Genomic DNA, 142,219 nt, shown 5'->3' on the forward strand with positions numbered 1-142,219 from the left:
TAAAGGAGCGCCGTAATGGCCTCATCTTCAGCAGGCTCCTCTTTTTTTTCCGATTTTTTCCGTTTTTTTTCTTACGTTTTGCTGACCCTCGTTCTTTAAGTGATGCTATCCCGAGGAGGACACCTAAAGGCGAGCCGTAATTGCCTCATCTTCAGCAGGCTCCTCCATTTATTTTCTGGTTTTTTTTTTTATACGTTATGCTGACCCTCGTTCTTTAAATGACGCGATCCCGACGAGGATACCTTAAGGCGAGCCGTAATGGCCTCATCTTCAGCAGGCTCCACTGTTTTTTTCCCGGTTTTTTCTGTTTTTTTTTACGTTATGCTGACCCTCGTTCTTTAAATGACGCTATCCCGAGGAGGACACCTAAAGGCAAGCCGTAATGGCCTCATTTTCGGCATGCTCTTCCGGTTTTTTTTCCAGTTTTTTTTGTACGTTGTGCTGACCCTCGTTCTTTAAATGACGCTGTCCCGAGGAGGACACCTAAAGACGAGTCGTAATGGCCTCATCTTTGGCAGGTTCATTCGATTTTTTTTTCGGTTTTCTTTTTTCCTTTTTTTTTATGTTGTTCTGACCCTCGTTATTTACATGACGCTATCCCGAGGAGGACACCTAAAGGCGAGCTGTAATGGCCTCATCTTCGGCTGGCTCTTCCGATTTTTTTCCAGTATTTTTTTTTACGTTGTGCTGACCCTCGTTCTTTAAATGACGCTACCCCGAGGAGGACACCTAAAGGCGAGCCTCAATGGCATCATCTTCGGCAAGCGATTCTGGTTTTTTTCCGGTTTTTTTTAAGTTGGTCTGATCCTCGTTCTTTGAATGACGCTAACTCGAGGAGCACACCTAAAGGCAAGCCGTAATGGCCTCATCTTTGGCAGCCTCCTCCATTTTTTTTACGTTGTTCTGACCCTCGTTCTTTAAAAGACGCTATCACGAGGAGGACAACTAAACGCTAGCCGTAATGGCCTCATCTTCGGCAGTCTCCTCCATTTTTTTTCTAGGTTTTTTTTTTCACGTTGTGCTGACCCTCGTTCTTTAAATGACGCTATCCCGAGGAGGATACCTTAAGGCGAGCTGTAATGGCCTCATCTTCAGCAGGCTCCTCTATTTTTTTTTACGTTGTGGTGACCCTCGTTCTTTAAATGATGCTATCCCGAGGAGGACACCTAAAGTCGAGCCGTAATGGCCTCAACTTCGGCAGGCTCCTCCCAATTTTTTTCGGTTTTTTTCCGGTTTTTTTTTTACGTTGTTCTGAACGTCGTTGTTTAAATGACGCTATCCCGAGGAGGACAGCTAAAGGCGAGCCGTAATGGCCTCATCTTCGGCAGGCTCCTACGTTTTTTTTTTCGTTGTGCTTACGCTCGTTCTTTACATGACGCTATCCCGAGGGGGATACCTAAAGGAGCGCCGTAATGGCCTCATCTTCAGCAGGCTCCTCTTTTTTTTCTGATTTTTTCCGTTTTTTTTTTTTACGTTTTGCTGACCCTCGTTCTTTAAGTGATGCTATCCCGAGGAGGACACCTAAAGGCGAGCCTTAATGGCCTCATCTTCGGCAAGCTCCTCCAGTTTTTTTCCGGTTTTTTTTACGTTGTTTTGACCCTCGTTCTTTGAATGATGCTAACTCGAGGAGGACATCTAAAGGCGAGCCGTAATGGCCTCATCTTCGGCACCCTCCTCCGTTTTTTTTTTTACGTTGTTCTGACCCTCGTTCTTTAAAAGACGCAATCCCGAGGAGGACAACTAAAGGTGAGCCGTAATGGCCTCATCTTTGGCAACCTCCTCCGTTTTTTCCGGGTTTTTTTTAACGATGTGCTGACCCTCGTTCTTTAAATGACGCTATCCTGAAGAGGACACCTAAAGGCGAGCCGTAATTGCCTCATCTTCAGCAGGTTCCTCCATTTATTTTCTGGTTTTTTCTTTTTTTTTATACGTTATGCTGACCCTCGTTCTTTAAATGACGCTATCCCGACGAGGATACCTTAAGGCGAGCCGTAATGGCCTCATCTTCAGCAGGCTCCACTATTTTTTTCCCGAATTTTTCTGTTTTTTTTTTTACTTTATGCTGACCCTCGTTCTTTAAATGACGCTATCCCGAGGAGGACACCTAAAGGCGAGCCGTAATGGCCTCATTTTCGGCATGCTCTTCCGGTTTTTTTTCCAGTTTTTTTTGTACGCTGTGCTGACCCTCGTTCTTTAAATGACGCTGTCCCGAGGAGGACACCTAAAGACGAGCCGTAATGGCCTCATCTTTGGCAGGTTCATTCGATTTTTTTTTCGGTTTTCTTTTTTCCTTTTTTTTTTACGTTGTTCTGACCCTCGTTCTTTACATGACGCTATCCCGAGGAGGACACCTAAAGGCGAGCTGTAATGGCCTCATCTTCGGCTGGCTCTTCCGATTTTTTTTCTAGTATTTTTTTTTACGTTGTGCTGACCCTCGTTCTTTAAATAACGCTACCCCGAGGAGGACACCTAAAGGCGAGCCTCAATGGCATCATCTTCGGCAAGCGATTCTGGTTTTTTTCCGGTTTTTTTTAAGTTGTTCTGATCCTCGTTCTTTGAATGACGCTAACTCGAGGAGCACACCTAAAGGCAAGCCGTAATGGCCTCATCTTTGGCAGCCTCCTCCATTTTTTTTTACGTTGTTCTGACCCTCGTTCTTTAAAAGACGCTATCCCGAAGAGGACGACTAAAGGCGAGCCGTAATGGCCTCATCTTCGGCAGTCTCCTCCATTTTTTTTCCGGGTTTTTTTTTTAACGTTGTGCTGACCCTCGTTCTTTAAATGACGCTATCCCGAGGAGGATACCTTAAGGCGAGCTGTAATGGCCTCATCTTCAGCAGGCTCCTCTATTTTTTTTTACGTTGTGGTGACCCTCGTTCTTTAAATGATGCTATCCCGAGGAGGACACCTAAAGGCGAGCCGTAATGGCCTCAACTTCGGCAGGCTCCTCCCGATTTTTTTCGGTTTTTTTCCGGTTTTTTTTTACGTTGTTCTGAACGTCGTTCTTTAAATGACGCTATCCCGAGGAGGACAGCTAAAGGCGAGCCGTAATGGCCTCATCTTCGGCAGGCTCCTCCGATTATCTTTTTTCGATTTTTTTCGGTTTTTTTTTTACGTTGTGCTAACCCTCGTTCCTTAAATTGACGCTATTCCGAGGAGGACACCTAAAGGCGAGCCGTAATGGCCTCATCTTTGGCAGGTTCCTCCAGTTTTATTTTTTCAGTTTTTTTTTCATTTTTTTTACGTTGTTCTGACCCTCGTTCTTTAAATGACTCTATCCCGAGGAGGACACCTAAAGGCGAGCTGTAATGGCCTCATCTTCGGCTGGCTCCTCCATTTTTTTTCAGGGTTTTTTTTTAACGTTGTGCTGACCCTCGTTCTTTAAAGGACGCTATCCTAAGGAGGACACCTAAAGGCGAGCCTTAATGGCCTCATCTTCGGCAGCCTCGTCCATTTTTTTTTACGTTGTTCTGACCCACGTTCTTTAAAAGACGCTATCCCGAGGAGGACAACAAAAGGCAAGCCGTAATGTCCTCATCTTCGGCAGGCTCCTCCGTTTTTTTCTGGGTTTTTTTTTTTAACGTTGTGCTGACCCTCGTTCTTTAAATGACGCTATCCTGAGGAGGACACCTAAAGGCTAGCCGTAATCGCCTCATCTTCAACAGGCTCCTCCATTTTTTTCTGGTTTTTTCCGTTTTTTTATACGTTATGCTGACCCTCGTTCTTTAAATGACGCTATCCCGAGGAGGATACCTTAAGGCGAGCCGTAATGGCCTCATCTTCAGCAGGCTCCTCTATTTTTTTTCCGATTTTTTCTGTTTTTTTTATGTTATGCTTGCCCTCGTTCTTTAAATGACGCTATCCCGAGGAGGACACCTAAAGGCGAGCCGTAATGGCCTCATCTTCGGCAGGTTCCTCCGGTTTTATTTTTTCAGTTTTTTTCTGTTTTTTTTATGTTGTGCTGACCCTCGTTCTTTAAATGTCGCTATCCAGAGGAGGACACCTTAAGGCGAGCAATAATGGCCTCATCTTCGGCAGGCTCTTCCGGTTTTTTTTTCCAGTATTTTTTTTATGTTGTGCTGACCCTCGTTCTTTAAATGACGCTATCCCGAGGAGGACACCTAAAGGCGAGCCTTAATGGCCTCATCTTTGGCAAGCTCCTTCGGTTTTTTCCGATTTTTTTTTACGTTGTTCTGACCCTCGTTCTTTAAAAGACGCTATCCCGAGGAGGACACCAAAAGGCGAGCCGTAATGGCCTCATATTCGGCAGCCTCCTCCATTTTTTTTTTATGTTTTTTTGACCCTCGTTCTTTAAAAGACGCTATCCCGAGGAGGACAACTAAAGGCGAGCCGTAATGGCCTCATCTTCGGCAGCCTCCTCCATTTTTTTTTTTGGGTTTTTTTTTAAACGTTGTGCTGACCCTCGTTCTTTAAATGACGCTATCCTGAGGAGGACACCTAAAGGCGAGCTGTAATTGCCTCATCTTCAGCAGGCTCCTCCATTTTTTTCTTTCGGTTTTTTCCTTTTTTTATATGTTATGCTGACCCTCTGTCTTTAAATGACGCTATCCCAAGGAGGATAACTTAAAGCGAGCCGTAATGGCCTCTTCTTCAGCAGGCTCCTCTATTTTTTTTCCCGTATTTTCTATTTTTTTTACGTTGTGCTGACTCTCGTTCTTTAAATGATGCTATCCCGAGGAGGACACCTAAAGGCGAGCAGTAATGGCCTCATCTTCGGCAGGCTCCTCCGGTTTTTTTTCTTACGTTGTGCTTGCCCTCGTTCTTTAAATGACGTAATCCCGAGGAGGACACCTAAAGGCGAGCCGTAATGGCCTCATCTTTGGCAGGTTCCTCCGGTTTTATTTTTTCGGTTTTTTTCTGTGTTTTTTATGTTGTGCTGACCCTCGTTCTTTAAATGCCGTTATCCAGAGGAGGACACCTAAAGGCAAGCAGTAATGGGCTCATCTTCGGCAGGCTCCTCCGATTTTTTTCCAGTATTTTTTTTTACGTTGTGCTGACCCTCGTTCTTTAAATGACGCTATCCCGAGGAGGACACCTAAAGGCGAGCCGTAATGGCCTAATCTTCGGCAGGCTCCTTCTGATTTTTTTCGGTTTTTTTCCGGTTTTTTTTACGTTGTTCTGAAACTCGTTCTTTAAATGACGCTATCTCGAGCAGGACAGCTAAAGGCAAGCCGTAATGGCCTCATCTTCGGCAGGCTCCTCCGTTTTTTTTTCCGGGTTTTTTTTTTAACGTTGTGCGGACCCTCGATCTTTAAAAGACGATATCCCGAGGAGGACAACTAAAAGCAAGCCGTAATGGCCTCATCTTCGGCAGGCTCCTCCGTTTTTTTTTCAGGGTTTTTTTTTTAACGTTGTGCTGACCCTCGTTCTTTAAAGGACGCTATCCTGAGGAGGACACCTAAAGGCGAGCCTTAATGGCCTCATCTTCGGCAGCCTCCTCTATTTTTTTTTACGTTGTTCTGACCCTCGTTCTTTAAAAGACGCTATCCCGAGGAGGACAACTAAAGGCGAGCCGTAATGGCCTCATCTTCGGCAGTCTCCTCCATTTTTTTTCCGGGTTTTTTTTTTAACGTTGTGCTGACCCTCGTTCTTTAAATGACGCTCTCCTGAGGAGGACACCTAAAGGTGAGCCGTAATCGCCTCATCTTCAGCAGGCTCCTCCATTTTTTTTCCGGTTTTTTTCCTTTTTTTATACGTTATGCTGACCCTCGTTCTTTAAATGACGCTATCCCGAGGAAGACACCTAAAGGCGAGCTGTAATGGCCTCATCTTCGGCAGCCTCCTCTATTTTTTTTGACGTTGTGGTGACCCTCGTTCTTTAAATGATGCTATCCCGAGGAGGACACCTAAAGGCGAGCCGTAATGGCCTCATCTTCGGCAGGCTCCTCCGGTTTTTTTTCTTACGTTGTGCTTGCCCTCGTTCTTTAAATGACGCAATCCCAAGGAGGACTCCTAAAGGCGAGCCGTAATGGCCTCATCTTTGGCAGGTTCCTCCGGTTTTATTTTTTCAGTTTTTTTTCATTTTTTTTACGTTGTTCTGACCCTCGTTCTTTAAATGACGCCATCCCGAGGAGGACACCTAAAGGCGAGCTGTAATGGACTCATCTTCGGCTGGACCCTCGGTTTTTTTTCTGGGTTTTTTTTTTAACGTTGTGCTGACCCTCGTTCTTTAAATGACGCTATCCTGAGGAGGACACCTAAAGGCTAGCCGTAATCGCCTCATCTTCAGCAGGCTCCTCCGTTTTTTTTTCTGATTTTTTCCGTTTTTTTATACGTTATGCTGACCCTCGTTCTTTAAATGACGCTATCCCGAGGAGGATACCTTAAGGCGAGCCGTAATGGCCTCATCTTCAGCAGGTTCCTCTATTTTTTTTCCCGATTTTTTCTGTTTTTTTTACGTTATGCTTGCCCTCGTTCTTTAAATGACGCTATCCCGAGGAGGACACCTAAAGGCGAGCCGTAATGGACTCATCTTCGGCAGGCTCTTTCGTTTTTTTACAAGTTTTTTCTGTTTTTTTTACTACGTTGTGCTGACCCTCGTTCATTGAATGATGCTATCCCGAGGTGGACACCTAAAGGCGAGCCGTAATGGCCTCATCTTCGGCAGGCTCCTACGTTTTTTTTTTTACGTTTTGCTTACGCTCGTTCTTTACATGACGCTATCCCGAGGGGGATACCTAAAGGAGCGCCGTAATGGCCTCATCTTCAGCAGGCTCCTCTTTTTTTTCCGATTTTTTCCGTTTTTTTTCTTACGTTTTGCTGACCTTCGTTCTTTAAGTGATGCTATCCCGAGGAGGACACCTAAAGGCGAGCCTTAATGGCCTCATCTTCGGCAGCCTCCTCCGGTTTTTTTCCGATTTTTTTTACGTTGTTTTGACCCTCGTTCTTTGAATGACGCTAACTCGAGGAGGACATCTAAAGGCGAGCCGTAATGGCCTCATCTTTGGCAACCTCCTCCGTTTTTTCCGGGTTTTTTTTAACGATGTGCTGACCCTCGTTCTTTAAATGACGCTATCCTGAGGAGGACACCTAAAGGCGAGCCGTAATTGCCTCATCTTCAGCAGGCTCCTCCATTTATTTTCTGGTTTTTTTTTTTATACGTTATGCTGACCCTCGTTCTTTAAATGACGCGATCCCGACGAGGATACCTTAAGGCGAGCCGTAATGGCCTCATCTTCAGCAGGCTCCACTGTTTTTTTCCCGGTTTTTTCTGTTTTTTTTACGTTATGCTGACCCTCGTTCTTTAAATGACGCTATCCCGAGGAGGACACCTAAAGGCAAGCCGTAATGGCCTCATTTTCAGCATGCTCTTCCGGTTTTTTTTCCAGTTTTTTTTGTACGTTGTGCTGACCCTCGTTCTTTAAATGACGCTGTCCCGAGGAGGACACCTAAAGACGAGTCGTAATGGCCTCATCTTTGGCAGGTTCATTCGATTTTTTTTTCGGTTTTCTTTTTTCCTTTTTTTTTATGTTGTTCTGACCCTCGTTATTTACATGACGCTATCCCGAGGAGGACACCTAAAGGCGAGCTGTAATGGCCTCATCTTCGGCTGGCTCTTCCGATTTTTTTCCAGTATTTTTTTTTACGATGTGCTGACCCTCGTTCTTTAAATGACGCTACCCCGAGGAGGACACCTAAAGGCGAGCCTCAATGGCATCATCTTCGGCAAGCGATTCTGGTTTTTTTCCGGTTTTTTTTAAGTTGGTCTGATCCTCGTTCTTTGAATGACGCTAACTCGAGGAGCACACCTAAAGGCAAGCCGTAATGGCCTCATCTTTGGCAGCCTCCTCCATTTTTTTTACGTTGTTCTGACCCTCGTTCTTTAAAAGACGCTATCACGAGGAGGACAACTAAACGCGAGCCGTAATGGCCTCATCTTCGGCAGTCTCCTCCATTTTTTTTCTAGGTTTTTTTTTTAACGTTGTGCTGACCCTCGTTCTTTAAATGACGCTATCCCGAGGAGGATACCTTAAGGCGAGCTGTAATGGCCTCATCTTCAGCAGGCTCCTCTATTTTTTTTTACGTTGTGGTGACCCTCGTTCTTTAAATGATGCTATCCCGAGGAGGACACCTAAAGGCGTGCCGTAATGGCCTCAACTTCGGCAGGCTCCTCCCAATTTTTTTCGGTTTTTTTCCGGTTTTTTTTTACGTTGTTCTGAACGTCATTCTTTAAATGACGCTATCCCGAGGAGGACAGCTAAAGGCGAGCCGTAATGGCCTCATCTTCGGCAGGCTCCTACGTTTTTTTTTTCGTTGTGCTTACGCTCGTTCTTTACATGACGCTATCCCGAGGGGGATACCTAAAGGAGCGCCGTAATGGCCTCATCTTCAGCAGGCTCCTCTTTTTTTTCTGATTTTTTCCGTTTTTTTTTTTACGTTTTGCTGACCCTCGTTCTTTAAGTGATGCTATCCCGAGGATGACACCTAAAGGCGAGCCTTAATGGCCTCATCTTCGGCAAGCTCCTCCGGTTTTTTTCCGGTTTTTTTTACGTTGTTTTGACCCTCGTTCTTTGAATGATGCTAACTCGAGGAGGACATCTAAAGGCGAGCCGTAATGGCCTCATCTTCGGCACCCTCCTCCGTTTTTTTTTTTACGTTGTTCTGACCCTCGTTCTTTAAAAGACGCAATCCCGAGGAGGACAACTAAAGGTGAGCCGTAATGGCCTCATCTTTGGCAACCTCCTCCGTTTTTTCCGGGTTTTTTTTAACGATGTGCTGACCCTCGTTCTTTAAATGACGCTATCCTTAAGAGGACACCTAAAGGCGAGCCGTAATTGCCTCATCTTCAGCAGGCTCCTCCATTTATTTTCTGGTTTTTTTTGTTTATACGTTATGCTGACCCTCGTTCTTTAAATGACGCTATCCCGACGAGGATACCTTAAGGCGAGCCGTAATGGCCTCATCTTCAGCAGGCTCCACTATTTTTTTCCCGGTTTTTTCTGTTTTTTTTTACGTTATGCTGACCCTCGTTCTTTAAATGACGCTATCCCGAGGAGGACACCTAAAGGCGAGCCGTAATGGCCTCATTTTCGGCATGCTCTTCCGGTTTTTTTTCCAGTTATTTTTGTACGTTGTGCTGACCCTCGTTCTTTAAATGACGCTGTCCCGAGGAGGACACCTAAAGACGAGTCGTAATGGCCTCATCTTTGGCAGGTTCATTCGATTTTTTTTTCGGTTTTCTTTTTTCCTTTTTTTTTACGTTGTTCTGACCCTCGTGATTTACATGACGCTATCCCGAGGAGGACACCTAAAGGCGAGCTGTAATGGCCTCATCTTCGGCTGGCTCTTCCGATTTTTTTCCAGTATTTTTTTTTACGTTGTGCTGACCCTCGTTCTTTAAATGACGCTACCCCGAGGAGGACACCTAAAGGCGAGCCTCAATGGCATCATCTTCGGCAAGCGATTCTGGTTTTTTTCCGGTTTTTTTTAAGTTGGTCTGATCCTCGTTCTTTGAATGACGCTAACTCGAGGAGCACACCTAAAGGCAAGCCGTAATGGCCTCATCTTTGGCAGCCTCCTCCATTTTTTTTACGTTGTTCTGACCCTCGTTCTTTAAAAGACGCTATCACGAGGAGGACAACTAAAGGCGAGCCGTAATGGCCTCATCTTCGGCAGTCTCCTCCATTTTTTTCAAGTTTTTTTTTTAACGTTGTGCTGACCCTCGTTCTTTAAATGACGCTATCCCGAGGAGGATACCTTAAGGCGAGCTGTAATGGCCTCATCTTCAGCAGGCTCCTCTATTTTTTTTTACGTTGTGGTGATCCTCGTTCTTTAAATGATGCTATCCCGAGGAGGACACCTAAAGGCGAGCCGTAATGGCCTCAACTTCGGCAGGCTCCTCCCGATTTTTTTCGGTTTTTTTCCGGTTTTTTTTTACGTTGTTCTGAACGTCGTTCTTTAAATGACGCTATCCCGAGGAGGACAGCTAAAGGCGAGCCGTAATGGCCTCATCTTCGGCAGGCTCCTACGTTTTTTTTTTCATTGTGCTTACGCTCGTTCTTTACATGACGCTATCCCGAGAGGGATACCTAAAGGAGTGCCGTAATGGCCTCATCTTCAGCAGGCTCCTCTTTTTTTTTCTGATTTTTTCCGTATTTTTTTCTTACGTTTTGCTTACCCTCGTTCTTTAAGTGATGCTATCCCGAGGAGGACACCTAAAGGCGAGCCTTAATGGCCTCATCTTCGGCAAGCTCCTCCGGTTTTTTTCCGGTTTTTTTACGTTGTTTTGACCCTCGTTCTTTGAATGATGCTAACTCGAGGAGGACATCTAAAGGCGAGCCGTAATGGCCTCATCTTCGGCAGCCTCCTACGTTTTTTTTTTTACGTTGTTCTGACCCTTGTTCTTTAAAAGACGCTATCCCGAGGAGGACAACTAAAGGTGAGCCGTAATGGCCTCATCTTTGGCAACCTCCTCCGTTTTTTCCGGGTTTTTTTTAACGATGTGCTGACCCTCGTTCTTTAAATGACGCTATCCTGAGGAGGACACCTAAAGGCGAGCCGTAATTGCCTCATCTTCAGCAGGCTCCTCCATTTATTTTCTGGTTTTTTCTTTTTTTTTATACGTTATGCTGACCCTCGTTCTTTAAATGACGCTATCCCGACGAGGATACCTTAAGGCGAGCCGTAATGGCCTCATCTTCAGCAGGCTCCACTATTTTTTTCCAGAATTTTTCTGTTTTTTTTTTTACTTTATGCTGACCCTCGTTCTTTAAATGACGCTATCCCGAGGAGGACACCTAAAGGCGAGCCGTAATGGCCTCATTTTCGGCATGCTCTTCCGGTTTTTTTTCCAGTTTTTTTTGTACGCTGTGCTGACTCTCGTTCTTTAAATGACGCTGTCCCGAGGAGGACACCTAAAGACGAGCCGTAATGGCCTCATCTTTGGCAGGTTCATTCGATTTTTTTTTCGGTTTTCTTTTTTCCTTTTTTTTTTACGTTGTTCTGACCCTCGTTCTTTACATGACGCTATCCCGAGGAGGACACCTAAAGGCGAGCTGTAATGGCCTCATCTTCGGCTGGCTCTTCCGATTTTTTTTCTAGTATTTTTTTTTACGTTGTGCTGACCCTCGTTCTTTAAATAACGCTACCCCGAGGAGGACACCTAAAGGCGAGCCTCAATGGCATCATCTTCGGCAAGCGATTCTGGTTTTTTTCCGGTTTTTTTTAAGTTGTTCTGATCCTCGTTCTTTGAATGACGCTAACTCGAGGAGCACACCTAAAGGCAAGCCGTAATGGCCTCATCTTTGGCAGCCTCCTCCATTTTTTTTTACGTTGTTCTGACCCTCGTTCTTTAAAAGACGCTATCCCGAAGAGGACGACTAAAGGCGAGCCGTAATGGCCTCATCTTCGGCAGTCTCCTCCATTTTTTTTCCGGGTTTTTTTTTTAACGTTGTGCTGACCCTCGTTCTTTAAATGACGCTATCCCGAGGAGGATACCTTAAGGCGAGCTGTAATGGCCTCATCTTCAGCAGGCTCCTCTATTTTTTTTTACGTTGTGGTGACCCTCGTTCTTTAAATGATGCTATCCCGAGGAGGATACCTAAAGGCGAGCCGTAATGGCCTCAACTTCGGCAGGCTCCTCCCGATTTTTTTCGGTTTTTTTCCGGTTTTTTTTTACGTTGTTCTGAACGTCGTTCTTTAAATGACGCTATCCCGAGGAGGACAGCTAAAGGCGAGCCGTAATGGCCTCATCTTCGGCAGGCTCCTCCGATTATCTTTTTTCGATTTTTTTCGGTTTTTTTTTTACGTTGTGCTAACCCTCGTTCCTTAAATTGACGCTATTCCGAGGAGGACACCTAAAGGCGAGCCGTAATGGCCTCATCTTTGGCAGGTTCCTCCGGTTTTATTTTTTCAGTTATTTTTTCATTTTTTTTACGTTGTTCTGACCCTCGTTCTTTAAATGACTCTATCCCGAGGAGGACACCTAAAGGCGAGCTGTAATGGCCTCATCTTCGGCTGGCTCCTCCATTTTTTTTTCAGGGTTTTTTTTTAACGTTGTGCTGACCCTCGTTCTTTAAAGGACGCTATCCTAAGGAGGACACCTAAAGGCGAGCCTTAATGGGCTCATCTTCGGCAGCCTCGTCCATTTTTTTTTACATTGTTCTGACCCACGTTCTTTAAAAGACGCTATCCCGAGGAGGACAACAAAAGGCAAGCCGTAATGTCCTCATCTTCGGCAGGCTCCTCCGTTTTTTTCTGGGTTTTTTTTTTTAACGTTGTGCTGACCCTCGTTCTTTAAATGACGCTATCCTGAGGAGGACACCTAAAGGCTAGCCGTAATCGCCTCATCTTCAACAGGCTCCTCCATTTTTTTCTGGTTTTTTCCATTTTTTTATACGTTATGCTGACCCTCGTTCTTTAAATGACGCTATCCCGAGGAGCATACCTTAAGGCGAGCCGTAATGGCCTCATCTTCAGCAGGCTCCTCTATTTTTTTTCCGATTTTTTCTATTTTTTTTATGTTATGCTTGCCCTCGTTCTTTAAATGACGCTATCCCGAGGAGGACACCTAAAGGCGAGCGGTAATGGCCTCATCTTCGGCAGGTTCCTCCGGTTTTATTTTTTCAGTTTTTTTCTGTTTTTTTTACGTTGTGCTGACCCTCGTTCTTTAAATGTCGCTATCCAGAGGAGGACACCTTAAGGCGAGCAATAATGGCCTCATCTTCGGCAGGCTCTTCCGGTTTTTTTTTCCAGTATTTTTTTTATGTTGTGCTGACCCTCGTTCTTTAAATGACGCTATCCCGAGGAGGACACCTAAAGGCGAGCCTTAATGGCCTCATCTTTGGCAAGCTCCTTCGGTTTTTTCCGATTTTTTTTTACGTTGTTCTGACCCTCGTTCTTTAAAAGACGCTATCCCGAGGAGGACACCAAAAGGCGAGCCGTAATGGCCTCATATTCGGCAGCCTCCTCCATTTTTTTTATGTTTTTCTGACCCTCGTTCTTTAAAAGACGCTATCCCGAGGAGGACAACTAAAGGCGAGCCGTAATGGCCTCATCTTCGGCAGCCTCCTCCATTTTTTTTTTTTGGGTTTTTTTTTTAAACGTTGTGCTGACCCTCGTTCTTTAAATGACGCTATCCTGAGGAGGACACCTAAAGGCGAGCTGTAATCGCCTCATCTTCAGCAGGCTCCTCCGTTTTTTTTTTTTCGGTTTTTTCTATTTTTTTATACGTTTTGCTGACCTTTGTTCTTTAGCCGTCATGGCCTCATCTTCGGCAGGAACCTCCCAGTTTTTTTTTTACGATGTGCTGACCCCGTTCTTTAAATGACGCTATCACGAGGAGGACACCTAAAGGCCAGCCGTAATGGCCTCATATTTGGGAGGCTCCTCCGGTTTTTTTTCTTACGTTGTGCTTGCCCTCGTTCTTTAAATGACGCTATCCCGAGGAGGACACCTAAAGGTGAGTCGTAATGGCCTCATCTTCGGCAGGTTCCTCCGGTTTTATTTTTTTGGTTTTTTTTCTGTTTTTGTTTACGTTGTGCTGACCCTCGTTCTTTAAATGTCGCTATCCCGAGGAGGACACCTAAAGGCGAGCAGTAACGGCCTCATCTTCGGCAGCCTCATCCAGTTTTTTTTTCCAGTATTTTTGTTATGTTGTGCTGACCCTCGTTCTTTAAATGACTCTTTCCCAAGGAGGACACCTAAAGGCGAGCCTTAATGGCCTCATCTTTAGCCAGCTCCTCCGATTTTTTTTCGGTTTTTTCTTACGTTGTTCTGACCCTCGTTCTTTAAAAGACGCTATCCCGAGCAGGACAACTAAAGGCGAGCCGTAATGGCCTCATCTTCGGCAGGCTCCTCCATTTTTTTCGGGTTTTTTTTTAACATTGTGCTGAACCTCGTTCTTTAAATGACGCTATCCTGAGGAGGACACCTAAAAGCGAGCCGTAATCGCCTCATCTTCAGCAGGCTCCTCCGTTTTTTTTTCAGTTTTTTCCTTTTTTTTATACGTTATGCTGACCCTCGTTCTTTAAATGACGCTATCCCGGGGAGGACACCTAAAAGCGAGCCGTAATGGCCTCATCTTCAGCAGGTTCCTCCGGTTTTATTTTTCGGTTTTTTCTATTTTTTTTTACGTTGTACTGACCCTCGTTCTTTAAATGCCGTTATCCCTAGGAGGACACCTAAAGGCAAGCAGTAATGGCCTCATCTTCGGCAGGCTCTTCCGATTTTTTTTCCAGTATTTTTTTTTTACGTTGTGCTGACCCTCGTTCTTTAAATGACGCTTTCCCGAGGAGGACAGCTAAAGGCGAGCCGTAATGGCCTCATCTTTGGCAGGCTCCTCTGGTTTTTTTTTCGGGTTTTTTTTTTTTACGTTGTGCTCACCCTCGTTCTTTAAATGACGCTATCCAGAGGAGGACACCTTAAGACGAGCCGTAATGGCCTCATCTTCGGCAGGCTCCTCCGGTTTTATTTTTTCGGTTTTTTTCTATTTTTTTTTACGTTGTGCTGACCCTCGTTCTTTAAATGACGCTATCCCGAGGAAGACACCTAAAGGCGAGCCGTAATGGCCTCATCTTCGGTAGGCTCTTCCGGTTTTTTTCCAAGTTTTTTTTACGTTGTGCTGACCCTCGTTCTTTAAATGACGCTGTCCCGAGGAGGACACCTAAAGGCGAGCCGTAATGGCCTCATCTTCGGCAGGCTCATTCGATTTTTTTTCGGTTTTTTTTCCCTTTGTTTTTTACGTTATTCTGACCCTCGTTCTTTAAATGCCGCTATCCCGAGGAGGACACCTAAAGGCGAGCAGTAATGGCCTCATCTTCGGCAGGCTCTTCCTATTTTTTCCAGTATTTTTTTTTACGTTGTGCTGACCCCCGTTCTTTAAATGACGCTATCCCGAGGAGGACACCTAAAGGCGAGCCTTAATGGCCTCATCTTCGGTAGCCTCCTCCATTTTTTTTTACGTTGTTCTGACCCTCGTTCTTTAAAAGACGCTATCCCGAGCAGGACAACTAAAGGCGAGCCGTAATGGCCTCATCTTCGGCAGCCTCCTCCATTTTTTTCGGGTTTTTTTTTTAACATTGTGCTGAACCTCGTTCTTTAAATGACGCTATCCTGAGGAGGACACCTAAAGGCGAGCCGTAATCGCCTCATCTTCAGCAGGCTCCTCTGTTTTTTTTTTCGGTTTTTTCCTTTTTTTTATACGTTATGCTGACCCTCGTTCTTTAAATGACGCTATCCTGGGGAGGACACCTAAAAGCGAGCCGTAATGGCCTCATCTTCGGCAGGTTGCTCCGGTTTTATTTTTCGGTTTTTTTCTGTTTTTTTTTTACGTTGTGCTGACCCTCGTTCTTTAAATGCCGTTATCCCGAGGAGGACACCTAAAGGCGAGTAGTAATGGTCTCATCTTCGGCAGGCTCTTCCGGTTTTTTTCCAATATTTTTTTTTACGTTGTGCCGACCCTCGTTCTTTAAATGACGCTATCCCGAGGAGGACACCTAAAGGCGAGCCGTAATGGCCTCATCTTCGGCAGGCTCCTCCCGGTTTTTTCGGTTTTTTTCCTTTTTTTTTACATTGTTCTGAACCTCGTTCTTTAAATGACGCTATCCCGAGGAGGACAGCTAAAGGCGAGCCGTAATGGCCTCATCTTCGGCAGGCTCCTCTAGTTTTTTTTTCGGGTTTTTTTTTACGTTGTGCTCACCCTCGTTCTTTAAATGACGCTATCTAGAGGAGGACACCTTAAGACGAGCTGTAATGGCCTCATCTTCGGCAGGCTTCTCCGGTTTTATTTTTTCTGTTTTTTTCTATTTTTTTTTACGTTGTGTTGACCCTCGTTCTTTAAATGAAGCTATCCCGAGGAGGACACCTAAAGGCGAGCCGTAATGGCCTCATCTTCGGCAGGCTCTTTCGGTTTTTTTCCAAGTTTTTTTTACGTTGTGCTGACCCTCGTTCTTTAAATGACGCTGTCCCGAGGAGGACACCTAAAGGCGAGCCGTAATGGCCTCATCTTCGGCAGGCTCATTCGATTTTTTTTCGGTTTTTTTTCCCTTTGTTTTTTACGTTGTTCTGACCCTCGTTCTTTAAATGCCGCTATCCCGAGGAGGACACCTAAAGGCGAGCAGTAATGGCCTCATCTTCGGCAGGCTCTTCCGGTTTTTTTTCCAGTATTTTTTTTTTACGTTGTGCTGACCCTCGTTCTTTAAATGATGCTATTCTAAGGAGGACACCTAAAGGCGAGCCGTAATGGCCTCATCTTCGGCAGGCTCCTCCCGGTTTTTTTTCGGTTTTTTCCGATTTTTTTTACGTTGTTCTGAACCTCGTTCTTTAAATGACGCTATCCCGAGGAGGACAGCTAAAGTCGAGCCGTAATGGCCTCATCTTCGGCAAGCTCCTCCGATTTTACATTTTCGGTTTTTTTTTTACGTTGTGCTGACCCTCGTTCTTTAAATTAACGATATCCCGAGGAGGACAGCTAAAGGCTAGCCATAATGGCCTCATCATCGGCAGGCTCCTCTATTTTTTTCTCTGGGTTTTTTTATTTATTTATTTTTTACCTTGTGCTGATTCCCGTTCTTTAAATGATGTTATCCCGAGGAGGATACCTAAAGGCGAGCCGTAATGGCCTCATCTTCGGCAGGCTCTTCCGGTTTTTTTTCCAGTATTTTTTTTTTACGTTGTGCTGACCCTCGTTCTTTAAATGATGCTATTCTAAGGAGGACACCTAAAGGCGAGCCGTAATGGCCTCATCTTCGGCAGGCTCCTCCCGGTTTTTTTTTCGGTTTTTTCCGGTTTTTTTTTTTTTACGTTGTTCTGAACCTCGTTCTTTAAATGACGCTATCCCGAGGAAGACAGCTAAAGTCGAGCCGTAATTGCCTCATCTTCGGCAGGCTCCTCCGATTTTATTTTTTCGATTTTTTTTTCGGTTTTTTTTTTTACGTTGTGCTGACCCTCGTTCTTTAAATTAACGATATCCCGAGGAGGACAGCTAAAGGCTAGCCATAATGGCCTCATCATCGGTAGGCTCCTCTGTTTTTTTCTCCGGGTTTTTTTATTTATTTATTTTTTACGTTGTGCTGACTCCCGTTCTTTAAATGATGCTATCCGGAGGAGGACACCTAAAGGCGAGCCGTAATGGCCTCATCTTCGGCAAGCTCCTCCCGGTTTTTTCGGTTTTTTTCCTTTTTTTTTACATTGTTCTGAACCTCGTTCTTTAAATGACGCTATCCCGAGGAGGACAGCTAAAGGCGAGCCGTAATGGCCTCATCTTCGGCAGGCTCCTCCCGGTTTTTTCGGTTTTTTTCCTTTTTTTTTTACATTGTTCTGAACCTCGTTCTTTAAATGACGTTATCCCGAGGAGGACAGCTAAAGGCGAGCCGTAATGGCCTCATCTTCGGCAGGCTCCTCTAGTTTTTTTTTTCGGGTTTTTTTTTACGTTGTGCTCACCCTCGTTCTTTAAATGACGCTATCTAGAGGAGGACACCTTAAGACGAGCTGTAATGGCCTCATCTTCGGCAGGCTTCTCCGGTTTTATTTTTTCTGTTTTTTTCTATTTATTTTTACGTTGTGTTGACCCTCGTTCTTTAAATGAAGCTATCCCGAGGAGGACACCTAAAGGCGAGCCGTAATGGCCTCATCTTCGGCAGGCTCTTTCGGTTTTTTTCCAAGTTTTTTTTACGTTGTGCTGACCCTCGTTCTTTAAATGACGCTGTCCCGAGGAGGACACCTAAAGGCGAGCCGTAATGGCCTCATCTTCGGCAGGCTCATTCGATTTTTTTTCGGTTTTTTTTCCCTTTGTTTTTTACGTTGTTCTGACCCTCGTTCTTTAAATGCCGCTATCCCGAGGAGGACACCTAAAGGCGAGCAGTAATGGCCTCATCTTCGGCAGGCTCTTCCGGTTTTTTTTCCAGTATTTTTTTTTACGTTGTGCTGACCCTCGTTCTTTAAATGATGCTATTCTAAGGAGGACACCTAAAGGCGAGCCGTAATGGCCTCATCTTCGGCAGGCTCCTCCCGGTTTTTTTTCGGTTTTTTTCGATTTTTTTTACGTTGTTCTGAACCTCGTTCTTTAAATGACGCTATCCCGAGGAGGACAGCTAAAGTCGAGCCGTAATGGCCTCATCTTCGGCAGGCTCCTCCGATTTTATATTTTCGGTTTTTTTTTTTACGTTGTGCTGACCCTCGTTCTTTAAATTAACGATATCCCGAGGAGGATAGCTAAAGGCTAGCCATAATGGCCTCATCATTGGCAGGCTCCTCTATTTTTTTCTCCGGGTTTTTTTATTTATTTATTTTTTACGTTGTGCTGATTCCCGTTCTTTAAATGATGTTATCCCGAGGAGGATACCTAAAGGCGAGCCGTAATGGCCTCATCTTCGGCAGGCTCTTCCGGTTTTTTTTCCAGTATTTTTTTTTTACGTTGTGCTGACCCTCGTTCTTTAAATGATGCCATTCTAAGGAGGACACCTAAAGGCGAGCCGTAATGGCCTCATCTTCGGCAGGCTCCTCCCGGTTTTTTTCGGTTTTTTCCGGTTTTTTTTTTTACGTTGTTCTGAACCTCGTTCTTTAAATGACGCTATCCCGAGGAAGACAGCTAAAGTCGAGCCGTAATTGCCTCATCTTCGGCAGGCTCCTCCGATTTTATTTTTTCGATTTTTTTTTCGGTTTTTTTTTTTTACGTTGTGCTGACCCTCGTTCTTTAAATTAACGATATCCCGAGGAGGACAGCTAAAGGCTAGCCATAATGGCCTCATCATCGGTAGGCTCCTCTGTTTTTTTCTCCGGGTTTTTTTATTTATTTATTTTTTACGTTGTGCTGACTCCCGTTCTTTAAATGATGCTATCCGGAGGAGGACACCTAAAGGCGAGCCGTAATGGCCTCATCTTCGGCAGGCTCCTCCGGTTTTTTTTTGGGTTTTTTTTTCCGTTGTGCTCACCCTCGTTCTTTAAATGACGCTATCCAGAGGAGGACACCTTAAGACGAGCCGTAATGGCCTCATCTTCGGTAGGCTCCTCCGGTTTTATTTTCTCAGTTTTTTCTGTTTTTTTTTTTACGTTGTGCTGACCCTCATTCTTTAAATGACGCTATCTCGAGGAGGACACCTAAAGGGGAGCCGTAATGGCCTCATATTCGGCAGTCTCTTCCGGTTTTTTTCCCAGTTTTTTTTTACGTTGTGCTGACCCTCGTTCTTTAAATGACGCTGTCCCGAGGAGGACATCTAAAGACGAGCCGTAATGGCCTCATCTTCGGCAGGCTCATTCAGTTTTTTTTCGGTTTTTTTTCCCTTTGTTCTTTACGTTGTTCTGACCCTCGTTCTTTAAATGACGCTATCCGGAGGAGGACACCTAAAGGCGAGCCGTAATGGCCTCATCTTCGGCAGGTTCCTTCGGTTTTATTTTTTCGGTTTTTTTTGTTTTTTTTACGTTGTGCTGACCCTCGTTCTTTAAATGCCGCTATCCCGAGGAAGACACCTAAAGGCGAGCAGTAATGGCCTCATCTTTGGCAGGCTATTCCGGTTTTTTTTCCAGTATTTTTTTTTTACGTTTTGCTGACCCTCGTTCTTTAAATGACGCTATCCCGAGGAGGACACCTAAAGGCGAGTCGTAATGGCCTCATCTTCGGTAGACTCCTCCCGGTTTTTTCGGTTTTTTTCCTTTTTTTTTTTACGTTGTTCTGAACCTCGTTCTTTAAATGACGCTATCCCGAGTAGGACAGCTAAAGGCAAGCCGTAATGTCCTCATCTTTGGCAGGCTCCTCCCATTTTAATTTTTGGGTTTTTTTCAATTTTTTTTACGTTGTGCTGACCCTCGTTCTTTAAATTGATGCTATCCCGAGGAGGACAGCTAAAGGCTAGCCGTAATGGCCTCATCTTCGGCAGGCTCCTTCGGTTTTATTTTTTCGTTTTTTTTCTGTTTTTTTTTACGTTGTGCTCACCCTCGTTCTTTAAATGCCGCTATCCCGAGGAGGAAACCTAAAGGCGAGCAGTAATGGCCTCATCTTCGACAGGCTCTTCCGGTTTTTTTCCAATATTTTTTTTTACGTTGTGCTGACCCTCGTTCTTTAAATGACGCTATCCCGAGGAGGACAGCTAAAGGCGAGTCGTAATGGCCTCATCTTCGGCAGGCTCCTCCCGGTTTTTTCGGTTTTTTTTCTTTTTTTTTTACGTTGTTCTGAACCTCGTTCATTAAATGAAGCTATCCCGATGAGGACAGCTAAAGGCGAGCCGTAATAGCCTCATCTTTGGCAGGCTCCTCCCATTTTATTTTTTGGTTTTTTTTTTCGGTTTTTTTTTACATTGTGCTGACCCTCGTTCTTTAAATTGACGCTATCCTGAGGAGGACAGCTAAAGGCTAGCCGTAATGGCCTCATCTTCGGCAGGCTCCTCTGGTTTTTTTTCGGGTTTTTTTTTACGTTTTGCTCACCCTCGTTCTTTAAATGACGCTATCTCGAGGAGGACACCTAAATGCGAGCCGTAATGGCCTCATCTTCGGCAGGCTCTTCCGGTTTTTTTCCAAGTTTTTTTTACATTGTGCTGAGCCTCGTTCTTTAAATGACGTTGTCCCGAGGAGGACACCTAAAGGCAAGCCGTAATGGCCTCATCTGCGGCAGGCTCATTCGATTTTTTTTCGATTTTTTTTCCCTTTGTTTTTTACGTTGTTCTGACCCTCGTTCTTTAAATGCCGCTATCCTGAGGAGGACACCTAAAGGCGAGCAGTAATGGCCTCATCTTCAGCAGGCTCTTCCTATTTTTTTTCCAGTATTTTTTTTTACGTTGTGTTGACCCTCGTTCTTTAAATGACGCTATCCTGAGGAGGACACCCAAAGGCGAGCCGTAATGGCCTCATCTTCGGCAGGCTCCTCTCGGTTTTTTCGGTTTTTTTCGGTTTTTTTTTACGTTGTTCTGAACCTCGTTCTTTAAATGACGCTATTGATGACAAGTCATCTTAGCCTAGTTTCACTAGCCTTTTTCTTTTGTTTTCAATTGAATTATGCACTTTCTTGAGCCATAAGCAAGCCAATTGAGTAGATTTTTATGCTTCCTTTGATTTAATCAACCATGTATGAATTAATGCAATTTCATGAGGTTTTATGCTATAATTGTCACATATTATGAAAGAATGAATATCTCATGATTTTGAGCATAGCTTTGATGTGTTTGGTTGATTAATGATAGGTGAAGAAAGCTTGGAGAAAGGTTGAAGCAAGGAGGAATGGCTAGGAGGAAGAGAGGACAAAAAGTTTGAGCAAAAGTTTGCCTCAAACTTTAGCTCAAACTTTTGGATTAATTGAAAATGAACCAGGGAGCAAAAAGCAGGACCAAAAGTTTGCCTCAAACTTTTGTGCAAACTTTTGGGCAAAAAGCTGGAGCAAAAGTTTGCCCCAAACTTTTGTGCAAACTTTTGGACAAAAAGCTGGAGCAAAAGTTAGCCTCAAACTTTTTGGCAAACTTTTGGCATTACAAATCAACACCCTGGAGAGCAAAAGTTTGCGCCAACGTTAGCCCCTAACTTTTTGCCAAAAGTTTGCCAAAAAGTTTGAGGCTAACTTTTGCTCCAGCTTTTTGCCCAAAAGTTTGCACAAAAGTTTGAGGCAAACTTTTGCTCCAGCTTTGTGCCCAAAAGTTTGCACAAAAGTTTGAGGCAAACTTTTGGTCCAGCTTTTTGCTCCCTGGTTCATTTTCAATTAATCCAAAAGTTTGAGCTAAAGTTTGAGGCAAACTTTTGCTCAAACCTTTTGTCCTCTTTTCCTCCTAGCCATTCCTCCTTGCTTCAACCTTTCTCCAAGCTTTCTTCACCTATCATTAATCAACCAAACACATCAAAGCTATGCTCAAAATCATGAGATATTCATTCTTTCATAATATGTGACAATTATAGCATAAAACCTCATGAAATTGCATTAATTCATACATGGTTGATTAAATCAAAGGAAGCATGAAAATCTACTCAATTGGCTTGCTTATGGCTCAAGAAAGTGCATAATTCAATTGAAAACAAAAGAAAAAGGCTAGTGAAACTAGGCTAAGATGACTTGTCATCACAACACCAAACTTAAAGCTTGCTTGTCCCCAAGCAAGAAATGAATTATGCTCCAGGGTTCTTTCAATTAAGACGGATTGAAGAATAGCTTGTAAAGTCCTGTGAGTGAAGTGATTAAGTAACAGTGGGGTGAACTCTAAATCATATGCTCATGCAAGGGATTCAGTGCTCACTAGTCCTCACATATTGGGAGTCTTAGGTCTTAGGATTTTCATCCAAATGGTATCATGGAGATCTCTTTATATGTAGTCACCTTGAAGCAGCTTATAGTTTCTGTGCTTTGGCCTCGACTCTAAGTGTCATGTCTCAAAGCGGCTCTTTAGATAAGCTTTCAATCAATACTCCTAAACCAGTTGGTTTTAAGGTATTAGGTGTTAAAGCACCCCTAAGGATTTACTTGCTCAAGCCTCTTTCCTTGACACAACTCAACCACAAGCATTTACTAGGCTAACAACTCTTTGAGTCATTGTTTCTTCTTTCTTTTTCTGCCTAGTAATTGATGCTCAGAGCCTTGGGCCATGTTCTTTTTGTTTTTGTATTTTCTTTTCTTTCTTTTGTTTTGTTTGCTGCTTCTTGGATCAATAGATTTTTGAGAATCTCCACAATACTTCTTTGAACTTCATGTCCTGCCTATGAGCTCCCATGCAATTTTTCACAAGCATGCAACCTCAATACATAATCATACAACTAGAACCACCACTTCTCCTAATCTTTGGCTTTCCTCAAAATTGTTTAATTCTTCAATCCTTCTTTTCAAAGAATTTCATGTGATGCAATTTTTGAACATTGAGTGCAAACAAGTTTTGAAGAGAAAAATGTTGTGAATGATCAAGCATCTTGCTTATTGAATTGCAGAAAAACTATACTAGACAGAAGGACAGATAAGGATATGATATTACTTTCAATCATAGCAGTGTTTGATGTAAAACAATTACTTAACAATACAACCTTTTGGAGTTCACTTGCTTTCCTTCTTCTCATCATCATCATTGCTGGCCTTCACATTCATCTTTCATCTCTTTGGTTGACGATGCCTAATCTCTCCAAAAGCTTGTATGACATTCTGCAATGATATTGAAAGTTGCTTGTTCCCAAAGCACTTGAAAAATGGTTAGCATGCATGATTTATTTGTGGGCCTTTGTACTTACTTTGGTGTGGGAACACCAAACTTAGTACCTTGCCAATGGTTCTTGTGCATCGAATTAACCATGTGTGAAACTCTTTTTTCTTTTTTTTTTCAAAAGCAATAAAACTGAGAACTAGGAAACAGCGAACAGTTAACTAGTTTATCTAAATGCTTGAAGCTGGCATTATGCAGAAAGTGAGAATGTGTGTTTATGATTGGATTTTGGTGGAACACCAAACTTAGAATTCTTCATTTTCCCTTATATTGTTTTGGTGTGCAACACCAAACTTAGCTTCTTGCAATATAGATGAAATTAATTAACCCCTTTTTTATTAAAATAGCTATGAAAAGAAAACTACCTCAGGTTGGGTTGCCTCCCAACAAGCGCTCTTTTATTGTCACTAGCTTGACATTCCTTCATTCTGTGCTTATGGAAGTTGAGGCTTCTGTTGCCTTAGGTTTCCTCCTCTTGCTATGGGCTTCCTTCCCTCTGTTTCTCTTTCCATAGCCTTCTTACTTTCCTCCATGACTCCCTTCTCTTTCAATCCAGCATCCTTTTCATAGCTCTTTGGGTTCAGAGTCCCCTTCTTCTCACCCAATTCAGCAAGGTTTTGAACCAGTTGTTCCATCTGCCTTTCAAGTCTTCTGAGTGAGGCCTCTTGGTTCTTGCTTATCATCTCTTGATGTTTCTTTATTTCTTCCTGCTCTATTGCCATCACTTCTTGAATTTTCATGAACCTTTCCATCAGCATTTCTAGTATATAGATTCTTTGAAAGGTTGGAAGTGGTTGTGCCTGTGTCAATTGTGGTGGTCGATGAAGGTCATTTTGGGCGAATGGTGAGGTAGGACGGGGTTGGAAGTGTGTGTGATTGTTGTTGTGGGGGTGTGTTTTATGTTGATTTTTGAAGCTGGGATTGTTGCAGTTGAAGTCCCTTGGTCTTTGGTTTTGGTTCTCAACCCCCCTCCCATTAGAATGAGTTCTCCAAGGTGGATTGTACACATCATTCTGAGGCCTGAGGCCTGTGTTGGAGTACGCTAGAGTGATTGCTTGGAGATTGTAGTTGCTCATGACTTTGTTGCTCATGGTTAATGACCCCAAAACTGTGTTCAGCTTGATTACACCCATATGAGCTTTGAGTCAGGTTGTATGTATGTACTACAGCATGTCTCAACTCAGTGATTTTTCTGGCCATCATGTCTAGTTGTTGTAGAGTCTGCTGATGCATCTGCTTGTTTTGGCTTATGACTGCACGAGCACCTTCAATTTCTTTCTCTTGTGTGAATGGATGCACTTCTGCCTCTGGCTTAACAACTCTCTGTGATGGGTTCAACTTGACTAGGAGTTCACTCATCAGTTCTTCCCATCCGATAATGCTTCCTTGTGGAAAAGCTTCAAACCATTGGGCAACATCATTCATGGCTATGGATAGTTGCTTCAAACTATGGGTTACATTATCATCCAAGGTGGGGATATTACTCTCATGATTGCTAGAATTTGTTGAGTTCCCTCCATGATCTGCACAGTCATAAACAATTCAAGTGATGATTGAATATTTTCAAGCTCAGAATGTGATTCAGAAGGTTAGCTGGCACAAAGTATCAAACAGTTGATGGACTTGGGAGATTAGTGGCAGAAATTGCTTCTCTTGTGTAAGCAAGAGCATTGCATAGAGCCAGAAATTTTCAGGAAAACTTCACTTTGTTGCTAAAGCGAAGTTTCAGTCATCTCAGGCAAATTTTCAAACAGTTAGTGGGTTAATTGAAAATTAAAGAACAGAAAAGTAAAAGTGCTTGATCTAGATCTCCACTTCACTTAATCATTGTCAATCTAATCAATCCCCGGCAACGGCGCCAAAAACTTGCCGGTTAGTTTTGGGTGTTTTGGAGAAATTCGTTTTTCCGCAAAAACATCCATCAGCTATCCCGAGGAGGACAACTAAAGTCGAGCCGTAATGGCCTCATCTTCAGCAGGATCCTCCGATTTTATTTTGTTATTCTTTTACGTTGTCCTGACCCTCGTTCTTTAAATTGACGATATCCCGAGTATGACAGCTAAAGGCTAGCCATAATGGCCTCATCATCGGCAGGCTCCTCTGTTTTTTTCTCCGGGTTTTTTTATTTATTTATTTTATACGTTGTGCTGACTCCCGTTCTTTAAATGATGCTATCCCGAGGAGGACACCTAAAGGCGAGCCGTAATGGCCTCATCTTCGGCAGGCTCCTCCGGTTTTTTTTCGGGTTTTTTTTTTTCCGTTGTGATCACCCTCGTTCTTTAAATGACGCTATCCAGAGGAGGACACCTTAAGACGAGCCGTAATGGCCTCATCTTCGGCAGGTTCCTCCGGTTTTATTTTTTCGGTTTTTTTCTGTTTTTTTTTTACGTTGTGCTGACCCTCGTTCTTTAAATGACGCTATCCCGAGGAGGACACCTAAAGGCGAGCCGTAATGGCCTCATCTTCGGCAGGCTCTTCCGGTTTTTTTCCCAATTTTTTTTTACGTTGTGCTGACCCTCGTTCTTTAAATGACGTTGTCCCGAGGAGGACACCTAAAGGCGAGCCGTAATGGCCTCATCTTCGGCAGGCTCATTCGGTTTTTTTTCGGTTTTTTTTCCTTTGTTTTTTACGTTGTTCTGACCCTCGTTCTTAAAATGACGCTATCCCGAGGAGGACACCTAAAGGCGAGCAGTAAAGGCCTCATCTTCGGCAGGCTCTTCCGGTTTTTTTTCGGGTTTTTTTTTTCCGTTGTGATCACCCTCGTTCTTTAAATGACGCTATCCCGAGGAGGACACCTAAAGGCGAGCCGTAATGGCCTCATCTTCGGCAGGTTCCTTCGGTTTTATTTTTTCGGTTTTTTTCTATTTTTTTTTACGTTGTGCTGACCCTCGTTCTTTAAATGCCGCTATCCCGAGGAGGACACCTAAAGGCGAGCAGTAAAGGCCTCATCTTCGGCAGGCTCTTCCGGTTTTTTTCCAATTTTTTTTTACGTTGTGCTGACCCTCGTTCTTTAAATGACGCTGTCCCGAGGAGGACACCTAAAGGCGAGCCGTAATGGCCTCATCTTCGGCAGGCTCATTCGATTTTTTTTCGGTTTTTTTTCCTTTGTTTTTTACGTTATTCTGACCCTCGTTCTTTAAATGCCGCTATCCCGAGGAGGACACCTAAAGGCGAGCAGTAATGGCCTCATCTTCGGCAGGCTCTTCCGGTTTTTTTTCCAGTATTTTTTTTTACGTTGTGCTAACCCTCGTTCTTTAAATGACGCTCTCCCGAGGAGGACACCTAAAGGCGAGCCGTAATGGCCTCATCTTCGGCAGGCTCCTCCCGGTTTTTTTTCGGTTTTTTTTTTACGTTGTTCTGAACCTCGTTCTTTAAATGACGCTATCCCAAGGAGGACAGCAAAAGTCGAGCCATAATGGCCTCATCTTCGGTAGGCTCCTCCGATTTTATTTTTTTGATTTTTTTTCGGTTTTTTTTTACGTTGTGCTGACCCTCGTTCTTTAAATTGACGCTATGCCGAGGAGGACAACTAAAGGATAGCCGTAATGGCCTCATCTTCGGCAGGCTCCTCTGTTTTTTTTTTCTGGGTTTTTTTATTTATTTATTTTTTACGTTGTGCTTACTCTCGATCCTTAAATGACGCTATCACGAGGAGGACACCTAAAGGCGAGCCGTAATGGCCTCATCTTCGGCAGGCTCCTCCGGTTTTTTTTTTTTACGTTGTGCTGACCCTCGTTCTTTAAATGACGCTATCCCGAGGAGGACACCTAAAGGCGAGCCGTAATAGCCTCATCTTCGGCAGGCTCCTCCGGTTTTTTTCAGGTTTTTTTTTTTACGTTGTGCTCACCCTCGTTCTTTAAATGACACTATCCAGAGGAGGACACCTAAAGACGAGCCGTAATGGCCTCATCTTCGGCAGGCTCATCCTGTTTTTTTCTTAAATTGTGCTTGCCGTCGTTCTTTAAAGGACGCTATCCCGAGGAGGACACCTAAAGGCGAGCCGTAATGGCCTCATCTTCGGCAGGTTCCTCCGGTTTTATTTTTTCGGTTTTTTTTCTGTTTTTTTTTTACGTTGTGCTGACCCTCATTCTTTAAATGACACTATCCCGAGGAGGACACCTAAAGGCGAGCCGTAATGGCCTCATCTTCGGCAGGTTGTTCCGGTTTTTTTTCCAGTTTTTTTTTACGTTGTGCTGACCCTCGTTCTTTAAATGCAGCTATTCCGAGGAGGACACCTAAAGGCGAGCAGTAATGGCCTCATCTTCGGCAGGCTCTTCCTATTTTTTTCCAGTATTTTTTTTTACGCCTCGTTCTTTAAATGACGCTATCCTGAGGAGGACACCTAAAGGCGAGCCGTAATGGCCTCATCTTCGGCAGGCTCCTCCCGGTTTTTTTTTCGGTTTTTTTTCTGTTTTTTTTACGTTGTTCTGAACCTCGTTCTTTAAATGACGCTATCCCGAGGAGGACAGCTAAAGTCGAGCTGTAATGGCCTCATCTTCGGCAGGCTCCTCCGATTTTATTTTTTTGATTTTTTTTCGGTTTTTTTTTACGTTGTGCTGACCCTCGTTCTTTAAATTGACGCTATGCCGAGGAGGACAGCTAAAGGCTAGCCGTAATGGCCTCATCTTTGGCAGGCTCCTCTATTTTTTTTCCGGGTTTTTTTATTTATTTATTTATTACGTTGAGCTGACTCTCGTTCCTAAAATGACGCTATCCCGAGGAGGACACCTAAAGGCGAGCCGTAATGGCCTCATCTTCGGCAGGCTCCTCCAGTTTTTTTTTTTTACCTTGTGCTGACCCTCGTTCTTTAAATGACGCTATCCCGAGGAGGACACCTAAAGGCCAGCCGTAATAGCCTCATCTTCGGCAGGCTCCTCCGGTTTTTTTCGAGTTTTTTTTTTACGTTGTGCTCACCCTCGTTCTTTAAATGACACTATCCAGAGGAGGACACCTAAAGACGAGCCGTAATGGCGTCATCTTCGGCAGGCTCCTCCTGTTTTTTTCTTACATTGTGCTTGCCGTCGTTCTTTAAATGACGCTATCCCAAGGAGGACACCTAAAGACGATCCGTAATGGCCTCATCTTCGGCAGGCTGTTCCGGTTTTTTTTCCAGTTATTTTTTTTTTTACGTTGTGCTGACCCTCGTTCTTTAAATGACGCTATCCCGAGGAGGACACCTAAAGGCGAGCCGTAATGGCCTCATCTTCGGCAGGCTCATTCGATTTTTTTTCTATTTTTTTTTACGTTGTTCTGACCCTCGTTCTTTAAATGCCGCTATCCCGAGGAGGACACCTAAAGGCGAGCAGTAATGGCCTCATCTTCGGCAGGCTCTTCCTATTTTTTTTCCAGTATTTTTTTTACGTTGTGCTGACCCTCGTTCTTTAAATGACGCTATCCTGAGGAGGACACCTAAAGGCGAGCCGTAATGGCCTCATCTTCGGCAGGCTCCTCACGGTTTTTTTCGGTTTTTTTCCGATTTTTTTTACGTTGTTCTGAACCTCGTTCTTTAAATGACGCTATCCCGAGGAGGACTGCTAAAGTCGAGCTGTAATGGACTCATCTTCGGCAGGCTCCTCCGATTTTATATTTTTGATTTTTTTTCGGTTTTTTTTTTTACGTTGTGCTGACCCTCGTTCTTTAAATTGACGCTATGCTGAGGAGGACAGCTAAAGGCTAGCCGTAATGGCCTCATCTTCGGCAGGCTCCTCTTTTTTTTTTTTCCGGGTTTTTTTATTTATTTATTTATTACGTTGTGCTGACTCTCGTTCCTTAAATGACGCTATCCCGAGGAGGACACCTAAAGGCGAGCCGTAATGGCCTCATCTTCGGCAGGCTCCTCCGGTTTTTTTTTTTTTTTTTACGTTGTGCTGACCCTCGTTCTTTAAATGACGCTATCCCGAGGAGGACACCTAAAGGCCAGCCGTAATAGCCTCATCTTCGGCAAGCTCCTCCGGTTTTTTTCGAGTTTTTTTTTTTACGTTGTGCTCACCCTCGTTCTTTAAATGACACTATCCAGAGGAGGACACCTAAAGACGAGCCGTAATGGCCTCATCTTCGGCAGGCTCCTCCAGTTTTTTTTTACATTGTGCTTGCCGTCGTTATTTAAATGACGCTATCCCGAGGAGGACACCTAAAGGCGAGCCGTCATGGCCTCATCTTCGGCAGGCTCATTCGATTTTTTTTCTATTTTTTTTTACGTTGTTGTGACCCTCGTTCTTTAAATGCCGCTATCCCGAGGAGGACACCTAAAGGCGAGCAGTAATGGCCTCATCTTCGGCAGGCTCTTCCTATTTTTTTTCCAGTATTTTTTTTACGTTGTGCTGACCCTCGTTCTTTAAATGACGCTATCCTGAGGAGGACACCTAAAGGCGAGCCGTAATGGCCTCATCTTCGGCAGGCTCCTCCCGGTTTTTTTCGGTTTTTTTCCGGTTTTTTTTTACGTTGTTCTGAACCTCGTTCTTTAAATGACGCTATCCCGAGGAGGACTGCTAAAGTCGAGCTGTAATGGACTCATCTTCAGCAGGCTCCTCCGATTTTATATTTTTGATTTTTTTTTCGGTTTTTTTTTTACGTTGTGCTGACCCTCGTTCTTTAAATTGACGCTATGCTGAGGAGGACAGCTAAAGGCTAGCCGTAATGGCCTCATCTTCGGTAGGCTCCTCTGTTTTTTTTCCGGGTTTTTTTATTTATTTATTTATTACGTTGTGCTGACTCTCGTTCCTTAAATGACGCTATCCCGAGGAGGACCCCTAAAGGTGAGCCGTAATGGCCTCATCTTCGGCAGGCTCCTCCGGTTTTTTTTTTTTTTACGTTGTGCTGACCCTCGTTCTTTAAATGACGCTATCCCGAGGAGGACACCTAAAGGCCAGCCGTAATAGCCTCATCTTCGGTAAGCTCCTCCGGTTTTTTTCGAGTTTTTTTTTTTTTACGTTGTGCTCACCCTCGTTCTTTAAATGACACTATCCAGAGGAGGACACCTAAAGACGAGCCGTAATGGCCTCATCTTCGGCAGGCTCCTCCTGTTTTTTTTTACATTGTGCTTGCCGTCGTTCTTTAAATGACGCTATCCCGAGGAGGACACCTAAAGGCGAGCCGTAATGGCCTCATCTTCGGCAGGTTCCACCGGTTTTATTTTTTCGGTTTTTTTCTGTTTTTTTTTTTTACGTTGTGCTGACCCTTGTTCTTTAAATGACGCTATCCCGAGGAGGACACCTAAAGGCGAGCCGTAATGGCCTCATCTTCGGCAGGCTGTTCCGGTTTTTTTTCCAGTTTTTTTTTTTACGTTGTGCTGACCCTCGTTCTTTAAATGACGCTATCCCGAGGAGGACACCTAAAGGCGAGCCGTAATGGCCTCATCTTCGGCAGGCTCATTCGATTTTTTTCTGTTTTTTTTTTTTACGTTGTTGTGACCCTCGTTCTTTAAATGCCGCTATCCCGAGGAGGACACCTAAAGGCGAGCAGCAATGGCCTCATCTTCGGCAGGCTCTTCCTATTTTTTTTCCAGTATTTTTTTTTACGTTGTGCTGACCCTCGTTCTTTAAATGACGCTATCCTGAGGAGGACACCTAAAGGCGAGCCGTAATGGCCTCATCTTCGGCAGGCTCCTCCCGGTTTTTTTCGGTTTTTTTTTTGGTTTTTTTTTTACGTTGTTCTGAACCTCGTTCTCTAAATGACGCTATCCCAAGGAGGACAGCTAAAGGCTAGCCATAATAGCCTCATCATCGGCAGGCTCCTCTGTTTTTTTCTCCGGGTTTTTTTATTTATTTATTTTTTACGTTGTGCTGACTCCCGTTCTTTAAATGATGCTATCCCGAGGAGGACACCTAAAGGCGAGCCATAATGGCCTCATCTTCGGCAGGCTCCTCCAGTTTTATTTTTTCGGTTTTTTCTGTTTTTTTTACGTTGTGCTGACCCTCGTTGTTTTAATGACGTTGTCCCGAGGAAGACACCTAAAGGCGAGCCGTAATGGCCTCATCTTCGGCAGGCTCATTCGGTTTTTTTTCGGTTTTTTTCCCTTTATTTTTTACGTTGTTCTGACCCTCGTTCTTTAAATGACGCTATCCCGAGGAGGACACCTAAAGGCGAGCCGTAATGGCCTCATCTTCGGCAGGTTCCTTCGGTTTTATTTTTTCAGTTTTTTTCTATTTTTTTTAACGTTGTGCTGACCCTCGTTCTTTAAATGCCGCTATCCCGAGGAGGACACTTAAAGGCGAGCAGTAATGGCCTCATCTTCGGCAGGCTCTTCCGGTTTTTTTTCCAGTATTTTTTTTTACGTTGTGCTGACCCTCGTTCTTTAAATGACGCTATCCCGAGGAGGACAGCTAAAGTCGAGCCGTAATGGCCTCATCTTCGGCAGGCTCCTCCGATTTTATTTTTTTGATTTTTTTTCGGTTTTTTTTTACGTTGTGCTTACCCTCGTTCTTTAAATTGACGCTATGCCGAGGAGGACAGCTAAAGGCTAGCCGTAATGGCCTCATCTTCGGCAGGCTCCTCTATTTTTATCCGGGTTTTTTTAGTTATTTATTTATTACGTTGTGCTGACTCTCGTTCCTTAAATGACGCTATCCCGAGGAGGACACCTAAAGGTGAGCCGTAATGGCCTCATCTTCGGCAGGCTCCTCCGGTTTTTTTTTTTCGTTGTGCTGACCCTCGTTCTTTAAATGACGCTATCCCGAGGAGGACACCTAAAGGCGAGCCGTAACGGCCTCATCTTCGGCAGGTTCCTTCGGTTTTATTTTTTCGGTTTTTTTCTATTTTTTTTACGTTGTGCTGACCCTCGTTCTTTAAATGTAGCTATCCTGAGGAGGACACCTAAAGGCGAGCCGTAATGGCCTCATCTTCGGCAGGCTCCTCCCTTTTTTTCCGGTTTTTTTTACGTTGTTCTGAACCTCGTTCTTTAAATGACGTTATCCCGAGGAGGACAGCTAAAGGCTAGCCTTAATGGCCTCATCTTCGGCAGGCTCCTCTGTTTTTTTTCTGGCTTTATTTATTTATTTATTTATTACCTTGTGCTGACTCTCGTTCCTTAAATGACGCTATCCCGAGGAGGACACCTAAAGGCGAGCCGTAATGGCCTCATCTTCGGCAGGCTCCTCCGGATTTTTTTTTACGTTGTGCCGACCCTCGTTATTTAAATGACGCTATCCCGAGGAGGACACCTAAAGGCGAGCCGTAATAGCCTCATCTTCGGCAGGCTCCTTCGGTTTTTTTCGGATTTTTTTTTTTTATGTTGTGCTCACCCTCGTTCTTTAAATGACACTATCCAGAGGAGGACACCTAAAAGCGAGCCATAATGGCCTCATCTTCGGCAGGCTCCTCCTGTTTTTTTCTTACATTATGCTTGCCGTCGTTCTTTAAATGACGCTATCCCGAGGAGGACACCTAAAGGCGAGCCGTAATTGCCTCATCTTCGGCAGGTTCCTCCGGTTTTATTTTTTCGGTTTTTTTCTGTTTTTTTTTTACGTTGTGCTGACCCTCGTTCTTTAAATGACGCTATCTCGAGGAGGACACCTAAAGGCGAGCCGTAATGGCCACATCTTCGGCAGGCTGTTCCGGTTTTTGTCCAGTTTTTTTTTTACGTTGTGCTGACCCTCGTTCTTTAAATGACGCTATCCCGAGGAGGACACCTAAAGGCGAGCCGTAATGGCCTCATCTTCGGCAGGCTCCTCCGGATTTTTTTTTACGTTGTGCTGACCCTAGTTCTTTAAATGACGCTATCCCGAGGAGGACACCTAAAGGCGAGCCGTAATAGCCTCATCTTCGGCAGGCTCCTTCGGTTTTTTTCGGATTTTTTTTTTATGTTGTGCTCACCCTCGTTCTTTAAATGACACTATCCAGAGGAGGACACCTAAAAGCGAGGCATAATGGCCTCATCTTCGGCAGGCTCCTCCTGTTTTTTTCTTACATTATGCTTGCCGTCATCCTTTAAATGACGCTATCCCGAGGAGGACACCTAAAGGCGAGCCGTAATGGCCTCATCTTCGGCAGGTTCCTTCGGTTTTATTTTTTCGGTTTTTTTCTATTTTTTTTACGTTGTGCTGACCCTCGTTCTTTAAATGTCGCTATCCTGAGGAGGACACCTAAAGGCGAGCCGTAATGGCCTCATCTTCGGCAGGCTCCTCCCCATTTTTTCCGGTTTTTTTTACGTTGTTCTGAACCTCGTTCTTTAAATGACGTTATCCCGAGGAGGACAGCTAAAGTCAAGCCGTAATGGCCTCATCTTCGGCAGGCTCCTCTGATTTTATTTTTTTGATTTTTTTTCGGTTTTTTTTTACGTTGTGCTGACCCTCGTTCTTTAAATTGACGCTATGCCGAGGAGGACAGCTAAAGGCTAGCCTTAATGGCCTCATCTTCGGCAGGCTCCTCTGTTTTTTTTCCGGCTTTATTTATTTATTTATTTATTACCTTGTGCTGACTCTCGTTCCTTAAATGACGCTATCCCGAGGAGGACACCTAAAGGCGAGCCGTAATGGCCTCATCTTCGGCAGGCTCCTCCGGATTTTTTTTTACGTTGTGCCGACCCTCGTTATTTAAATGACGCTATCCCAAGGAGGACACCTAAAGGCGAGCCGTAATAGCCTCATCTTCGGCAGGCTCCTTCGGTTTTTTTCGGATTTTTTTTTTATGTTGTGCTCACCCTCGTTCTTTAAATGACACTATCCAGAGGAGGACACCTAAAAGCGAGCCATAATGGCCTCATCTTCGGCAGGCTCCTCCTGTTTTTTTCTTACATTATGCTTGCCGTCGTTCTTTAAATGACGCTATCCCGAGGAGGACACCTAAAGGCGAGCCGTAATGGCCTCATCTTCGGCAGGTTCCTCCGGTTTTATTTTTTCGGTTTTTTTCTGTTTTTTTTTTACGTTGTGCTGACCCTCGTTCTTTAAATGACGCTATCTCGAGGAGGACACCTAAAGGCGAGCCGTAATGGCCACATCTTCGGCAGGCTGTTCCGGTTTTTGTCCAGTTTTTTTTTTACGTTGTGCTGACCCTCGTTCTTTAAATGACGCTATCCCGAGGAGGACACCTAAAGGCGAGCCGTAATGGCCTCATCTTCGGCAGGCTCCTCCGGATTTTTTTTTACGTTGTGCTGACCCTCGTTCTTTAAATGACGCTATCCCGAGGAGGACACCTAAAGGCGAGCCGTAATAGCCTCATCTTCGGCAGGCTCCTTCGGTTTTTTTCGGATTTTTTTTTTATGTTGTGCTCACCCTCGTTCTTTAAATGACACTATCCAGAGGAGGACACCTAAAAGCGAGGCATAATGGCCTCATCTTCGGCAGGCTCCTCCTGTTTTTTTCTTACATTATGCTTGCCGTCGTTCTTTAAATGACGCTATCCCGAGGAGGACACCTAAAGGCGAGCCGTAATGGCCTCATCTTCGGCAGGTTCCTCCGGTTTTATTTTTTCGGTTTTTTTCTGTTTTTTTTTATGTTGTGCTGACCCTCGTTCTTTAAATGACGCTATCCCGAGGAGGACACCTAAAGGCGAGCCGTAATGGCCACATCTTCGGCAGGCTGTTCCGGTTTTTGTCCAGTTTTTTTTTTACGTTGTGCTGACCCTCGTTCTTTAAATGACGCTATCCCGAGGAGGACACCTAAAGGCGAGCCGTAATGGCCTCATCTTCGGCAGGCTCCTCCGGATTTTTTTTTACGTTGTGCTGACCCTCGTTATTTAAATGACGCTATCCCGAGGAGGACACCTAAAGGCGAGCCGTAATAGCCTCATCTTCGGCAGGCTCCTTCGGTTTTTTTCGGATTTTTTTTTTATGTTGTGCTCACCCTCGTTCTTTAAATGACACTATCCAGAGGAGGACACCTAAAAGCGAGCCATAATGGCCTCATCTTCGGCAGGCTCCTCCTGTTTTTTTCTTACATTATGCTTGCCGTCGTTCTTTAAATGACGCTATCCCGAGGAGGACACCTAAAGGCGAGCCGTAATGGCCTCATCTTCGGCAGGTTCCTCCGGTTTTATTTTTTCGGTTTTTTTCTGTTTTTTTTTTACGTTGTGCTGACCCTCGTTCTTTAAATGACGCTATCCCGAGGAGAACACCTAAAGGCGAGCCGTAATGGCCACATCTTCGGCAGGCTGTTCCGGTTTTTGTCCAGTTTTTTTTTACGTTGTGCTGACCCTCGTTCTTTAAATGACGCTATCCCGAGGAGGACACCTAAAGGCGAGCCGTAATGGCCTCATCTTCGGCAGGCTCATTCAATTTTTTTTCCGTTTTTTTTCCTTTGTTTTTTACGTTGTTGTGACCCCTGTTCTTTATATGTCGCTATCCCGAGGAGGACACATAAAGGCGAGCAGTAATGGCCTCATCTGCGGCAGGCTCTTCCTATTTTTTTTCCAGTATTTTTTTTTACGTTGTGCTGACCCTCGTTCTTTAAATGACGCTATCCTGAGGAGGACACCTAAAGGCGAGCCGTAATGGCCTCATCTTCGGCAGGCTCCTCCCGATTTTTTTCGGTTTTTTTCCGGTTTTTTTTTTACGTTGTTCTGAACCTCGTTCTTTAAATGACGCTATCCCGAGGAGGACAGCTAAAGGCTAGCCATAATAGCCTCATCATCGGCAGGCTCCTCTGTTTTTTTCTCTGGGTTTTTTTATTTATTTATTTTTTACATTGTGCTGACTCCCGTTCTTTAAATGATGCTATCCCGAGGAGGACACCTAAAGGCGAGCCGTAATTGCCTCATCTTCGGCAGGCTCCTTCGGTTTTTTTCGGATTTTTTTTTTATGTTGTGCTCACCCTCGTTCTTTAAATGACACTATCCAGAGGAGGACACCTAAAAGCGAGCCATAATGGCCTCATCTTCGGCAGGCTCCTCCTGTTTTTTTCTTACATTATGCTTGCCGTCGTTCTTTAAATGACGCTATCCCGAGGAGGACACCTAAAGGCGAGCCGTAATGGCCTCATCTTCGGCAGGTTCCTCCGGTTTTATTTTTTCGGTTTTTTTCTGTTTTTTTTTTACGTTGTGCTGACCCTCGTTCTTTAAATGACGCTATCTCGAGGAGGACACCTAAAGGCGAGCCGTAATGGCCACATCTTCGGCAGGCTGTTCCGGTTTTTGTCCAGTTTTTTTTTTACGTTGTGCTGACCCTCGTTCTTTAAATGACGCTATCCCGAGGAGGACACCTAAAGGCGAGCCGTAATGGCCTCATCTTCGGCAGGCTCCTCCGGTTTTTTTTTTTTTTTTACGTTGTGCTGACCCTCGTTCTTTAAATGACGCTATCCCGAGGAGGACACCTAAAGGCCAGCCGTAATAGCCTCATCTTCGGCAAGCTCCTCCGGTTTTTTTCGAGTTTTTTTTTTTTACGTTGTGCTCACCCTCGTTCTTTAAATGACACTATCCAGAGGAGGACACCTAAAGACGAGCCGTAATGGCCTCATCTTCGGCAGGCTCCTCCAGTTTTTTTTTACATTGTGCTTGCCGTCGTTATTTAAATGACGCTATCCCGAGGAGGACACCTAAAGGCGAGCCGTAATGGCCTCATCTTCGGCAGGCTCATTCGATTTTTTTTCTATTTTTTTTTACGTTGTTGTGACCCTCGTTCTTTAAATGCCGCTATCCCGAGGAGGACACCTAAAGGCGAGCAGTAATGGCCTCATCTTCGGCAGGCTCTTCCTATTTTTTTTCCAGTATTTTTTTTACGTTGTGCTGACCCTCGTTCTTTAAATGACGCTATCCTGAGGAGGACACCTAAAGGCGAGCCGTAATGGCCTCATCTTCGGCAGGCTCCTCCCGGTTTTTTTCGGTTTTTTTCCGGTTTTTTTTTACGTTGTTCTGAACCTCGTTCTTTAAATGACGCTATCCCGAGGAGGACTGCTAAAGTCGAGCTGTAATGGACTCATCTTCAGCAGGCTCCTCCGATTTTATATTTTTGATTTTTTTTTCGGTTTTTTTTTTACGTTGTGCTGACCCTCGTTCTTTAAATTGACGCTATGCTGAGGAGGACAGCTAAAGGCTAGCCGTAATGGCCTCATCTTCGGTAGGCTCCTCTGTTTTTTTTCCGGGTTTTTTTATTTATTTATTTATTACGTTGTGCTGACTCTCGTTCCTTAAATGACGCTATCCCGAGGAGGACCCCTAAAGGTGAGCCGTAATGGCCTCATCTTCGGCAGGCTCCTCCGGTTTTTTTTTTTTTTACGTTGTGCTGACCCTCGTTCTTTAAATGACGCTATCCCGAGGAGGACACCTAAAGGCCAGCCGTAATAGCCTCATCTTCGGTAAGCTCCTCCGGTTTTTTTCGAGTTTTTTTTTTTTTACGTTGTGCTCACCCTCGTTCTTTAAATGACACTATCCAGAGGAGGACACCTAAAGACGAGCCGTAATGGCCTCATCTTCGGCAGGCTCCTCCTGTTTTTTTTTACATTGTGCTTGCCGTCGTTCTTTAAATGACGCTATCCCGAGGAGGACACCTAAAGGCGAGCCGTAATGGCCTCATCTTCGGCAGGTTCCACCGGTTTTATTTTTTCGGTTTTTTTCTGTTTTTTTTTTTTACGTTGTGCTGACCCTTGTTCTTTAAATGACGCTATCCCGAGGAGGACACCTAAAGGCGAGCCGTAATGGCCTCATCTTCGGCAGGCTGTTCCGGTTTTTTTTCCAGTTTTTTTTTTTACGTTGTGCTGACCCTCGTTCTTTAAATGACGCTATCCCGAGGAGGACACCTAAAGGCGAGCCGTAATGGCCTCATCTTCGGCAGGCTCATTCGATTTTTTTCTGTTTTTTTTTTTTACGTTGTTGTGACCCTCGTTCTTTAAATGCCGCTATCCCGAGGAGGACACCTAAAGGCGAGCAGTAATGGCCTCATCTTCGGCAGGCTCTTCCTATTTTTTTTCCAGTATTTTTTTTTACGTTGTGCTGACCCTCGTTCTTTAAATGACGCTATCCTGAGGAGGACACCTAAAGGCGAGCCGTAATGGCCTCATCTTCGGCAGGCTCCTCCCGGTTTTTTTCGGTTTTTTTTTTGGTTTTTTTTTTACGTTGTTCTGAACCTCGTTCTCTAAATGACGCTATCCCAAGGAGGACAGCTAAAGGCTAGCCATAATAGCCTCATCATCGGCAGGCTCCTCTGTTTTTTTCTCCGGGTTTTTTTATTTATTTATTTTTTACGTTGTGCTGACTCCCGTTCTTTAAATGATGCTATCCCGAGGAGGACACCTAAAGGCGAGCCATAATGGCCTCATCTTCGGCAGGCTCCTCCAGTTTTATTTTTTCGGTTTTTTCTGTTTTTTTTACGTTGTGCTGACCCTCGTTGTTTTAATGACGTTGTCCCGAGGAAGACACCTAAAGGCGAGCCGTAATGGCCTCATCTTCGGCAGGCTCATTCGGTTTTTTTTCGGTTTTTTTCCCTTTATTTTTTACGTTGTTCTGACCCTCGTTCTTTAAATGACGCTATCCCGAGGAGGACACCTAAAGGCGAGCCGTAATGGCCTCATCTTCGGCAGGTTCCTTCGGTTTTATTTTTTCAGTTTTTTTCTATTTTTTTTAACGTTGTGCTGACCCTCGTTCTTTAAATGCCGCTATCCCGAGGAGGACACTTAAAGGCGAGCAGTAATGGCCTCATCTTCGGCAGGCTCTTCCGGTTTTTTTTCCAGTATTTTTTTTTACGTTGTGCTGACCCTCGTTCTTTAAATGACGCTATCCCGAGGAGGACAGCTAAAGTCGAGCCGTAATGGCCTCATCTTCGGCAGGCTCCTCCGATTTTATTTTTTTGATTTTTTTTCGGTTTTTTTTTACGTTGTGCTTACCCTCGTTCTTTAAATTGACGCTATGCCGAGGAGGACAGCTAAAGGCTAGCCGTAATGGCCTCATCTTCGGCAGGCTCCTCTATTTTTATCCGGGTTTTTTTAGTTATTTATTTATTACGTTGTGCTGACTCTCGTTCCTTAAATGACGCTATCCCGAGGAGGACACCTAAAGGTGAGCCGTAATGGCCTCATCTTCGGCAGGCTTCTCCGGTTTTTTTTTTTCGTTGTGCTGACCCTCGTTCTTTAAATGACGCTATCCCGAGGAGGACACCTAAAGGCGAGCCGTAACGGCCTCATCTTCGGCAGGTTCCTTCGGTTTTATTTTTTCGGTTTTTTTCTATTTTTTTTACGTTGTGCTGACCCTCGTTCTTTAAATGTAGCTATCCTGAGGAGGACACCTAAAGGCGAGCCGTAATGGCCTCATCTTCGGCAGGCTCCTCCCTTTTTTTCCGGTTTTTTTTACGTTGTTCTGAACCTCGTTCTTTAAATGACGTTATCCCGAGGAGGACAGCTAAAGGCTAGCCTTAATGGCCTCATCTTCGGCAGGCTCCTCTGTTTTTTTTCTGGCTTTATTTATTTATTTATTTATTACCTTGTGCTGACTCTCGTTCCTTAAATGACGCTATCCCGAGGAGGACACCTAAAGGCGAGCCGTAATGGCCTCATCTTCGGCAGGCTCCTCCGGATTTTTTTTTTACGTTGTGCCGACCCTCGTTATTTAAATGACGCTATCCCGAGGAGGACACCTAAAGGCGAGCCGTAATAGCCTCATCTTCGGCAGGCTCCTTCGGTTTTTTTCGGATTTTTTTTTTTATGTTGTGCTCACCCTCGTTCTTTAAATGACACTATCCAGAGGAGGACACCTAAAAGCGAGCCATAATGGCCTCATCTTCGGCAGGCTCCTCCTGTTTTTTTCTTACATTATGCTTGCCGTCGTTCTTTAAATGACGCTATCCCGAGGAGGACACCTAAAGGCGAGCCGTAATGGCCTCATCTTCGGCAGGTTCCTCCGGTTTTATTTTTTCGGTTTTTTTCTGTTTTTTTTTTACGTTCTGCTGACCCTCGTTCTTTAAATGACGCTATCTCGAGGAGGACACCTAAAGGCGAGCCGTAATGGCCACATCTTCGGCAGGCTGTTCCGGTTTTTGTCCAGTTTTTTTTTTACGTTGTGCTGACCCTCGTTCTTTAAATGACGCTATCCCGAGGAGGACACCTAAAGGCGAGCCGTAATGGCCTCATCTTCGGCAGGCTCCTCCGGATTTTTTTTTACGTTGTGCTGACCCTCGTTCTTTAAATGACGCTATCCCGAGGAGGACACCTAAAGGCGAGCCGTAATAGCCTAATCTTCGGCAGGCTCCTTCGGTTTTTTTCGGATTTTTTTTTTATGTTGTGCTCACCCTCGTTCTTTAAATGACACTATCCAGAGGAGGACACCTAAAAGCGAGGCATAATGGCCTCATCTTCGGCAGGCTCCTCCTGTTTTTTTCTTACATTATGCTTGCCGTCATCCTTTAAATGACGCTATCCCGAGGAGGACACCTAAAGGCGAGCCGTAATGGCCTCATCTTCGGCAGGTTCCTTCGGTTTTATTTTTTCGGTTTTTTTCTATTTTTTTTACGTTGTGCTGACCCTCGTTCTTTAAATGTCGCTATCCTGAGGAGGACACCTAAAGGCGAGCCGTAATGGCCTCATCTTCGGCAGGCTCCTCCCCATTTTTTCCGGTTTTTTTTACGTTGTTCTGAACCTCGTTCTTTAAATGACGTTATCCCGAGGAGGACAGCTAAAGTCAAGCCGTAATGGCCTCATCTTCGGCAGGCTCCTCTGATTTTATTTTTTTGATTTTTTTTCGGTTTTTTTTTATGTTGTGCTGACCCTCGTTCTTTAAATTGACGCTATGCCGAGGAGGACAGCTAAAGGCTAGCCTTAATGGCCTCATCTTCGGCAGGCTCCTCTGTTTTTTTTCCGGCTTTATTTATTTATTTATTTATTACCTTGTGCTGACTCTCGTTCCTTAAATGACGCTATCCCGAGGAGGACACCTAAAGGCGAGCCGTAATGGCCTCATCTTCGGCAGGCTCCTCCGGATTTTTTTTTACGTTGTGCCGACCCTCGTTATTTAAATGACGCTATCCCAAGGAGGACACCTAAAGGCGAGCCGTAATAGCCTCATCTTCGGCAGGCTCCTTCGGTTTTTTTCGGATTTTTTTTTTATGTTGTGCTCACCCTCGTTCTTTAAATGACACTATCCAGAGGAGGACACCTAAAAGCGAGCCATAATGGCCTCATCTTCGGCAGGCTCCTCCTGTTTTTTTCTTACATTATGCTTGCCGTCGTTCTTTAAATGACGCTATCCCGAGGAGGACACCTAAAGGCGAGCCGTAATGGCCTCATCTTCGGCAGGTTCCTCCGGTTTTATTTTTTCGGTTTTTTTCTGTTTTTTTTTTACGTTGTGCTGACCCTCGTTCTTTAAATGACGCTATCTCGAGGAGGACACCTAAAGGCGAGCCGTAATGGCCACATCTTCGGCAGGCTGTTCCGGTTTTTGTCCAGTTTTTTTTTTACGTTGTGCTGACCCTCGTTCTTTAAATGACGCTATCCCGAGGAGGACACCTAAAGGCGAGCCGTAATGGCCTCATCTTCGGCAGGCTCCTCCGGATTTTTTTTTACGTTGTGCTGACCCTCGTTCTTTAAATGACGCTATCCCGAGGAGGACACCTAAAGGCGAGCCGTAATAGCCTCATCTTCGGCAGGCTCCTTCGGTTTTTTTCGGATTTTTTTTTTATGTTGTGCTCACCCTCGTTCTTTAAATGACACTATCCAGAGGAGGACACCTAAAAGCGAGGCATAATGGCCTCATCTTCGGCAGGCTCCTCCTGTTTTTTTCTTACATTATGCTTGCCGTCGTTCTTTAAATGACGCTATCCCGAGGAGGACACCTAAAGGCGAGCCGTAATGGCCTCATCTTCGGCAGGTTCCTCCGGTTTTATTTTTTCGGTTTTTTTCTGTTTTTTTTTATGTTGTGCTGACCCTCGTTCTTTAAATGACGCTATCCCGAGGAGGACACCTAAAGGCGAGCCGTAATGGCCACATCTTCGGCAGGCTGTTCCGGTTTTTGTCCAGTTTTTTTTTTACGTTGTGCTGACCCTCGTTCTTTAAATGACGCTATCCCGAGGAGGACACCTAAAGGCGAGCCGTAATGGCCTCATCTTCGGCAGGCTCCTCCGGATTTTTTTTTACGTTGTGCTGACCCTCGTTATTTAAATGACGCTATCCCGAGGAGGACACCTAAAGGCGAGCCGTAATAGCCTCATCTTCGGCAGGCTCCTTCGGTTTTTTTCGGATTTTTTTTTTATGTTGTGCTCACCCTCGTTCTTTAAATGACACTATCCAGAGGAGGACACCTAAAAGCGAGCCATAATGGCCTCATCTTCGGCAGGCTCCTCCTGTTTTTTTCTTACATTATGCTTGCCGTCGTTCTTTAAATGACGCTATCCCGAGGAGGACACCTAAAGGCGAGCCGTAATGGCCTCATCTTCGGCAGGTTCCTCCGGTTTTATTTTTTCGGTTTTTTTCTGTTTTTTTTTTACGTTGTGCTGACCCTCGTTCTTTAAATGACGCTATCCCGAGGAGGACACCTAAAGGCGAGCCGTAATGGCCACATCTTCGGCAGGCTGTTCCGGTTTTTGTCCAGTTTTTTTTTACGTTGTGCTGACCCTCGTTCTTTAAATGACGCTATCCCGAGGAGGACACCTAAAGGCGAGCCGTAATGGCCTCATCTTCGGCAGGCTCATTCAATTTTTTTTCCGTTTTTTTTCCTTTGTTTTTTACGTTGTTGTGACCCCTGTTCTTTATATGTCGCTATCCCGAGGAGGACACATAAAGGCGAGCAGTAATGGCCTCATCTGCGGCAGGCTCTTCCTATTTTTTTTCCAGTATTTTTTTTTACGTTGTGCTGACCCTCGTTCTTTAAATGACGCTATCCTGAGGAGGACACCTAAAGGCGAGCCGTAATGGCCTCATCTTCGGCAGGCTCCTCCCGATTTTTTTCGGTTTTTTTCCGGTTTTTTTTTACGTTGTTCTGAACCTCGTTCTTTAAATGACGCTATCCCGAGGAGGACAGCTAAAGGCTAGACATAATAGCCTCATCATCGGCAGGCTCCTCTGTTTTTTTCTCTGGGTTTTTTTATTTATTTATTTTTTACATTGTGCTGACTCCCGTTCTTTAAATGATGCTATCCCGAGGAGGACACCTAAAGGCGAGCCGTAATTGCCTCATCTTCGGCAGGCTCCTCCGCTTTTTTTTTGGGTTTTTTTTTTCCGTTGTGCTCACCCTCGTTCTTTAAATGACGCTATCCAGAGGAGGACACCTTAAGACGCGTCGTAATGGCCTCATCTTCGGCAGGCTCCTCCGGTTTTATTTTTTCGGTTTTTTTATGTTTTTTTTTACGTTGTGCTGAGCCTCGTTCTTTAAATGACGCTATCCCGAGGAGGACACCTAAAGGCGAGCCGTAATGGCCTCATCTTCGGCAGGCTCTTCCGGTTTTTTTCCCAGTTTTTTTTTATGTTGTGCTGACCCTCGTTCTTTAAATGACGTTGTCCCGAGGAGGACACCTAAAGGCGAGCCGTAATGGCCTCATCTTCGGCAGGCTCATTCGGTTTTTTTTCGGTTTTTTTTCCTTTGTTTTTTACGTTGTTCTGACCCTCGTTCTTTAAATGACGCTATCCCGAGGAGGACACCTAAAGGCGAGCCGTAATGGCCTCATCTTCGGCAGGTTCCTTTGGTTTTATTTTTTCGGTTTTTGTCTATTTTTTTTTACATTGTGTTGACCCTCGTTCTTTAAATGCCGCTATCCCGAGGAGGACACCTAAAGGCGAGCAGTAATGGCCTTATCTTCGGCAGGCTCTTCCGGTTTTTCTTCCAGTATTTTTTTTACGTTGTGCTGACCCTCGTTCTTTAAATGACGCTATCCCGAGGAGGACACCTAAAGGCGAGCCGTAATGGCCTCATCTTCGGCAGGCTCCTCCCGGTTTTTTTTCGGTTTTTTTCCGGTTTTTTTTACGTTGTTCTGAACCTCGTTCTTTAAATGACGCTATCCCGAGGAGGATAGCTAAAGTCGAGCCGTAATGGCCTCATCTTCGGCAGGCTCCTCCGATTTTATTTTTTTGATTTTTTTTCGGTTTTTTTTTACGTTGTGCTGACCCTCATTCTTTAAATTGATGCTATGCCGAGGAGGACAGCTAAAGGCAAGCCGTAATGGCCTCATCTTCGGCAGGCTCCTCTATTTTTTTCCTGGTATTTTTATTTATTTATTTTTTACGTTGTGCTGACTCTCGTTCCTTAAATGACGCTATACCGAGGAGGACACCTAAAGGAGAGCCGTAATGGCCTCATCTTCGGCAGGCTCCTCCGGTTTTTTTTTTTTACGTTGTGCTGACCCTCGTTCTTTAAATGACGCTATCCCGAGGAGGACACCTAAAGGCGAGCCGTAATAGCCTCTTCTTCGGCAGGCTCCTCCTATTTTTTTCTTACATTGTGCTTGCCGTCGTTCTTTAAATGACGCGATCCCGAGGAGGACACCTAAAGGCGAGCCGTAATGGCCTCATCTTCGGCAGGTTCCTCCGGTTTTATTTTTTCGGTTTTTTTCTGTTTTTTTTTTTACGTTTTGCTGCCCCTCGTTCTTTAAATGATGCTATCCCGAGGAGGACACCTAAAGGCGAGCCGTAATGGCCTCATCTTCGGCAGGCTGTTCCGGTTTTTTTTCCAGTTTTTTTTTTTTTACGTTGTGCTGACCCTCGTTCTTTAAATGACGCTATCCTGAGGAGGACACCTAAAGTCGAGCTGTAATGGCCTCATCTTCGGCAGGCTCCTCCTGATTTTTTTCGGTTTTTTTCCGGGTTTTTTTTATGTTGTTCTGAACCTCGTTCTTTAAATGACGCTATCCCGAGGAGGACAGCTAAAGGCTAGCCATAATAGCCTCATAATCGGCAGGCTCCTCTGTTTTTTTCTTCGGGTTTTTTTATTTATTTATTTTTTACGTTGTGCTGACTCCCGTTCTTTAAATGATGCTATCCCAAGGAGGACACCTAAAGGCGAGCCGTAATGGTCTCATCTTCTGCAGGCTCCTTCGGTTTTTTTTCGGGTTTTTTTTTTCCGTTGTGCTCACCCTCGTTCTTTAAATGACGCTATCCAGAGGAGGACACCTTAAGACGAGCCGTAATGGCCTCATCTTCGGCAGGCTCCTCCGGTTTTTTCGGTTTTTTTCTGTTTTTTTTTTTTACGTTGTGCTGACCCTCGTTCTTTAAATGACGCTATCCCGAGGAGGACACCTAAAGGCGAGCCGTAATGGCCTCATCTTCGGCAGGCTCTTCTGGATTTTTTCCCAGTTTTTTTTTACGTTTTGCTGACCCTCATTCTTTAAATGACGCTGTCCCAAGGAGGACACCGAAAGGCGAGCCGTAATGGCCTCATCCTCGGCAGGCTCCTCCCGGTTTTTTTTTTGGTTATTTCCGGTTTTTTTTTACGTTGTTCTGAACCTCGTTCTTTAAATGACGCTATCCCGAGGAGGACAGCTAAAGTCGAGCCGTAATGGCCTCATCTTCGGCAGGCTCCTCCGATTTTATTTTTTCGATTTTTTTCGGTTTTTTTTTACGTTGTGCTGACCCTCGTTCTTTAAATTGACGCTATCCCGAGGAGGACAGCTAAAGGCTAGCCGTAACGGCCTCATCTTCGGCAGTCTCCTCTGTTTTTTTTCGGGTATTTTTATTTATTTATTTTTTACGTTGTGCTGACTCTCGTTCTTTAAATGATGCTATCCTGAGGAGGACACCTAAAGGCGAGCCGTAATGGCCTCATCTTCGGCAGGCTCCTCCGGATTTTTTTTTTACGTTGTGCTGACCCTCGTTCTTTAAATGACGCTATCCCGAGGAGGACACCTAAAGGCGAACCGTAATAGCCTCATCTTCGGCAGGCTCCTCCGGTTTTTTTCGGTTTTTTTTTTTTACGTTGTGCTCACCCTCGTTCTTTAAATGACACTATCCAGAGGAGGACACTTAAAGACGAGCCGTAATGGCCTCATCTTCGGCAGGCTCCTCCTATTTTTTTTTCTTACATTGTGCTTGCCTTCGTTCTTTAAATGACGCTATCCCGAGGAGGACACCTAAAGGCGAGCCGTAATGGCCTCATCTTCGGCAGGTTCCTCCGGTTTTATTTTTTCGGTTTTTTTTTGTTTTTTTTGTTTTTACGTTGTGCTAACCCTCGTTCTTTAAATGACGCTGTCCCAAGGAGGACACCTAAAGGCGAGCCGTAATGGCGTCATCTTCGGCAGGCTCATTCAGTTTTTTTTCGGTTTTTTTTTTGTTTTTTTTATGTTGTTCTTACCCTCGTTCTTTAAATGACGCTATCCCGAGGAGGATACCTAAAGGCGAGCTGCAATGGCCTCATCTTCGGCTGGCTCCTCCGTTTTTTTTTCAGGTTGTTTTTTTAACGTTGTGGTGACCCTCGTTCTTTAAATGACGCTATCCTGAGGAGGACACCTAAAGGCGAGCCTTAATGGCCTCATCTTCGGCAAGCTCCTCCGGTTTTTTTCCATTTTTTTTACGTTGTTCTGACTTTCGTTCTTTGAATGACGCTAACTCGAGGAGGACACCTAAAGGCGATCCGTAATGGCCTCATCTTCGGCAGCCTCCTCTGTTTTTTTTTTTACGTTGTTCTGACCCTCGTTCTTTAAAAGACGCTATCCCGAGGAGGACAACTAAAGTCGAGCCATAATGGACTCATCTTCGGCAGGCTCCTCCGTTTTTTTTCTGGGTTTTTTTTAACGTTGTGCTGACCCTCGTTCTTTAAATGATGCTATCCTGAGGCAGACACCTAAAGGCGAGCCGTAATCGCCTCATCTTCAGTAGGCTCCTCCATTTTTTTTCCGGTTTTTTCCTTTTTTTTATACGTTATGCTGACACTTGTTCTTTAAATGACGCTATCGCGAGGAGGATACCTAAAGGCGAGCTGTAATGGCCTCATCTTCAGCATGCTCCTCGATTTTTTTCCGGTTTTTTCTGTTTTTTTTTTACGTTGTGCTGACCCTTGTTCTTTAAATGATGCTATCCCGAAGAGGACACCTAAAGGCGAGCCGTGATGGCCTCATCTTCGGCAGGCTCCTCCCGGATGTTTTTTTACGTTGTGCTGACCCTGGTTCTTTAAATGACGCTATCCCGAGGAGGACACCTAAAGGCGAGCTGTAATGGCCTCATATTCGGCAGGCTCCTCCAGTTTTTTTTTTTGGTTTTTTTTACGTTGTGCTTTCCCTCGTTCTTTAAATAACGCTATCCCGAGGAGGACACCTAAAGACGAGCCGTAATGGCCTCATCTTTGGCAGGTTCCTCCGGTTTTATTTTTTCGGTTTTTTTCTATTTTTTTTACGTTGTGCTGACACTCGTTCTTTAAATGACGTTGTCCCGAGGAGGACACCTAAAGGCGAGCCGTAATGGCCTCATCTTCGGCAGGCTCATTCGATTTTTTTTCGGTTTTTTTTTCCTTTTTTTTTTACGTTATTCTGACCCTCGTTCTTTAAATGCCGCTATCCCGAGGAGGACACCTAAAGGCGAGCAGTAATGGCCTCATCTTCGGTAGGCTCTTCCTATTTTTTTCCAGTATTTTTTTTTTTTACGTTGTGCTGACCCCCGTTCTTTAAATGACGCTATCCCAAGGAGGACACCTAAAGGCGAGCCGTAATGGCCTCATCTTCGGCAGGCTCCTCCGGTTTTTTTTCTTACGTTGTGCTTGCCCTCGTTCTTTAAATGACGCCATCCCGAGGAGGACACCCAAAGGCGAGCCGTAATGGCCTCATCTTCGGCAGGTTCCTCCGGTTTTATTTTTTCAGTTTTTTTTTTGGTTTTTTTTTACGTTGTGCTGACCCTCGTTCTATAAATGTCGCTATCCCGAGGAGGACACCTAAAGGCGAGCAGTAATGGCCTCATATTCGGCAGGCTCTTCCGGTTTTTTTTTTCCAGTATTTTTTTTATGTTGTGCTGACCCTCGTTCTTTGAATGACGCTATCCCAAGGAGGACACCTAAAGGCGAGCCTTAATGGCCTCATCTTTGGCAAGCTCCTCCGGTTTTTTTTCGGACATTTTTTACGTTGTTCTGACCCTAGTTCTTTGAATGACGCTAACTCGAGGAGGACACCTAAAGGCGAGCCGTAATGGCCTCATCTTCGGCAGCCTCCTCCATTTTTTTTACGTTGTTCTGACCCTCGTTCTTTAAAAGACGCTATCCCGAGCAGGACAACGAAAGGCGAGCCGTAATGGCCTCATCTTCGGCAGCCTCCTCCATTTTTTTTTTGGGTTTTTTTTTTAACGTTGTGCTGACCCTCGTTCTTTAAATGACGCTATCCTGAGGAGGACACCTAAAGGCGAGCCGTAATCGCCTCATCTTCAGCAGGCTCCTCCGTTTTTTTTTCGGTTTTTTCCTTTTTTTTATTCGTTATGCTGATCCTCGTTCTTTAAATGACGCTATCCCGGGGAGGAAACCTAAAAGCGAGCCGTAATGGCCTCATATTCGGCAGGTTCGTCCGGTTTTATTTTTCGGTTTTTTTCTATTTTTTTTTACGTTGTGCTGACCCTCGTTCTTTAAATGCCGTTATCCCGAGGAGGACACCTAAAGTCGAGCAGTAATGGCCTCATCTTCGGCAGGCTCTTCCGGTTTTTTTTCCAGTATTTTTTTTTTACGTTGTGCTGACCCTCGTTCTTTAAATGACGCTATCCCGAGGAGGACACCTAAAGGCGAGCCGTAATGGCCTCATCTTCGGCAGGCTCCTCCCGGTTTTTTCGGTTTTTTCCTTTTTTTTTACGTTGTTCTGAACCTCGTTCTTTAAATGACGCTATCCCGAGGAGGACAGCTAAAGGCGAGCCGTAATGGCCTCAACTTTGGCAGGCTCCTCCCATTTTATTTTTTGGGTTTTTTTTCAGTTTTTTTTACGTTGTGCTCACCCTCGTTCTTTAAAAGATGCTATCCAGAGGAGGACACCTTAAGACGAGCCGTAATGGCCTCATCTTCGGCAGGCTCCTCGGGTTTTTTTTTCGGGTTTTTTTTTACGTTGTGCTCACCCTCGTTCTTTAAATGACGCTATCTCAAGGAGGACACCTAAAGGCGAGCCGTAATGGCCTCATCTTCGGCAGGCTCTTCCAGTTTTTTTCCAAGTTTTTTTTACATTGTGCTGACCCTCGTTCTTTAAATGACGCTGTCCCGAGGAGGACACCTAAAGGCGAGCCGTAATGGCCTCATCTTCTACAGGCTCCTCGGATTTTTTTCGGGTTTTTTTTTTCCGTTGTGCTCACCCTCGTTCTTTAAATGACGCTATCCAGAGGAGGACACCTTAAGACGAGCCGTAATGGCCTAATCTTCGGCAGGCTCCTCCGGTTTTATTTTTTCATTTTTTTCTGTTTTTTTTACGTTGTGCTGACCCTCGTTCTTTAAATGACGCTATCCCGAGGAGGACACCTAAAGGCGAGCCGTAATGGCCTCATATTCGGCAGGCTCTTCCGGTTTTTTTCCCAGTTTTTTTTTTACAATGTGCTGACCCTCGTTCTTTAAATGACGTTGTCCCGAGGAGGACACCTAAAGGCGAGCCGTAATGGCCTCATCTTCGGCAGGCTCATTCGGTTTTTTTTCGGTTTTTTTTCCCTTTGTTTTTTACGTTGTTCTGACCCTCGTTCTTTAAATGACGCTATCCCGAGGAGGACACCTAAAGGCGAGCCGTAATGGCCTCATCTTCGGCAGGTTCCTTCGGTTTTATATTTTCGGTATTTTTCTGTTTTTTTTTACGTTGTGCTGACCCTCGTTCTTTAAATGCCGCTATCCCGAGGAGGACACATAAAGGCGAGCAGTAATGGCCGCATCTTCGGCAGGCTCTTCCGGCTTTTTTTCCAGTATTTTTTTTTACGTTGTGCTGACCCTCGTTCTTTAAATGAGGCTATCCCGAGGAGGACACTTAAGGCGAGCCGTAATGGCCTCATCTTCGGCAGGCTCCTCCCGGTTTTTTTTCGGTTTTTTTTTACGTTGTTCTTAACCTCGTTCTTTAAATGACGCTATCCCGAGGAGGATAGCTAAAGTCGAGCCGTAATGGCCTCATCTTCGGCAGGCTCCTCCGATTTTATTTTTTTGATTTTTTTTTTCGGTTTTTTTATTTACGTTGTGCTGACCCTCGTTCTTTAAATTGACGCTATGCCGAGGAGGACAGCTAAAGGCTAGCCGTAATGGCCTCATCTTCGGCAGGATCCTCTGGTTTTTTTTTTCGGGTTTTTTTTTACGTTGTGCTCACCCTCGTTCTTTAAATGACGCTATCCAGAGGAGGACACCTTAAGACGAGCCGAAATGGCCTCATCTTCGGCAGGCTCCTCTGGTTTTTTTTCGGGTTTTTTTTACGTTGTGATCACCCTCGTTCTTTAAATGACGCGATCTCGAGGAGGACACCTAAAGGCGAGCCGTAATGGCCTCATCTTTGGCAGGCTCTTCCGATTTTTTTCCAAGTTTTTTTTACATTGTGCTGACCCTCATTCTTTAAATGACGCTGTCCCGAGGAGGACACCTAAAGGCGAGCCGTAATGGCCTCATCTTCGGCAGGCTCCTCCGGTTTTTTTCGGGTTTTTTTTTTTCCGTTGTGCTCACCCTCGTTCTTTAAATGATGCTATCCAGAGGAGGACACCTTAAGACGAGCCGTAATGGCCTCATCTTCGGTAGGCTCCTCCGGTTTTATTTTTTCGTTTTTTTCTATTTTTTTTTACGTTGTGCTGACCCTCGTTCTTTAAATGACGCTATCCCGAGGAGGACACCTAAAGGCGAGCCGTAATGGCCTCATCTTCGGCAGGCTCTTCCGGTTTTTTTCCCAGGTTTTTTTTTACATTGTGCTGACCCTCGTTCTTTAAATGACGCTGTCTCGAGGAGGACACCTAAAGGCGAGCCGTAATGGCCTCATCTTCGGCAGCCTCCTCCATTTTTTTTACGTTGTTCTGACCCTCGTTCTTTAAAAGACGCTATCCCGAGCAGGACAACGAAAGGCGAGCCGTAATGGCCTCATCTTCGGCAGCCTCCTCCATTTTTTTTTTGGGTTTTTTTTTAACGTTGTGCTGACCCTCGTTCTTTAAATGACGCTATCCTGAGGAGGACACCAAAAGGCGAGCCGTAATCGCCTCATCTTCAGCAGGCTCCTCCGTTTTTTTTTTCGGTTTTTTCCTTTTTTTTATACGTTATGCTGATCCTCGTTCTTTAAATGACGCTATCCCGGGGAGGACACCTAAAAGCGAGCCGTAATGGCCTTAACTTTGGCAGGCTCCTCCCATCTTATTTTTTGGGTTTTTTTTCTGTTTTTTTTACGTTGTGCTGACCCTCGTTCTTTAAATTGACGCTATCTCGAGGAGGACAGCTAAAGGCTAGCCGTAATGGCCTCATCTTCGGCAGGCTCCTCTGGTTTTTTTTTCGGGTTTTTTTTTACGTTGTGCTCACCCTCGTTCTTTAAATGACGCTATCTCAAGGAGGACACCTAAAGGCGAGCCGTAATGGCCTCATCTTCGGCAGGCTCTTCCAGTTTTTTTCCAAGTTTTTTTTACATTGTGCTGACCCTCGTTCTTTAAATGACGCTGTCCCGAGGAGGACACCTAAAGGCGAGCCGTAATGGCCTCATCTTCGGCAGGCTCCTCCGATTTTTTTCGGGTTTTTTTTTTCCGTTGTGCTCACCCTCGTTCTTTAAATGACGCTATCCAGAGGAGGACACCTTAAGACGAGCCGTAATGGCCTAATCTTCGGCAGGCTCCTCCGGTTTTATTTTTTCATTTTTTTCTGTTTTTTTTACGTTGTGCTGACCCTCGTTCTTTAAATGACGCTATCCCGAGGAGGACACCTAAAGGCGAGCCGTAATGGCCTCATATTCGGCAGGCTCTTCCGGTTTTTTTCCCAGTTTTTTTTTTACATTGTGCTAACCCTCGTTCTTTAAATGACGTTGTCCCGAGGAGGACACCTAAAGGCGAGCCGTAATGGCCTCATCTTCGGCAGGCTCATTCGGTTTTTTTTCGGTTTTTTTCCCTTTGTTTTTTACGTTGTTCTGACCCTCGTTCTTTAAATGACGCTATCCCGAGGAGGACACCTAAAGGCGAGCCGTAATGGCCTCATCTTCGGCAGGTTCCTTCGGTTTTATATTTTCGGTTTTTTTCTGTTTTTTTTTACGTTGTGCTGACACTCGTTCTTTAAATGCCGCTATCCTGAGGAGAACACCTAAAGGCTAGCAGTAATGGCCACATCTTCGGCAGGCTCTTCCGGCTTTTTTTCCAGTATTTTTCTTTACGTTGTGCTGACCCTCGTTCTTTAAATGACGCTATCCCGAGGAGGACACTTAAGGCGAGCCGTAATGGCCTCATCTTTGGCAGGCTCCTCCCGGTTTTTTTTCGGTTTTTTTTTTACGTTGTTCTTAACCTCGTTCTTTAAATGACGCTATCCCGAGGAGGACAGCTAAAGTCGAGCCGTAATGGCCTCATCTTCGGCAGGCTCCTCCGATTTTATTTTTTTGATTTTTTTTTCGGTTTTTTTATTTACGTTGTGCTGACCCTCGTTCTTTAAATTGACGCTATGCCGAGGAGGACAGCTAAAGGCTAGCCGTAATGGCCTCATCTTCGGCAGGATCCTCTGGTTTTTTTTTTTCGGGTTTTTTTTTACGTTGTGCTCACCCTCGTTCCTTAAATGACGCTATCCAGAGGAGGACACCTTAAGACGAGCCGAAATGGCCTCATCTTCGGCAGGCTCCTCTGGTTTTTTTTCGGGTTTTTTTTACGTTGTGATCACCCTCGTTCTTTAAATGACGCGATCTCGAGGAGGACACCTAAAGGCGAGCCGTAATGGCCTCATCTTTGGCAGGCTCTTCCGATTTTTTTCCAAGTTTTTTTTACATTGTGCTGACCCTCATTCTTTAAATGACGCTGTCCCGAGGAGGACACCTAAAGGCGAGCCGTAATGGCCTCATCTTCGGCAGGCTCCTCCAGTTTTTTTCGGGTTTTTTTTTTCCGTTGTGCTCACCCTCGTTCTTTAAATGATGCTATCCAGAGGAGGACACCTTAAGACGAGCCGTAATGGCCTCATCTTCGGTAGGCTCCTCCGGTTTTATTTTTTCATTTTTTTCTATTTTTTTTTACGTTGTGCTGACCCTCGTTCTTTAAATGACGCTATCCCGAGGAGGACACCTAAAGGCGAGCCGTAATGGCCTCATCTTCGGCAGGCTCTTCCGGTTTTTTTCCCAGGTTTTTTTTTACATTGTGCTGACCCTCGTTCTTTAAATGACGCTGTCTCGAGGAGGACACCTAAAGGCGAGCCGTAATGGCCTCATCTTCGGCAGCCTCCTCCATTTTTTTTACGTTGTTCTGACCCTCGTTCTTTAAAAGACGCTATCCCGAGCAGGACAACGAAAGGCGAGCCGTAATGGCCTCATCTTCGGCAGCCTCCTCCATTTTTTTTTTGGGTTTTTTTTTTAACGTTGTGCTGACCCTCGTTCTTTAAATGACGCTATCCTGAGGAGGACACCTAAAGGCGAGCCGTAATCGCCTCATCTTCAGCAGGCTCCTCCGTTTTTTTTTTCGGTTTTTTCCTTTTTTTTATACGTTATGCTGATCCTCGTTCTTTAAATGACGCTATCCCGGGGAGGACACCTAAAAGCGAGCCGTAAAGGCCTCAACTTTGGCAGGCTCCTACCATTTTATTTTTTTGGTTTTTTTTCAGTTTTTTTTACGTTGTGCTGACCCTCGTTCTTTAAATTGACGCTATCTCGAGGAGGACAGCTAAAGGCTAGCCGTAATGGCCTCATCTTCGGCAGGCTCCTCTGGTTTTATTTTTTCATTTTTTTTTCTGGTTTTTTTTTACGTTGTGCTCACCCTCGTTCTTTAAAAGACGCTATCCAGAGGAGGACACCTTAAGACGAGCCGTAATGGCCTCATCTTCGGCAGGCTCCTCTGGTTTTTTTTTTCGGGTTTTTTTTTACGTTGTGCTCACCCTCGTTCTTTAAATGACGCTATCTCAAGGAGGACACCTAAAGGCGAGCCGTAATGGCCTCATCTTCGGCAGGCTCTTCCAGTTTTTTTCCAAGTTTTTTTTACATTGTGCTGACCCTCGTTCTTTAAATGACGCTGTCCCGAGGAGGACACCTAAAGGCGAGCCGTAATGGCATCATCTTCGGCAGGCTCCTCCGATTTTTTTCGGGTTTTTTTTTTCCGTTGTGCTGACCCTCGTTCTTTAAATGACGCTATCCAGAGGAGGACACCTTAAGACGAGCCGTAATGGCCTAATCTTCGGCAGGCTCCTCCGGTTTTATTTTTTCATTTTTTTCTGTTTTTTTTACGTTGTGCTGACCCTCGTTCTTTAAATGACGCTATCCCGAGGAGGACACCTAAAGGCGAGCCGTAATGGCCTCATATTCGGCAGGCTCTTCCGGTTTTTTTCCCAGTTTTTTTTTTACATTGTGCTAACCCTCGTTCTTTAAATGACGTTGTCCCGAGGAGGACACCTAAAGGCGAGCCGTAATGGCCTCATCTTCGGCAGGCTCATTCGGTTTTTTTTCGGTTTTTTTTCCCTTTGTTTTTTACGTTGTTCTGACCCTCGTTCTTTAAATGACGCTATCCCGAGGAGGACACCTAAAGGCGAGCCGTAATGGCCTCATCTTCGGCAGGTTCCTTCGGTTTTATATTTTCGGTTTTTTTCTGTTTTTTTTTTACGTTGTGCTGACACTCGTTCTTTAAATGCCGCTATCCCGAGGAGGACACCTAAAGGCTAGCAGTAATGGCCACATCTTCGGCAGGCTCTTCCGGCTTTTTTTCCAGTATTTTTTTTACGTTGTGCTGACCCTCGTTCTTTAAATGACGCTATCCCGAGGAGGACACTTAAGGCGAGCCGTAATGGCCTCATCTTCGGCAGGCTCCTCCCGGTTTTTTTTCGGTTTTTTTTTTTACGTTGTTCTTAACCTCGTTCTTTAAATGACGCTATCCCGAGGAGGACAGCTAAAGTCGAGCCGTAATGGCCTCATCTTCGGCAGGCTCCTCCGATTTTATTTTTTTGATTTTTTTTTTGGTTTTTTTATTTACGTTGTGCTGACCCTCGTTCTTTAAATTGACGCTATGCCGAGGAGGACAGCTAAAGGCTAGCCGTAATGGCCTCATCTTCGGCAGGATCCTCTGGTTTTTTTTTTCGGGTTTTTTTTTACGTTGTGCTCACCCTCGTTCTTTAAATGACGCTATCCAGAGGAGGACACCTTAAGACGAGCCGTAATGGCCTCATCTTCGGCAGGCTCCTCTGGTTTTTTTTCGGGTTTTTTTTACGTTGTGATCACCCTCGTTCTTTAAATGACGCTATCTCGAGGAGGACACCTAAAGGCGAGCCGTAATGGCCTCATCTTTGGCAGGCTCTTCCGATTTTTTTCCAAGTTTTTTTTACATTGTGCTGACCCTCATTCTTTAAATGATGCTGTCCCGAGGAGGACACCTAAAGGCGAGCCGTAATGGCCTCATCTTCGGCAGGCTCCTCCGGTTTTTTTCAGGTTTTTTTTTTCCGTTGTGCTCACCCTCGTTCTTTAAATGATGCTATCCAGAGGAGGACACTTTAAGACGAGCCGTAATGGCCTCATCTTCGGTAGGCTCCTCCGGTTTTATTTTTTCGTTTTTTTCTATTTTTTTTTACGTTGTGCTGACCCTCGTTCTTTAAATGACGCTATCCCGAGGAGGACACCTAAAGGCGAGCCGTAATGGCCTCATCTTCGGCAGGCTCTTCCGGTTTTTTTCCCAGTTTTTTTTTTACATTGTGCTGACCCTCGTTCTTTAAATGACGCTGTCCCGAGGAGGACACCTAAAGGCGAGCCGTAATGGCCTCATCTTCGACAGCCTCCTCCATTTTTTTTACGTTGTTCTGACCCTCGTTCTTTAAAAGACGCTATCCAGAGGAGGACACCTTAAGACGAGCCGTAATGGCCTCATCTTCGGCAGGCTCCTCTGGTTTTTTTTTCGGGTTTTTTTTTACGTTGTGCTCACCCTCGTTCTTTAAATGACGCTATCTCAAGGAGGACACCTAAAGGCGAGCCGTAATGGCCTCATCTTCGGCAGGCTCTTCCAGTTTTTTTCCAGGTTTTTTTTACATTGTGCTGACCCTCGTTCTTTAAATGACGCTGTCCCGAGGAGGACACCTAAAGGCGAGCCGTAATGGCCTCATCTTCGGCAGGCTCCTCCGATTTTTTTCGGGTTTTTTTTTTCCGTTGTGCTCACCCTCGTTCTTTAAATGACGCTATCCAGAGGAGGACACCTTAAGACGAGCCTTAATGGCCTAATCTTCGGCAGGCTCCTCCGGTTTTATTTTTTCATTTTTTTCTGTTTTTTTTACGTTGTGCTGACCCTCGTTCTTTAAATGACGCTATCCCGAGGAGGACACCTAAAGGCGAGCCGTAATGGCCTCATCTTCGGCAGGTTCCTTCGGTTTTATATTTTTGGTTTTTTTCTGTTTTTTTTTTTTACGTTGTGCTGACACTCGTTCTTTAAATGCCGCTATCCCGAGGAGGACACCTAAAGGCTAGCAGTAATGGCCACATCTTCGGCAGGCTCTTCCGGCTTTTTTTCCAGTATTTCTTTTACGTTGTGCTGACCCTCGTTCTTTAAATGACGCTATCCCGAGGAGGACACTTAAGGCGAGCCGTAATGGCCTCATCTTCGGCAGGCTCCTCCCGGTTTTTTTTCGGTTTTTTTTTATGTTGTTCTTAACCTCGTTCTTTAAATGACGCTATCCCGAGGAGGACAGCTAAAGTCAAGCCGTAATGGCCTCATCTTCGGCAGGCTCCTCCGATTTTATTTTTTTGATTTTTTTTTCGGTTTTTTTATTTACGTTGTGCTGACCCTCGTTCTTTAAATTGACGCTATGCCGAGGAGGACAGCTAAAGGCTAGCCGTAATGGCCTCATCTTCGGCAGGATCCTCTGGTTTTTTTTTTCGGGTTTTTTTTTACGTTGTGCTCACCCTCGTTCTTTAAATGACGCTATCCAGAGGAGGACACCTTAAGACGAGCCGTAATGGCCTCATCTTCGGCAGGATCCTCTGGTTTTTTTTCGGGTTTTTTTTACGTTGTGATCACCCTCGTTCTTTAAATGACGCTATCTCGAGGAGGACACCTAAAGGCGAGCCGTAATGGCCTCATCTTTGGCAGGCTCTTCCGATTTTTTTCCAAGTTTTTTTTACATTGTGCTGACCCTCATTCTTTAAATGATGCTGTCCCGAGGAGGACACCTAAAGGCGAGCCGTAATGGCCTCATCTTCGGCAGGCTCCTCCGGTTTTTTTCAGGTTTTTTTTTTCCGTTGTGCTCACCCTCGTTCTTTAAATGATGCTATCCAGAGGAGGACACTTTAAGACGAGCCGTAATGGCCTCATCTTCGGTAGGCTCCTCCGGTTTTATTTTTTCGTTTTTTTCTATTTTTTTTTACGTTGTGCTGACCCTCGTTCTTTAAATGACGCTATCCCGAGGAGGACACCTAAAGGCGAGCCGTAATGGCCTCATCTTCGGCAGGCTCTTCCGGTTTTTTTCCCAGTTTTTTTTTTACATTGTGCTGACCCTCGTTCTTTAAATGACGCTGTCCCGAGGAGGACACCTAAAGGCGAGCCGTAATGGCCTCATCTTCGGCAGCCTCCTCCATTTTTTTTACGTTGTTCTGACCCTCGTTCTTTAAAAGACGCTATCCCGAGCAGGACAACGAAAGGCGAGCCGTAATGGCCTCATCTTCGGCAGCCTCCTCCATTTTTTTTTCTGGTTTTTTTTTACGTTGTGCTCACCCTCGTTCTTTAAAAGACGCTATCCAGAGGAGGACACCTTAAGACGAGCCGTAATGGCCTCATCTTCGGCAGGCTCCTCTGGTTTTTTTTTCGGGTTTTTTTTTACGTTGTGCTCACCCTCGTTCTTTAAATGACGCTATCTCAAGGAGGACACCTAAAGGCGAGCCGTAATGGCCTCATCTTCGGCAGGCTCTTCCAGTTTTTTTCCAGGTTTTTTTTACATTGTGCTGACCCTCGTTCTTCAAATGACGCTGTCCCGAGGAGGACACCTAAAGGCGAGCCGTAATGGCCTCATCTTCGGCAGGCTCCTCCGATTTTTTTTGGGTTTTTTTTTCCGTTGTGCTCACCCTCGTTCTTTAAATGACGCTATCCAGAGGAGGACACCTTAAGACGAGCCGTAATGGCCTAATCTTCGGCAGGCTCCTCCGGTTTTATTTTTTCATTTTTTTCTGTTTTTTTTACGTTGTGCTGACCCTCGTTCTTTAAATGACGCTATCCCGAGGAGGACACCTAAAGGCGAGCCGTAATGGCCTCATATTCGGCAGGCTCTTCCGGTTTTTTTCCCAGTTTTTTTTTACATTGTGCTGACCCTCGTTCTTTAAATGACGTTGTCCCGAGGAGGACACCTAAAGGCGAGCCGTAATGGCCTCATCTTCGGCAGGCTCATTCGGTTTTTTTTCGGTTTTTTTTCCCTTTGTTTTTTACGTTGTTCTGACCCTCGTTCTTTAAATGACGCTATCCCGAGGAGGACACCTAAAGGCGAGCCATAATGGCCTCATCTTCGGCAGGTTCCTTCGGTTTTATATTTTCGGTTTTTTTTCTATTTTTTTTTTTACGTGGTGCTGACCCTCGTTCTTTAAATGCCGCTATCCCGAGGAGGACACCTAAAGGCGAGCAGTAATGGCCACATCTTCGGCAGGCTCTTCCGGCTTTTTTTCCAGTATTTTTTTTTACGTTGTGCTGACCCTCGTTCTTTAAATGACGCTATGCCGAGGAGGACAGCTAAAGGCTAGCCGTAATGGCCTCATCTTCGGCAGGCTCCTCTGGTTTTTTTTTTACGTTGTGCTCACCCTCGTTCTTTAAATGACGCTATCCAGAGGAGGACACCTTAAGACGAGCCGTAATGGCCTCATCTTCGGCAGGCTCCTCTAGTTTTTTTTTCGGGTTTTTTTTACGTTGTGCTCACCCTCGTTCTTTAAATGACGCTATCTCGAGGAGGACACCTAAAGGCGAGCCGTAATGGCCTCATCTTCGGCAGGCTCTTCCGGTTTTTTTCCAAGTTTTTTTTACATTGTGCTGACCCTCATTCTTTAAATGACGCTGTCCCGAGGAGGACACCTAAAGGCGAGCCGTAATGGCCTCATCTTCGGCAGGCTCCTCCGGTTTTTTTCGGGTTTTTTTTTTCCGTTGTGCTGACCCTCGTTCTTTAAAAGACGCTATCCAGAGGAGGACACCTTAAGACGAGCCGTAATGGCCTCATCTTCGGCAGGCTCCTCTGGTTTTTTTTTCGGGTTTTTTTTTACGTTGTGCTCACCCTCGTTCTTTAAATGACGCTATCTCAAGGAGGACACCTAAAGGCGAGCCGTAATGGCCTCATCTTCGGCAGGCTCTTCCAGTTTTTTTCCAGGTTTTTTTTACATTGTGCTGACCCTCGTTCTTTAAATGACGCTGTCCCGAGGAGGACACCTAAAGGCGAGCCGTAATGGCCTCATCTTCGGCAGGCTCCTCCGATTTTTTTCGGGTTTTTTTTTTCCGTTGTGCTCACCCTCGTTCTTTAAATGACGCTATCCAGAGGAGGACACCTTAAGACGAGCCGTAATGGCCTAATCTTCGGCAGGCTCCTCCGGTTTTATTTTTTCATTTTTTTCTGTTTTTTTTACGTTGTGCTGACCCTCGTTCTTTAAATGACGCTATCCCGAGGAGGACACCTAAAGGCGAGCCGTAATGGCCTCATATTCGGCAGGCTCTTCCGGTTTTTTTCCCAGTTTTTTTTTACATTGTGCTGACCCTCGTTCTTTAAATGACGTTGTCCCGAGGAGGACACCTAAAGGCGAGCCGTAATGGCCTCATCTTCGGCAGGCTCATTCGGTTTTTTTTCGGTTTTTTTTCCCTTTGTTTTTTACGTTGTTCTGACCCTCGTTCTTTAAATGACGCTATCCCGAGGAGGACACCTAAAGGCGAGCCATAATGGCCTCATCTTCGGCAGGTTCCTTCGGTTTTATATTTTCGGTTTTTTTTCTGTTTTTTTTTTACGTTGTGCTGACCCTCGTTCTTTAAATGCCGCTATCCCGAGGAGGACACCTAAAGGCGAGCAGTAATGGCCACATCTTCGGCAGGCTCTTCCGGCTTTTTTTCCAGTATTTTTTTTTACGTTGTGCTGACCCTCGTTCTTTAAATGACGCTATGCCGAGGAGGACAGCTAAAGGCTAGCCGTAATGGCCTCATCTTCGGCAGGCTCCTCTGGTTTTTTTTTTCGGGTTTTTTTTTTACGTTGTGCTCACCCTCGTTCTTTAAATGACGCTATCCAGAGGAGGACACCTTAACACGAGCCGTAATGGCCTCATCTTCGGCAGGCTCCTCTGGTTTTTTTTTCGGGTTTTTTTTAGGTTGTGCTCACCCTCGTTCTTTAAATGACGCTATCTCGAGGAGGACACCTAAAGGCGAGCCGTAATGGCCTCATCTTCGGCAGGCTCTTCCGGTTTTTTTCCAAGTTTTTTTTACATTGTGCTGACCCTCATTCTTTAAATGACGCTGTCCCGAGGAGGACACCTAAAGGCGAGCCGTAATGGCCTCATCTTCGGCAGGCTCCTCCGGTTTTTTTCGGGTTTTTTTTTCCGTTGTGCTCACCCTCATTCTTTAAATGACGCTATCCAGAGGAGGACACCTTAAGACGAGCCGTAATGGCCTCATCTTCGGTAGGCTCCTCCGGTTTTATTTTTTCGTTTTTTTCTGTTTTTTTTACGTTGTGCTGACCCTCGTTCTTTAAATGACGCTATCCCGAGGAGGACACCTAAAGGCGAACCGTAATGGCCTCATCTTCGGCAGGCTCTTCCGGTTTTTTTCCCAGTTTTTTTTTACATTGTGCTGACCCTCGTTCTTTAAATGACGCTGTCCCGAGGAGGACACCTAAAGGCGAGCCGTAATGGCCTCATCTTCGGCAGGCTCCACCCAGTTTTCTTTCGGTTTTTTTTTACGTTGTTCTTAACCTCGTTCTTTAAATGACGCTATCCCGAGGAGGACAGCTAAAGTCGAGCCGTAATGGCCTCATCTTCGGCAGGCTCCTCCGATATTATTTTTTTGATTTTTTTTTCGGTTTTTTTATTTACGTTGTGCTGACCCTCGTTCTTTAAATTGACGCTATGCCGAGGAGGACAGCTAAAGGCTAGCCGTAATGGCCTCATCTTCGGCAGGCTCCTCTGGTTTTTTTTTCGGGTTTTTTTATACGTTGTGCTCACCCTCGTTCTTTAAATGACGCTATCCAGAGGAGGACACCTTAAGACGAGCCGTAATGGCCTCATCTTCGGCAGGCTCCTCTGGTTTTTTTTTCGGGTTTTTTTTACGTTGTGCTCACCCTCGTTCTTTAAATGACGTAATCTCGAGGAGGACACCTAAAGGCGAGCCGTAATGGCCTCATCTTCGGCAGGCTCTTCCGGTTTTTTTCCAAGTTTTTTTTACATTGTGCTGACCCTCATTCTTTAAATGACGCTGTCCCGAGGAGGACACCTAAAGGCGAGCCGTAATGGCCTCATCTTCGGCAGGCTCATTCGGTTTTTTTCCCTTTGTTTTTTACGTTGTTCTGACCCTCGTTCTTTAAATGACGCTATCCCGAGGAGGACGCCTAAAGGCGAGCCGTAATGGCCTCATCTTCGGCAGGTTCCTTCGGTTTTATATTTTCGGTTTTTTTCTGTTGTTTTTTACGTTGTGCTGACCCTCGTTCTTTAAATGCCGCTATCCCGAGGAGGACACCTAAAGGCGAGCAGTAATGGCCTCATCTTCGGCAGGCTCTTCCGGTTTTTTTTCCAGTATTTTTTTTTACGTTGTGCTGACCCTCGTTCTTTAAATGACGCTATCCCGAGGAGGACACCTAATGGCGAGCCGTAATGGCCTCATCTTCAGCAGGCTCCTCCCGGTTTTTTTTCGATTTTTTTCCGGTTTTTTTTACGTTGTTCTGAACCTCGTTCTTTAAATGACGCTATCCCGAGGAGGACAGCTAAAGTCGAGCCGTAATGGCCTCATCTTCGGCAGGATCCTCCGATTTTATTTTTTTGATTTTTTTTTCAGTTTTTTTTTACGTTGTGCTGACCCTCGTTCTTTAAATTGACGCTATGCCGAGGAGGACAGCTAAAGGCTAGCCGTAATGGCCTCATCTTCGGCAGGCTCCTCTGTTTTTTTTCAGGGTTTTTTTTTTATTTATTTTTTACGTTGTGCTGACTCTCGTTCCTTAAATGACGCTATCCCGAGGAGGACACCTAAAGGCGAGCCGTAATAGCCTCATCTTCGGCAGGCTCCTCCAGTTTTTTTTCGGGTTTTTTTTTTACGTTGTGCTCACCCTCGTTCTTTAAATGACACTATCCAGAGGAGGACACCTAAAGGCGAGCCGTAATGGCCTCATCTTCGGCAGGCTCCTCCGGTTTTTTTCGGGTTTTTTTTTTCCGTTGTGCTCACCCTCGTTCTTTAAATGACGCTATCCAGAGGAGGACACCTTAAGACGAGCCGTAATGGCCACATCTTCGGCAGGCTCCTCCGGTTTTATTTTTTCGGCTTTTTTCTTCTTTTTTTTTACATTGTGCTGACCCTCGTTCTTTAAATGACGCTATCCCGAGGAGGACACCTAAAGGCGAGCCGTAATGGCCTCATCTTCGGCAGGCTCTTCTGGTTTTTTTCCCAGTTTTTTTTTTTACGTTGTGCTGACCCTCGTTCTTTAAATGACGCTGTCCCAAGGAGAACACCTAAAGGTGAGCCGTAATGGCCTCATCTTCGGCAGGTTCCTCCGGTTTTATTTTTTCGGTTTTTTTTCCCTTTGTTTTTTACGTTGTTCTGACCCTCGTTCTTTAAATGACGCTATCCCGAGGAGGACACCTAAAGGCGAGCCGTAATGGCCTCATCTTCGGCAGGTTCCTCTGGTTTTATTTTTTCGGTTTTTTTCTGTTTTTTTTACGTTGTGCTGACTCTCGTTCTTTAAATGCCGCTATCCCGAGGAGGACACCTAAAGGCGAGCTGTAATGGCCTCATCTTCGGCAGGCTCTTCAGGTTTTTTTTCCAGTATTTTTTTTTACGTTGTGCTGACCCTCGTTCTTTAAATGACGCTATCCCGAGGAGGACACCTAAAGGCGAGCCGTAATGGCCTCATCTTCGGCAGGCTCCTCCCAGTTTTTTTTCGGTTTTTTTCCGGTTTTTTTTACGTTGTTCTGAACCTCGTTCTATAAATGACGCTATCCCGAGGAGGACAGCTAAAGTCGAGCCGTAATAGCCTCATCTTCGGCAGGCTCTTCTGTTTTTTTTCCGGGTTGTTTTATTTATTTATTTTTTACGTTGTGCTGACTCTCGTTCCTTAAATGACGCTATCCCGAGGAGGACACCTAAAGGCGAGCCGTAATGGCCTCATCTTCGGCAGGCTCCTCCGGTTTTTTTTTTTTACGTTGTGGTGACCCTCGTTCCTTAAATGACGCTATCCCGAGGAGGACACCTAAAGGCGAGCCGTAATAGCCTCATCTTCGGCAGGCTCCTCCGGTTTTTTTTCGGGTTTTTTTTTTTTACGTTGTGGTCACCCTCGTTCTTTAAATGACACTATCCAGAGGAGGACACCTAAAGGCGAGCCGTAATGGCCTCATCTTCGGCAGGCTCTTCTGGTTTTTTTCCAAGTTTTTTTTACATTGTGCTGACACTCATTCTTTAAATGACGCTGTCCCGAGGAGGACACCTAAAGGCGAGCCGTAATGGCCTCATCTTCGGCAGGCTCCTCCGGTTTTTTTCGGGTTTTTTTTTTCCGTTGTGCTCACCCTCGTTCTTTAAATGACGCTATCCAGAGGAGGACACCTTAAGACTAGCCGTCATGGCCTCATCTTCGGTAGGCTCCTCCGGTTTTATTTTTTCGTCTTTTTCTTTTTTTTTTTACGTTGTGCTGACCCTCGTTCTTTAAATGACGCTATCCCGAGGAGGACACCTAAAGGCGAGCCGTAATGGCCTCATCTTCGGCAGGCTCTTCCGGTTTTTTTCCCAGTTTTTTTTTTTACATTGTGCTGACCCTCGTTCTTTAAATGACGCTGTCCCGAGGAGGACACCTAGAGGCGAGCCGTAATGGCCTCATCTTCGGCAGGCTCATTCGGATTTTTTTCGGTTTTTTTTCCCTTTGTTTTTTACGTTGTTCTGACCCTCGTTCTTTAAATGACGCTATCCCGAGGAGGACACCTAAAGGCGAGCCGTAATGGCCTCATCTTCGGCAGGTTCCTTCGGTTTTATATTTTTGGTTTTTTTCTGTTTTTTTTTACGTTGTGCTGACCCTCGTTCTTTAAATGCCGCTATCCCGAGGAGGACACCTAAAGGCGAGCAGTAATGGCCTCATCTTCGGCAGGCTCTTCCGGTTTTTTTTCCAGTATTTTTTTTTACGTTGTGCTCACCCTCGTTCTTTAAATGACACTATCCAGAGGAGGACACCTAAAGGCGAGCCGTAATGGCCTCATCTTCGGCAGGCTCCTCTGGTTTTTTTCGGGTTTTTTTTTTCGTTGTGCTCACCCTCGTTCTTTAAATGACGCTATCCAGAGGAGGACACCTTAAGACGAGCCGTAATGGCCTCATCTTCGGCAGGCTCCTCCGGTTTTATTTTTTCGGATTTTTTCTTCTTTTTTTTTACATTGTGCTGACCCTCGTTCTTTAAATGACGCTATCCCGAGGAGGACACCTAAAGGCGAGCCGTAATGGCCTCATCTTCGGCAGGCTCTTCTGGTTTTTTTCCCAGTTTTTTTTTTTTACGTTGTGCTGACCCTCGTTCTTTAAATGACGCTGTCCCAAGGAGAACACCTAAAGGTGAGCCGTAATGGCCTCATCTTCGGTAGGCTCATTCGGTTTTTTTCCCTTTGTTTTTTACGTTGTTCTGACCCTCGTTCTTTAAATGACGCTATCCCGAGGAGGACACCTAAAGGCGAGCCATAATGGCCTCATCTTCGGCAGGTTCCTCCGGTTTTATTTTTTCGGTTTTTTTCTATTTTTTTTACGTTGTGCTGACCCTCGTTCTTTAAATGCCGCTATCCCGAGGAGGACACCTAAAGGCGAGCAGTAATGGCATCATCTTCGGCAGGCTCTTCAGGTTTTTTTTCCAGTATTTTTTTTACGTTGTGCTGACCCTCGTTCTTTAAATGACGCTATCCCGAGGAGGACACCTAAAGGCGAGCTGTAATGGCCTCATCTTCGGCAGGCTCCTCCCGGTTTTTTTTCGGTTTTTTTCCGGTTTTTTTTACGTTGTTCTGAACCTCGTTCTATAAATGACGCTATCCCGAGGAGGACAGCTAAAGTCGAGCCGTAATGGCCTCATCTTCGGCAGGATCCTCCGATTTTATTTTTTCGATTTTTTTCGGTTTTTTTTTTTACGTTGTGCTGACCCTCGTTCTTTAAATTGACGCTATGCCGAGGAGGACAGCTAAAGGCTAGCCGTAATAGCCTCATCTTCGGCAGGCTCCTCCGGTTTTTTTTTACGTTGTGCTGACCCTCGTTCTTTAAATGACGCTATCCCGAGGAGGACACCTAAAGGCGAGCAGTAATAGCCTCATCTTCGGCAGGCTCCTCCGGTTTTTTTTTCGGGTTTTTTTTTTTACGTTGTGCTCACCCTCGTTCTTTAAATGACACTATCCAGAGGAGGACACCTAAAGGCGAGCCTTAATGGCCTCATCTTCGGCAGGCTCCTCCGGTTTTTTTCGGGTTTTTTTTCCGTTGTGCTCACCCTCGTTCTTTAATTGACGCTATCCAGAGGAGGACACCTTAAGACAAGCCGTAATGGCCTCATCTTCGGCAGGCTCCTCCGGTTTTATTTTTTCGGTTTTTTTCTTTTTTTTTTTTTTTACGTTGTGCTGACCCTCATTCTTTAAATGACGCTATCCCGAGGAGGACACCTAAAGGCGAGCCGTAAAGGCCTTATTTTCGGTAGGCTCTTCTGGTTTTTTTCCCAGTTTTTTTTTTTACGTTGTGCTGACCCTCGTTCTTTAAATGACGCTGCCCCAAGGAGAACACCTAAAGGTGAGCCGTAATGGCCTCATCTTCGGCAGGCTCATTCGGTTTTTTTTCCCTTTGTTTTTTACGTTGTTCTGACCCTCGTTCTTTAAATGACGCTATCTCGAGGAGGACACCTAAAGGCGAGCCGTAATGGCCTCATCTTCGGCAGGTTCCTCCGGTTTTATTTTTTCGGTTTTTTTCTGTTTTTTTTTACGTTGTGCTGTCCCTCGTTCTTTAAATGACGCTATCTCGAGGAGGACACCTAAAGACGAGCAGTAATGGCCTCATCTTCGGCAGTCTCCTCCCGGTTTTTTTCGGTTTTTTTCTGGTTTTTTTTTTACGTTGTTCTGAACCTCGTTCGATAAATGACGCTATCTCGAGGAGGACAGCTAAAGTCGAGCCGTAATGGCCTCATCTTCGGCAGGCTCCTCCGATTTTATTTTTTTGATTTTTTTTTCGGTTTTTTTATTTACGTTGTGCTGACCCTCGTTCTTTAAACTGACGCTATGCCGAGGAGGACAGCTAAAGGCTAGCCGTAATGGCCACATCTTCGGCAGGCTCTTCCGGCTTTTTTTCCAGTATTTTTTTTTACGTTGTGCTGACCCTCGTTCTTTAAATGACGCTATCCCGAGGAGGACACCTAAAGGCGAGCCGTAATGGCCTCATCTTCGGCAGGCTCCTCCGGTTTTTTTTTCGGGTTTTTTTTTTTTACGTTGTGCTCACCCTCGTTCTTTAAATGACACTATCCAGAGGAGGACACCTAAAGGCGAGCCTTAATGGCCTCATCTTCGGCAGGCTCCTCCCGGTTTTTTTTCGGTTTTTTTTTACGTTGTTCTTAACCTCGTTCTTTAAATGACGCTATCCCGAGGAGGACAGCTAAAGTCGAGCCGTAATGGCCTCATCTTCGGCAGGCTCCTCCGATATTATTTTTTTGATTTTTTTTTCGGTTTTTTTATTTACGTTGTGCTGACCCTCGTTCTTTAAATTGACGCTATGCCGAGGAGGACAGCTAAAGGCTAGCCGTAAAGGCCTCATCTTCGGCAGGCTCCTCTGGTTTTTTTTTCGGGTTTTTTTATACGTTGTGCTCACCCTCGTTCTTTAAATGACGCTATCCAGAGGAGGACACCTTAAGACGAGCCGTAATGGCCTCATCTTCGGCAGGCTCCTCTGGTTTTTTTTTCGGGTTTTTTTTACGTTGTGCTCACCCTCGTTCTTTAAATGACGTAATCTCGAGGAGGACACCTAAAGGCGAGCCGTAATGGCCTCATCTTCGGCAGGCTCTTCCGGTTTTTTTCCAAGTTTTTTTTACATTGTGCTGACCCTCATTCTTTAAATGACGCTGTCCCGAGGAGGACACCTAAAGGCGAGCCGTAATGGCCTCATCTTCGGCAGGCTCATTCGGTTTTTTTCCCTTTGTTTTTTACGTTGTTCTGACCCTCGTTCTTTAAATGACGCTATCCCGAGGAGGACGCCTAAAGGCGAGCCGTAATGGCCTCATCTTCGGCAGGTTCCTTCGGTTTTATATTTTCGGTTTTTTTCTGTTGTTTTTTACGTTGTGCTGACCCTCGTTCTTTAAATGCCGCTATCCCGAGGAGGACACCTAAAGGCGAGCAGTAATGGCCTCATCTTCGGCAGGCTCTTCCGGTTTTTTTTCCAGTATTTTTTTTTACGTTGTGCTGACCCTCGTTCTTTAAATGACGCTATCCCGAGGAGGACACCTAATGGCGAGCCGTAATGGCCTCATCTTCAGCAGGCTCCTCCCGGTTTTTTTTCGATTTTTTTCCGGTTTTTTTTACGTTGTTCTGAACCTCGTTCTTTAAATGACGCTATCCCGAGGAGGACAGCTAAAGTCGAGCCGTAATGGCCTCATCTTCGGCAGGATCCTCCGATTTTATTTTTTTGATTTTTTTTTCAGTTTTTTTTTACGTTGTGCTGACCCTCGTTCTTTAAATTGACGCTATGCCGAGGAGGACAGCTAAAGGCTAGCCGTAATGGCCTCATCTTCGGCAGGCTCCTCTGTTTTTTTTCAGGGTTTTTTTTTTATTTATTTTTTACGTTGTGCTGACTCTCGTTCCTTAAATGACGCTATCCCGAGGAGGACACCTAAAGGCGAGCCGTAATAGCCTCATCTTCGGCAGGCTCCTCCAGTTTTTTTTCGGGTTTTTTTTTTACGTTGTGCTCACCCTCGTTCTTTAAATGACACTATCCAGAGGAGGACACCTAAAGGCGAGCCGTAATGGCCTCATCTTCGGCAGGCTCCTCCGGTTTTTTTCGGGTTTTTTTTTTCCGTTGTGCTCACCCTCGTTCTTTAAATGACGCTATCCAGAGGAGGACACCTTAAGACGAGCCGTAATGGCCACATCTTCGGCAGGCTCCTCCGGTTTTATTTTTTCGGCTTTTTTCTTCTTTTTTTTTACATTGTGCTGACCCTCGTTCTTTAAATGACGCTATCCCGAGGAGGACACCTAAAGGCGAGCCGTAATGGCCTCATCTTCGGCAGGCTCTTCTGGTTTTTTTCCCAGTTTTTTTTTTTTACGTTGTGCTGACCCTCGTTCTTTAAATGACGCTGTCCCAAGGAGAACACCTAAAGGTGAGCCGTAATGGCCTCATCTTCGGCAGGTTCCTCCGGTTTTATTTTTTCGGTTTTTTTTCCCTTTGTTTTTTACGTTGTTCTGACCCTCGTTCTTTAAATGACGCTATCCCGAGGAGGACACCTAAAGGCGAGCCGTAATGGCCTCATCTTCGGCAGGTTCCTCCGGTTTTATTTTTTCGGTTTTTTTCTGTTTTTTTTACGTTGTGCTGACTCTCGTTCTTTAAATGCCGCTATCCCGAGGAGGACACCTAAAGGCGAGCTGTAATGGCCTCATCTTCGGCAGGCTCTTCAGGTTTTTTTTCCAGTATTTTTTTTTACGTTGTGCTGACCCTCGTTCTTTAAATGACGCTATCCCGAGGAGGACACCTAAAGGCGAGCCGTAATGGCCTCATCTTCGGCAGGCTCCTCCCAGTTTTTTTTCGGTTTTTTTCCGGTTTTTTTTACGTTGTTCTGAACCTCGTTCTATAAATGACGCTATCCCGAGGAGGACAGCTAAAGTCGAGCCGTAATAGCCTCATCTTCGGCAGGCTCTTCTGTTTTTTTTCCGGGTTTTTTTATTTATTTATTTTTTACGTTGTGCTGACTCTCGTTCCTTAAATGACGCTATCCCGAGGAGGACACCTAAAGGCGAGCCGTAATGGCCTCATCTTCGGCAGGCTCCTCCGGTTTTTTTTTTTTACGTTGTGGTGACCCTCGTTCCTTAAATGACGCTATCCCGAGGAGGACACCTAAAGGCGAGCCGTAATAGCCTCATCTTCGGCAGGCTCCTCCGGTTTTTTTTCGGGTTTTTTTTTTTTACGTTGTGGTCACCCTCGTTCTTTAAATGACACTATCCAGAGGAGGACACCTAAAGGCGAGCCGTAATGGCCTCATCTTCGGCAGGCTCTTCTGGTTTTTTTCCAAGTTTTTTTTACATTGTGCTGACACTCATTCTTTAAATGACGCTGTCCCGAGGAGGACACCTAAAGGCGAGCCGTAATGGCCTCATCTTCGGCTGGCTCCTCCGGTTTTTTTCGGGTTTTTTTTTTCCGTTGTGCTCACCCTCGTTCTTTAAATGACGCTATCCAGAGGAGGACACCTTAAGACTAGCCGTCATGGCCTCATCTTCGGTAGGCTCCTCCGGTTTTATTTTTTCGTCTTTTTCTTTTTTTTTTTACGTTGTGCTGACCCTCGTTCTTTAAATGACGCTATCCCGAGGAGGACACCTAAAGGCGAGCCGTAATGGCCTCATCTTCGGCAGGCTCTTCCGGTTTTTTTCCCAGTTTTTTTTTTTACATTGTGCTGACCCTCGTTCTTTAAATGACGCTGTCCCGAGGAGGACACCTAGAGGCGAGCCGTAATGGCCTCATCTTCGGCAGGCTCATTCGGATTTTTTTCGGTTTTTTTTCCCTTTGTTTTTTACGTTGTTCTGACCCTCGTTCTTTAAATGACGCTATCCCGAGGAGGACACCTAAAGGCGAGCCGTAATGGCCTCATCTTCGGCAGGTTCCTTCGGTTTTATATTTTTGGTTTTTTTCTGTTTTTTTTTACGTTGTGCTGACCCTCGTTCTTTAAATGCCGCTATCCCGAGGAGGACACCTAAAGGCGAGCAGTAATGGCCTCATCTTCGGCAGGCTCTTCCGGTTTTTTTTCCAGTATTTTTTTTTACGTTGTGCTCACCCTCGTTCTTTAAATGACACTATCCAGAGGAGGACACCTAAAGGCGAGCCGTAATGGCCTCATCTTCGGCAGGCTCCTCTGGTTTTTTTCGGGTTTTTTTTTTCGTTGTGCTCACCCTCGTTCTTTAAATGACGCTATCCAGAGGAGGACACCTTAAGACGAGCCGTAATGGCCTCATCTTCGGCAGGCTCCTCCGGTTTTATTTTTTCGGATTTTTTCTTCTTTTTTTTTTACATTGTGCTGACCCTCGTTCTTTAAATGACGCTATCCCGAGGAGGACACCTAAAGGCGAGCCGTAATGGCCTCATCTTCGGCAGGCTCTTCTGGTTTTTTTCCCAGTTTTTTTTTTTTACGTTGTGCTGACCCTCGTTCTTTAAATGACGCTGTCCCAAGGAGAACACCTAAAGGTGAGCCGTAATGGCCTCATCTTCGGTAGGCTCATTCGGTTTTTTTCCCTTTGTTTTTTACGTTGTTCTGACCCTCGTTCTTTAAATGACGCTATCCCGAGGAGGACACCTAAAGGCGAGCCATAATGGCCTCATCTTCGGCAGGTTCCTCCGGTTTTATTTTTTCGGTTTTTTTCTATTTTTTTTACGTTGTGCTGACCCTCGTTCTTTAAATGCCGCTATCCCGAGGAGGACACCTAAAGGCGAGCAGTAATGGCATCATCTTCGGCAGGCTCTTCAGGTTTTTTTTCCAGTATTTTTTTTTACGTTGTGCTGACCCTCGTTCTTTAAATGACGCTATCCCGAGGAGGACACCTAAAGGCGAGCTGTAATGGCCTCATCTTCGGCAGGCTCCTCCCGGTTTTTTTTCGGTTTTTTTCCGGTTTTTTTTACGTTGTTCTGAACCTCGTTCTATAAATGACGCTATCCCGAGGAGGACAGCTAAAGTCGAGCCGTAATGGCCTCATCTTCGGCAGGATCCTCCGATTTTATTTTTTCGATTTTTTTCGGTTTTTTTTTTACGTTGTGCTGACCCTCGTTCTTTAAATTGACGCTATGCCGAGGAGGACAGCTAAAGGCTACCCGTAATAGCCTCATCTTCGGCAGGCTCCTCCGGTTTTTTTTTACGTTGTGCTGACCCTCGTTCTTTAAATGACGCTATCCCGAGGAGGACACCTAAAGGCGAGCAGTAATAGCCTCATCTTCGGCAGGCTCCTCCGGTTTTTTTTTCGGGTTTTTTTTTTTTACGTTGTGCTCACCCTCGTTCTTTAAATGACACTATCCAGAGGAGGACACCTAAAGGCGAGCCTTAATGGCCTCATCTTCGGCAGGCTCCTCCGGTTTTTTTCGGGTTTTTTTTCCGTTGTGCTCACCCTCGTTCTTTAATTGACGCTATCCAGAGGAGGACACCTTAAGACAAGCCGTAATGGCCTCATCTTCGGCAGGCTCCTCCGGTTTTATTTTTTCGGTTTTTTTCTTTTTTTTTTTTTTTACGTTGTGCTGACCCTCATTCTTTAAATGACGCTATCCCGAGGAGGACACCTAAAGGCGAGCCGTAAAGGCCTTATTTTCGGTAGGCTCTTCTGGTTTTTTTCCCAGTTTTTTTTTTTACGTTGTGCTGACCCTCATTCTTTAAATGACGCTGCCCCAAGGAGAACACCTAAAGGTGAGCCGTAATGGCCTCATCTTCGGCAGGCTCATTCGGTTTTTTTTCCCTTTGTTTTTTACGTTGTTCTGACCCTCGTTCTTTAAATGACGCTATCTCGAGGAGGACACCTAAAGGCGAGCCGTAATGGCCTCATCTTCGGCAGGTTCCTCCGGTTTTATTTTTTCGGTTTTTTTCTGTTTTTTTTTACGTTGTGCTGTCCCTCGTTCTTTAAATGACGCTATCTCGAGGAGGACACCTAAAGACGAGCAGTAATGGCCTCATCTTCGGCAGTCTCCTCCCGGTTTTTTTTCGGTTTTTTTCTGGTTTTTTTTTTACGTTGTTCTGAACCTCGTTCGATAAATGACGCTATCTCGAGGAGGACAGCTAAAGTCGAGCCGTAATGGCCTCATCTTCGGCAGGCTCCTCCGATTTTATTTTTTTGATTTTTTTTGGTTTTTTTTTACGTTGTGCTGACCCTCGTTCTTGAAATTGACGCTATCCCGAGGAGGACAGCTAAAGGCTAGCCGTAATGGCCTCATCTTCGGCAGGCTCTTCTGTTTTTTTTCCGGGTTTTTTTATTTATTTATTTTTTACGTTGTGCTGACTCTCGTTCCTTAAATGACGCTATCCCGAGGAGGACACCTAAAGGCGAGCCGTAATGGCCTCATCTTCGGCAGGCTCCTCCGGTTTTTTTTTTTACGTTGTGGTGACTCTCGTTCCTTAAATGACGCTATCCCGAGGAGGACACCTAAAGGCGAGCCGTAATAGCCTCATCTTCGGCAGGCTCCTCCGGTTTTTTTTCGGGTTTTTTTTTTTACGTTGTGCTCACCCTCGTTCTTTAAATGACACTATCCAGAGGAGGACACCTAAAGCCGAGCCGTAATGGCCTCATCTTCGGCAGGCTCTTCTGGTTTTTTTCCAAGTTTTTTTTACATTGTGCTGACACTCATTCTTTAAATGACGCTGTCCCGAGGAGGACACCTAAAGGCGAGCCGTAATGGCCTCATCTTCGGCAGGTTCCTTCGGTTTTATATTTTTGGTTTTTTTCTGTTTTTTTTACGTTGTGCTGACCCTCGTTCTTTAAATGCCGCTATCCCGAGGAGGACACCTAAAGGCGAGCAGTAATGGCCTCATCTTCGGCAGGCTCTTCCGGTTTTTTTTTCCAGTATTTTTTTTTACATTGTGCTCACCCTCGTTCTTTAAATGACACTATCCAGAGGAGGACACCTAAAGGCGAGCCGTAATGGCCTCATCTTCGGCAGGCTCCTCCGGTTTTTTTCGGGTTTTTTTTTTTTGTTGTGCTCACCCTCGTTCTTTAAATGACGCTATCCCGAGGAGGACACCTAAAGGCGAGCCGTAATGGCCTCATCTTCGGCAGGCTCCTCCGGTTTTTTTTTTTACGTTGTGGTGACCCTCGTTCCTTAAATGACGCTATCCCGAGGAGGACACCTAAAGGCGAGCCGTAATAGCCTCATCTTCGGCAGGCTCCTCCGGTTTTTTTTCGGGTTTTTTTTTTTTTACGTTGTGCTCACCCTCGTTCTTTAAATGACACTATCCAGAGGAGGACACCTAAAGGCGAGCCGTAATGGCCTCATCTTCGGCAGGCTCTTCTGGTTTTTTTCCAAGTTTTTTTTACATTGTGCTGACACTCATTCTTTAAATGACGCTGTCCCGAGGAGGACACCTAAAGACGAGCCGTAATGGCCTCATCTTCGGCAGGCTCCTCCGGTTTTTTTCGGGTTTTTTTTTTCCGTTGTGCTCACCCTCGTTCTTTAAATGACGCTATCCAGAGGAGGACACCTTAAGACGAGCCGTCATGGCCTCATCTTCGGTAGGCTCCTCCGGTTTTATTTTTTCGTCTTTTTCTTTTTTTTTTTTACGTTGTGCTGACCCTCGTTCTTTAAATGACGCTATCCCGAGGAGGACACCTAAAGGCGAGCCGTAATGGCCTCATCTTCGGCAGGCTCTTCCGGTTTTTTTCCCAGTTTTTTTTTTACATTGTGCTGACCCTCGTTCTTTAAATGACGCTGTCCCGAGGAGGACACCTAGAGGCGAGCCGTAATGGCCTCATCTTCGGCAGGCTCATTCGGTTTTTTTTCGGTTTTTTTTCCCTTTGTTTTTTACGTTGTTCTGACCCTCGTTCTTTAAATGACGCTATCCCGAGGAGGACACCTAAAGGCGAGCCGTAATGGCCTCATCTTCGGCAGGTTCCTTCGGTTTTATATTTTTGGTTTTTTTCTGTTTTTTTTTTACGTTGTGCTGACCCTCGTTCTTTAAATGCCGCTATCCCGAGGAGGACACCTAAAGGCGAGCAGTAATGGCCTCATCTTCGGCAGGCTCCTCCGGTTTTATTTTTTCGGTTTTTTTCTTTTTTTTTTTTTTTACGTTGTGCTGACCCTCATTCTTTAAATGACGCTATCCCGAGGAGGACACCTAAAGGCGAGCCGTAAAGGCCTTATTTTCGGTAGGCTCTTCTGGTTTTTTTCCCAGTTTTTTTTTTTACGTTGTGCTGACCCTCGTTCTTTAAATGACGCTGCCCCAAGGAGAACACCTAAAGGTGAGCCGTAATGGCCTCATCTTCGGCAGGCTCATTCGGTTTTTTTTCCCTTTGTTTTTTACGTTGTTCTGACCCTCGTTCTTTAAATGACGCTATCTCGAGGAGGACACCTAAAGGCGAGCCGTAATGGCCTCATCTTCGGCAGGTTCCTCCGGTTTTATTTTTTCAGTTTTTTTCTGTTTTTTTTTACGTTGTGCTGTCCCTCGTTCTTTAAATGACGCTATCTCGAGGAGGACACCTAAAGACGAGCAGTAATGGCCTCATCTTCGGCAGTCTCCTCCCGGTTTTTTTTCGGTTTTTTTCTGGTTTTTTTTTTACGTTGTTCTGAACCTCGTTCGATAAATGACGCTATCTCGAGGAGGACAGCTAAAGTCGAGCCGTAATGGCCTCATCTTCGGCAGGCTCCTCCGATTTTATTTTTTTGATTTTTTTTGGTTTTTTTTTACGTTGTGCTGACCCTCGTTCTTGAAATTGACGCTATCCCGAGGAGGACAGCTAAAGGCTAGCCGTAATGGCCTCATCTTCGGCAGGCTCTTCTGTTTTTTTTCCGTGTTTTTTTATTTATTTATTTTTTACGTTGTGCTGACTCTCGTTCCTTAAATGACGCTATCCCGAGGAGGACACCTAAAGGCGAGCCGTAATGGCCTCATCTTCGGCAGGCTCCTCCGGTTTTTTTTTTTACGTTGTGGTGACTCTCGTTCCTTAAATGACGCTATCCCGAGGAGGACACCTAAAGGCGAGCCGTAATAGCCTCATCTTCGGCAGGCTCCTCCGGTTTTTTTTCGGGTTTTTTTTTTTTACGTTGTGCTCACCCTCGTTCTTTAAATGACACTATCCAGAGGAGGACACCTAAAGGCGAGCCGTAATGGCCTCATCTTCGGCAGGCTCTTCTGGTTTTTTTCCAAGTTTTTTTTACATTGTGCTGACACTCATTCTTTAAATGACGCTGTCCCGAGGAGGACACCTAAAGGCGAGCCGTAATGGCCTCATCTTCGGCAGGTTCCTTCGGTTTTATATTTTTGGTTTTTTTCTGTTTTTTTTTACGTTGTGCTGACCCTCGTTCTTTAAATGCCGCTATCCCGAGGAGGACACCTAAAGGCGAGCAGTAATGGCCTCATCTTCGGCAGGCTCTTCCGGTTTTTTTTTCCAGTATTTTTTTTTACGTTGTGCTCACCCTCGTTCTTTAAATGACACTATCCAGAGGAGGACACCTAAAGGCGAGCCGTAATGGCCTCATCTTCGGTAGGCTCCTCCGGTTTTTTTCGGGTTTTTTTTTTTCGTTGTGCTCACCCTCGTTCTTTAAATGACGCTATCCCGAGGAGGACACCTAAAGGCGAGCCGTAATGGCCTCATCTTCGGCAGGCTCCTCCGGTTTTTTTTTTTTACGTTGTGGTGACCCTCGTTCCTTAAATGACGCTATCCCGAGGAGGACACCTAAAGGCGAGCCGTAATAGCCTCATCTTCGGCAGGCTCCTCCGGTTTTTTTTCGGGTTTTTTTTTTTTACGTTGTGCTCACCCTCGTTCTTTAAATGACACTATCCAGAGGAGGACACCTAAAGGCGAGCCGTAATGGCCTCATCTTCGGCAGGCTCTTCTGGTTTTTTTCCAAGTTTTTTTTACATTGTGCTGACACTCATTCTTTAAATGACGCTGTCCCGAGGAGGACACCTAAAGACGAGCCGTAATGGCCTCATCTTCGGCAGGCTCCTCCGGTTTTTTTCGGGTTTTTTTTTTCCGTTGTGCTCACCCTCGTTCTTTAAATGACGCTATCCAGAGGAGGACACCTTAAGACGAGCCGTCATGGCCTCATCTTCGGTAGGCTCCTCCGGTTTTATTTTTTCGTCTTTTTCTTTTTTTTTTTACGTTGTGCTGACCCTCGTTCTTTAAATGACGCTATCCCGAGGAGGACACCTAAAGGCGAGCCGTAATGGCCTCATCTTCGGCAGGCTCTTCCGGTTTTTTTCCCAGTTTTTTTTTTACATTGTGCTGACCCTCGTTCTTTAAATGACGCTGTCCCGAGGAGGACACCTAGAGGCGAGCCGTAATGGCCTCATCTTCGGCAGGCTCATTCGGTTTTTTTTCGGTTTTTTTTCCCTTTGTTTTTTACGTTGTTCTGACCCTCGTTCTTTAAATGACGCTATCCCGAGGAGGACACCTAAAGGCGAGCCGTAATGGCCTCATCTTCGGCAGGTTCCTTCGGTTTTATATTTTTGGTTTTTTTCTGTTTTTTTTTTACGTTGTGCTGACCCTCGTTCTTTAAATGCCGCTATCCCGAGGAGGACACCTAAAGGCGAGCAGTAATGGCCTCATCTTCGGCAGGCTCTTCCGGTTTTTTTTCCAGTATTTTTTTTTACGTTGTGCTCACCCTCGTTCTTTAAATGACACTATCCAGAGGAGGACACCTAAAGGCGAGCCGTAATGGCCTCATCTTCGGCAGGCTCCTCCGGTTTTTTTCGGGTTTTTTTTTCGTTGTGCTCACCCTCGTTCTTTAAATGACGCTATCCAGAGGAGGACACCTTAAGACGAGCCGTAATGGCCTCATCTTCGGCAGGCTCCTCCGGTTTTATTTTTTCGGATTTTTTCTTCTTTTTTTTTACATTGTGCTGACCCTCGTTCTTTAAATGACGCTATCCCGAGGAGGACACCTAAAGGCGAGCCGTAATGGCCTCATCTTCGGCAGGCTCTTCTGGTTTTTTTCCCAGTTTTTTTTTTTTACGTTGTGCTGACCCTCGTTCTTTAAATGACGCTGTCCCAAGGAGAACACCTAAAGGTGAGCCGTAATGGCCTCATCTTCGGTAGGCTCATTCGGTTTTTTTCCCTTTGTTTTTTACGTTGTTCTGACCCTCGTTCTTTAAATGACGCTATCCCGAGGAGGACACCTAAAGGCGAGCCGTAATGGCCTCATCTTCGGCAGGTTCCTCCGGTTTTATTTTTTCGGTTTTTTTCTATTTTTTTTACGTTGTGCTGACCCTCGTTCTTTAAATGCCGCTATCCCGAGGAGGACACCTAAAGGCGAGCAGTAATGGCCTCATCTTCGGCAGGCTCTTCAGGTTTTTTTTCCAGTATTTTTTTTTACGTTGTGCTGACCCTCGTTCTTTAAATGACGCTATCCCGAGGAGGACACCTAAAGGCGAGCTGTAATGGCCTCATCTTCGGCAGGCTCCTCCCGGTTTTTTTTCGGTTTTTTTCCGGTTTTTTTTACGTTGTTCTGAACCTCGTTCTATAAATGACGCTATCCCGAGGAGGACAGCTAAAGTCGAGCCGTAATGGCCTCATCTTCGGCAGGATCCTCCGATTTTATTTTTTTGATTTTTTTCGGTTTTTTTTTTACGTTGTGCTGACCCTCGTTCTTTAAATTGACGCTATGCCGAGGAGGACAGCTAAAGGCTAGCCGTAATAGCCTCATCTTCGGCAGGCTCCTCCGGTTTTTTTTTACGTTGTGCTGACCCTCGTTCTTTAAATGACGCTATCCCGAGGAGGACACCTAAAGGCGAGCAGTAATAGCCTCATCTTCGGCAGGCTCCTCCGGTTTTTTTTTCGGGTTTTTTTTTTTACGTTGTGCTCACCCTCGTTCTTTAAATGACACTATCCAGAGGAGGACACCTAAAGGCGAGCCGTAATCGCCTCATTTTCAGCAGGGTCCTCCATTTTTTTTTCTGATTTTTTCATTTTTTTTTTTACGTTATGCTGACCCTCGTTCTTTAAATGATGCTATCCCGAGGAGGACACCTAAAGGCGAGCCGTATTGGCCAATCTTCGGACGGCTCCTCATGGTTTTTTTTTTTACGTTGTGCTGACCCTCGTTCTTTAAATGATGCTATCCCGAGGAGGACACTTAAAGGCGAGCCGTAATGGCATCATCTTCGGCAGGCTCCTCCGGTTTTTTTTTTTGGTTTTTTTTTCTTTTTTTTTTTAACGTTGTGCTGAACCTCGTTGTTTAAATGACGCTATCCCGAGGAGGACACCTAAATGCGAGCCGTAATGGCCTCATCTTCGGCAGGCTCTTCCGGTTTTTTTTCCAGTTTTTTTTACGTTGTGCTGACCCTCGTTCATTAAATGACGCTATCCCGAGGAGGACACCTAATGACGAGTCGTAATGGCCTCATCTTCGGCAGGCTCATTCGGTTTTTTTTCGGTTTTTTTTCCCTTTGTTTTTTACGTTGTTCTGACCCTCGTTCTTTAAATGACGCTATCCCGAGGAGGACACCTAAAGGCGAGCCGTAATGGCCTCATCTTCGGCAGGTTCCTTCGGTTTTATATTTTTGGTTTTTTTCTGTTTTTTTTTTACGTTGTGCTGACCCTCGTTCTTTAAATGCCGCTATCCCGAGGAGGACACCTAAAGGCGAGCAGTAATGGCCTCATCTTCGGCAGGCTCTTCCGGTTTTTTTTCCAGTATTTTTTTTTACGTTGTGCTCACCCTCGTTCTTTAAATGACACTATCCAGAGGAGGACACCTAAGGGCGAGCCGTAATGGCCTCATCTTCGGCAGGCTCCTCCGGTTTTTTTCGGGTTTTTTTTTCGTTGTGCTCACCCTCGTTCTTTAAATGACGCTATCCAGAGGAGGACACCTTAAGACGAGCCGTAATGGCCTCATCTTCGGCAGGCTCCTCCGGTTTTATTTTTTCGGATTTTTTCTTCTTTTTTTTTACATTGTGCTGACCCTCGTTCTTTAAATGACGCTATCCCGAGGAGGACAACTAAAGGCGAGCCGTAATGGCCTCATCTTCGGCAGGCTCTTCTGGTTTTTTTCCCAGTTTTTTTTTTTACGTTGTGCTGACCCTCGTTCTTTAAATGACGCTGTCCCAAGGAGAACACCTAAAGGTGAGCCGTAATGGCCTCATCTTCGGTAGGCTCATTCGGTTTTTTTCCCTTTGTTTTTTACGTTGTTCTGACCCTCGTTCTTTAAATGACGCTATCCCGAGGAGGACACCTAAAGGCGAGCCGTCATGGCCTCATCTTCGGCAGGTTCCTCCGGTTTTATTTTTTCGGTTTTTTTCTATTTTTTTTACGTTGTGCTGACCCTCGTTCTTTAAATGCCGCTATCCCGAGGAGGACACCTAAAGGCGAGCAGTAATGGCCTCATCTTCGGCAGGCTCTTCAGGTTTTTTTTCCAGTATTTTTTTTTACGTTGTGCTGACCCTCGTTCTTTAAATGACGCTATCCCGAGGAGGACACCTAAAGGCGAGCTGTAATGGCCTCATCTTCGGCAGGCTCCTCCCGGTTTTTTTTCGGTTTTTTTCCGGTTTTTTTTACGTTGTTCTGAACCTCGTTCTATAAATGACGCTATCCCGAGGAGGACAGCTAAAGTCGAGCCGTAATGGCCTCATCTTCGGCAGGATCCTCCGATTTTATTTTTTCGATTTTTTTCGGTTTTTTTTTTACGTTGTGCTGACCCTCGTTCTTTAAATTGACGCTATGCCGAGGAGGACAGCTAAAGGCTAGCCGTAATAGCCTCATCTTCGGCAGGCTCCTCCGGTTTTTTTTTACGTTGTGCTGACCCTCGTTCTTTAAATGACGCTATCCCGAGGAGGACACCTAAAGGCGAGCAGTAATAGCCTCATCTTCGGCAGGCTCCTCCGGTTTTTTTTTCGGGTTTTTTTTTTTACGTTGTGCTCACCCTCGTTCTTTAAATGACACTATCCAGAGGAGGACACCTAAAGGCGAGCCGTAATGGCCTCATCTTCGGCAGGCTCCTCCGGTTTTTTTCGGGTTTTTTTTCCGTTGTGCTCACCCTCGTTCTTTAATTGACGCTATCCAGAGGAGGACACCTTAAGACAAGCCGTAATGGCCTCATCTTCGGCAGGCTCCTCCGGTTTTATTTTTTCGGTTTTTTTCTTTTTTTTTTTTTTTTACGTTGTGCTGACCCTCATTCTTTAAATGACGCTATCCCGAGGAGGACACCTAAAGGCGAGCCGTAAAGGCCTTATTTTCGGTAGGCTCTTCTGGTTTTTTTCCCAGTTTTTTTTTTTACGTTGTGCTGACCCTCGTTCTTTAAATGACGCTGCCCCAAGGAGAACACCTAAAGGTGAGCCGTAATGGCCTCATCTTCGGCAGGCTCATTCGGTTTTTTTTCCCTTTGTTTTTTACGTTGTTCTGACCCTCGTTCTTTAAATGACGCTATCTCGAGGAGGACACCTAAAGGCGAGCCGTAATGGCCTCATCTTCGGCAGGGTCCTCCGGTTTTATTTTTTCGGTTTTTTTCTGTTTTTTTTTACGTTGTGCTGTCCCTCGTTCTTTAAATGACGCTATCTCGAGGAGGACACCTAAAGACGAGCAGTAATGGCCTCATCTTCGGCAGTCTCCTCCCGTTTTTTTTTCGGTTTTTTTCTGGTTTTTTTTTTACGTTGTTCTGAACCTCGTTCGATAAATGACGCTATCTCGAGGAGGACAGCTAAAGTCGAGCCGTAATGGCCTCATCTTCGGCAGGCTCCTCCGATTTTATTTTTTTGATTTTTTTTGGTTTTTTTTTACGTTGTGCTGACCCTCGTTCTTGAAATTGACGCTATCCCGAGGAGGACAGCTAAAGGCTAGCCGTAATGGCCTCATCTTCGGCAGGCTCTTATGTTTTTTTTCCGGGTTTTTTTATTTATTTATTTTTTACGTTGTGCTGACTCTCGTTCCTTAAATGACGCTATCCCGAGGAGGACACCTAAAGGCGAGCCGTAATGGCCTCATCTTCGGCAGGCTCCTCCGGTTTTTTTTTTTACGTTGTGGTGACTCTCGTTCCTTAAATGACGCTATCCCGAGGAGGACACCTAAAGGCGAGCCGTAATAGCCTCATCTTCGGCAGGCTCCTCCGGTTTTTTTTCGGGTTTTTTTTTTTTACGTTGTGCTCACCCTGGTTCTTTAAATGACACTATCCAGAGGAGGACACCTAAAGGCGAGCCGTAATGGCCTCATCTTCGGCAGGCTCTTCTGGTTTTTTTCCAAGTTTTTTTTACATTGTGCTGACACTCATTCTTTAAATGACGCTGTCCCGAGGAGGACACCTAAAGGCGAGCCGTAATGGCCTCATCTTCGGCAGGTTCCTTCGGTTTTATATTTTTGGTTTTTTTCTGTTTTTTTTTACGTTGTGCTGACCCTCGTTCTTTAAATGCCGCTATCCCGAGGAGGACACCTAAAGGCGAGCAGTAATGGCCTCATCTTCGGCAGGCTCTTCCGGTTTTTTTTTCCAGTATTTTTTTTTTACGTTGTGCTCACCCTCGTTCTTTAAATGACACTATCCAGAGGAGGACACCTAAAGGCGAGCCGTAATGGCCTCATCTTCGGCAGGCTCCTCCGGTTTTTTTCGGGTTTTTTTTTTTCGTTGTGCTCACCCTCGTTCTTTAAATGACGCTATCCCGAGGAGGACACCTAAAGGCGAGCCGTAATGGCCTCATCTTCGGCAGGCTCCTCCGGTTTTTTTTTTTACGTTGTGGTGACCCTCGTTCCTTAAATGACGCTATCCCGAGGAGGACACCTAAAGGCGAGCCGTAATAGCCTCATCTTCGGCAGGCTCCTCCGGTTTTTTTTCGGGTTTTTTTTTTTTACGTTGTGCTCACCCTCGTTCTTTAAATGACACTATCCAGAGGAGGACACCTAAAGGCGAGCCGTAATGGCCTCATCTTCGGCAGGCTCTTCTGGTTTTTTTCCAAGTTTTTTTTACATTGTGCTGACACTCATTCTTTAAATGACGCTGTCCCGAGGAGGACACCTAAAGACGAGCCGTAATGGCCTCATCTTCGGCAGGCTCCTCCGGTTTTTTTCGGGTTTTTTTTTTCCGTTGTGCTCACCCTCGTTCTTTAAATGACGCTATCCAGAGGAGGACACCTTAAGACGAGCCGTCATGGCCTCATCTTCGGTAGGCTCCTCCGGTTTTATTTTTTCGTCTTTTTCTTTTTTTTTTTTACGTTGTGCTGACCCTCGTTCTTTAAATGACGCTATCCCGAGGAGGACACCTAAAGGCGAGCCGTAATGGCCTCATCTTCGGCAGGCTCTTCCGGTTTTTTTCCCAGTTTTTTTTTTACATTGTGCTGACCCTCGTTCTTTAAATGACGCTGTCCCGAGGAGGACACCTAGAGGCGAGCCGTAATGGCCTCATCTTCGGCAGGCTCATTCGGTTTTTTTTCGGTTTTTTTTCCCTTTGTTTTTTACGTTGTTCTGACCCTCGTTCTTTAAATGACGCTATCCCGAGGAGGACACCTAAAGGCGAGCCGTAATGGCCTCATCTTCGGCAGGTTCCTTCGGTTTTATATTTTTGGTTTTTTTCTGTTTTTTTTTTACGTTGTGCTGACCCTCGTTCTTTAAATGCCGCTATCCCGAGGAGGACACCTAAAGGCGAGCAGTAATGGCCTCATCTTCGGCAGGCTCTTCCGGTTTTTTTTCCAGTATTTTTTTTTACGTTGTGCTCACCCTCGTTCTTTAAATGACACTATCCAGAGGAGGACACCTAAAGGCGAGCCGTAATGGCCTCATCTTCGGCAGGCTCCTCCGGTTTTTTTCGGGTTTTTTTTTTTGTTGTGCTCACCCTCGTTCTTTAAATGACGCTATCCAGAGGAGGACACCTTAAGACGACCCGTAATGGCCTCATCTTCGGCAGGCTCCTCCGGTTTTATTTTTTCGGATTTTTTCTTCTTTTTTTTTACATTGTGCTGACCCTCGTTCTTTAAATGACGCTATCCCGAGGAGGACACCTAAAGGCGAGCCGTAATGGCCTCATCTTCGGCAGGCTCTTCTGGTTTTTTTCCCAGTTTTTTTTTTTTACGTTGTGCTGACCCTCGTTCTTTAAATGACGCTGTCCCAAGGAGAACACCTAAAGGTGAGCCGTAATGGCCTCATCTTCGGTAGGCTCATTCGGTTTTTTTCCCTTTGTTTTTTACGTTGTTCTGACCCTCGTTCTTTAAATGACGCTATCCCGAGGAGGACACCTAAAGGCGAGCCGTAATGGCCTCATCTTCGGCAGGTTCCTCCGGTTTTATTTTTTCGGTTTTTTTCTATTTTTTTTACGTTGTGCTGACCCTCGTTCTTTAAATGCCGCTATCCCGAGGAGGACACCTAAAGGCGAGCAGTAATGGCCTCATCTTCGGCAGGCTCTTCAGGTTTTTTTTCCAGTATTTTTTTTTACGTTGTGCTGACCCTCGTTCTTTAAATGACGCTATCCCGAGGAGGACACCTAAAGGCGAGCTGTAATGGCCTCATCTTCGGCAGGCTCCTCCCGGTTTTTTTCGGTTTTTTTCCGGTTTTTTTTACGTTGTTCTGAACCTCGTTCTATAAATGACGCTATCCCGAGGAGGACAGCTAAAGTCGAGCCGTAATGGCCTCATCTTCGGCAGGATCCTCCGATTTTATTTTTTTGATTTTTTTCGGTTTTTTTTTTACGTTGTGCTGACCCTCGTTCTTTAAATTGACGCTATGCCGAGGAGGACAGCTAAAGGCTAGCCGTAATAGCCTCATCTTCGGCAGGCTCCTCCGGTTTTTTTTTACGTTGTGCTGACCCTCGTTCTTTAAATGACGCTATCCCGAGGAGGACACCTAAAGGCGAGCAGTAATAGCCTCATCTTCGGCAGGCTCCTCCGGTTTTTTTTTCGGGTTTTTTTTTTTACGTTGTGCTCACCCTCGTTCTTTAAATGACACTATCCAGAGGAGGACACCTAAAGGCGAGCCGTAATCGCCTCATTTTCAGCAGGGTCCTCCATTTTTTTTTCTGATTTTTTCATTTTTTTTTTTACGTTATGCTGACCCTCGTTCTTTAAATGATGCTATCCCGAGGAGGACACCTAAAGGCGAGCCGTATTGGCCAATCTTCGGACGGCTCCTCATGGTTTTTTTTTTTACATTGTGCTGACCCTCGTTCTTTAAATGATGCTATCCCGAGGAGGACACTTAAAGGCGAGCCGTAATGGCATCATCTTCGGCAGGCTCCTCCGGTTTTTTTTTTTGGTTTTTTTTCTTTTCTTTTTTTTAACGTTGTGCTGAACCTCGTTGTTTAAATGACGCTATCCCGAGGAGGACACCTAAATGCGAGCCGTAATGGCCTCATCTTCGGCAGGCTCTTCCGGTTTTTTTTCCAGTTTTTTTTACGTTGTGCTGACCCTCGTTCATTAAATGACGCTATCCCGAGGAGGACACCTAATGACGAGTCGTAATGGCCTCATCTTCGGCAGGCTCTTCCGGTTTTTTTCTGATCTTTTTTTCCGTTGTGCTGACCCTCGTTCTTTAAATGACGCTATCCCGAGGGGATACCTAAAGGAGAGCCGTAATGGCCTCATCTTCAGCAGGCTCTTCTTTTTTTTTTCCGATTTTTTCCCTTTTTTTTTACGTTGTGCAGACCCTCGTTCTTTAAATGATGCTATCCCGAGGAGGACACCTAAAGGCAAGCCGTAGTAATGGCCTCAACTTTGGCAGGCTCCTCACGGTTTTTTTTTTACGTTGTGCTGACACTCGTTCTTTAAATGACGCTATCCCGAGGAGGACACCTAAAGACGAGCCGTAATGGCCTCATCTTTGGGAGGCTCCTTCGGTTTTTTTTTCGGTTTTTTTCCTACGTTGTGCTTGCCCTCGTTCTTTAAATGACGCTATCCCAAGGAAGACACCTAAAGGCGAGCCGTAATGTCCTCATCTTCGGCAGGTTCCTCCGGTTTTATTTTTTCGGTTTTTTTTTTCGGTTTTTTTTACGTTGTCCTGAACCTCGTTCTTTAAATGATGATATCCCGAGGAGGACACCTAATTGCGAGCCGTAATGGCCTCATCTTCGGCAGGCTCTTCCGGTTTTTTTTCCAGTTTTTTTTTTTTTTACGTTCTGCTGACCTTCGTTCTTTAAATGACGCTATCTCGAGGGGGACACCTAAAGGCGAGCCGTAATGGCCTCATCTTCAGCAGGCTCATCCGGTTTTTTTCGGTTTGTTTTATGTTGTTCTGACCCTCGTTCTTTAAATGACGCTATCCCGAGGAGGACACCTAAAGGCGAGCCGTAATCGCCTCATCTTAAGCGGGCTCCTCCATTTTTTTCCGGTTTTTCCATTTTTTTTTACCACGTTGTGCTGACCCTCGTTTATTAAATGACGCTATCCCGAGGAGGACACCTAAAGGCGAGCCATAATGGCCTCATCTTCAGCAGGCTCTTCCGGTTTTTTTTTATTTTTTTTTACGTTGTGCTGACCCTCGTTCTTTAAATGCTGCTATCCCGAGGGGATACCTAAAGGAGAGCCGTAATGGCCTCATCTTCAACAGGCTCATCTTTTTTTTTCCGATTTTTTTCGTTTTTTTTATGTTGTGCTGACCCTCGTTCTTTAAATGATGCTATCCCGAGGAGGACACCTAAAGGCGAGCCGTAACGGCATCATCTTCGGCAGGCTCCTCCGGTTTTATTTTTTCCCTTTTTTTTTTCTTTTTTTTTAACATTGTGCTGACCCTTGTTCTTTAAATGACGCTATTCCGAGAAGGACACCTAAAGGCGAGCCGTAATGCCTCATCTTCGGCAGGCTCCTCCATTTTTTTTCGGGGGTTTTTTTTTAACGTTGTGCTGACCCACGTTCTTTAAATGACGCTATCCTGAGGAGGACACCTAAAGGCGAGCCATAATCGCCTCATTTTCAGCAGGGTCCTCCATTTTTTTTTTCCGATTTTTTCATTTTTTTTATATTTTATGCTGACCCTCGTTCTTTAAATGACGATATCCCGAGGAGGTACCTAAAGGCGAGCCCTAATGGCCTCATCTTCAGCAGGCTCCTATATTTTTCCCGGTTTTTCCATTTTTTTTTACGTTGTGCTGATCCTCGTTCTTTAAATGATGCTATCCCGAGGAGGACACCTAAAGGCGAGCCGTAATGGCCAATCTTCAGCAGGCTCCTCCCGATTTTTTTTTACGTTGTGCTGACCCTCGTTCTTTAAATGACGCTATCTCGAGGAGGACACCTAAAGGCGAGCCGTAATGGCCTCATCTTCGGCAGGCTCATCCGTTTTTTTCAGTTTTTTTTTTGTTTTTTTTACGTTGTTCTGACCCTCGTTCTTTAAATGACGCTATCCCGAGGAGGACAACTAAAGGCGAGCCATAATGGCCTCATCTTCGGCAGGCTCTTCCGTTTTTTTTTCTGATTTTTTTTTACGTTGTGCTGACCCTCGTTCTTTAATTGACGCTATCCCGATTTTTCCATTTTTTTTACATTGTGCTGATCCTCGTTCTTTAAATGATGCTATCCCGAGGAGGACACCTAAAGGCGAGCCGTAATGGCCAATCTTCGGCAGGCTCCTCCCGGTTTTTTTTTTACGTTGTGCCGACACTCGTTCTTTAAATGACGCTATCCCGAGGAGGACACCTAAAGGTGAGCCGTAATGGCCTCATCTTCGGCAGGCTCCTCCGGTTTTTTAGTTCGGTTTTTTTTTCCTACGTTGTGCTTGCCCTCGTTCTTTAAATGACGATATCCCGAGTAGGACACCTAAAGGCGAGCCGTAATGGCCTCATCTTCGGCAGGCTCTTCCGGTTTCTTTCTGATTTTTTTTTACGTTGTGCTGACCTTCGTTCTTTAAATGACGCTATCCCGAGGGGATACCTAAAGGCGAGCCGTAATGGCATCATCTTCGGCAGGCTCCTCCGATTTTATTTTTTTGGTTTTGTTTTTCTTTTTTTTTAACGTTGTGCTGACCCTCGTTCTTTAAATGACGCTATCCCGAGGAGGACACCTAAAGGCGAGCCGTAATGACCTCATCTTCGGCAGGCTCCTTCATTTTTTTTTGGGGTTTTTTTTTAACGTTGTCCTGACCCACGTTCTTTAAATGACGCTATCCTGAGGAGAACACCTAAAGGCGAGCCGTAATCTCCTCATTTTCAGCAGGGTCCTCCGTTTTTTTTTTCTGATTTTTTCATTTTTTAATACGTTATGCTGACCCTCGTTCTTTAAATGACGATATCCCGAGGAGGATACCTAAAGGTGAGCCGTAATCGCCTCATTTTCAGCAGGGTCCTCCGTTTTTTTTTCTGATTTTTTCATTTTTTTTATACGTTATGCTGACCCTCGTTCTTTAAATGATGCTATCCCGAGGAGGACACCTAAAGGAGAGCCGTAATGGCCAATCTTCGGACGGCTCCTCATGGTTTTTTTTTTACGTTGTGCTGACCCTCGTTCTTTAAATGATGCTATCCCGAGGAGGACACCTAAAGGCGAGCCGTAATGGCATCATCTGCGGCAGGCTCCTCCGATTTTATTTTTTTGGTTTTTTTTTCTTTTTTTTAACGTTGTGCTGACCCTCGTTCTTTAAATGACGCTATCCCGAGGAGGACACCTAAAGGCGAGCCGTAATGACCTCATCTTCGGCAGGCTCCTTCATTTTTTTTTGGGGTTTTTTTTTAACGTTGTGCTGACCGACGTTCTTTAAATGACGCTATCCTGAGGAGAACACCTAAAGGCGAGCCGTAATCGCCTCATTTTCAGCAGGGTCCTCCATTTTTTTTTCTGATTTTTTCATTTTTTTTATACGTTATGCTGACCCTCGTTCTTTAAATGACGATATCCCGAGGAAGATACCTAAAGGCGAGCCGTAATCGCCTCATTTTCAGCAGGGTCCTCCATTTTTTTTTCTGATTTTTTCATTTTTTTTATACGTTATGCTGACCCTCGTTCTTTAAATGATGCTATCCCGAGGAGGACACCTAAAGGCGAGCCGTAATGGCCAATCTTCGGCAGGCTCCTCCCAGTTTTTTTTTTACGTTGTGCTGACCCTCGTTCTTTAAATGATGCTATCCCGCGGAGGACACCTAAAGGCGAGCCGTAATGGCCAATCTTCAGCAGGCTCCTCCCGATTTTTTTTTACGTTGTGCTGACACTCGTTCTTTAAATGACGCTATCCCGAGGAGGACACCTAAAGGCGAGCCGCAACGGCCTCATCTTCGGCAGGCTCCTCCGGTTTTTTTTTCCAGTTTTTTTTACGTTGTGCTGACCTTCGTTCTTTAAATGACGCTATCCCGAGGAGGACACCTAAAGACGAGCCGTAATGGCCTCATCTTTGGCAGGCTCCTCCGGTTTTTTTTTCGGTTTTTTTCCTACGTTGTGCTTGCCTTCGTTCTTTAAATGACGCTATCCCAAGGAAGACACCTAAAGGCGAGCCGTAATGTCCTCATCTTCGGCAGGTTCCTCCGGTTTTATTTTTTCGGTTTTTTTTACGTTGTCCTGAACCTCGTTCTTTAAATGACGATATCCCGAGGAGGACACCTAATTGCGAGCCGTAATGGCCTCATCTTCGGCAGGCTCTTCCGGTTTTTTTTCCAGTTTTTTTTTTTTACGTTGTGCTGACCTTCGTTCTTTAAATGACGCTATCTCGAGGGGGACACCTAAAGGTGAGCCGTAATGGCCTCATCTTCGGCAGGCTCATCCGTTTTTTTTCGGTTTTGTTTACGTTGTTCTGACCCTCGTTCTTTAAATGACGCTATCCCGAGGAGGACACCTAAAGGCGAGCCGTAATCGCCTCATCTTCAGCGGGCTCCTCCATTTTTTTCCGGTTTTTCCATTTTTTTTTACTACGTTGTGCTGACCCTCGTTTATTAAATGACGCTATCCTGAGGAGGACACCTAAAGGCGAGCCATAATGGCCTCATCTTCAGCAGGCTCTTCCGGTTTTTTTTTTATTTTTTTTTTTACGTTGTGCTGACCCTCATTCTTTAAATGCTGCTATCCCGAGGAGGACACCTAAAGGCGAGCCGTAACGGCATCATCTTCGGCAGGCTCCTCCGGTTTTATTTTTTCCCTTTTTTTTTTCTTTTTTTTTAACATTGTGCTGACCCTCGTTCTTTAAATGACGTTATTCCGAGAAGGACACCTAAAGGCGAGCCGAAATGCCTCATCTTCGGCAGGCTCCTCCATTTTTTTTCGGGGGTTTTTTTTAACGTTGTGCTGACCCACGTTCTTTAAATGACGCTATCCTGAGGAGGACACCTAAAGGCGAGCCATAATCGCCTCATTTTCAGCAGGGTCCTCCATTTTTTTTTTCCGATTTTTTCATTTTTTTTATATTTTATGCTGACCCTCGTTCTTTAAATGACGATATCCCGAGAAGGTACCTAAAGGCGAGCCCTAATGGCCTCATCTTCAGTAGGCTCCTATATTTTTCCCGGTTTTTCCATTTTTTTTTATGTTGTGCTGATCCTCGTTCTTTAAATGATGCTATCCCGAGGAGGACACCTAAAGACGAGCCGTAATGGCCAATCTTCAGCAGGCTCCTCCCGATTTTTTTTTACGTTGTGCTGACCCTCGTTCTTTAAATGACGCTATCTCGAGGAGGACACCTAAAGGCGAGCCGTAATGGCCTCATCTTCGGCAGGCTCATCCGGTTTTTTTCAGTTTTTTTTTGGTTTTTTTTACGTTGTTCTGACCCTCGTTCTTTAAATGACGCTATCCCGAGGAGGACAACTAAAGGCGAGCCATAATGGCCTCATCTTCGGCAGGCTCTTCCGTTTTTTTTTCTGATTTTTTTTTACGTTGTGCTGACCCTCGTTCTTTAATTGACGCTATCCCGGTTTTTCCATTTTTTTTACATTGTGCTGATCCTCGTTCTTTAAATGATGCTATCCCGAGGAGGACACCTAAAGGCGAGCCGTAATGGCCAATCTTCGGCAGGCTCCTCCCGGTTTTTTTTTTACGTTGTGCCGACACTCGTTCTTTAAATGACGCTATCCCGAGGAGGACACCTAAAGGTGAGCCGTAATGGCCTCATCTTCGGCAGGCTCCTCCGGTTTTTTAGTTCGGTTTTTTTTTCCTACGTTGTGCTTGCCCTCGTTCTTTAAATGACGATATCCCGAGTAGGACACCTAAAGGCGAGCCGTAATGGCCTCATCTTCGGCAGGCTCTTCCGGTTTCTTTCTGATTTTTTTTTACGTTGTGCTGACCTTCGTTCTTTAAATGACGCTATCCCGAGGGGATACCTAAAGGCGAGCCGTAATGGCATCATCTTCGGCAGGCTCCTCCGATTTTATTTTTTTGGTTTTGTTTTTCTTTTTTTTTAACGTTGTGCTGACCCTCGTTCTTTAAATGACGCTATCCCGAGGAGGACACCTAAAGGCGAGCCGTAATGACCTCATCTTCGGCAGGCTCCTTCATTTTTTTTTGGGGTTTTTTTTTAACGTTGTCCTGACCCACGTTCTTTAAATGACGCTATCCTGAGGAGAACACCTAAAGGCGAGCCGTAATCTCCTCATTTTCAGCAGGGTCCTCCGTTTTTTTTTTCTGATTTTTTCATTTTTTAATACGTTATGCTGACCCTCGTTCTTTAAATGACGCTATCCTGAGGAGGACACCTAAAGGCGAGCCGTAATCGCCTCATTTTCAGCAGGGTCCTCCGTTTTTTTTTTCTGATTTTTTCATTTTTTTTTATACGTTATGCTGACCCTCGTTCTTTAAATGATGCTATCCCGAGGAGGACACCTAAAGGAGAGCCGTAATGGCCAATCTTCGGACGGCTCCTCATGGTTTTTTTTTTTACGTTGTGCTGACCCTCGTTCTTTAAATGATGCTATCCCGAGGAGGACACCTAAAGGCGAGCCGTAATGGCATCATCTGCGGCAGGCTCCTCCGATTTTATTTTTTTGGTTTTTTTTTCTTTTTTTTAACGTTGTGCTGACCCTCGTTCTTTAAATGACGCTATCCCGAGGAGGACACCTAAAGGCGAGCCGTAATGACCTCATCTTCGGCAGGCTCCTTCATTTTTTTTTGGGGTTTTTTTTTAACGTTGTGCTGACCGACGTTCTTTAAATGACGCTATCCTGAGGAGAACACCTAAAGGCGAGCAGTAATCGCCTCATTTTCAGCAGGGTCCTCCGTTTTTTTTTTCTGATTTTTTCATTTTTTTTATACGTTATGCTGACCCTCGTTCTTTAAATGACGATATCCCGAGGAAGATACCTAAAGGCGAGCCGTAATCGCCTCATTTTCAGCAGGGTCCTCCATTTTTTTTCTGATTTTTTCATTTTTTTTATACGTTATGCTGACCCTCGTTCTTTAAATGATGCTATCCCGAGGAGGACACCTAAAGGCGAGCCGTAATGGCCAATCTTCGGCAGGCTCCTCCCAATTTTTTTTTTACGTTGTGCTGACCCTCGTTCTTTAAATGATGCTATCCCGCGGAGGACACCTAAAGGCGAGCCGTAATGACCAATCTTCAGCAGGCTCCTCCCGATTTTTTTTTACGTTGTGCTGACACTCGTTCTTTAAATGACGCTATCCCGAGGAGGACACCTAAAGGCGAGCCGCAACGGCCTCATCTTCGGCAGGCTCCTCCGGTTTTTTTTTCCAGTTTTTTTTTACGTTGTGCTGACCTTCGTTCTTTAAATGACGCTATCCCGAGGAGGACACCTAAAGACGAGCCGTAATGGCCTCATCTTTGGCAGGCTCCTCCGGTTTTTTTTTCGGTTTTTTTCCTACGTTGTGCTTGCCCTCGTTCTTTAAATGACGCTATCCCAAGGAAGACACCTAAAGGCGAGCCGTAATGTCCTCATCTTCGGCAGGTTCCTCCGGTTTTATTTTTTCGGTTTTTTTTACGTTGTCCTGAACCTCGTTCTTTAAATGACGATATCCCGAGGAGGACACCTAATTGCGAGCCGTAATGGCCTCATCTTCGGCAGGCTCTTCCGGTTTTTATTCCAGTTTTTTTTTTTTACGTTGTGCTGACCTTCATTCTTTAAATGACGCTATCTCGAGGGGGACACCTAAAGGTGAGCCGTAATGGCCTCATCTTCGGCAGGCTCATCCGTTTTTTTTCGGTTTTGTTTACGTTGTTCTGACCCTCGTTCTTTAAATGACGCTATCCCGAGGAGGACACCTAAAGGCGAGCCGTAATCGCCTCATCTTCAGCGGGCTCCTCCATTTTTTTCCGGTTTTTCCATTTTTTTTTACTACGTTGTGCTGACCCTCGTTTATTAAATGACGCTATCCTGAGGAGGACACCTAAAGGCGAGCCATAATGGCCTCATCTTCAGCAGGCTCTTCCGGTTTTTTTTTTATTTTTTTTTTTACGTTGTGCTGACCCTCATTCTTTAAATGCTGCTATCCCGAGGAGGACACCTAAAGGCGAGCCGTAACGGCATCATCTTCGGCAGGCTCCTCCGGTTTTATTTTTTCCCTTTTTTTTTTCTTTTTTTTTAACATTGTGCTGACCCTCGTTCTTTAAATGACGTTATTCCGAGAAGGACACCTAAAGGCGAGCCGAAATGCCTCATCTTCGGCAGGCTCCTCCATTTTTTTTCGGGGGTTTTTTTTAACGTTGTGCTGACCCACGTTCTTTAAATGACGCTATCCTGAGGAGGACACCTAAAGGCGAGCCATAATCGCCTCATTTTCAGCAGGGTCCTCCATTTTTTTTCCGATTTTTTCATTTTTTTTATATTTTATGCTGACCCTCGTTCTTTAAATGACGATATCCCGAGGAGGTACCTAAAGGCGAGCCGTAATGGCCTCATCTTCAGCAGGCTCCTATATTTTTTCCCGGTTTTTCCATTTTTTTTACGTTGTGCTGATCCTCGTTCTTTAAATGATGCTATCCCGAGGAGGACACCTAAAGGCGAGCCGTAATGGCCAATCTTCAGCAGGCTCCTCCCGATTTTTTTTTTACGTTGTGCTGACACTCGTTCTTTAAATGACGCTATCCCGAGGAGGACACCTAAAGGCGAGCCGCAACGGCCTCATCTTCGGCAGGCTCCTCCGGTTTTTTTTTCCAGTTTTTTTTTACGTTGTGCTGACCTTCGTTCTTTAAATGACGCTATCTCGAGGAGGACACCTAAAGGCTAGCCGTAATGGCCTCATCTTCGGCAGGCTCATCCGGTTTTTTTCAGTTTTTTTTTGGTTTTTTTTACGTTGTTCTGACCCTCGTTCTTTAAATGACGCTATCCCAAGGAGGACAACTAAAGGCGAGCCATAATGGCCTCATCTTCGGCAGGCTCTTCCATTTTTTTTTCTGATTTTTTTTTACGTTGTGCTGACCCTCGTTCTTTAATTGACGCTATCCCGGTTTTTCCATTTTTTTTACATTGTGCTGATCCTCGTTCTTTAAATGATGCTATCCCGAGGAGGACACCTAAAGGCGAGCCGTAATGGCCAATCTTCGGCAGGCTCCTCCCGGTTTTTTTTTTACATTGTGCCGACACTCGTTCTTTAAATGACGCTATCCCGAGGAGGACACCTAAAGATGAGCCGTAATGGCCTCATCTTCGGCAGGCTCCTCCGGTTTTTTAGTTCGGTTTTTTTTTCCTACGTTGTGCTTGCCCTCGTTCTTTAAATGACGCTATCCCGAGTAGGACACCTAAAGGCGAGCCGTAATGGCCTCATCTTCGGCAGGCTCTTCCGGTTTCTTTCTGATTTTTTTTTACGTTGTGCTGACCTTCGTTCTTTAAATAACGCTATCCCGAGGGGATACCTAAAGGCGAGCCGTAATGGCATCATCTTCGGCAGGCTCCTCCGATTTTATTTTTTTGGTTTTTTTTTCTTTTTTTTAACGTTGTGCTGACCCTCGTTCTTTAAATGACGCTATCCCGAGGAGGACACCTAAAGGCGAGCCGTAACGACCTCATCTTCGGCAAGCTCCTTCATTTTTTTTTGGGGTTTTTTTTTTTAACGTTGTGCTGACCCACGTTCTTTAAATGACGCTATCCTGAGGAGAACACCTAAAGGCGAGCCGTAATCGCCTCATTTTCAGCAGGGTCCTCCGTTTTTTTTTCTGATTTTTTCATTTTTTTTATACGTTATGCTGACCCTCGTTCTTTAAATGACGATATCCCGAGGAGGATACCTAAAGGCGAGCCGTAATCGCCTCATTTTCAGCAGGGTCCTCTGTTTTTTTTTTCTGATTTTTTCATTTTTTTATACGTTATGCTGACCCTCGTTCTTTAAATGATGCTATCCCGAGGAGGACACCTAAAGGCGAGCCGTAATGGCCAATCTTCGGCAGGCTCATCCCGGTTTTTTTTTTACGTTGTGCTGACCCTCGTTCTTTAAATGAAGCTATCCCGAGGAGGACACCTAAAGGCGAGCCGTAATGGCATCATCTTCGGCAGGCTCCTCCGGTTTTATTTTTTTGGTTTTTTTTTCTTTTTTTTTTTAACGTTGTGCTGAACCTCGTTGTTTAAATGACGCTATCCCGAGGAGGACACCTAAATGCGAGCCGTAATGGCCTCATCTTCGGCAGGCTCTTCCAGTTTTTTTTTCCAGTTTTTTTTACGCTGTGCTGACCCTCGTTCATTAAATGACGCTATCCCGAGGAGGACACCTAATGACGAGTCGTAATGGCCTCATCTTCGGCAGGCTCTTCCAGTTTTTTTCTGATCTTTTTTTCCGTTGTGCTGACCCTCGTTCTTTAAATGACGCTATCCCGAGGGGATACCTAAAGGAGAGCCGTAATGGCCTGATCTTCAGCAGGCTCTTCTTTTTTTTTTCCAATTTTTTCCCTTTTTTTTTTACGTTGTGCAGACCCTCGTTCTTTAAATGATGCTATCCCGAGGAGGACACCTAAAGGCAAGCCGTAGTAATGGCCTCAACTTTGGCAGGCTCCTCCCGGTTTTTTTTTTACGTTATGCTGACACTCGTTCTTTAAATGACGCTATCCCGAGGAGGACACCTAAAGACGAGCCGTAATGGCCTCATCTTTGGCAGGCTCCTCCGGTTTTTTTTTCGGTTTTTTTCCTACGTTGTACTTGCCCTCGTTCTTTAAATGACGCTATCCCAAGGAAGACACCTAAAGGCGAGCCGTAATGTCCTCATCTTCGGCAGGTTCTTCCGGTTTTATTTTTTCGGTTTTTTTTTTTTCGGTTTTTTTTACGTTGTCCTGAACCTCGTTCTTTAAATGACGATATCCCGAGGAGGACACCTAATTGCGAGCCGTAATGGCCTCATCTTCGGCAGGCTCTTCCGGTTTTTTTTCCAGTTTTTTTTTTTTACGTTGTGCTGACCTTCGTTGTTTAAATGACGCTATCTCGAGGAGGACACCTAAAGGCGAGCCGTAATGGCCTCATCTTCGGCAGGCTCATCCGGTTTTTTTCGGTTTTTTTTCGGTTTTTTTTACGTTGTTCTGACCCTCGTTCTTTAAATGACGCTATCCCGAGGAGGACACCTAAAGGCGAGCCGTAATCGCCTCATCTTCAGCGGGCTCCTCCATTTTTTTCCGGTTTTTCCATTTTTTTTTACTACGTTGTGCTGACCCTCGTTTATTAAATGACGCTATCCCGAGGAGGACACCTAAAGGCGAGCCATAATGGCCTTATCTTCAGCAGGCTCTTCCGGTTTTTTTTTTTATTTTTTTTTTGCATTGTGCTGACCCTCGTTCTTTAAATGCTGCTATCCTGAGGGGATACCTAAAGGAGAGCCGTAATGGCCTCATCTTCAACAGGCTCATCTTTTTTTTTTCCGATTTTTTTCATTTTTTTATGTTGTGCTGACCCTCGTTCTTTAAATGATGCTATCCCGAGGAAGACACCTAAAGGCGAGCCGTAACGGCATCATCTTCGGCAGGCTCCTCCGGTTTTATTTTTTCCCTTTTTTTTTTCTTTTTTTTTAACATTGTGCTGACCCACGTTCTTTAAATGACGCTATCCTGAGGAGGACACCTAAAGGCGAGTCATAATCGCCTCATTTTCAGCAGGGTCCTCCATTTTTTTTTCCGATTTTTTCATTTTTTTTATATTTTATGCTGACCCTCGTTCTTTAAATGACGATATCCCGAGGAGGTACCTAAAGGCGAGCCGTAATGGCCTCATCTTCAGCAGGCTCCTATATTTTTTCCCAGTTTTTCCATTTTTTTTACGTTGTGCTGATCCTCGTTCTTTAAATGATGCTATCCCAAGGAGGACACCTAAAGGCGAGCCGTAATGGCCAATCTTCAGCAGGCTCCTCCCGTTTTTTTTTTACGTTGTGTTGACACTCGTTCTTTAAATGAAGCTATCCCGAGGAGGACACCTAAAGGCGACCCGTAACGGACTCATCTTCGGCAGGCTCCTCCGGTTTTTTTTTCAGTTTTTTTTACGTTGTGCTGACCCTCGTTCTTTAATTGACGCTATCCCGAGGGGATACCTAAAGGAGAGCCGTAATGGCCTCATCTTCAGCAGGCTCATCTTTTTTTTTCCGATTTTTTTTGTTTTTTTTACGTTGTGCTGACCCTCGTTCTTTAAATGATGCTATCCCGAGGAGGACACCTAAAGGCGAGCCGTAATAGCCTTATCTTCGGCAGGCTCTTCCATTTTTTTTGGGGGGTTTTTTTTTTAATGTTGTGCTGACCCACGTTCTTTAAATGACGCTATCCTGAGGAGGACACCTAAAGGCGAGCCGTAATCGCCTCATTTTCAGCAGGGTCCTCCGTTTTTTTTTCTGATTTTTTCATTTTTTATACGTTATGCTGACCCTCATTCTTTAAATGACGATATCCCGAGGAGGATACCTAAAGGCGAGCCATAATGGCCTCATCTTCAGCAGGCTCCTATATTTTTTTCCTGGTTTTTCCATTTTTTTTACATTGTGCTGATCCTCGTTCTTTAAATGATGCTATCCCGAGGAGGACACCTAAAGGCGAGCCGTAATGGCCAATCTTCGGCAGGCTCCTCCCGGTTTTTTTTTTACGTTGTGCCGACACTCGTTCTTTAAATGACGCTATCCCGAGGAGGACACCTAAAGGCGAGCCGTAATGGCCTCATCTTCGGCAGGCTCCTTGATGAGTATTTTGGTGAAAAATAAATTTCCAACAGAACACACAAATCTAACCGGCAAGTGTACCGGGTCGCATCAAGTAATAATAACTCACATGAGTGAGGTCGATCCCACAGGGATTGAATGATTGAGCAATTTTAGTTTAGTGGTTGATTTAGTCAAGCGAATCAAGAATTGGTTGAGTGTTTGTGATTAACAGAAACTAAATTGCATGAAATGTAATTGGGAAAGGGAAAATTGCAGTAAACTAAAGAGCAGGAAAATAAAGAAACTAAATCTTAAAGAGCATGTAAAATAAAGTGCAGAATCTTAACTTGCAAGGAATATAAATAACTGAAGCTTAAAGTGCAAGAAATGTAAATTGCTTGAATTGTAAAAGGGATTGGGGCGTGGACTTGCAGGAATTAAACAAGAAACAAGTAAATGGCATTAAACATAAAAGAGAAAATTGAAGTGCAGTGAAGTAGATCTTAACAGAAAAGTAAAATGACTTGAGAATTTAAAGAACTAGAAAGCAGTGCTTAAGTTGCAGCAATTTAAAAGGGGTTGAGATCTCAGGAGTGGAAGAGACTAGATAACAAGTCTAGATCTCAAATCCTTCCTTGATCCAACAAGAGCAATTGCAAAAGAAGTAAAGAAAAGTAAATTGCAGAGACAAAGTAAATGAAGAAGCAGTAGACAGAAATTCAAATTCAATTATGCAGAAAGAAAATAAACAAGGGATCTCAAGGTGAGATTGAAACAGAATTTCTTCAATTCTCCACCAAAGATCCAAAGCAAGAAAATTAAAGAGTGTTTAAGCAAGAACCAAGAAGAAGAGAGATCAATTCTCCTCCCAAGTTCTCTGAAATCTAAATTCAAAACTAAAAGCTCAAAATGAAAATGAAAGGAAAATTCAAAAGTAAAATTTAGCTCCCTAATTACATCAAACTAACTCCTATTTATACACTTTCTATTCTTGGATATTGGAATTTGGATGGGCTTTTGATTTGGTGAAGATTTGAATTAAATTGGACTTTGGGTTGAATTTTCAGCCCATGGGTAATATGCTTCCAGGGGAGTGCTCAGCTCACAAAGTGAGCTGAGCTTCGACACTTAGTGTGGGGAAGCATTGATAGCGTGCTGCTGTCTTGGGGTGCATCAGGGGAGAGCTCAGCTCACTTTGTGAGCTGAGCATTGGTGCCTTAGTGCCAATTTGTTGTGCTGCCCCTTGGACCGTGTCATGCGCTCCACTCCTTTCCTGGCCGTGTCAAGATGTGCCCCCATGCATCAAGAAGTAGCGCTCAGCTCACTTTGTGAGCTGAGCTTTGGTGTATCCAAGGAAGGGTCCTTGGTTCGAAACCCATGGGAAGCATGCGCTACCCCTTTTCTTGGTTGCCTTGCTTCCTTGCTTCCTCAAGGTGTGGGGTTCGAAGCTTGGGGAGTGCATTTAGCCAATTTTTGCTTATTTTCCATGAGAGTAGCGCCTCCACCCTTTCCCCTTGGTCATGGGTTCAAGTCTTGGAGCATGCATTTGGAAATCATTTTTCTTGAATTTCTCCTCTAGCGCTCTCGATAATGCTCACTTTGTGAGCTGAGCTTGGTTCCTCATTTCCTTATTTCTTGGCCTTGTGTTGTGCTCAGCTCACAAAGTGAGCTGAGCTTTGTGCCTTGGTCCCTTGGAAGTGAGTGTAGCGCTCTCTTAGTGCTTGGTGCTCTTGGAATGAGTTCCATGGTTTGTTGCACTACACTTTCTCCTTTGATGGCCACACTTTCTATTCCTTGAACCACGCTCCTTAGGTCACGCTTTTCTTCTTTTCTTCTTTTCTTCACCTACAATTAATCAAAACAACCAATCAAAGTATCACCAAATTCACAAGGTTTACAAATCATCAAACTGCAATTAAATTTGGCCTAAACCTCATGATTTAGCATCAATTATATGGTGGTTGTTTGATTCAAAGAAGTTATGCATTTTCATTCCAAATTGCTTTCTTAGGATGCAAGAAAGTGCATAAAACCAAATGAAAGTAAAGAAAAAGACTATTAAAAAGGGTATATGATGACTTGTCATCACTCCTCCGGTTTTTTAGTTCGGTTTTTTTTTCCTACGTTGTGCTTGCCGTCGTTCTTTAAATGACGCTATCCCGAGTAGGACACCTAAAGGCGAGCCGTAATGGCCTCATCTTCGGCAGGCTCTTCCGGTTTCTTTTTGATTTTTTTTTACGTTGTGCTGACCTTCGTTCTTTAAATGACGCTATCCCGAGGGGATACCTAAAGGAGTGCCGTAATGGCCTTATCTTCAGTAGGCTCATCTTTTATTTTTCCAATTTTTTTTATTTTTTTTTTACATTGTGCTGACCCTCGTTCTTTAAATGATTCTATCCCGAGGAGGACACCTAAAGGCGAGCCGTAATGGCATCATCTTCGACAGGCTCCTCCGGCTTTATTTTTTTGGTTTTTTTTCTTTTTTTTTAACGTTGTGCTGACCCTCGTTCTTTAAATGACGCTATCCCGAGGAGGACACCTAAAGGCGAGCCGTAACGGACTCATCTTCGGAAGGCTCCTCCGGTTTTTTTTTCAGCTTTTTTTACGTTGTGCTGACCTTCGTTCTTTAAATGACGCTATCTCGAGGAGGACACCTAAAGGCGAGCCATAATGGCCTCATCTTCAGCAGGCTCATCCGGTTTTTTTCAGTTTTTTTCCGGTTTTTTTACGTTGTTCTGACCCTCGTTCTTTAAATGACGCTATCCCGAGGAGGACAACTAAAGGCGAGCCGTAATGGCCTCATCTTCGGCAGGCTCTTCCGGTTTCTTTTTGATTTTTTTTTACGTTGTGCTGACCTTCGTTCTTTAAATGACGCTATCCCGAGGGGATACCTAAAGGAGTGCCGTAATGGCCTTATCTTCAGTAGGCTCATCTTTTATTTTTCCAATTTTTTTTATTTTTTTTTTACATTGTGCTGACCCTCGTTCTTTAAATGATTCTATCCCGAGGAGGACACCTAAAGGCGAGCCGTAATGGCATCATCTTCGACAGGCTCCTCCGGCTTTATTTTTTTGGTTTTTTTTCTTTTTTTTTAACGTTGTGCTGACCCTCGTTCTTTAAATGACGCTATCCCGAGGAGGACACCTAAAGGCGAGCCGTAACGGACTCATCTTCGGAAGGCTCCTCCGGTTTTTTTTTCAGCTTTTTTTACGTTGTGCTGACCTTCGTTCTTTAAATGACGCTATCTCGAGGAGGACACCTAAAGGCGAGCCATAATGGCCTCATCTTCAGCAGGCTCATCCGGTTTTTTTCAGTTTTTTTCCGGTTTTTTTTACGTTGTTCTGACCCTCGTTCTTTAAATGACGCTATCCCGAGGAGGACAACTAAAGGCGAGCCATAATGGCCTCATCTTCGGCAGGCTCTTCCGGTTTTTTTTCTGATTTTTTTTTACGTTGTGCTGACCCTCGTTCTTTAATTGACGCTATTCCGAGGGGATACCTAAAGGAGAGCCGTAATGGCCTCATCTTCAGCAGGCTCATCTTTTTTTTTCCGATTTTTTTTGTTTTTTTTACGTTGTGCTGAACCTCGTTCTTTTAATGATGCTATCCCGAGGAGGACACCTAAAGGCGAGCCGTAACGGACTCATCTTCGGCAGGCTCCACCGGTTTTTTTTTCAGCTTTTTTTACGTTGTGCTGACCTTCGTTCTTTAAATGACGCTATCTCGAGGAGGACACCTAAAGGCGAGCCGTAATGGCCTCATCTTCGGCAGGCTCATCCGGTTTTTTTCAGTTTTTTTCCGGTTTTTTTTACGTTGTTCTGACCCTCGTTCTTTAAATGACGCTATCCCGAGGAGGACAACTAAAGGCGAGCCATAATGGCCTCATCTTCGGCTGGCTCTTCCGGTTTTTTTTCTGATTTTTTTTTACGTTGTGCTGACCCTCGTTCTTTAAATGACGCTATCCTGAGGAGGACACCTAAAGGCGAGCCATAATCGCCTCATTTTCAGCAGGGTCCTCCATTTTTTTTTCCGATTTTTTCATTTTTTTAATATTTTATGCTGACCCTCGTTCTTTAAATGACGATATCCCAAGGAGGTACCTAAAGGCGAGCCGTAATGGCCTCATCTTCAGCAGGCTCCTATATTTTTTCCCGGTTTTTCCATTTTTTTTACGTTGTGCTGATCCTCGTTCTTTAAATGATGCTATCCCGAGGAGGACACCTAAAGGCGAGCCGTAATGGCCAATCTTCAGCAGGCTCCTCCCGGTTTTTTTTTACGTTGTGCTGACACTCGTTCTTTAAATGACGCTATCCCGAGGAGGACATCTAAAGGCGAGCCGTAACGGCCTCATCTTCGGCAGGCTACTCCGGTTTTTTTTCCAGTTTTTTTTACGTTGTGCTGACCTTCGTTCTTTAAATGATGCCATCTCGAGGAGGACACCTAAAGGCGAGCCGTAATGGCCTCATCTTCGGCCGGCTCATCCGGTTTTTTTCAGTTTTTTTCCGGTTTTTTTTACGTTGTTCTGACCCTCGTTCTTTAAATGACGCTATCCCGAGGAGGACAACTAAAGGCGAGCCATAATGGCCTCATCTTCGGCAGGCTCTTCCGGTTTTTTTTCTGATTTTTTTTTACGTTGTGCTGACCCTCGTTCTTTAATTGACGCTATCCCGAGGGGATACCTAAAGGAGAGCCGTAATGGCCTCATCTTCAGCAGGCTCATCTTTTTTTTTCCGATTTTTTTTGTTTTTTTTACGTTGTGCTGACCCTCGTTCTTTAAATGAAGCTATCCCGAGGAGGACACCTAAAGGCGAGCCGTAATGGCCTTATCTTCGGCAGGCTCTTCCATTTTTTTTGGGGGTTTTTTTTTTAATGTTGTGCTGACCCTCGTTCTTTAAATGACGCTATCCTGAGGAGGACACCTAAAGGCGAGCCGTAATCGCCTCATTTTCAGCAGGGTCCTCCGTTTTTTTTTTCTGATTTTTTCATTTTTTTATACGTTATGCTGACCCTCGTTCTTTAAATGACGATATCCCGAGGAGGATACCTAAAGGCGAGCCGTAATGGCCAATCTTCGGCAGGCTCCTCCCGGTTTTTTTTTTACGTTGTGTCGACACTCGTTCTTTAAATGACGCTATCCCGAGGAGGACACCTAAAGGCGAGCCGTAATGGCCTCATCTTCGGCAGGCTCCTCCGGTTTTTTAGTTCGTTTTTTTTTCCTACGTTGTGCTTGCCGTCGTTGTTTAAATGACGCTATCCCGAGTAGGACACCTAAAGGCGAGCCGTAATGGCCTCATCTTCGGCAGGCTCTTCCGGTTTCTTTCTGATTTTTTTTTTTACGTTGTGCTGAACTTCGTTCTTTAAATGACGCTATCCCGAGGGGATACCTACAGGAGTGCCGTAATGGCATCATCTTCAGTAGGCTCATCTTTTATTTTTCCAATTTTTTTCATTTTTTTTTACATTGTGCTGACCCTCGTTCTTTAAATGATTCTATCCCGAGGAGGACACCTAAAGGCGAGCCGTAATGGCATCATCTTCGACAGGTTCCTCCGGTTTTATTTTTTTGGTTTTTTTTCTTTTTTTTGTAACGTTGTGCTGACCCTCGTTCTTTAAATGATGCTATCCCGAGAAGGATACCTAAAGGCGAGCCGTAATGGCCTCATCTTCGGCAGGCTCCTCCATTTTTTTTCGGGGGTTTTTTTTTTAACGTTGTGCTGACCAACGTTCTTTAAATGACGCTATCCTGAGGAGAACACCTAAAGGCGAGCCGTAATCGCCTCATTTTCAGCAGGGTCCTCCGTTTTTTTCTGATTTTTTAATTTTTTTTATACGTTATGCTGACACTCGTTCTTTAAATGACGATATCCCGAGGAGGATACCTAAAGGCGAGCCGTAATGGCCTCATCTTCAGCAGGCTCCTATATTTTTTTTCCAATTTTTTTGGTTTTTTTTTTACGTTGTGCTGACCCTCGTTCTTTAAATGATGCTATCCCGAGTAGGACACTTAAAGGCGAGCCGTAATGGCATCATCTTCGGCAGGCTCCTCTGGTTTTATTTTTTTGGTTTTTTTTTCTTTTTTTTAACGTTGTGCTGACCCTCGTTCTTTAAATGATGCTATCCCGAGGTGGACACCTAAAGGCGAGCCGTAATGGCCTCATCTTCGGCAGGCTCCTCCATTTTTTTTCGGGGGTTTTTTTATTAACGTTGTACTGACCCACGTTCTTTAAATGACGCTATCCTGAGGAGAACACCTAAAGGCGAGCCGTAATCGCCTCATTTTCAGCAGGGTCCACCGTTTTTTTTTCTGATTTTTTCATTTTTTTTATACGTTATGCTGACCCTCGTTCTTTAAATGATGATATCCCGAGGAGGATACCTAAAGGCGAGCCGTAATGGCCTTATCTTCGGCAGGCTCTTCCATTTTTTTTGGGGGTTTTTCCGTTTTTTTTTTACGTTGTGCTGACCCTCGTTCTTAAAATGATGCTATCCCGAGGAGGACACCTAAAGGCGAGCCATAATGGCCAATCTTCGGCAGGCTCCTCCCGGTTTTTTTTTTTACGTTGTGCCGACACTCGTTCTTTAAATGACGCTATCCCGAGGAGGACACCTAAAGGCGAGCCGTAATGGCCTCATCTTCGGCAGGCTCCTCCGGTTTTTTAGTTCGGTTTTTTTTCCGACGTTGTGCTTGCCCTCGTTCTTTAAATGACGCTATCCCGAGTAGGACACCTAAAGGCTAGCCGTAATGGCCTCATCTTCGGCAGGCTCTTCCGGTTTTTTTCTGATTTTTTTTTACGTTGTGCTGACCTTCGTTCTTTAAATGACGCTATCCCGAGGGTATACCTAAAGGCGAGCCGTAATCGCCTCATTTTCAGTAGGGTCCTCCGTTTTTTTTTTCTGATTTTTTCATTTTTTTTATACGTTATGCTGACCCTCGTTCTTTAAATGACGATATCCCGAGGAGGATACCTAAAGGCGAGCCGTAATGGCCTCATCTTCAGCAGGCTCCTATATTTTTTTCCCGGTTTTTCTGTTTTTTTTTACGTTGTGCTGACCCTCGTTCTTTAAATGATGCTATCCCGAGGAGGACACCTAAAGGCGAGCCGTAATGGCCAATCTTCGGCAGGCTCCTCCCGGTTTTTTTATTACGTTGTGCTGACACTCGTTCTTTAAATGACGCTATCCCGAGGAGGACACCTAAAGGCTTGCTGTAATGGCCTCATCTTCGGCAGGCTCCTCCGGTTTTTTAGTTCGGTTTTTTTTCCTACGTTGTGATTGCCCTCGTTCTTTGAATAACGCTATCCTGAGTAGGACACCTAAAGGCGAGCCGTAATGGCCTCATCTTCGGCAGGTTTCTCTGGTTTTATTTTTTCGGTTTTATTTTTTACATTGTGCTGAACCTCGTTCTTTAAATGACGCTATCCCGAGGAGGACACCTAAATGCGAGCCGTAATGGCCTTATTTTCGACAGGCTCTTCCGGTTTTTTTCTGATCTTTTTTTCCGTTGTGCTGACCCTTGTTCTTTAAATGACGCTATCCCGAGCGGATACCTAAAGGAGAGCCGTAATGGCCTCATCCTCAGCAGGCTCTTCTTTTTTTTCCGGATTTTTCCCTTTTTTTTTACGTTGTGCTGACACTTGTTCTTTAAATGATGCTATCCCGAGGAGGACACCTAAAGGCAAGCCGTAATGGCCTCAACTTTGGCAGGCTCCTCCGGTTTTTTTTTGGTCTTTTTCCTATGTTGTGCTTGCCCTCGTTCTTTAAATGACGCTATCCCAAGGAAGACACCTAAAGGCGAGCCGTAATGTCCTCATCTTCGGCAGGTTCCTCCGGTTTTATTTTTTCGGTTTTTTTTACGTTGTGCTGAACCTCGTTCTTTAAATGACGATATCCCGAGGAGGACACCTAATTGCCAGCCGTAATGGCCTCATCTTCGGCAGGCTCTTCCGGTTTTTTTTCCAGTTTTTTTTTTTTACGTTATGCTGACCCTCGTTCTTTAAATGACGATTTCCCGAGGAGGTTACCTAAAGGCGAGCCGTAATGGCCTCATCTTCAGCAGGCTCCTATATTTTTTCTTGGTTTTTCCATTTTTTTTACATTGTGCTGATCCTCGTTCTTTAAATGATGCTATCCCGAGGAGGACACCTAAAGGCGAGCCGTAATGGCCAATCTTCATTAGGCTCCTCCCGGTTTTTTTTTACGTTGTGCCGACACTCGTTCTTTAAATGACGCTATCCCGAGGAGGACACCTAAAGGCGAGCCGTAATGGCCTCATCTTCGACAGGCTCCTCCGGTTTTTTAGTTCGGTTTTTTTTCCTACGTTGTGCTTGCCGTCGTTCTTTAAATGACGCTATCCCGAGTAGGACACCTAAAGGCGAGCCGTAATGGCCTCATCTTCGGCAGGCTCTTCCGGTTTCTTTCTGATTTTTTTTTTACGTTGTGCTGACCTTCGTTCTTTAAATGACGCTATCCCGAGGGGATACCTAAAGGAGTGCCGTAATGGCCTCATCTTCAGTAGGCTCATCTTTTTTTTTTTCCAATTTTTTTCGTTTTTTTTTTACATTGTGCTGACCCTCGTTCTTTAAATGATGCTATCCCGAGGAGGACACCTAAAGGCGAGCCGTAATGGCCTCATCTTCGGCAGGCTCCTCCATTTTTTTCGGGGTTTTTTTTTAACGTTGTGCTGACCCACGTTCTTTAAATGACGCTATCCTGAGGAGGACACCTAAAGGCGATCCATAATCGCCTCATTTTCAGCAGGGTCCTCCATTTTTTTTCCGATTTTTTCATTTTTTTAATATTTTATGCTGACCCTCGTTCTTTAAATGACGATATCCCGAGGAGGTACCTAAAGGCGAGCCGTAATGGCCTCATCTTCAGCAGGCTCCTATATTTTTTCCCGGTTTTTCCATTTTTTTTACGTTGTGCTGATCCTCGTTTTTTAAATGATGCTATCCCGAGGAGGACACCTAAAGGCGAGCCGTAATGGCCAATCTTCAGCAGGCTCCTCCCGGTTTTTTTTTACGTTGTGCTGACACTCGTTCTTTAAATGACGCTATCTCGAGGAGGACATCTAAAGGCGAGCCGTAACGGCCTCATCTTCGGCAGGCTCCTCCGGTTTTTTTTCCAGTTTTTTTTACGTTGTGCTGACCTTCGTTCTTTAAATGATGCCATCTCGAGGAGGACACCTAAAGGCGAGCCGTAATGGCCTCATCTTCGGCAGCCTCATCCGGTTTTTTTCAGTTTTTTTCCGGTTTTTTTTACGTTGTTCTGACCCTCGTTCTTTAAATGACGTTATCCCGAGGAGGACAACTAAAGGCGAGCCATAATGGCCTCATCTTGGGCAGGCTCTTCCGGTTTTTTTTCTGATTTTTTTTTACGTTGTGCTGACCCTCGTTCTTTAATTGACGCTATCCCGAGGGGATACCTAAAGGAGAGCCGTAATGGCCTCATCTTCAGCAGGCTCATCTTTTTTTTTTCCGATTTTTTTTGTTTTTTTTACGTTGTGCTGACCCTCGTTCTTTAAATGAAGCTATCCCGAGGAGGACACCTAAAGGCGAGCTGTAATGGCCTTATCTTCGGCAGGCTCTTCCATTTTTTTTGGGGGGTTTTTTTTTTAATGTTGTGCTGACCCTCGTTCTTTAAATGACGCTATCCTGAGGAGGACACCTAAAGGCGAGCCGTAATCGCCTCATTTTCAGCAGGGTCCTCCGTTTTTTTTTTCTGATTTTTTCATTTTTTTATACGTTATGCTGACCCTCGTTCTTTAAATGACGATATCCCGAGGAGGATACCTAAAGGCGAGCCGTAATGGCCTCATCTTCAGCAGGCTCCTATATTTTTTTCCTGGTTTTTCCATTTTTTTTACATTGTGCTGATCCTCGTTCTTTAAATGATGCTATCCCGAGGAGGACACCTAAAGGCGAGCCGTAATGGCCAATCTTCGGCAGGCTCCTCCCGGTTTTTTTTTTACGTTGTGTCGACACTCGTTCTTTAAATGACGCTATCCCGAGGAGGACACCTAAAGGCGAGCCGTAATGGCCTCATCTTCGGCAGGCTCCTCCGATTTTTTAGTTCGTTTTTTTTTTCCTACGTTGTGCTTGCCGTCGTTCTTTAAATGACGCTATCCCGAGTAGGACACCTAAAGGCGAGCCGTAATGGCCTCATCTTCGGCAGGCTCTTCCGGTTTCTTTCTGATTTTTTTTTACGTTATGCTGACCTTCGTTCTTTAAATGACGCTATCCCGAGGGGATACCTAAAGGAGTGCCGTAATGGCCTCATCTTCAGTAGGCTCATCTTTTATTTTTCCAATTTTTTTCATTTTTTTTTTACATTGTGCTGACCCTCGTTCTTTAAATGATTCTATCCCGAGGAGGACACCTAAAGGCGAGCCGTAAAGGCATCATCTTCGACAGGCTCCTCCGGTTTTATTTTTTTGGTTTTTTTTCTTTTTTTTTAACGTTGTGCTGACCCTCGTTCTTTAAATGACGCTATCCCGAGAAGGATACCTAAAGGCGAGCCGTAATGGCCTCATCTTCGGCAGGCTCCTCCATTTTTTTTCGGGGGTTTTTTTTTTAACATTGTGCTGACCAACGTTCTTTAAATGACGCTATCCTGAGGAGAACACCTAAAGGCGAGCCGTAATCGCCTCATTTTCAGCAGGGTCCTCCGTTTTTTTTCTGATTTTTTAATTTTTTTTATACGTTATGCTGACACTCGTTCTTTAAATGACGATATCCCGAGGAGGATACCTAAAGGCGAGCCGTAATGGCCTCATCTTCAGCAGGCTCCTATATTTTTTTTTCAATTTTTTTGTTTTTTTTTTTTTACGTTGTGCTGACCCTCGTTCTTTAAATGATGCTATCCCGAGGAGGACACTTAAAGGCGAGCCGTAATGGCATCATCTTCGGCAGGCTCCTCCGGTTTTATTTTTTTGGTTTTTTTTTCTTTTTTTTAACGTTGTGCTGACCCTCGTTCTTTAAATGACGCTATCCCGAGGTGGACACCTAAAGGCGAGCCGTAATGGCCTTATCTTCGGCAGGCTCTTCCATTTTTTTTGGGGGTTTTTTTTTTTAATGTTGTGCTGACCCTCGTTCTTTAAATGACGCTATCCTGAGGAGAACACCTAAAGGCGAGCCGTAATCGATTCTTTTTCAGTAGGGTCCTCCGTTTTTTTTTTCTGATTTTTTCATTTTTTTATACGTTATGCTGACCCTCGTTCTTTAAATGACGATATCCCGAGGAGGATACCTAAAGGCGAGCCGTAATGGCCTTATCTTCAGCAGGCTCCTATATTTTTTTCCCGGTTTTTCTGTTTTTTTTTACGTTGTGCTGACCCTCGTTCTTTAAATGATGCTATCCCGAGGAGGACACCTAAAGGCGAGCCGTAATGGCCAATCTTCGGCAGGCTCTTCCGGTTCTTTTCTGATTTTTTTTTACGTTGTGCTGACCTTCGTTCTTTAAATGACGCTATCCCGAGGGGATACCTAAAGGAGAGCCGTAATGGCCTCATCTTCAGTAGGCTCATCTTTTTTTTCCATTTTTTTTCGTTTTTTTTTACGTTATGCTGACCCTCGTTCTTTAAATGATGCTATCCCGAGGAGGACACCTAAAGGCGAGCCGTAATGGCATCATCTTCGGCAGGCTCCTCCGGTTTTATTTTTTTGGTTTTTTTTCTTTTTTTTTTAACGTTGTGCTGACCCTCGTTCTTTAAATGACGCTATCCCGAGGAGGACACCTAAAGGCGAGCCGTAATGGCCTCATCTTCGGCAGGCTCCTTCATTTTTTTTTGGGGGTTTTTTTTTAACGTTGTGCTGACCCACGTTCTTTAAATGACGCTATCCTGAGGAGAACACCTAAAGGCGAGCCGTAATCGATTCTTTTTCAGTAGGGTCCTCCGTTTTTTTTTTCTGATTTTTTCATTTTTTTATACGTTATGCTGACCCTCGTTCTTTAAATGACGATATCCCGAGGAGGATACCTAAAGGCGAGCCGTAATGGCCTTATCTTCAGCAGGCTCCTATATTTTTTTCCCGGTTTTTCTGTTTTTTTTTACGTTGTGCTGACCCTCGTTCTTTAAATGATGCTATCCCGAGGAGGACACCTAAAGGCGAGCCGTAATGGCCAATCTTCGGCAGGCTCCTCCCGGTTTTTTTTTTACGTTGTGCTGACACTCGTTCTTTAAATGACGCTATCCCGAGGAGGACACCTAAAGGCTTGCTGTAATGGCCTCATCTTCGGCAGGCTCCTCCGGTTTTTTAGTTCGGTTTTTTTTCCTACGTTGTGATTGCCCTCGTTCTTTGAATAACGCTATCCTGAGTAGGACACCTAAAGGCGAGCCGTAATGGCCTCATCTTCGGCATGTTTCTCTGGTTTTATTTTTTCGGTTTTATTTTTTACGTTGTGCTGAACCTCGTTCTTTAAATGACGCTATCCCGAGGAGGACACCTAAATGCGAGCCGTAATGGCCTTATTTTCGACAGGCTCTTCCGGTTTTTTTCTGATCTTTTTTTCCGTTGTGCTGACCCTCGTTCTTTAAATGACGCTATCCCGAGCGGATACCTAAAGGAGAGCCGTAATGGCCTCATCTTCAGCAGGCTCTTCTTTTTTTTCCGGATTTTTCCCTTTTTTTTTACGTTGTGCTGACACTCGTTCTTTAAATGATGCTATCCCGAGGAGGACACCTAAAGGCAAGCCGTAATGGCCTCAACTTTGGCAGGCTCCTCCGGTTTTTTTTTGGTCTTTTTCCTGTGTTGTGCTTGCCCTCGTTCTTTAAATGACGCTATCCCAAGGAAGACACCTAAAGGCGAGCCGTAATGTCCTCATCTTCGGCAGGTTCCTCCGGTTTTATTTTTTCGGTTTTTTTTACGTTGTGCTGAACCTCGTTCTTTAAATGACGATATCCCGAGGAGGACACCTAATTGCCAGCCGTAATGGCCTCATCTTCGGCAGGCTCTTCCGGTTTTTTTTCCAGTTTTTTTTTTTACGTTGTGCTGACCTTCGTTCTTTAAATGACGCTATCTCGAGGAGGACACCTAAAGGCGAGACGTAAAGGCCTCATCATCGGTAGGCTCATCCGGTTTTTTTTGGTTTTTTTTTCGGTTTTTTTATGTTGTTCTAACCCTCGTTCTTTAAATGACGCTATCCCGAGGAGGACACCTAAAGGCGAGCCGTAATGTCCTCATCTTCGGCAGGTTCCTCCGGTTTTATTTTTTCGGTTTTTTTTACGTTGTGCTGAACCTCGTTCTTTAAATGACGATATCCCGAGGAGGACACCTAATTGCCAGCCATAATGGCCTCATCTTCGGCAGGCTCTTCCGGTTTTTTTTCCAGTTTTTTTTTTACGTTGTGCTGACCTTCGTTCTTTAAATGACGCTATCTCGAGGAGGACACCTAAAGGCGAGACGTAAAGGCCTCATCATCGGTAGGCTCATCCGGTTTTTTTTGGTTTTTTTTTTCATTTTTTTATGTTGTTCTAACCCTGGTTCTTTAAATGACGCTATCCCGAGGAGGACACCTAAAGGCGAGCCGTAATCGCCTCATCTTCAGCGGGCTCCTCCATTTTTTTTCCGGTTTTTCCATTTCTTTTACTACGTTGTGCTGACCCTCGTTCATTAAATGACGCTATCCCGAGGAGGACACCTAAAGGCGAGCCATAATGGCCTCATCTTCAGCAGGCTCTTCCGGTTTTTTTTCTGATTTTTTTTTTACGTTGTGCTGACCCTCGCTCTTTAAATGACGCTATCCCGAGGGGATACCTAAAGGAGAGCCGTAATGGCCTCATCTTCAACAGGCTCATCTTTTTTTTCCTATTTTTTTCGTTTTTTTTATGTTGTGCTGACACTCGTTTTTAAATGATGCTATCCCAAGGAGGACACCTAAAGGCGAGCGGTAATGGCATCATCTTCGGCAGGCTCCTCCGGTTTCATTTTTTCCCTTTTTTTTTCTTTTTTTTTAACATTGTGCTGACCCTCGTTCTTTAAATGACGCTATCCCGAGAAGGACACCTAAAGGCGAGCCGTAATGGGCTCATCTTCGGCCGGCACCTCCATTTTTTTCGGGGATTTTTTTTTAACGTTGTGCTGACCCACGTTCTTTAAATGACGCTATCCTGAGGAGGACACCAAAAGGAGAGCCGTAATCGCCACATTTTCAGCAGGGTCCTCCATTTTTTTTCCGATTTTTTCATTTTTTTTATACGTTATGCTGACCCTCGTTCTTTAAATGACGATATCCCGAGGAGGATACCTAAAGGCGAGCCGTAATGGCCTCATCTTCAGCAGGCTCCTATATTTTTTCCCGGTTTTTCCATTTTTTTTACGTTGTGCTGATCCTCATTCTTTAAATGATGCTATCCCGAGGAGGACACCTAAAGGCGTGCCGTAATGGCCAATCTTCAGCAGGCTCCTCCCGGTTTTTTTTTTATGTTGTGATGACACTCGTTCTTTAAATGACGCTATCTCGAGGAGGACACCTAAAGGCGAGCCGTAATGGCCTCATCTTCGGCAGGCTCCTCCGGTTTTTTATTTCGTTTTTTTTCCTACGTTGTGCTTGCCCTCGTTCTTTAAATGATGTTATCCCGAGGAGGACACCTAAAGACGAGCCGTAATGTCCTCATCTTCGGCAGGTTCCTCCGGTTTTATTTTTCGATTTTTTTTTTTCGGTTTTTTTTACGTTGTGCTGAACCTCGTTCTTTAAATGACGATATCCCGAGGAGGACACCTAATTGCGAGCCGTAATGGCCTCATCTTCGGCAGGCTCTTCCAGTTTTTTTTCCAGTTTTTTTTTACGTTGTGCTGACCTTCGTTCTTTAAATGACGCTATCTCGAGGAGGACACCTAAAGGCGAGCCGTAATGGCCTCATCTTCGGCAGGCTCATCCGGTTTTTTCGGTTTTTTTCCGGTTTTTTTTTACGTTGTTCTGACCCTCATTCTTTAAATGACGCTATCCCGAGGAGGACACCTAAAGGCTAGCCGTAATCGCCTCATCTTCAGCGGTCTCTTCCATTTTTTTCTGGTTTTTCCATTTTTTTTACTACGTTGTGCTGACCCTCGTTCATTAAATGACGCTATCCCGAGGAGGACACCTAAAGGCGAGCCATAATGGCCACATCTTCGGCAGGCTCTTCCGGTTTTTTTCTGATTTTTTTTACGTTGTGCTGACCTTCGTTCTTTAAATGACGCTATCCCGAGGGGATACCTAAAGGAGAGCCGTAATGGCCTCATCCTCAGTAGGCTCATCTTGTTTTTCCAATTTTTTTCGTTTTTTTTACGTTATGCTGACCCTCGTTCTTTAAATGATGCTATCCCGAGGAGGACACCTAAAGGCGAGCCGTAATGGCATCATCTTCGGCAGGCTCCTCCGGTTTTATTTTTTTGGTTTTTTTTCTTTTTTTTTTAACGTTGTGCTGACCCTCGTTCTTTAAATGACGCTATCCCGAGGAGGACACCTAAAGGCGAGCCGTAATGGCCTCATCTTCGGCAGGCTCCTTCATTTTTTTTTCGGGGGTTTTTTTTTTAACGTTGTGCTGACCCACGTTCTTTAAATGACGCTATCCTGAGGAGAACACCTAAATGCGAGCCGTAATCGCCTCATTTTCAGTAGGGTCCTCCATTTTTTTTCTGATTTTTTCATTTTTTTTATACGTTATGCTGACCCTCGTTCTTTAAATGACGATATCCCGAGGAGGATACCTAATGGCGAGCCGTAATGGCCTCATCTTCAGCAGGCTCCTATATTTTTTTCCCGGTTTTTCTGTTTTTTTTTACGTTGTGCTTACCCTCGTTCTTTAAATGATGCTATCCCGAGGAGGACACCTAAAGGCGAGCCGTAATGGCCAATCTTCGGCAGGCTCCTCCCGTTTTTTTTTTTACGTTGTGCTGACACTCGTTCTTTAAATGACGCTATCCCGAGGAGGACACCTAAAGGCGAGCCGTAATGGCCTCATCTTCGGCAGGCTCCTCCGGTTTTTTAGTTCGGTTTTTTTTTCCTACGTTGTGATTGCCCTCGTTCTTTGAATAACGCTATCCTGAGTAGGACACCTAAAGGCGAGCCGTAATGGCCTCATCTTCGGTAGGTTTCTCTGGTTTTATTTTTTCGGTTTTATTTTTTACGTTGTGCTGAACCTCGTTCTTTAAATGACGCTATCCCGAGGAGGACACCTAAATGCGAGCCGTAATGGCCTTATTTTCGGTAGGCTCTTCCGGTTTTTTTCTGATCTTTTTTTCCGTTGTGCTGACCCTCGTTCTTTAAATGACGCTATCCTGAGCGGATACCTAAAGGAGAGCCGTAATGGCCTCATCTTCAGCAGGCCCTTCTTTTTTTTTCCGATTTTTCCCTTTTTTTTACGTTGTGCTGACACTCGTTCTTTAAATGATGCTATCCCGAGGAGGACACCTAAAGGCAAGCCGTAATGGCCTCAACTTTGGCAGGCTCCACCGGTTTTTTTTTTGTCTTTTTCCTATGTTGTGCTTGCCCTCGTTCTTTAAATGACGCTATCCCAAGGAAGACACCTAAAGGCGAGCCGTAATGTCCTCATCTTCGGCAGGTTCCTCCGGTTTTATTTTTTCGGTTTTTTTTTACGTTGTGCTGAACCTCGTTCTTTAAATGACGATATCCCGAGGAGGACACCTAATTGCCAGCCGTAATGGCCTCATCTTCGGCAGGCTCTTCCGGTTTTTTTTCCAGTTTTTTTTTTTACGTTGTGCTGACCTTCGTTCTTTAAATGACGTTATCTCGAGGAGGACACCTAAAGGCGAGACGTAATGGCCTGATCATCGGTAGGCTCATCCGGTTTTTTTTGTTTTTTTTTTCGGTTTTTTTATGTTGTTCTAACCCTGGTTCTTTAAATGACGCTATCCCGAGGAGGACACCTAAAGGCGAGCCGTAATCGCCTCATCTTCAGCGGGCTCCTCCATTTTTTTTCCGGTTTTTCCATTTCTTTTACTACGTTGTGCTGACCCTCGTTCATTAAATGACGCTATCCCGAGGAGGACACCTAAAGGCGAGCCATAATGGCCTCATCTTCAGCAGGCTCTTCCGGTTTTTTTTCTGATTTTTTTTTACGTTGTGCTGACCCTCGCTCTTTAAATGACGCTATCCCGAGGGGATACCTAAAGGAGAGCCGTAATGGCCTCATCTTCAACAGGCTCATCTTTTTTTTTCCTATTTTTTTCGTTTTTTTTATGTTGTGCTGACACTCATTCTTTAAATGATGCTATCCCGAGGAGGACACCTAAAGGCGAGCGGTAATGGCATCATCTTCGGCAGGCTCCTCCGGTTTTATTTTTTCCCTTTTTTTTTCTTTTTTTTTTAACATTGTGCTGACCCTCGTTCTTTAAATGACGCTATCCCGAGAAGGACACCTAAAGGCGAGCCGTAATGGCCTCATCTTCGGCCGGCACCTCCATTTTTTTTCGGGGGTTTTTTTTTTAACGTTGTGCTGACCCACGTTCTTTAAATGACGCTATCCCGAGGGGACACCTAAAGGAGAGCCGTAATGGCCTCATCTTCAATAGGCTCATCTTTTTTTTTCCTATTTTTTTCGTTTTTTTTATGTTGTGCTGACACTCCTTCTTTAAATGATGCTATCCCGAGGAGGACACCTAAAGGCGAGCGGTAATGGCATCATCTTCGGCAGGCTCCTCCGGTTTTATTTTATCCCTTTTTTTTTCTTTTTTTTTTTAACATTGTGCTGACCCTCGTTCTTTAAATGACGCTATCCCGAGAAGGACACCTAAAGGCGAGCCGTAATGGCCTCATCTTCGGCCGGCACCTCCATTTTTTTTCGGGGGTTTTTTTTTAACGTTGTGCGGACCCACGTTCTTTAAATGACGCTATCCTGAGGAGGACACCTAAAGGAGAGCCGTAATCGCCTCATTTTCAGCAGGGTCCTCCATTTTTTTTTCGATTTTTTCATTTTTTTTATACGTTATGCTGACCCTCGTTCTTTAAATGACGATATCCCGAGGAGGATACCTAAAGGCGAGCCGTAATGGCCTCATCTTCAGCAGGCTCCTATATTTTTTCCCGGTTTTTCCATTTTTTTTACGTTGTGCTGATCCTCATTCTTTAAATGATGCTATCCCGAGGAGGACACCTAAAGGCGTGCCGTAATGGCCAATCTTCAGCAGGCTCCTCCCGGTTTTTTTTTTTATGTTGTGCTGACACTCGTTCTTTAAATGACGCTATCCCGAGGAGGACACCTAAAGGCAAGCCGTAATGGCCTCATCTTCGGCAGGCTCCTCCGGTTTTTTATTTCGCTTTTTTTTCCTACGTTGTGCTTGCCCTCGTTCTTTAAATGATGTTATCCCGAGGAGGACACCTAAAGGCGAGCCGTAATGTCCTCATCTTCGGCAGGTTCCTCCGGTTTTATTTTTCAATTTTTTTTTCGGTTTTTTTTACGTTGTGCTGAACCTCGTTCTTTAAATGACGATATCCCGAGGAGGACACCAAATTGCGAGCCGTAATGGCCTCATCTTTGGCAGGCTCTTCCAGTTTTTTTTTCCAGTTTTTTTTTACGTTGTGTTGACATTCGTTCTTTAAATGACGCTATCTCGAGGAGGACACCTAAAGGCGAGCCGTAATGGCCTCATCTTCGGCAGGCTCATCCGGTTTTTTCGATTTTTTTCCGGTTTTTTTTACGTTTTTCTGACCCTCATTCTTTAAATGACGCTATCCCGAGGAGGACACCTAAAGGCTAGCCGTAATCGCTTCATCTTCAGCGGTCTCTTCCATTTTTTTCTGGTTTTTCCATTTTTTTTTACTACGTTGTGCTGACCCTCGTTCATTAAATGACGCTATCCCGAGGAGGACACCTAAAGGCGAGCCATAATGGCCTCATCTTCGGCAGGCTCTTCCGGTTTTTTTTCTGATTTTTTTTTACGTTGTGCTAACCCTCGTTCTTTAAATGACGCTATCCCGAGGGGATACCTAAAGGAGAGCCGTAATGGCCTCATCTTCAGCAGGCTCATCTTTTTTTTTTCCGATTTTTTTCGTTTTTTTACGTTGTGTTGACCCTCGTTCTTTAAATGATGCTATCCCGAGGGGGACACCTAAAGGCGAGCCATAATGGCCTCATCTTCGGCAGGTTTCTCCGGTTTTATTTTTTCGGTTTTATTTTTTACGTTGTGCTGAACCTCGTTCTTTAAATGACGCTATCCCGAGGAGGACACCTAAATGCGAGCCGTAATGGCCTTATTTTCGGCAGGCTCTTCTGGTTTTTTTTTCCAGTTTTTTTTTATGTTGTGCTGACCCTCGTTCATTAAATGACGCTATCCCGAGGAGGACACCTAATGACGAGTCGTAATGGCCTCATCTTCGGCAGGCTCTTCCGGTTTTTTCTGATCTTTTTTTCCGTTGTGCTGACCCTCGTTCTTTAAATGACGCTATCCCGAGGGGATACCTAAAGGAGAGCCATAATGGCCTCATCTTCAGCAGGCTCTTCTTTTTTTTTTCCAATTTTTTCCCTTTTTTTTTACGTTGTGCTGACCCTCGTTCTTTAAATGATGCTATCCCGATGAGGACACCTAAAGGCAAGCCGTAATGGCCTCAACTTTGGCAGGCTCCTCCCGGTTTTTTTTCTACGTTGTGCTGACACTCGTTCTTTAAATGACGCTATCCCGAGGAGGACACCTAAAGGCGAGCCGTAATGGCCTCATCTTTGGCAGGCTCCTCCGGTTTTTTTTTTCGGTTTTTTTCCTACGTTGTGCTTGCCCTCGTTCTTTAAATGACGCTATCCCAAGGAAGACACCTAAAGGCGAGCCGTAATGTCCTCATCCTCGGCAGGTTCCTCCGGTTTTATTTTTTCGGGATTTTTTTACGTTGTGCTGAACCTCGTTCTTTAAATGATGATATCCCGAGGAGGACACCTAATTGCGAGCCGTAATGGCCTCATCTTCGGAAGGCTCTTCCGGTTTTTTTTTCCAGTTTTTTTTTTACGTTGTGCTGACCTTCGTTCTTTAAATGACGCTATCTCGAGGAGGACACCTAAAGGCGAGTCGTAATGGCCTCATCTTCGGCAGGCTCATCCGGTTTTTTTCGATTTTTTTTGGTTTTTTTTACGTTGTTCTGACCCTCGTTCTTTAAATGACGCTATCCCGAGGAGGACACCAAAAGGCGAGCCGTAATCGCCTCATCTTCAGCGGGCTCCTCCATTTTTTTCTGGTTTTTCCATTTTTTTTACTATGTTGTGCAGACCCTCGTTCATTAAATGACGTTATCCCGAGGAGGACACCTAAAGGCGAGCCATAATGGCCTCATCTTCAGCAGGCTCTTCCGGTTTTTTTCTGATTTTTTTTACGTTGTGCTGACCCTCGTTCTTTAAATGACGCTATCCCGAGGGGATACCTAAAGGAGAGCCGTAATGGCCTCATCTTCAACATGCTCATCTTTTTTTTTTCCGATTTTTTTCGTTTTTTTTATGTTGTGCTGACCCTCGTTCTTTAAATGATGCTATCCCGAGGAGGACACCTAAAGGCGAACCGTAATGGCCTCATCTTCGGCAGGCTCCTCCGGTTTTATTTTTTCCCTTTTTTTTCTTTTTTTTAACATTGTGCTAACCCTCGTTCTTTAAATGACGCTATCCCGAGAAGGACACCTAAAGGCGAGCCGTAATGGCCTCATCTTTGGCAGGCTCCTCCATTTTTTTTCGGGGGTTTTTTTTTAACGTTGTGCTGACCCACGTTCTTTAAATGACGCTATCCTGAGGAGGACACCTAAAGGCGAGCCGTAATCGCCTCATTTTCAGCAGGGTCTTCCATTTTTTTCCCGATTTTTCCATTTTTTTTTACGTTGTGCTGATCCTCGTTCTTTAAATGATGCTATCCCGAGGAGGACACCTAAAAGCGAGCCGTAATGGCCAATCTTCAGCAGGCTCCTCCCGGTTTTTTTTTTACGTTGTGATGACACTCGTTCTTTAAATGACGCTATCCCGAGGAGGACACCTAAAGGCGAGCCGTAATGGCCTAATATTCGGCAGGCTCCCCCAGTTTTTTATTTCATTTTTTTTCTACGTTGTGCTTACCCTCGTTCTTTAAATGATGCTATCCCGAGGAGGACACCTAAAGGCGAGCCGTAATATCCTCATCTTTGGCAAGTTCCTCCGGTTTTATTTTTTCGGTTTTTTTTCGGTTTTTTTTTACGTTGTGCTGAACCTCGTTCTTTAAATGACGATATCCCGAGGAGGACATCTAATTGCGAGCCGTAATGGCCTCATCTTCGGCAAGCTCTTCCAGTTTTTTTTTCCAGTTTTTTTTTACGTTGTGCTGACCTTCGTTCTTTAAATGACGTATCTCGAGGAGGACACCTAAAGGTGAGCCGTAATGGCCTCATCTTCGGCAGGCTCATCCGGTTTTTTTCGGTTTTTTTCCGGTTTTTTTACGTTGTTCTGGCCCTCGTTCATTAAATGACGCTATCCCGAGGAGGACACCTAAAGGCGAGCCATAATGGCCTCATCTTCGGCAGGCTCTTCCGGTTTTTTTTCTGATTTTTTTTTACGTTGTGCTGACCCTCGTTCTTTAAATGACGCTATCCCGAGGGGATACCCAAAGGAGAGCCGTAATGGCCTCATCTTCAGCGGGCTCATCTTTTTTTTTTCCGATTTTTTTCGTTTTTTTTACGTTCTGCTGACCATCGTTTTTTAAATGATGCTATCAAAGGAGGACACCTAAAGGCGAGCCGTAGTGGCCTCATCTTCGGCAGGCTCTTCCATTTTTTTTGGGGGGTTTTTTTTTAACGTTGTGCTGACCCACGTTCTTTAAATGACGCTATCCTGAGGAGGACACCTAAAGGCGAGCCGTAATCGCCTCATTTTCAGCATGGTCCTCCATTTCTTTTTCCATTTTTTCATTTTTTTATACGTTATGCTGACCCTCGTTCTTTAAATGATGATAACCCGAGGAGGATACCTAAAGGCGAGCCGTAATGGCCTCATCTTCAGCAGGCTCCTATATTTTTTTCCCGGTTTTTCCATTTTTTTTACGTTGTGCTGATCCTCGTTCTTTAAATGATGCTATCCCGAGGAGGACACCTAAAGGCGAGCCCTGATCGCCTCATCTTCAGCGGGCTCCTCCATTTTTTTCCGATTTTTCCATTTTTTTTACTACGTTGTGCTGACCCTCGTTCATTAAATGACGCTATCCCGAGGAGGACACCTAAAGGCGAGCCATAATGGCCTCATCTTCGGCAGGCTCTTCTGGTTTTTTTTCTGATTTTTTTTTACGTTGTGCTGACCCTCGTTCTTTAAATGACGCTATCCCGAGGGGATACCTAAAGGAGAGCCGTAATGGCCTCATCTTCAGCAGGCTCATCTTTTTTTTTTCCGATTTTTTTCGTTTTTTTTACGTTGTGCTGACCCTCGTTCTTTAAATGATGCTATCAAAGGAGGACACCTATAGGCGAGCCGTAATGGCCTCATCTTCGGCAGGCTCTTCCATTTTTTTTGGGGGGTTTTTTTTTAACGTTGTGCTGACCCACGTTCTTTAAATGATGCTATCATGAGGAGGACACCTAAAGGCGAGCCGTAATCGCCTCATTTTCAGCATGGTCCTCCATTTTTTTTCCCATTTTTTCATTTTTTTACACGTTATGCTGACCCTCGTTCTTTAAATGATGATATCCCGAGGAGGATACCTAAAGGCGAGCCGTAATGGTCTCATCTTCAGCAGGCTCCTATATTTTTTTCCCGGTTTTTCCATTTTTTTTACGTTGTGCTGATCCTCGTTCTTTAAATGATGCTATCCCGAGGAGGACACCTAAAGGAGAGCCGTAATGGCCAATCTTCGGCAGGCTCCTCCCAGTTTTTTTTTTACGTTGTGCCGACACTCGTTCTTTAAATTACGCTATCCCGAGGAGGACACCTAAAGGCGAGCCGTAATCGCCTCATCTTCGGCAGGCTCCTCCGGTTTTTTAGTTCGGTTTTTTTTCCTACGTTGTGCTTGCCCTCGTTCTTTAAATGATGCTATCCCGAGTAGGACACCTAAAGGCGAGCCGTAATGGCCTCATCTTCTACAGGCTCTTCCGGTTTCTTTCTGATTTTTTTTTACGTTGTGCTGACTTTCGTTCTTTAAATGACGCTATCCCGAGGGGATACCTAAAGGAGAGCCGTAATGGCCTCATCTTCCGTAGGCTCATCTTTTTTTTTTCCGATTTTTTTCGTTTTTTTCTTTTTACGTTGTGCTGACCCTCGTTCTTTAAATGATGCTATCCCGAGGAGGACACCTAAAGGCGAGCCGTAATGGCATCATCTTCGACAGGCTCCTCCGGTTTTATTTTTTTGGTTTTTTTTCTTTTTTTTTTAACGTTGTGCTGACCCACGTTCTTTAAATGACGCTATCCTGAGGAGAACACCTAAAGGCGAGCCGTAATCGCCTCATTTTCAGCAAGGTCCTCCATTTTTTTTCTGATTTTTTCATTTTTTTTATACGTTATGCTGACCCTCGTTCTTTAAATGACGATATCCCGAGGAGGATACCTAAAGGCGAGCCGTAATCGCCTCATTTTCAGCAAGGTCCTCCATTTTTTTTCTGATTTTTTCATTTTTTTTATACGTTATGCTGACCCTCGTTCTTTAAATGATGCTATTCCGAGGAAGACACCTAAAGGCGAGCCGTAATGGCCTCAACTTCGGCAGGCTCCTCCCGGTTTTTTTTTACGTTGTGCTGACACTCGTTCTTTAAATGACGCTATCCCGAGGAGGACACCTAAAGGCGAGCCGTAATGGCCTCATCTTTGGCAAGCTCCTCTGGTTTATTTTTCAGTTTTTTTCCTACGTTGTGCTGACCCTCGTTCTTTAAATTATACTATCCCGAGGAGGACACCTAAAGGCGAGTCGTAATGTCCTCATCTTCGGCAGGTTCCACAGTTTTTATTTTTTCGGTTTTTTTTTGGTTTTTTTTTTACGTTGTGCTGAACCTCGTTCTTTAAATGACGATATCCCGAGGAGGACACCTAATTGCGAGCCGTAATGGCCTCATCTTCGGCAGGCTCTTCCGGTTTTTTTTCCAGTTTTTTTTACGTTGTGCTGACCTTCGTTCTTTAAATGACGCTATCTCGAGGAGGACACCTAAAGGCGAGCCGTAATGGCCTCATCTTCGGCAGGCTCATCCGGTTTTTTTTGGTTTTTTCCGGTTTTTTTTACGTTGTTTTGACCCTCGTTCTTTAAATGACGCTATCCCGAGGAGGACACCTAAAGGCGAGCCGTAATCGCCTCATCTTCAGCGGTCTCCTCCATTTTTTTCCGGTTTTTCCATTTTTTTTACTACGTTGTGCTGACCCTCGTTCATTAAATTACGCTATCCCGAGGAGGACACCTAAAGGCTAGCCACAATGGCCTCATCTTCGGCAGGCTCTTCCGGTTTTTTTTCTGATTTTTTTTACGTTGTGCTGACCCTCGTTCTTTAAATGACGCTATCCCGAGGGGATACCAAAAGGAGAGCCGTAATGGCCTCATCTTCAACAGGCTAATCTTTTTTTTTTCGATTTTTTTCGTTTTTTTACGTTGTGCTGACCCAAGTTCTTTAAATGATGCTATCCCGAGGAGGACACCTAAAGGCGAGCCGTGATGGCATCATCTTCGGCAGGCTCCTCCGGTTTTATTTTTTCTCTTTTTTTTCTTTTTTTTTAGCATTGTGCTGACCCTCGTTCTTTAAATGATGCTATCCCGAGGAGGACACCTAAAGGCGAGCCATAATGGCCTCATCTTCGGCAGGCTCCTCCATTTTTTTTCGGGGTTTTTTTTTTAACGTTGTGCTGATCCACGTTCTTTAAATTACGCTATCCTGAGGAGGACACCTAAAGGCGAGCCGGAATCGCCTCATTTTCAACAGGGTCCTCCGTTTTTTTATCCGATTTTTTCATTTTTTTTATACGTTATGCTGACCCTCATTTTTTAAATGACGATATCCCGAGGAGGATACCAAAAGGCGAGCCGTAATGGCCTCATCTTCAGCAGGATCCTATATTTTTTTCCCGGTTTTTCCATTTTTTTTTTACGTTGTGCTGATCCTCGTTCTTCAAATGATGCTATCCCGAGGAGGACACCTAAAGGCGAGCCGTAATGGCCAATCTTCAGGAGGCTCCTCCCGGTTTTTTTTTACGTTGTGCTGACACTTGATTTTTAAATGACGCTATCCCGAGGAGGACACCTAAAGGTGAGCCGTAATGGCCTCATCTTCGGCAGGCTCCTCCGGTTTTTTATTTCGTTTTTTTTCCTACGTTGTGCTTGCCCTCGTTCTTTAAATGACGCTATCCCGAGGAGGACACCTAAAGGCGAGCCGTAATGGCCTCATCTTCGGCAGGCTCCTCCATTTTTTTTTGGGGGTTTTTTTTTTAACGTTGTGCTGACCCATGTTCTTCAAATGACGCTATCCTGAGGAGGACACCTAAAGGCGAGCCGTAATCGCCTCATTTTCAGCAGGGTCCTCCGTTTTTGTTTTCCGGTTTTTTCATTTTTTTTATACGTTATGCTGACCCTTGTTCTTTAAATGACGATATCCCGAGGAGGATACCTAAAGGCGAGCCGTAATGGCCTCATCTTCAGCAGGCTCCTATATTTTTTTCCCGGTTTTTCCATTTTTTTTTACGTTGTGCTGATCCTCGTTCTTTAAATGATGCTATCCCGAGGAGGACACTTAAAGGCGAGCCGTAATGGCCAATCTTCAGCAGGCTCCTCCCGGTTTTTTTTTACGTTGTGCTGACACTCGTTCTTTAAATGACGCTATCCCGAGGAGGACACCTAAAGGCGAGTCGTAATGGCCTCATCTTCGGCAGGCTCCTCCGGTTTTTTATTTCGTTTTTTTTTCCTACGTTGTGCTTGCCCTCGTTCTTTAAATGACGATATCCCGAGGAGGATACCTAATTGCGAGGCGTAATGGCCTCAACTTCGGCAGGCTTTTCCGGTTTTTTTTTCCAGTTTTTTTTTACGTTGTGCTAACCTTCGTTCTTGAAATGACGCTATCTCGAGGAGGACACCTAAAGGCGAGCCGTAATGGCCTCATCTTCGGCAGGCTCATCCGTTTTTTTTCGGTTTTTTTCCGATTTTTTTTACGTTGTTCTGACCCTCCTTCATTAAATGACGCTATCCCGAGGAGGACACCTAAAGGCGAGCCATAATGGCCTCATCTTCCGCAGGCTCTTCCGGTTTTTTTTCTGATTTTTTTTTACGCTGTGCTGACCCTCGTTCTTTAAATGACGCTATCCTGAGGGGATACCTAAAGGAGAGCCGTAATGGCCTCATCTTCAGCAGGCTCATCTTTTTTTTCCGATTTTTTTTGTTTTTTTTTACGTTGTGCTGACCGTCGTTCTTTAAATGATGCTATCCCGAGGAGGACACCTAAAGGCGAGCCGTAATGGCATCATCTTCGGCAGGCTCCTCCGGTTTTATTTTTCCCTTTTTTTTTCTTTTTTTTTTAACATTGTGCTGACCCTCGTTCTTTAAATGACGCTATCCCGAGGAGGACACCTAAAGGCGAGCCGTAATGGCCTCATCTTCGGCAGGCTCTTCCATTTTTTTGGGGGGTTTTTTTTTTAACGTTGTGCTGACCCACGTTCTTTAAATGACGCTATCCTGAGGAGGACACCTAAAGGCGAGCCTTAATCGCCTCATTTTCAGCAGGGTCCTCCGTTTTTTTTTTTCCGATTTTTTCATTTTTTTTATACGTTATGCTGACCCTCATTATTTAAATGACGATATCCCGAGGAGGATACCTAAAGGCGAGCCGTAATGGCCTCATCTTCAGCAGGCTCCTATATTTTTTTCCCGGTTTTTCCATTTTTTTTACGTTGTGCTGATCCTCGTTCTTTAAATGATGCTATCCCGAGGAGGACACCTATAGGCTAGCCGTAATGGCCAATCTTCAGCAGGCTCCTCCCGGTTTTTTTTTTACGTTGTGCTGACACTCGTTCTTTAAATGACGCTATCCCGAGGAGGACACCTAAAGGCGAGCCGTAATGTCCTCATCTTCGGCAGGTCCCTCCGGTTTAATTTTTTCGGTTTTTTTCATTTTTTTTTACGTTGTGCTGAACCTCGTTCTTTAAATGACGATATCCCGAGGAGGACACCTAATTGCGAGCCGTAATGGCCTCATCTTCGGCAGGCTCTTCAAGTTTTTTTTCCAGTTTTTTTTTTTTTTACGTTGTGCTGACCTTCGTTCTTTAAATGACGCTATCTCGAGGAGGACACCTAAAGGCGAGCCGTAATGGCCTCATCTCCGGCAGGCTCATCCAGTTTTTTTCGGTTTTTTTTCGGTTTTTTTTACGTTGTTCTGACCCTCGTTCTTTAAATGACGCTATCCCGAGGAGGACACCTAAAGGCGAGCCGTAGTCGCCTCATCTTCAGCGGGCTCCTCCATTTTTTTCCGGTTTTTCCATTTTTTTTACTACGTTGTGCTGACCCTCGTTCATTAAATGACGCTATCCCAAGGAGGACACCTAAAGGCGAGCCATAATGGCCTCATCTTCGGCAGGCTCTTCCGGTTTTTTTTTTCTGATTTTTTTTTACGTTATGCTGACCCTCGTTCTTTAAATGATGCTATCCCGAGGGGATACCTAAAGGAGAGCCGTAATGGCCTCATCTTCAACAGGCTAATCTTTTTTTTTCGATTTTTTTCATTTTTTTACGTTGTGCTGACCCAAGTTCTTTAAATGATGCTATCCCGAGGAGGACACCTAAAGGCGAGCCGTGATGGCATCATCTTCGGCAGGCTCCTCCGGTTTTATTTTTTCCCTTTTTTTTCTTTTTTTTAGCATTGTGCTGACCCTCGTTCTTTAAATGACGCTATCCCGAGGAGGACACCTAAAGGCGAGCCGTAATGGCCTCATCTTCGGCAGGCTCCTCCATTTTTTTTCGGGGGTTTTTTTTTTAACGTTGTGCTGATCCACTTTCTTTAAATGGCGCTATCCTGAGGAGGACACCTAAAGGCGAGCCGTAATCGCCTCATTTTCAGCAGGGTCCTCCGTTTTTTTATCCGATTTTTTCATTTTTTTTATACGTTATGCTGACCCTCATTTTTTAAATGACGATATCCCGAGGAGGATACCAAAAGGCGAGCCGTAATGGCCTCATCTTCAGCAGGATCCTATATTTTTTTCCCGGTTTTTCCATTTTTTTTTACGTTGTGCTGATCCTCGTTCTTCAAATGATGCTATCCCGAGGAGGACACCTAAAGGCGAGCCGTAATGGCCAATCTTCAGCAGGCTCCTCCCGGTTTTTTTTTACGTTGTGCTGACACTTGATTTTTAAATGACGCTATCCCGAGGAGGACACCTAAAGGTGAGCCGTAATGGCCTCATCTTCGGCAGGCTCCTCCGGTTTTTTATTTCGTTTTTTTTCCTACGTTGTGCTTGCCCTCATTCTTTAAATGACGCTATCCCGAGGAGGACACCTAAAGGCGAGCCGTAATGGCCTCATCTTCGGCAGGCTCCTCCATTTTTTTTTTTGGGGTTTTTTTTTTAACGTTGTGCTGACCCATGTTCTTCAAATGATGCTATCCTGAGGAGGACACCTAAAGGCGAGCCGTAATCGCCTCATTTTCAGCAGGGTCCTCTGTTTTTTTTTTTCCGGTTTTTTCATTTTTTTTATACGTTATGCTGACCCTCGTTCTTTAAATGACGATATCTCGAGGAGGATGATGACATGTTATCATGTCATGTTTTTCTATGCCTTTTTCTTTTGTTTTCAATTGAATTATGCACTTTCTTGAGCCATAAGCAAGCCAATTGGGTAGATTTTCATGTTTCCTTTGATTTAATCAACCATGTATGAATTCATGCTATTTCATGAGGTTTTATGCTACATTTGTTGCATATTATGAAAGAATAAATATCTCATGATTTTGAGCATAGCTTTAATGAATTTGGTTGATTAATGATAGGTGAAGAAAGCTTGGAGAAAGGTTGAAGCAAAGAGGAATGGCTAGGAGTGAAGAGAGGAATAAGTGAAATTGAACCTGGAGGCATGAAGTTAGCCCCAACGTTAGCCCCCTAACTTGGAGGCTAACGTTGGGCATGAAGATTACTCCCTGGGCTCCCCACGTTTGAGCCAACGTTAGCCCCCTAACTTGGAGGCTAACGTTGGCACATGAATTCCTCCCTGGCCATCCAACGTTTGCGCCAACGTTAGCCCCCTAACTTGGAGGCTAACATTGGCACATGAAGACATAAGGGAGAGGGGCCAACGTTTGCGCCAACGTTAGCCCCCTAACTTGGAGGCTAACGTTGGCGCCACACACCACAAGGCATACAAGGGGTATACTTCCAACAAGAATAACTTGAGCTACAGAGCTCCAAATGAGGTGATTCAAGAAGCATTGGAAAGTAGGAATCAAGAGCTTTCCAAGCATATATGGCACTGCATGGTGGGCACTAAAATTGAGGGAGAAAACTGCCCCGCAATGTGCATAAACGAACATGGTGGCAACCTGCAGTGAGGCCAACTGACCTCTGCACCTTCAAAGGAGTATAACTCGAGCTGTAGAGCTCCAAATAATGTGCTCCTAACGGCATTGGAAAGTAGACATCCAGGGCTTTCCAACAATGTATAATAGTATGGGGTGGACAATACATTTGAGCCTCCAGAACTGGCGTTTTCGCCAACGTTTGAGGGCTAACGTTACCTCAAACGCTGCACACCAAAGCCAGCGACCATGCCCTCTTCAAATGATCATAACTTGAGTTGTAGATGTCCAATTGATATGATTCCAAGTGGGTTAGAAAGCTGACATTCAGAGCTTTCCAACCATATATGATAGTCTATATTGGGCATAAAATTGGCAACATGACAAGAGGACAAAGTTGGCCCCATAAATGTGAATAAGGGAGACCAACGTTAGGGTCAAAGTTAGACCCCTAACGTTGGCACCAACGTCCATACCAGTAGAATGTTGCTTGCTGCTATGAAAAGTTGGAGCCAAAGTTAGACCCCTAACTTTGGCTCAAACGTTAGGTCCAACTATGGCTAATTTCAAAACCGGTTCAATTGGTTCAATTCGGTTCCTCTTCAAACTCCAAGAGCAATCAACCAAGGCCTTTATCAACCCAATTCCATCAAGAGCAAGGGCCCAAATGATCATCACTCAAAGGCACAAGAAATAGATAAAATAGGAATTTCATTTAATTGTAATTTGTTTTTAATTTCATTTTTATTTCCATTTTGTAAAGCCTATATAAGGCATCATTTTCATATTTGTGGGGAGGCTGGCTCCACTAGGGAGCACTATGATTCGAGAACTCTCTCTTTAATTTTCTTTTCTTTGTTTTTGAGTCTTGGGTGGAGAATTGAAGGTGTTCTGTTTCATTCTCCCTCTGAGATTTCTCTCTGTTTACTTGCTGCATAATTTGAAGGAATTGTGATTTGAATCAAAACTCTCTTTACTGCTTTCCTCTCTATTTTCTTCTGCAATTATTCTCTGTTGGATCAAGGAAGGAATTGAGATCTAGACTTGGTCTCTAGTCTCATCCAACCCCTGAGATCTTCAACCTCTCGTTCAGATTTTGCAATTGAGCCAAGTTGCTTTCTGTTTTGACTTTTCAAGTGATTTTCCAAATCTGTTGAACCTGCTACATCTTTTACTTCTCTGTTTGATTGCTATTTACACTTCCTTGTTTGCTTTCTTTAATTTCTCTGCACCCAATTCCCTTTACATTTAATGCAATTTACTTTTCTTGTCATTTAAGATTTTGCCAATTTACATTTCTTGCTCTTTAAGTTACTTGCCAATTTACATTCTGCAACTTTAAATTCATTGTCATTTACTTTCTGTTGGTTACAATTTCATACAATTCACATCAATGTTAGCTTGACTAAACTAATCACCCACTAAAGTTGCTTGATCCATCAATCCCTGTGGGATCGACCTCACTCCCGTGAGTTTTTATTACTTGAAGCGACCCGGTGCACTTGCCGGTTAGATTTGTTGTGTTTTGGGAGAAATTTATTTTTCCTCCAAAATATCTCATCAGAGGATACCTAAAGGCGAGCCGTAATGGCCTCATCTTCAGCAGGCTCCTATATTTTTTTCCCGGTTTTTCCATTTTTTTTACGTTGTGCTAATCCTCGTTCTTTAAATGATGCTATCCCGAGGAGGACACTTAAAGGCGAGCCGTAATGGCCAATCTTCAGCAGGCTCCTCCCGGTTTTTTTTTACGTTGTGCTGACACTCGTTCTTTAAATGACGCTATCCCGAGGAGGACACCTAAAGGCGAGCCGTAATGGCCTCATCTTCGGCAGGCTCCTCCGGTTTTTTATTTCGTTTTTTTTCCTACGTTGTGCTTGCCCTCGTTCTTTAAATGACGATATCCCGAGGAGGATACCTAATTGCGAGCCGTAATGGCCTCATCTTCGGCAGGCTCTTCCGGTTTTTTTTTCCAGTTTTTTTTTACGTTGTGCTAACCTTCGTTCTTTAAATGACGCTATCTCGAGGAGGACACCTAAAGGCGAGCCGTAATGGCCTCATCTTCGGCAGGCTCATCCGTTTTTTTTCGGTTTTTTTCCGATTTTTTTTACGTTGTTCTGACCCTCGTTCATTAAATGACGCTATCCCGAGGAGGACACCTAAAGGCGAGCCATAATGGCCTCATCTTCCGCAGGCTCTTCCGATTTTTTTTCTGATTTTTTTTTACGTTGTGCTGACCCTCGTTCTTTAAATGACGCTATCCCGAGGGGATACCTAAAGGAGAGCCGTAATGGCCTCATCTTCAGCAGGCTCATCTTTTTTTTCCGATTTTTTTTGTTTTTTTTTACGTTGTGCTGACCCTCGTTCTTTAAATGATGCTATCCCGAGGAGGACACCTAAAGGCGAGCCGTAATGGCATCATCTTCGGCAGGCTCCTCCGATTTTATTTTTCCCTTTTTTTTTTCTTTTTTTTTTAACATTGTGCTGACCCTCGTTCTTTAAATGACGCTATCCCGAGGAGGACACCTAAAGGCGAGCCGTAATGGCCTCATCTTCGGCAGGCTCTGCCATTTTTTTGGGGGGTTTTTTTTTTAACGTTGTGCTGACCCACGTTCTTTAAATGACGCTATCCTGAGGAGGACACCTAAAGGCGAGCCATAATCGCCTCATTTTCAGCAGGGTCCTCCGTTTTTTTTTGCCGATTTTTTCATTTTTTTTATACGTTATGCTGACCCTCGTTATTTAAATGACGATATCCCGAGGAGGATACCTAAAGGCGAGCCGTAATGGCCTCATCTTCAGCAGGCTCCTATATTTTTTTCCCGGTTTTTCCATTTTTTTTTACGTTGTGCTGATCCTTGTTCTTTAAATAATGCTATCCCGAGGAGGACACCTAAAGGCGAGCCGTAATGGCCAATCTTCGGCAGGCTCCTCCCGGTTTTTTTTTACGTTGTGCTGACACTCGTTCTTTAAATGACGCTATCCCGAGGAGGACACCTAAAGGCGAGCCGTAATGGCCTTATCTTCGGCAGGCTCCTTTGGATTTTTATTTCGTTTTTTTTCCTATGTTGTGCTTGCCCTCGTTCTTTAAATGACGCTATCCCGAGGAGGACACCGAAAGGCGAGCCGTAATGGCCTCATCTTCTGCAGGTTTCTCCGGTTTTATTTTTTCGGTTTTTTTTTTTACGTTGTGCTGAACCTCGTTCTTTAAATGACGCTATCCCGAGGAGGACACCTAAATGCGAGCCGTAATGGCCTCATCTTCGGCAGGCTCTTCCGGTTTTTTTTCCAGTTTTTTTTCTTTGTGCTGACCCTCGTTCATTAAATGACGCTTTCCCGAGGAGGACACCTAAAGACGAGTCGTAATGGCCTCATCTTCGACAGGCTCTTTCGGTTTTTTTCGGTTTTTTTCTGGTTTTTTTTACGTTGTTCTGACCCTCGTTCTTTAAATGACGCTATCCCGAGGAGGACACCTAATGGCGAGCCGTAATCGCCTCATCTTCAGCGGGCTCCTCCATTTTTTTTCCAGTTTTTCCATTTTTTTTTACTACGTAATGTTGACCCTCGTTCATTAAATGACACTATCCCGAGGAGGACACCTAAAGGCGAGCCATAATGGCCTCATCTTCGGCATGCTCTTCCGGTTTTTTTCTGATTTTTTTTTACGTTGTGCTGACCCTCGTTCTTTAAATGACGCTAACCCGAGGGGATACCTAAAGGAGAGCCGTAATTGCCTCATCTTCAGCAGGCTCATCTTTTTTTTTCCGATTTTTTTCATTTATTTTACGTTGTGTTGACCCTCGTTCTTTAAATGATGCTATCCCGAGGAGGACACCTAAAGGCGAGCCGTAATGGCATCATCTTCGGCAGGCTCCTCCGGTTTTATTTTTCCCTTTTTTTTCCTTTTTTTTAACATTGTGCTGACCCTCGTTCTTTAAATGACGCTATCCCGAGGAGTACACCTAAAGGCGAGCCGTAATGGCCTCATCTTCGGCAGGCTCCTCCATTTTTTTTCGGGGGTTTTTTTTTTAACGTTGTGCTGACCCACGTTCTTTAAATGACGCTATCCTGAGGAGGACACCTAAAGGCGAGCCGTAATCGTCTCATTTGCAGCAGGGTCTTCCAATTTTTTTTTGATTTTATCATTTTTTTTATACGTTATGCTGACCCTCGTTCTTTAAATGACGATATCCCGAGGAGGATACCTAAAGGCGTGCCGTAATGGCCTCATCTTCAGCAGGCTCCTATATTTTTTTCCCGGTTTTTCCATTTTTTTTACGTTGTGTTGATCCTTGTTCTTTAAATGATGCTATCCTGAGGAGGACACCTAAAGGCGAGCTGTAATGGCCAATCTTCGGCAGGCTCCTCCCGGTTTTTTTTTTACGTTGTGCTGACACTCGTTCTTTAAATGACGCTATCTCGAGGAGGACACCTAAAGGCGAGCCGTAATGGCCTCATCTTCGGCAGGCTCCTCCATTTTTTTTCGGGGGTTTTTTTTTTAACGTTGTGCTGACCCACGTTCTTTAAATGATGCTATCCTGAGGAGGACACCTAAAGGCGAGCCGTAATCGCCTCATTTTCAGCAGGGTCCTCTGTTTTTTTTCTGATTTTTTCATTTTTTTTATACGTTATGCTGACCCTCGTTCTTTAAATGACGATATCCCGAGGAGGATACCTAAAGGCGTGCCGTAATGGCCTCATCTTCAGCAGGCTCCTTTATTTTTTCCCGATTTTTCCATTTTTTTTACGTTGTGCTGATCCTTGTTCTTTAAATGATGCTATCCTGAGGAGGACACCGAAAGGCGAGCCGTAATGGACAATCTTCGGCAGGCTCCTCCTGGTTTTTTTTTTACGTTGTGCTGACACTCGTTCTTTAAATGATGCTATCCCGAGGAGGACACCTAAAGTCGAGCCGTAATGGCATCATCTTCGGCAGGCTCCTCCGGTTTTATTTTTCCCTTTTTTTCCCTTTTTTTTAACATTGTGCTGACCCTCGTTCTTTAAATGACGCTATCCCGAGGAGGACACCTAAAGGCGAGCCGTAATGGCCTCATCTTCGGCAGGCTCCTCCATTTTTTTTCGGGGGTTTTTTTTTTAATGTTGTGCTGACCCACGTTCTTTAAATGATGCTATCCTGAGGAGGACACCTAAAGGCGAGCCGTAATCGCCTCATTTTCAGCAGGGTCCTCCGTTTTTTTTTTATTTTTTCATTTTTTTCATACGTTATGCTGACCCTCGTTCTTTAAATGACGATATCCCGAGGAGGATACCTAAAGGCGAGCCGTAATGGCCTCATCTTCAGCAGGCTCCTATATTTTTTTCCCGGTTTTTCCATTTTTTTTACGTTGTGTTGATCCTTGTTCTTTAAATGATGCTATCCTGAGGAGGACACCTAAAGGCGAGCTGTAATGGCCAATCTTCGGCAGGCTCCTCCCGTTTTTTTTTTACGTTGTGCTGACACTCGTTCTTTAAATGACGCTATCCCGAGGAGGACACCTAAAGGCGAGCCGTAATGGCCTCATCTTCGGCAGGCTCCTCCATTTTTTTTTGGGGTTTTTTTTTTTAACGTTGTGCTGACCCACGTTCTTTAAATGACGCTATCCTGAGGAGGACACCTAAAGGCGAGCCGTAATCGCCTCATTTTCAGCAGGGTCCTCTGTTTTTTTTCTGATTTTTTCATTTTTTTTATACGTTATGCTGACCCTCGTTCTTTAAATGACGATATCCCGAGGAGGATACCTAAAGGCGTGCCGTAATGGCCTCATCTTCAGCAGGCTCCTTTATTTTTTCCCGGTTTTTCCATTTTTTTTACGTTGTGCTGATCCTTGTTCTTTAAATGATGCTATCCTGAGGAGGACACCGAAAGGCAAGCCGTAATGGCCAATCTTCGGCAGGCTCCTCCCGGTTTTTTTTTTACGTTGTGCTGACACTCGTTCTTTAAATGATGCTATCCCGAGGAGGACACCTAAAGGCGAGCCGTAATGGCATCATCTTCGGCAGGCTCCTCCGGTTTTATTTTTCCCTTTTTTTTTCCTTTTTTTTAACATTGTGCTGACCCTCGTTCTTTAAATGACGCTATCCCGAGGAGGACACCTAAAGGCGAGCCGTAATGGCCTCATCTTCGGCAGGCTCCTCCATTTTTTTTCGGGGGTTTTTTTTTTAACGTTGTGCTGACCCACGTTCTTTAAATGACGCTATCCTGAGGAGGACACCTAAAGGCGAGCCGTAATCGCCTCATTTTCAGCAGGGTCCTCCGTTTTTTTTCTGATTTTTTCAATTTTTTATACGTTATGCTGACCCTCGTTCTTTAAATGACGATATCCCGAGGAGGATACCTAAAGGCGTGCCGTAATGGCCTCATCTTCAGCAGGCTCCTATATTTTTTTCCCGGTTTTTCCATTTTTTTTTACGTTGTGTTGATCCTTGTTCTTTAAATGATGCTATCTTGAGCAGGACACCTAAAGGCGAGCCGTAATGGCCAATCTTCGGCAGGCTCCTCCCGGTTTTTTTTTACGTTGTGCTGACACTCGTTCTTTAAATGACGCTATCCCGAGGAGGACACCTAAAGGCGAGCCGTAATGGCCTCATCTTCGGCAGGCTCCTCCGGTTTTTTATTTCTTTTTTTTTTCCTACGTTGTGCTTGCCCTCGTTCTTTAAATGACGCTATCCCGAGTAGGACACCTAAAGGCGAGCCGTAATGGCCTCATCTTCGGCAGGTTTCTCAGGTTTTATTTTTTTGGTTTTTTTTTATGTTGTGCTGAACCTCGTTTTTTAAATGACGCTATCCCGAGGAGGACACCTAAATGCGAGCCGTAATGGCCTCATCTTCGGCAGGCTCTTCCGGTTTTTTTTCCAGTTTTTTTTTTCTTTGTGCTGACCCTCGTTCATTAAATGACGCTATCCCTAGGAGGACACCTAAAGACGAGTTGTAATGGCCTCATCTTCGACAGGCTCTTCCGGTTTTTTTCTGATTTTTTTTTACGTTGTGCTGACCCTCGTTCTTTAAATGACGCTAACCCGAGGGGATACCTAAAGGAGAGCCGTAAGGGCCTCATCTTCAGCAGGCTCATCTTTTTTTTTTTCGATTTTTTTCATTTTTTTTTACGTTGTGCTGACCCTCGTTCTTTAAATGATGCTATCCCGAGGAGGACACCTATAGGCGAGCCATAATGGCCTCATCTTCGGCAGGCTCCTCCCGGTTTTTCTTTTTTACTTTGTGCTGACACTCGTGCTTTCAATGACGCTATCCCGACGAGGACACCTAAAGACGAGCCGTAATGGCCTCATCTTTGGCAGGCTCCTCCGATTTTTTTTTTCGGTTTTTTTCCTACGTTGTGCTCGCCCTCGTTCTTTAAATGACCCATTCCCGAGGAGGACACCTAAAGGCGAGCCGTAATGTCCTCATCTTCGGCAGGTTCCTCCGGTTTTTTTTTCGGTTTTTTTCGGTTTTTTTACGTTGTGCTGAACCTCGTTCTTTAAATGACGCTATCCCGAGGAGGACACCTAAATGCGAGCCGTAATGGCCTCATCTTCGGCAGGCTCTTCCGGTTTTTTTTCAAGTTTTTTTTTTTATGTTGTGCTGAGCCTCATTCTTTAAATGACGCTATCCCGAGGAGGACACCTATAGGCGAGCCGTAATGGCCTCATCTTCGGCAGGCTCTTCCGGTTTTTTTTCCAGTTTTTTTTTTCTTTGTGCTGACCCTCGTTCATTAAATGACGCTATCCCGAGGAGGACACCTAAAGACGAGTCGTAATGGCCTCATCTTCGGCAGGCTCTTCCGGCTTTTTTTCTAATCTTTTTTTCCGTTGTGCTGACCCTCGTTCTTTAAACGACGCTATCCCGAGGGGATACCTAAAGGAGAGCCGTAATGGCCTCAACTTCAGCAGGCTCCTCTTTTTTTTTCCCGATTTTTTCTATTTTTTTTACGTTGTGCTGTCCCTCGTTCTTTAAATGATGCTATCCCGAGGAGGACACCTATAGGCGAGCCATAATGGCCTCATCTTCGGCAGGCTCCTCCCGGTTTTTCTTTTTTACTTTGTGCTGACACTCGTTCTTTCAATGACGCTATCCCGACGAGGACACCTAAAGACGAGCCGTAATGGCCTCATCTTTGGCAGGCTCCTCCGATTTTTTTTTTCGGTTTTTTTCCTACGTTGTGCTCGACCTCGTTCTTTAAATGACCCAGTCCCGAGGAGGACACCTAAAGGCGAGCCGTAATGTCCTCATCTTCGGCAGGTTCCTCCGTTTTTTTTTTCGGTTTTTTTCGGTTTTTTTTACGTTGTGCTGAACCTCGTTCTTTAAATGACGCTATCCCGAGGAGGACACCTAAATGCGAGCCGTAATGGCTTCATCTTCGGCAGGCTCTTCCGGTTTTTTTTCAAGTTTTTTTTTATGTTGTGCTGAGCCTCATTCTTTAAATGACGCTATCCCGAGGAGGACACCTATAGGCGAGCCGTAATGGCCTCATCTTCGGCAGGCTCATCCGGTTTATTTTCGATTTTTTTCCGGTTTTTTTTTACGTTGTTCTGACCCTCGTTCTTTAAATGACGCTATCCCGAGGAGGACACCTAAAGGAGAGCCGTAATCGCCTCATCTTCAGCGGGCTCCTCCATTTTTTTTCCGATTTTTCCGTTTTTTTTACTACGTTGTGCTGACCCTCGTTCATTAAATGACGCTATCCCGAGGAGGACACCTAAAGGCGAGCTGTAATGGCCTCATCTTCGGCAGGCTCTTCCGGTTTTTTTTCTGATTTTTTTTTACGTTGTGCTGACCCTCGTTCTTTAAATGACGCTATCCCGAGGGGATACCTAAAGGAGAGCCGTAATGGCCTCATCTTCAGCAGGCCCCTCTTTTTTTTTCGATTTTTTTCATTTTTTTTTTACGTTGTGCTGACCCTCGTTCTTTAAATGATGCAATCTCGAGGAGGACACCTAAAGGCCAGCCGTAATGGCGTCATCTTCGGCAGGCTCCTCCGGTTTTATTTTTTCGGTTTTTTTTCTTTTTTTTTTTAACGTTGTGCTGACCCTCGTTCATTAAATGACGCTATCCCGAGGAGGACACCTTAAGGCGAGCTGTAATGGCCTCATCTTCGGCAGGCTCTTCCGGTTTTTTTTCTGATTTTTTTTTACGTTGTGCTGACCCTCGTTCTTTAAATGACGCTATCCTGAGGGGATACCTAAACGAGAGCCGTAATGGCCTCATCTTCAGCAGGCTCCTCTTTTTTTTTCGATTTTATTCATTTTTTTTACGTTGTGCTGACCCTCGTTCTTTAAATGATGCTATCTCGAGGAGGACACCTAAAGGCGAGCCGTAATGGCCTCATCCTCGGCAGGCTCCTCCGGTTTTATTTTTTTGTTTTTTTTTTTCTTTTTTTTTAAGGTTGTGCTGACCCTCGTTCTTTAAATAACGCTATCCCGAGGAGGACACCTAAAGGCGAGCCGTAATGGCTTCATCTTCGGCAGGCTCTTCCGGTTTTTTTTCCAGTTTTTTTTTTACGTTGTGCTGAGCCTCATTCCTTAAATGACGCTATCCCGAGGAGGACACCTAAAGGCGAGCCGTAATGGCCTCATCTTCGGTAGGCTCATCCGGTTTTTTTCGGTTTTTTCTGGTTTTTTTTCCGGTTTTTTTATTATTTTACCATTTTTTTTACTTCGTTGTGCTGACCCTCGTTCATTAAATGACGCTATCCCGAGGAGGACACCAAAAGGCGAGCTGTAATGGCCTCATATTCGGTAGGCTCTTCCGGTTTTTTTTTTCTGATTTTTTTTTACGTTGTGCTGACCCTCGTTCTTTAAATGACGTTATCCCAAGGAGGACACCTAAAGGCGAGCCGTAATCCCCTCATTTTCAGCAGAGTCCTCCGTTTTTTTCCGATTTTTTCATTTTTTTTATACGTTATGCTGACCCTCGTTCTTTAAATGACGATATCCTGAGGAGGATACCTAAAGGTGAGCCGTAATGGCCTCATCTTCAGCAGGCTCCGATATTTTTTTTCGGTTTTTTCCGTTTTTTTTTTACGTTGTGCTAACCCTCGTTCTTTAAATGATGCTATCTCGAGGAGGACACCTAAAGGCCAGCCGTAATGGCCTCATCTTCGGCAGGCTCCTCCAGTTTTATTTTTTTGGTTTTTTTTTTCTTTTTTTTTTAACGTTGTGCTGACCCTCGTTCTTTAAATAACGCTATCCCGAGGAGGACACCTAAAGGCAAGCCGTAATGGTCTCATCTTCGGCAGGCTCCTCCATTTTTTTTCGGGGGTGTTTTTTTTAACGTTGTGCTGACCCACGTTCTTTAAATGACGCTATCCTGAGGAGGACACCTAAAGGCGAGCCGTAATCGCCTCATTTTCAGCAGAGTCCTCCGTTTTTTTTCCGATTTTTTCATTTTTTTATACGTTATGCTGACCCTCGTTCTTTAAATGACGATATCCCGAGGAGGATACCTAAAGGCGAGCCGTAATGGCCTCATCTTCAGCAGGCTCCGATATTTTTTTCCGATTTTTTCGGTTTTTTTTTTACGTTGTGCTAACCCTCGTTCTTTAAATGATTCTATCCCGAGGAGGACACCTAAAGGCGAGCCATAATGGCCTCATCTTCGGCAGGCTCCCCCGGGTTTTTTTTTTTTTACGTTGTGCTGACACTCGTTCTTTAAATGACGTTATCCCGAGGAGGACACCTAAAGGCGAGCCGTAATGGCCTCATCTTCGGCAGGCTCCTCCGATTTTTTTTTTCGGTTTTTTTTCCTACGTTGTGCTTGCCCTCGTTCTTTAAATGACGCTATCCCGAGTAGGACACCTAAAGGCGAGCCGTAATGGACTCAGCTTCGGCAGGTTTCTCCGGATTTATATTTTCGGTTTTTTTTTACGTTGTGCTGAACCTCGTTCTTTAAATGACGCTATCCCGAGGAGGACACCTAAATGCGAGCCGTAATGGCCTCATCTTCGGCAGGCTCTTCCGGTTTTTTTTCCAATTTTTTTTTACGTTGTGCTGACCCTCGTTCATTAAATGACGCTATCCCGAGGAGGACGCCTAAAGACGGGCCGTAATGGCCTCATCATTGGCAGGCTCTTCCGGTTTTTTTTTTCTGATTTTTTTTACGTTGTGTTGACCCTCGTTCTTTAAATGACGCTATCCCGAGGGGATACCTTAAGGAGAGCCGTAATGGCCTCATCTTCAGCAGGCTCCTTTTTTTTCCGATTTTTTCCGTTTTTTTACGTTGTGCTGACCCTCGTTCTTTAAATGATGCTATCCCGAGGAGGACACCTAAAGGCGAGCCGTAATGGCCTCATCTTCGGCAGGCTCCTCTGGTTTTTTTTTCGGGTTTTTTTTTTACGTTATGCTGACCCTCGTTCTTTAAATGACGCTATCCAGAGGAGGACACCTAAAGACTAGCCGTAATGGCCTCATCTTCGGCAGGCTCCTCCGGTTTTTTTTTTCTTACGTTGTGCTTGCCCTCGATCTTTAAATGATGCTATCCCGAGGAGGACACCTAAAGGCGAGCCGTAATGGCATCATCTTCGGCAGGTTCCGTCGGTTTTATTTTTTCGGTTTTCTTCTATTTTTTTTACGTTGTGCTGACCCTCGTTTTTAAAATGACGCTATCCCGAGTAGGACACCTAAAGGCGAGGCGTAATGGCCACATCTTTGGCAGGCTCTTCCGATTTTTTTTTTCAGTTTTTTTTACGTTGTGCTTACCCTCGTTCATTAAATGACGTTATCCCGAGGAGGACACCTAAAGACGAGCCGTAATGGCCTCATCTTCGGCAGGCTCTTCCGGTTTTTTTCTGATTTTTTTTACGTTGTGCTGACCCTCGTTCTTTAAATGACGCTATCCCGAGGGGATACCTAAAGGAGAGCCGTAATGGCCTTATCTTCAGCAGGCTCCTCTTTTTTTTCAGATTTTTTCCGTTTTTTTACGTTGTGCTGACCCTCGTTATTTAAATGATGCTATCCCGAGGAGGACACCTAAAGGCGAGCCGTAATGGCCTCATCTTCGGCAGGCTCCTCTGGTTTTTTTTCAGGTTTTTTTTTTATGTTGTGCTGACCCTCGTTTTTTAAATGACGCTATCCAGAGGAGGACACCTAAAGACGAGCCGTAATGGCCTCATCTTCGGCAGGCTCCTCCGATTTTTTTTTTTACGTTGTGCTGACCCTCGTTCATTAAATGACGCTATCCCGAGGAGGACACCTAAAGACGAGCCGTAATGGCCTCATCTTCGGCAGGCTCTTCCGGTTTTTTTCTGATTTTTTTTTACGTTGTGCTGACCCTCGTTCTTTAAATGACGCTATCCCGAGGGGATACCTAAAGGAGAGCCGTAATAGCCTCATCTTCAGCAGGCTCGTCTTTTTTTTTCCGATTTTTTCCGTTTTTTCTTACGTTGTGCTGACCCTCGTTCTTTAAATGATTCTATCCCGAGAAGGACACCTAAAGGCAAGCCGTAATGGCCTCATCTTCGGCAGGCCCTTCCTGTTTTTTTTTTCAGTTTTTTTTTTTACGTTGTGTTGACCCTCGTTCTTTAAATGACGCTATCTCGAGGAGGACACCTAAAGGCGAGCCGTAATGGGCTCATCTTCGGCAGTCTCATTCGGTTTTTTTTCGGTTTTTTTCCGGTTTTTTTACGTTGTTCTGACCCTCGTTCTTTAAATGACGCTATCCCGAGGAGGACACCTAAAGGCGAGCCGTAATGGCCTCATCTTCGGCAGGCTCCTCCATTTTTTTTCGGGGGTTTTTTTTTTAACGTTGTGCTGACCCACGTTCTTTAAATGACGCTATCCTGAGGAGGACACCTAAAGGCGAGCCGTAATCGCCTCATTTTCAGCAGGGTCCTCCGTTTTTTTTCCGATTTTTTCATTTTTTTTATACCTTATGCTGACCCTCGTTCTTTAAATGACGATATCCCGAGGAGGATACCTAAAGGGAAGCCGTAATGGCCTCATCTTCAGCAGGCTCCTATATTTTTTTCCCGGTTTTTCCGTTTTTTTTTTACGTTGTGCTGACCCTCGTTCTTTAAATGACGCTATACCGAGGAGGACACCTAAAGGCGAGTCGTAATGGCCTCATCTTCGGCAGGCTCCTCCGGTTTTTTATTTCGGTTTTTTTTCCTACGTTGTGCTTGCCCTCGTTCTTTAAATGACGCTATCGCGAGTAGGACACCTAAAGGCGAGCCGTAATTGCCTCATCTTCGGCAGGTTTCTCCGGTTTTATTTTTTCGGTTTTTTTTTTACGTTGTGCTAAACATCGTTCTTTAAATGACGCTATCCCGAGGAGGACACCTAAATGCGAGCCGTAATGGCCTCATCTTCGGCAGGCTCTTTCGTTTTTTTTTTTCCAGTTTTTTTTTACGTCGTGCTGACCCTCGTTCATTAAATGACGCTATCCCGAGGAGGACACCTAAAGACGAGCCGTAATGGCCTCATCTTCGGCAGGCTCTTCCGGTTTTTTTCTGATTTTTTTTACATTGTGCTGACCCTCGTTCTTTAAATGACGCTATCCCGAGGGGATACCTAAAGGAGAGCCGTAATAGCCTCATCTTCAGCAGGCTCCTCTTTTTTTTTTCCGATTTTTTCCATTTTTTTTACGTTGTGCTGATCCTCGTTCTTTAAATGATTCTATCCCGAGGAGGACACCTAAAGGCAAGCCGTAATGGCCTCATCTTCGGCAGGCCCTTCCGGTTTTTTTTTTCAGTTTTTTTTTTACGTTGTGTTGACCCTCGTTCTTTAAATGATGTTATCTCGAGGAGGACACCTAAAGGCGAGCCGTAATGGGCTCATCTTCGGCAGTCTCATCCGGTTTTTTTCGGTTTTTTTCCGATTTTTTTTACGTTGTTCTGACCCTCATTCTTTAAATGACGCTATCCCGAGGAGGACACCTAAAGGCGAGCCGTAATGGCCTCATCTACGGCACGCTCCTCCATTTTTTTTCGGGGGTTTTTTTTTTAACGTTGTGCTGACCCACGTTCTTTAAATGACGCTATCCTGAGGAGGACACCTAAAGGCGAGCCGTAATCGCCTCATTTTCATCAGGGTCCTCCATTTTTTTTCCGATTTTTTCATTTTTTTATACCTTATGCTGACCCTCGTTCTTTAAATGACGATATCCTGAGGAGGATACCTAAAGGCAAGCCGTAATGGCGTCATCTTCAGCAGGCTCCTATATTTTTTTCCCGGTTTTTCCGTTTTTTCTTTTACGTTGTGCGGACCCTCGTTCTTTAAATGACGCTATCCCGAGGAGGACACTTAAAGGCGAGTCGTAATGGCCTCATCTTCGGTAGGCTCCTCCGGTTTTTTATTTCGGTTTTTTTTCCTACGTTGTGCTTGCCCTCGTTCTTTAAATGACGCTATCGCGAGTAGGACACCTAAAGGCGAGCCGTAATTGCCTCATCTTCGGCAGGTTTCTCCGGTTTTATTTTTTCGGTTTTTTTTTTACGTTGTGCTGAACATCGTTCTTTAAATGACGCTATCCCGAGGAGGACACCTAAATGCGAGCCGTAATGGCCTCATCTTCGGCAGGCTCTTTCGTTTTTTTTTTTCCAGTTTTTTTTTACGTCGTGCTGACCCTCGTTCATTAAATGACGCTATCCCGAGGAGGACACCTAAAGACGAGCCGTAATGGCCTCATCTTCGGCAGGCTCTTCCGGTTTTTTTCTGATTTTTTTTACATTGTGCTGACCCTCGTTATTTAAATGACGCTATCCCGAGGGGATACCTAAAGGAGAGCCGTAATAGCCTCATCTTCAGCAGGCTCCTCTTTTTTTTTTCCGATTTTTTCCATTTTTTTTACGTTGTGCTGATCCTCGTTCTTTAAATGATTCTATCCCGAGGAGGACACCTAAAGGCAAGCCGTAATGGCCTCATCTTCGGCAGGCCCTTCCGGTTTTTTTTTTTCAGTTTTTTTTTTACGTTGTGTTGACCCTCGTTCTTTAAATGATGTTATCTCGAGGAGGACACCTAAAGGCGAGCCGTAATGGGCTCATCTTCGGCAGTCTCATCTGGTTTTTTTCGGTTTTTTTCCGATTTTTTTTACGTTGTTCTGACCCTCTTTCTTTAAATGACGCTATCCCGAGGAGGACACCTAAAGGCGAGCCGTAATGGCCTCATCTACGGCAGGCTCCTCCATTTTTTTTCGGGGGTTTTTTTTTTAACGTTGTGCTGACCCACGTTCTTTAAATGACGCTATCCTGAGGAGGACACCTAAAGGCGAGCCGTAATCGCCTCATTTTCATCAGGGTCCTCCATTTTTTTTCCGATTTTTTCATTTTTTTATACCTTATGCTGACCCTCGTTCTTTAAATGACGATATCCTGAGGAGGATACCTAAAGGCAAGCCGTAATGGCGTCATCTTCAGCAGGCTCCTATATTTTTTTCCCGGTTTTTCCGTTTTTTCTTTTACGTTGTGCGGACCCTCGTTCTTTAAATGACGCTATCCCGAGGAGGACACCTAAAGGCGAGTCGTAATGGCCTCATCTTCGGTAGGCTCCTCCGGTTTTTTATTTCGGTTTTTTTTCCTACGTTGTGCTTGCCCTCGTTCTTTAAATGACGCTATCGCGAGTAGGACACCTAAAGGCGAGCCGTAATTGCCTCATCTTCGGCAGGTTTCTCCGGTTTTATTTTTTCGGTTTTTTTTTTACGTTGTGCTGAACATCGTTCTTTAAATGACGCTATCCCGAGGAGGACACCTAAATGCGAGCCGTAATGGCCTCATCTTCGGCAGGCTCTTTCATTTTTTTTTTCCAGTTTTTTTTTACGTCGTGCTGACCCTCGTTCATTAAATGACGCTATCCCGAGGAGGACACCTAAAGACGAGCCGTAATGGCCTCATCTTCGGCAGGCTCTTCCGGTTTTTTTCTGATTTTTTTTACATTGTGCTGACCCTCGTTCTTTAAATGACGCTATCCCGAGGGGATACCTAAAGGAGAGCCGTAATAGCCTCATCTTCAGC

The sequence above is a fragment of the Arachis ipaensis genome, chromosome B7, assembly GCF_059453495.1.
Source record: "Arachis ipaensis isolate K30076 ecotype BB chromosome B7, ASM5945349v1, whole genome shotgun sequence".
NCBI lineage: Eukaryota > Viridiplantae > Streptophyta > Magnoliopsida > Fabales > Fabaceae > Arachis > Arachis ipaensis.